General features: G+C 40.2%; 8 protein-coding genes across 11 annotated transcripts; 3 read left to right on the forward strand and 5 right to left on the reverse strand.

The window, feature by feature from the left end:
* Window positions 1–22,959: 22,959 nt before the first annotated feature.
* cers2a (ceramide synthase 2a) lies at window positions 22,960–37,817 on the reverse strand. The gene is made up of 11 exons (XM_034125273.1): window positions 37,419–37,817; window positions 33,178–33,351; window positions 32,941–33,058; window positions 32,607–32,725; window positions 28,089–28,146; window positions 27,700–27,750; window positions 27,421–27,513; window positions 26,498–26,626; window positions 25,825–25,931; window positions 24,740–24,893; window positions 22,960–24,651 (listed from the first exon to the last, which is right to left on the reverse strand). The coding sequence occupies exons 2-11, from the start codon at window positions 33,348–33,350 to the stop codon at window positions 24,499–24,501; spliced, it is 1,155 nt and encodes a 384-aa protein (XP_033981164.1). The 5' UTR covers window position 33,351; window positions 37,419–37,817; the 3' UTR covers window positions 22,960–24,498.
* Window positions 37,818–40,247: 2,430 nt separating this feature from the next.
* celf3a (cugbp, Elav-like family member 3a) lies at window positions 40,248–73,984 on the reverse strand. Of its 3 annotated transcripts, XR_004555405.1 has the most exons (17): window positions 73,962–73,984; window positions 71,131–71,301; window positions 67,565–71,021; window positions 66,573–66,725; window positions 64,625–64,707; window positions 54,789–54,837; window positions 52,762–52,890; window positions 51,376–51,455; window positions 50,603–50,746; window positions 48,915–49,119; window positions 46,954–47,103; window positions 46,648–46,707; window positions 45,512–45,625; window positions 44,126–44,269; window positions 43,541–43,673; window positions 43,004–43,103; window positions 40,248–41,136 (listed from the first exon to the last, which is right to left on the reverse strand). XR_004555405.1 is itself a non-coding variant. In XM_034125272.1 (16 exons), the coding sequence occupies exons 4-15, from the start codon at window positions 66,715–66,717 to the stop codon at window positions 43,546–43,548; spliced, it is 1,428 nt and encodes a 475-aa protein (XP_033981163.1). In that variant the 5' UTR covers window positions 66,718–66,725; window positions 67,565–71,021; window positions 71,131–71,301; window positions 73,962–73,984; the 3' UTR covers window positions 40,248–41,136; window positions 43,541–43,545. The 3 variants fall into 3 exon arrangements, 2 of the variants coding, with proteins under 2 accessions (XP_033981163.1, XP_033981162.1); XM_034125272.1 differs by lacking the exon at window positions 43,004–43,103 and having other exon boundaries at window positions 52,762–52,887; XM_034125271.1 differs by lacking the exons at window positions 43,004–43,103; window positions 73,962–73,984.
* Window positions 73,327–84,647, reverse strand: rprd2a (regulation of nuclear pre-mRNA domain containing 2a). Its single transcript, XM_034125269.1, has 10 exons — window positions 84,150–84,647; window positions 80,635–80,764; window positions 80,164–80,315; window positions 79,919–79,971; window positions 79,681–79,807; window positions 79,393–79,568; window positions 78,874–79,216; window positions 76,741–77,118; window positions 76,077–76,259; window positions 73,327–75,958 (listed from the first exon to the last, which is right to left on the reverse strand). The coding sequence occupies exons 1-10, from the start codon at window positions 84,322–84,324 to the stop codon at window positions 74,193–74,195; spliced, it is 3,483 nt and encodes a 1,160-aa protein (XP_033981160.1). The 5' UTR covers window positions 84,325–84,647; the 3' UTR covers window positions 73,327–74,192.
* Window positions 84,648–85,395: 748 nt separating this feature from the next.
* ciarta (circadian associated repressor of transcription a) lies at window positions 85,396–89,573 on the reverse strand. Its single transcript, XM_034124610.1, has 6 exons — window positions 89,330–89,573; window positions 88,046–88,315; window positions 87,879–87,954; window positions 87,688–87,766; window positions 87,418–87,571; window positions 85,396–86,994 (listed from the first exon to the last, which is right to left on the reverse strand). Exons 2-6 carry the CDS (start codon window positions 88,313–88,315, stop codon window positions 86,647–86,649), a joined length of 927 nt encoding a protein of 308 aa, XP_033980501.1. The 5' UTR covers window positions 89,330–89,573; the 3' UTR covers window positions 85,396–86,646.
* Window positions 89,574–95,129: 5,556 nt separating this feature from the next.
* Window positions 95,130–96,422, reverse strand: mrps21 (mitochondrial ribosomal protein S21). Its single transcript, XM_034124612.1, has 2 exons — window positions 96,260–96,422; window positions 95,130–95,568 (listed from the first exon to the last, which is right to left on the reverse strand). The coding sequence occupies exons 1-2, from the start codon at window positions 96,340–96,342 to the stop codon at window positions 95,388–95,390; spliced, it is 264 nt and encodes an 87-aa protein (XP_033980503.1). The 5' UTR covers window positions 96,343–96,422; the 3' UTR covers window positions 95,130–95,387.
* Window positions 96,423–98,773: 2,351 nt separating this feature from the next.
* crabp2b (cellular retinoic acid binding protein 2, b) lies at window positions 98,774–104,840 on the forward strand. The gene is made up of 4 exons (XM_034124611.1): window positions 98,774–99,769; window positions 103,183–103,361; window positions 103,664–103,780; window positions 104,076–104,840. The coding sequence occupies exons 1-4, from the start codon at window positions 99,685–99,687 to the stop codon at window positions 104,124–104,126; spliced, it is 432 nt and encodes a 143-aa protein (XP_033980502.1). The 5' UTR covers window positions 98,774–99,684; the 3' UTR covers window positions 104,127–104,840.
* Window positions 104,841–108,421: 3,581 nt separating this feature from the next.
* On the forward strand, window positions 108,422–116,557 carry scamp3 (secretory carrier membrane protein 3). 2 transcript variants are annotated; one of them, XM_034124714.1, is made up of 9 exons: window positions 108,422–108,828; window positions 109,144–109,230; window positions 110,866–110,979; window positions 111,292–111,412; window positions 111,531–111,659; window positions 113,759–113,918; window positions 114,362–114,463; window positions 114,558–114,675; window positions 115,712–116,557. In XM_034124714.1, exons 1-9 carry the CDS (start codon window positions 108,775–108,777, stop codon window positions 115,859–115,861), a joined length of 1,035 nt encoding a protein of 344 aa, XP_033980605.1. In that variant the 5' UTR covers window positions 108,422–108,774; the 3' UTR covers window positions 115,862–116,557. The 2 variants fall into 2 exon arrangements, with proteins under 2 accessions (XP_033980605.1, XP_033980606.1); XM_034124715.1 differs by lacking the exon at window positions 108,422–108,828 and adding an exon at window positions 108,962–109,052.
* Window positions 116,558–117,275: 718 nt separating this feature from the next.
* On the forward strand, window positions 117,276–121,531 carry si:ch211-81a5.1 (E3 ubiquitin-protein ligase RNF115). Its single transcript, XM_034124716.1, has 10 exons — window positions 117,276–117,313; window positions 117,430–117,610; window positions 118,490–118,548; window positions 118,723–118,780; window positions 118,872–119,083; window positions 119,571–119,639; window positions 119,755–119,833; window positions 120,077–120,170; window positions 121,110–121,225; window positions 121,406–121,531. Exons 2-10 carry the CDS (start codon window positions 117,533–117,535, stop codon window positions 121,526–121,528), a joined length of 888 nt encoding a protein of 295 aa, XP_033980607.1. The 5' UTR covers window positions 117,276–117,313; window positions 117,430–117,532; the 3' UTR covers window positions 121,529–121,531.
* Window positions 121,532–121,896: the final 365 nt, after the last annotated feature.

The raw sequence follows: 121,896 nt of genomic DNA on the forward strand, positions 1-121,896 counted from the left end.
ATGACGCAGTTCAAGCCACTGAGAAGTATCTGGCAGTCGCAGATGTAGCTCCCTATGGGACTGTGAAATGCATTAGATCAGATAACGGGACTGAGTTCACTAGTAAGGAGTTTCAGACACTATAGAGAAAGAACAAGATCAGACATGAGACGTCTTGTCCTTATTCCCCACATCAGAACGGGACAGCTGAAAGAGAAGGGCGCACTCTTTTTGAAATGGCCAGATGTATGCTTATCTGCCTAAAAACCTTTGGCACTATGCCATTCAGGAAGCAGCTCATACCAGAAACCGGTGTTTTAATAAGCACACGAGCACTACGCCATATTCAGCACTGACAGGGAAAAAGTGTAACTTAACTAGGATGCATAAGTTTGGAGCAGTGTGTTATGCGTACCAGCAGGACAGGGGGAAATTAGATACTAGGTGTGAGAAAGGACGTTTAGTAGGGCATGACAAGGGAAGCCCCGCCTATCTAGTTTACTACCCCGACAAAGAGAAGGTGCAGAAGCACAGACTAGTAAAGTTTATCACCAGCACAACTTGTGTTAGCGAGACTCAGACACAGAGGCTAGAACAGGATTCGGAGGAAGACTGTGAAGAGGGAGTAAAGGCCCCACAGCCTAGTGTACTGAGCACAGATGTACAGACTAAAGGTCCACAGTCAGCACCAGAGGATGATGGCGAACAGCACCCTAGGGTGGCGTCACATGCCTCAGACAGTGGGAGATATCCCAGTAGGGAGCGAAAACCCCCAGAGTACTTGAGAGATTATACTCAGGAAGATAGTGATGAGGATGATAAAACACTCACTAGTGTAGATTATTGTTACAGAGCAGTTTGCGGTGTACCTCTGACCTTTAAAGAGGCCATGACATCGACTGAGTCAGAAAACTGGGGAAAAGCGATGGATGAGGAAATTAAGTCTCTAGAAGACTTTTACCCTGACAAAATTGCCTGAGGGCAGGAAAACAGTGGGAGGTAAATGGGTCTATTCAGTTAAGGGAGATGTTGACGGACATGACAAATACAAAGCTAGGTTCGTAGCGAAAGGATACAGTCAGAGGGCGGGGATAGATTACGGGGAGACGTTCTCACCAACAGCCAACCTGACAAGTGTACGTGTATTAATGCAGAAGGCAGCCCAAGAGGATTTGATTTTACACCAGATGGATGTAAAGACGGCCTACCTGCATGCACCCATCGATCACGACATTTACATGGAACAACCTGAGGGTTATGTAAAGGAGGCAGAAAAGCTAGTGTGTAAGCTAGAGAAGTCAATTTACGGCCTGAAGCAGTCAGGGCGAAATTGGAATACGATGTTGCATGAATGCTTAACAGATGACAATTTTACACAGAACCCGGCAGACCACTGCATGTACTCCAAGGAGTCTAAAGAGGGAAAGGTAGTAATTGCTATCTGGGTCGATGATCTTATCATCGCAGCCAGCAACACCAAGATTTTAGAGAAAGTGAAGAACATGCTATTTTTTTTTTTGCATTTTTGTAATCATTATTTGCAGTGGCGACTGGTCATTAGGGGCAGGTGGGGCACAGCCCCACCTAGTGTCAGCAGAAAGTATTACAAATAATGATTACAAAAATGCAAAAAAAAAAAAAAAATATATATAAAATATATTTTAAGATCATGTTTAATCATCTGATTCGTCTGTACATTGCTGTTTTAGTCTGTGTTCTTCTAATTAGTGTGTCTACAGTCACAGTGTGTGCCTATTGAGCTGTTTAGAGCCATGTGGGACAAAACCTGATTATGCCCCTTCCTCTCGCTGTCTAAGTGAACGGTGACTGTAAAAACTACACTGCGCATGCTCAGAGTATTTTGTAATGTAATGTGTGTGGCAAAAAAATAATGACCAGAGGGGCACGGAGCTACCATCCCCACCATACGTCATCTCAAATCATTCAGAGCTGATTGGCTGTAAGTACGTGTGCCGCGAAAAGTGTGGTGTGTGAAGAGGAGACGAGAGAGCTGCAGTGGCGCGTCCTAAAACCAGGAAGTAAGCACAAAAAAGCAATGAGATTTCTCCAGAGGATTTTAGAGAATAGCTCGAAATAAGATCTGTGGGAAACGTACCTGTTAGATAAATGCACGTTTTGATTAGCCGGATAATATCCACATGTCTACCCTACTTTTATAATTTTTTTATCATAAATCTATGGATTAGATTTATGATAGACTTTTGAAACTACAAGAAGATAAGGAGGACTTTTACAAAAAAGTAATAGAAATGTTTGTCCAGAAGGATAGGCAAATGGACTTCATCTTCAAGTCAAGGTAAGACCGCCATTTTATTGAAAATGGGATCTTACTAAGAGAGAACAATTCAATGTTTAAATGATAAAATTACATTTTTTGGGTATCCTTTTGTTGAACTGTCTGTTTAAAATTAATCGAAGCATCAGACAAAAAAAGCTTTTGAAAATAATATTATATTTTGGTTTAGGTCAAAATATAATATTTGTAAACCTGAAGAGTCAGTGCCAGTGCCTCAGCAGCCATGAACCTCACTGCACATCACTGCAGAAGCTTATATATAGACATCTAAGTTTTTTGTGCCCCACCACTTTTGTACATATAAAAACGCCACTGATTATTTGTAATACTTTCTGCTGACACTAGGTGGGGCTGTGCCCCACCTGCCCCTAATGACCAGTCGCCACTGGGTGTTGTTGGTGTCTCAGTTTACTTTAATTTATATGTATAGTGCAATATTATTTTTGAACACTTGGTGGCGGGGTTTAGCTACACCAGGTGTATAAAAGGGGTCCTAGGTGACAGGAGAGGACGAGGACACAGGAGGAAGAGCATACCGATTCTACCAGCCCGGCCAGCCCCGGCAGATGCTCCTACCACAACTATTGACACAGTATACTTAAACCTTGGTATGTAAAGCAATAAAACATCATTCTAAACTGCAGCAAAAGACCGGAAATTCATCTGTTTGTGTCTGCGTCAGGATCACTCTAAACCATCCTGTGAAGTAATGGCAAAAGGATATAGGACATTGGAACATTAAAATTGCCATTACAACTTCATTAACTCAGTATCACTTGCAGCAAACATTTTCTTTATACGTTTTTGGTCTCAATCGAGAGAGAAACAATGCTGTTCGGGGAGGTTTGGGGTCTGATCGAATTCAAATTTGGTCTGGACCGTCTCAAGGCTTTGAGGATGACAAGTTATCAAAATCTTGAGTTTTCGTGAAGTGACCTTGCTGTGGCATGGCGGTTATTTTGGCGCTATTTCCCCAGGAAAAAGGAAGTTGTTGAAACTCCAGTTAACACCGTCTGAACTACTCGAAATGTTAAGAACATGACATTTTAAGAACACGAAATTTGAAGAACACGAAAAGTGTTCGGTCCTGACGCCATTCAAAAAGACACATTAACCCAAAGTCGTACTGGCAACTGGAAGTTGCTGTAAATTGATGGCACCATACTTTGCCAAACTTCTTCTTTAAGGCATTTTAATGGAGCCACAAGCCCTCCCTCTGCAACATCCCATATGTGTGTGATTGAGCACACCTTGATTTGTGCAGTGCTTAATAAAAAATGAAAGTTCATAAATGTTATATTAGTGTTTATTTGTATGATATTTCGCCAATAAACCTAATTAGAGTAAACTCACACATGGAGACTATCTGATCTCCAACAGAAAGATCTGACCTGAACCAGAACCTGTCTGTGTGGCATCAGTTTTAAATAGTACCGTGTCATATAAAAAGATACATAGATATTTGAACACATTAATAATAATAATAATAATAATAATAATACATGGGACTTGTATAGCGCTTTTCAAGAAACTCAAAGACGCTTTGACAGAGAATTAAAAAACAAACACAAAAACAAAGAAATACAAAAAGAGATAAAGGAAGAGAGGAAATAAGGGAAATATAGATTGAGTTGCAACAGCAGTAGAGGGGTTGTAGATTGGCCCTTTGAGGCCTCCTGAGCAGCAGCCTCATGATCTCCTGGTGCTGTTATGGCGCGTTTCCACTACAGCGCGGAGCACGGTTTAAGAGGGCTGTGACGTCAGCGGCCCGTTTTTGGTTGCGTTTCCACTTGGCCTAGTACCGGCCGGCGGGTCCTAATTCACAGTTTTTCTGGCCTCATAAAATCGTGGGTCTAGGGCCAGAGACAACGAGGCTGAGTCGGGCTGAGTATGCTAAACTAGAGAGAGAATCGCTGGCAAGGGGGCTACAACTACAACAAGATGGACATATTTGACCGTGATTTAATTGTAATACACGTTTCAAAATGATGCCAAAGTAACAACATACTGATACCGGTTAGTAAAAACCATGAATTAATGCTTTGACAAGTCTGCAGACAGACGGCAGGCGAAAAACCTTTTAAAATGCGTGTTTTCTAAATGGAGATTGGCTAAGCTAACGCAGTATATGCTCCGACCGTCCACACTCACAACAACGGCCTATACAGACATAAATAAAGCAGCGACTGTATTCGCCATGACACAGGCAGTCTGTGGTTTTTACTTGTTTAACTTTTGTCTAGTTTCTGAACATATATGAGGAGCTGTGAGCTCTGAGTGCTAACAGCTAACGGCTGTGTTGTTTTTCTGGGGTTCTCATTGAAGATGACGTCACGGCTCCGCCTACACTGCGTTACTATAGTTGCTACCCCTGGTACTAAACTGTAATGGCAATGCGCCATAAAGTGAGCCAGTCCTAACGAGGCCTAGCCATACCGAGCGAGGCCGAGCGAGGCCGTGTAGTGGAAATGCGCCTTTATTGTCATGAAAATGAGAAATATAGGAAAGACATTCAAATAAAGGCGAGAATAATGTGAGGTTTTTTCATAACCTGAAAAATTCAGATTGTGGGACAAAACCAGAACACCTGGAGAAAACCCATTCATGAAGACTATATTGACTTGGGGGGAAAAGGGGGAACAATGAAAACACATTAAATTAAAGGTATAGTAAAAAGATAGGAATTTAGAGGAGTGGGTTGGGGAGAAGGGAGTTTGTAGAACGGCCATTTAATTCCTCCCAGCTAGCGTGAGTTGCTCCTGCTTCCTCTTGATCATTTTTGTTTGCTCAGTGGCAAATCTGAGCAATGGTTCGCCTGTCACTGTCATTTGGGCCTGCAACACAACCTGAGGGGAACGGATTCTTACTGCAGGAGTGTTTTTTGTTGAGATTGTTGGGAGGAGGGTACTATTCTTTTCACTGATCTTCTTGTAAATTGTTGGGAGGAGGGTACGCTGCAGATTCTTTTCACTGTTCTTCTTGTAAATTGTTGGGAGGAGGGTACGCTGCAGGTTCTTTTCACTGTTCTTCTTGTAAATTGTTGGGAGGAGGGTACGCTGCAGATTCTCTTCACTGTTCTTCTTGTAAATTGTTGGGAGGAGGGTACGCTGCAGATTCCCTTTAATGTTCTCTTTGGTGTCCCGGATTTTAGGAGTGTCCAATCTGGGCAACCGTTCTCCTGTTTCTTTCACATGGTTCTTTGATGACTCTACCCCAGTTGGGGGAGAGCGTCGTCCTGCAGGTGCTCCCGGTGTTTTAATGGTTGGGAAGCGGGTTTGCCGCTGATCAGCAGTACTGCTCTCATTGAGCTGAAACTTGTCATTATCCAGGTACTGCTTGATCTTCTCCTCCGGGGAAGGGGTGCGCTGCCATCCAGAATTTACCTTCGTGGGCAACAGTTCACCTGCATCTTTTGAATCATGGCAGGCATCACCAGCTCTGGAAAGTGGTGGAAGAAAGTGCGGCCTCACATCCACCATGGCTTGCTTCAGGCTGTCGCGTTCCCGATACCGTTTCATTAAACGGGTCGGGTCAGGAGCACGTTTGAGCAACGGCTCACCAGTATCTCGACAGACGTAATCTGGCACCTCCCTATTTAAAAGGACACGATGCCGTTCTGCTGCTGGAAGATGCTCGCCCACCTGCTGCATGTATTGCTGGATGGCTTTCTCTCCCTCAGCAATCTGTTTCTCCATTTCTCTGGCAGCATGTATTTCCTCTCTTATCTCCTGTTGAAGGAGGGCTTGCTTTTCAGCAGCAGCGGATATTAAAGCCACTTTATGCTTAATGTTGTTTTGTCTTTTAAAATAAACTTCTAGTTTATTTTGCTCCTCAGACAACCTGTCACACTGTTTCATTTGATTTAACAAGTCCAGGCTGCCCTCTTTCTCCTCTCTCTCCTTCTGTTCATTTTCATGATGTTTTTCCACTCTCTGAGTGGCAATGCTCTTCAGAGCCGCAGCCCTCTTCTCGTTCACGTCCTTCTGCCGTTTTATCACTTTAGCTTCTGCCTCGGCCACATCCTTGGACAACTTCACCTTCTCTCTCTGGATTTTCTCAGCAGCCTGCTGTTTTTTAGCATCTGCCAGTTTTTCTATAACTATATCCTTAGGAATCTGCCTCTTATTGAATTGTTCTGACTTCTTCTGTTTTCTCTGCTGCAGCACTTCCTCTCTGTCAGTCTGAACACGTTTAGTTTCCTTCTCCTTCATGTTCAGTTTTTCAATTTCCTTTTGTCTTAGGCAGTTTTTTCTATAGATTTCCTCTTTGTGAAGTTTTGCTTTTTTGTCCTTTGCCTCCAGTTCTTTTCGTTCCTCATGTCTAAGCTCCTGTTGATGCTGTTCATCGAGGGCCCTGAGTTGGTCTCTTTCTACCTTCTCCTGCTGTCTCTCCTTTTCTCTCGACAGCTTCTTCTCGTTGGTCTTCTTAACAAGCTCGTCTTTCAGAGCCAGCTTATCACGGCGTCTCTTACGACTTTCGTCCTCTTCTTTTCTCTGAGCATCAATACATTTCTGACGCATCTCTTCTTCCTTCTCCCTTCTCTGTTGGTCAGCCTTCCTCTCTGTCTCTCTCTTAGATGCAGCCATGGCTGCATTGTCCTTTCTTATTTTTTCTTTTAAGAGGTCGCTATTGAACTTTCTGACGCTGGCATTCTGGAAGAACCTCTTATCATTGGCTGCATCAACCGCTCGCTGCCGTAGATTTTTCTTGAAATCCACCTCATCTGCAGGCGTCTCAGACCTATAGTCCTTCTCTGCCTGTTTCCGCATCATTATTCCTTCCCACCCCTTCAATATGCAGGCTTTGTAGATTGGATGGGCCATTTCAGTTTGTTCTGTGTTGTCGTGTTGTGAAAAATACTGTGTGTACCGCAACCTGTGTTGTGTCTCAAAGAACTGCTGAACTCAAGACTCGTCCTATAAGAATTTGGCAACTTCAAAGCCATTAATGACATCATCGCAGATGAGAGGCAGATAGTGACCTCATCACATTCCGTGTGACATCACTTGACTTTGTTCTACTATTAAGTCATTCAAATAATTGCATTCCAAGTTGCCTACTTACAGTTGCTAGGCAACCAATGCTATTTCATTGACACCTGAGTCTAAACTAATGTATTCCAATTCAAAGTTCAGGTATATTAATTAGAAGTAAGAAATAGCATAAATATTAGTAAGTAAGTTCCCTAATAATGTTAAGTATTTCAGTATTATGATCTGTAATCATAATACTATGAATTCTCGTTACCCTTTTTTTTTTTGGGGGGGCGGGGGGGGGGGGGGGGGGGTTGGTTTATGTATTTGGGATTCACCTTGAACTTTCCTCATGTAAGAGTTTGCAGGTTTTTCCTGTGTCAATGCGGGTTTCCGACCACAACTTGCACTAGTTGAGAATAAATGGCAGAATAAAACTGCAATTGTTTTAGTAACAGGTCAAATGTAAGATAACCACAAGAGGGCTCCATATTCTTTATAAAACATTTTCTAATTACTGTACAGTATGACACAGACAAAGGTGAATACTCTCTGAATAATCAACACAACAGAGCAGTGTTTAGGAGACAATCATTTAAATACACCATCTAAATTGTTGATGCAGGGAGTAAAGAATGTGGCTAAACTTGGCCAGTAGCATCTAAGAAAATATAATGTTAGCCATATTAACTATATGTGTAGGATCCACAGTATGTTATTATAATTTGAGATGCTATGAAGTAAGGATCTAACAACCTAAAATGAAGTACAGGACATTGATTAGACAAGAAGGACTTCAAAGATGGAGAGAGATCTTCAGCAGCCTTCCTGTACTGCCCTCTGGTGGCATTATTAACAATTCTTCAAAAATATTTATGCAAGAAAGTATTCAAAGAACCGCTCTCAAAATGCACAGGGAAGTATGAGACCTATAATACTGTATAGGTTTGTGTACATTTGACAAATCTGCTATACTTAAACTGCAAAACCTAGCACATGGTCAAGATTACAAATCTAAGAGTTGTTTTTATTTTCTTTGCAACAGCAGTAGTAACACTGCTAGTGCAAGATAGCCCCTTGGAGAATAAGCTACATGGGGACATATTGAGATGTTTATCAAATTCTCATCATGTAAATTGTAAATGGTGACTCAACTAACAGTAAAATATTCATAAACTTGATTTAGTATACTCTCTTTTCATACCTTAACCCCTTTCCCTTCAGAGTTTCTTTGTGTTATAGCTGTTGAAGAAAAAAAGCTGGCATGAAGAACTTAATTTCCTCTGTGTTCCTGTGTGTGTCCTCTATGTGGTTGCATTTGTGTGTAACTTGCATATCTGTGTGTGTTCATTGTATTCATGTAGCTGTTCATGTGCATTGTACACTGTTTGTCCCTTTTCTGTATATGGTGCCTCATATGTCTGTCTGTATATTATTTGACACTAATTATTATTTGGCCTGCATGTCGGTGTTGAGCGTGGGCATTCGTGTTTGTGAGTCTGGCAGGCAGCATTGTTCCCAGCAGTGGTGAAGGACACATCTCCATGGCCTGTGTACCATTCCTCTGCATGCTGCTATAAATAGCTTACAATGTTTTTGCAGTGTGTGTATACGTGTGTTTAGGTCTGTGTTTATTACTTTCACTTTCAGAGATGTTTGCCAAGGGAAGGTGAAAGAGAGACGATTGTTATAGAAGAAATGAGGAAGATACACACACACATTTTACTTTAAAAAAAGACCACCACCACCACCACCACAACACCATCTTGATACTTTTATCTAAAAATGTTGCAGTGCTATCAAAGCTGCACCCATATATCGAGTAGTCGATTTAAAGAAAATTAATCCAAAATAATTTTTGACAAGTGATTAATGTTTAAGTAATTTTGATGGCAAAGAAGCCAGACGTGATGGTTTCAGGTTGTCAAATGACTTCTTTGACATTTACCTATGTTATGATTTAAAATGTTCAGTTTTGTGCACTGTTGATCGGACAAAACAATCCATTTAATGTCTCATGTGTTGGAATAGGCTTTTTTCCTGTTTTATATAGGAAACTATTACTTGACAATGATTGAGAAGAACATTGGCTTATTGCTGCCCTATAGTATTCATGCAGAGACTAGAATTATTATCCATAAATCACCATGCACTGGAGTAGGCCTGAAATGTATAGGATAATACTCAGTATAGTAAGAGAGCTTTAATTAAGTAGCTACAGCAGGCTTTCTTGAGTAAATAGAGCCTACATGAAAACATTCCACGACTGAGTAAATGTTTTTCCGGTTACTTTCTGTGTTGTATTCGTATATTGTAATCACCGTCATCTTTTCCTCATTGACTTTATCCACAGTTGTGAAACAGCGCCCCCATTAATAGCAACTTGTGGAAATGGGAACCAGCGTGTGTGGTTAAACACGGTATTGCAGCCTTGCAGTTGAGGCATTCATCCCAAGCCTACCGAAGATGAGCCAGGTGAAGTCAATGTCCGTTGATTAGTATTCGACAATAAGTTATCTTAGTATAACAAAAACTGGGAAATGTAAAACTTCGGCACCATGAAGGAAAGGATAACAACCTTCTTCGTCTTCAGATAGCATGAGTAACATTTAAAAATATATATATTTTTGCCTTTCTGATGTTTAAATTGACTTTTTGACTTCAAATAAATACAGCTTTGTATTACAGTGGACAATATGGACACACCTCTTCTTATGAGTCTAGCCATGTAAAGCAATGGTAACTAAACTGGAAAAGTAAGCAAACTCTTTTTTTTGTGGATGTTAGTCAACCTTCCTTGCAACTGTCACCCAGAATATCCCTGTATTATAAGCAGTGGCGTTTTTATATGTACAAAAGTGGTGGGGCACAAAAAACTTAGATGTCTATATATAAGCTTCTGCAGTGACGTGCAGTGAGGTTCATGGCTGCTGAGGCACTGGCACTGACTCTTCAGGTTTACAAATATTATATTTTGACCTAAACCAAAATATAATATTATTTTCAAAAGCTTTTTTTGTCTGATGCTTCGATTAATTTTAAACAGACAGTTCAACAAAAGGATACCCAAAAAATGTAATTTTATCATTTAAATATTGAATTGTTCTCTCTTAGTAAGATCCCATTTTCAATAAAATGGCGGTCTTACCTTGACTTGAAGATGAAGTCCATTTGCCTATCCTTCTGGACAAACATTTCTATTACTTTTTTGTAAAAGTCCTCCTTATCTTCTTGTAGTTTCAAAAGTCTATCATAAATCTAATCCATAGATTTATGATAAAAAAATTATAAAAGTAGGGTAGACATGTGGATATTATCCGGCTAATCAAAACGTGCATTTATCTAACAGGTACGTTTCCCACAGATCTTATTTCGAGCTATTTTCTAAAATCCTCTGGAGAAATCTCATTGCTTTTTTGTGCTTACTTCCTGGTTTTAGGACGCGCCACTGCAGCTCTCTCGTCTCCTCTTCACACACCACACTTTTCGCGGCACACGTACTTACAGCCAATCAGCTCTGAATGATTTGAGATGACGTATGGTGGGGATGGTAGCTCCGTGCCCCTCTGGTCATTATTTTTTTGCCACACACATTACATTACAAAATACTCTGAGCATGCGCAGTGTAGTTTTTACAGTCACCGTTCACTTAGACAGCGAGAGGAAGGGGCATAATCAGGTTTTGTCCCACATGGCTCTAAACAGCTCAATAGGCACACACTGTGACTGTAGACACACTAATTAGAAGAACACAGACTAAAACAGCAATGTACAGACGAATCAGATGATTAAACATGATCTTAAAATATATTTTATATATTTTTTTATTTATTTTTTTGCATTTTTGTAATCATTATTTGTAATACTTTCTGCTGACACTAGGTGGGGCTGTGCCCCACCTGCCCCTAATGACCAGTCGCCACTGGTGTTACGTTATTATGAGAATGCTCTCATACTTTAAATTGTATATATTTATATAAATATATTTGTGTGTGTGTCCGCATCTGTAACCTGTTATTGTCTCTGTTGAGGTATAACATACAGAGACATGTATATTGTATGACTCCATGTAATACTGTGTACCATATTGTTTATGTAAGTAGCTGCGACTACTACTGTGTTCATTGGATAGCGCTGTAGCACATGATTGTGATGTCACTACCTGGGGTATAAGACCGTTGGAGTCACGCCCCTTCTCTCTCTGTCCTTGAGTCTCTTGACCTGTGTGCATCTAATACATAACGCCATGATGAATGGATAAACTTGAACTGCTGAGAATAGTCACCTTTCTGCTGCAGAGAGACAAAAGGTATAAGTCTAAATCTGCTAACAGGTTATGGGCCCAGATACGATGAATTATTCTACAGTTCGAAGCGCACGTGCGATAACGAGGCGAGAAGATTGCCTGTTAGCACAGTTAGCATAGGAGTAGCTAGTTAGCCACGTGTTAAGCTAGTTTAGCATCGGGAGAACCGAGGGAAGCTAAAGCTAAGCTAACAAGGACCTAAGCTAAGCTACTGAAGCTACAAACGCAAAAGCCATGGCCACGAGGAAGAGAAAGTGGCCCACGTTCGACGGGAAAGCAGAAGAGTATGAGCTCTGGGAAGAGAGGATGCTGTGTTGCATGCACGGAGTGGGATTGAAGGAGACCATCCTTCGAGCACCCGCTGGAGAGCTGACCGCGGCACTGAGGGCTCAAGACGACAAGCTCAATGCTGACGCCTATTGTGAGTTAGCGCCGCTACTCGACAATACCAGTTTAGGCCTGATATTCAGAGACACGAAGGACAAGGGCCGAGAAAGTCTCAGAGTATTACGGGAGCACTATATTGGAAAAGGCAGGCCCCGGATCGTCACCTTGTACATAACCATGACTGCGCTGAAGAAAGCTGATGAGACGGTTACGGCCCGTCCACACGGCGGCGTGCGTTGAAGCTTCACCGCTTCTGCCCATTCACTTTGAATGGGGTGACGTCACGTTTCGCCGAACTGCATTGTGGGAGCGAAGCGTAGCTTCAGAAGCGTTGCTCGCTGCAAAAGTTGAGCAATGTTCAACTTTTGAAGCTTTGGCGGAAGCGTCAGCCAATCGAATCATATGCCAGTACAAGCTCTAGCCAATCAAACCGCGTACTTGTGTGTCCGGGGCGGGAGATTCATGTGATTGGTTGTTGGTCGAATTTCAGCCCCCCCCGCCGGCAAGCTTCAACGCACGCCGTGTGCACGCGCCGTTACAGAATACATTATCCGAGTTGAGCAGATCATTACGGCACTCAGGAGCGTGGGAGAAGCACCGAGTGAGGGACTAATGATGGCGATGGTTATGCGGGGGTTACCCGAAAAATACAAGCCGTTCACACTAATGGTGACACACGGTGACAGTGAAGTAACGTTGGGACAGTTCAAGGCGAAGTTGAGGAACTTCGAGGCCTCAGAAGATTCAGCCCCAGCCTCAGACGAGACGAGCGAGAGGGTGCTGAGGGCCCAAGCAGCAACAAAGAGAAAGCCCGCCAAACGATTCATCCCCGAGGGCGACGGAGAACGCGCCTGCGCATGTTGGCGATGCGGAGAGAAAGGCCATCGAAAAGATGACTGCAGAAAGAAAGTCTGGTGTAGCTTTTGTAAAAGCAAAGGGCACACAGACAAAGCGTGCACAAAGAGGGACCGCGGTTATGCCGCTCGGTGCACGAGCATGCCAGGTGGTACCGGAGAAGCTGCGGGAGGAGATGACTACACCCTCAAAGTGCGAGCTGAAGAGACCAGCCTACAGAGACAACAACTACAGACCCACAGAAAAGGATTGATCGTGGACACGGGAGCGTCGTCCCACATCATCAACGATAAGAACAAATTCAAGATTTTTGACAGCACCTTCAAGCCGGAGAGACACAGCATGGAATTGGCAGACCTTTGGCGTACCTTCGGGGTGGCGCAAGGCAGAGGAGAAGCAGAGATGTGTCTGATAGACAGCGAGGGACGACGGTGTAAAGTGACTCTGAAGAACGCACTATACATCCCATCGTACCCCCAAGAACTCTTTTCCGTGAAGTCTGCTACAGCTAACGGCGCCAAGGTGTTCTTCGACGAAGGTAAAGATGTTCTGATGTTACCGGATGGTACCAGGTGTGACATTTATGTATGTAAGAAAATGTACTATTTGCAAACAGAGTGTGATGTTGAAGATAAGTGTCATATCAGCTATGATATCCAAACGTGGCATGAGATTATGGGTCACTGTAATTATGAGGATGTTTTAAAGCTGCAGGATGTAACTGTAGGTATGCATATTAAGGGTACAAAGCGTAAGCCTGATAAAGATTGTACAGTATGCATCGAGGGAAAGTTTACCCAAACAAGAAACAGAGATCCGACCGATAAAGTAAACACACCACTTGAGTTGGTGAACACTGATCTAGCTGGTCCAGTTAATAACGAGTCCATAAATGGCTTCAAGTATATGCACTCATTTACAGATGTGTGTACAGGGGCAGTGTTTGTTTATTTCCTCAAAGCGAAGAATGACGCAGTTCAAGCCACTGAGAAGTATCTGGCAGTCGCAGATGTAGCTCCCTATGGGACTGTGAAATGCATTAGATCAGATAACGGGACTGAGTTCACTAGTAAGGAGTTTCAGACACTATAGAGAAAGAACAAGATCAGACATGAGACGTCTTGTCCTTATTCCCCACATCAGAACGGGACAGCTGAAAGAGAAGGGCGCACTCTTTTTGAAATGGCCAGATGTATGCTTATCTGCCTAAAAACCTTTGGCACTATGCCATTCAGGAAGCAGCTCATACCAGAAACCGGTGTTTTAATAAGCACACGAGCACTACGCCATATTCAGCACTGACAGGGAAAAAGTGTAACTTAACTAGGATGCATAAGTTTGGAGCAGTGTGTTATGCGTACCAGCAGGACAGGGGGAAATTAGATACTAGGTGTGAGAAAGGACGTTTAGTAGGGCATGACAAGGGAAGCCCCGCCTATCTAGTTTACTACCCCGACAAAGAGAAGGTGCAGAAGCACAGACTAGTAAAGTTTATCACCAGCACAACTTGTGTTAGCGAGACTCAGACACAGAGGCTAGAACAGGATTCGGAGGAAGACTGTGAAGAGGGAGTAAAGGCCCCACAGCCTAGTGTACTGAGCACAGATGTACAGACTAAAGGTCCACAGTCAGCACCAGAGGATGATGGCGAACAGCACCCTAGGGTGGCGTCACATGCCTCAGACAGTGGGAGATATCCCAGTAGGGAGCGAAAACCCCCAGAGTACTTGAGAGATTATACTCAGGAAGATAGTGATGAGGATGATAAAACACTCACTAGTGTAGATTATTGTTACAGAGCAGTTTGCGGTGTACCTCTGACCTTTAAAGAGGCCATGACATCGACTGAGTCAGAAAACTGGGGAAAAGCGATGGATGAGGAAATTAAGTCTCTAGAAGACTTTTACCCTGACAAAATTGCCTGAGGGCAGGAAAACAGTGGGAGGTAAATGGGTCTATTCAGTTAAGGGAGATGTTGACGGACATGACAAATACAAAGCTAGGTTCGTAGCGAAAGGATACAGTCAGAGGGCGGGGATAGATTACGGGGAGACGTTCTCACCAACAGCCAACCTGACAAGTGTACGTGTATTAATGCAGAAGGCAGCCCAAGAGGATTTGATTTTACACCAGATGGATGTAAAGACGGCCTACCTGCATGCACCCATCGATCACGACATTTACATGGAACAACCTGAGGGTTATGTAAAGGAGGCAGAAAAGCTAGTGTGTAAGCTAGAGAAGTCAATTTACGGCCTGAAGCAGTCAGGGCGAAATTGGAATACGATGTTGCATGAATGCTTAACAGATGACAATTTTACACAGAACCCGGCAGACCACTGCATGTACTCCAAGGAGTCTAAAGAGGGAAAGGTAGTAATTGCTATCTGGGTCGATGATCTTATCATCGCAGCCAGCAACACCAAGATTTTAGAGAAAGTGAAGAACATGCTTTCCACAACATTTTAAATGAAGGATTTGGGGAGATTAAATCATTTTCTGGGCATGGATTTCAGTCAGTCTGATGGCTGTGTGAAAGTGTCACAAAAGAAGTATGTGGAAAAGATATTGGAACGTTTTGACATGCAGGAGTGTAGGGTAAGGGAGACACCTTGTGACCAAAAGTTAGACTACGGATGAAATGGTTGCAGATGTGATGACCAAGCCTGTATCCAAACTGAAGCTGAGGAAATTTGAAGGGACCATGTTTGGTGTGTAATATGTGTAGAAAAAGTCCACATTTGAGTGTGTAAAATGTGTTAAAGAAGCCCACATTTAAATCATTTGTACCATGTTTTTGCTTTGCTAATTAAATATGAACAGGTATACAGTAAGCACATAATTCACAAGTGGGAGTGTTGAGGTATAACATACAGAGACATGTATATTGTATGACTCCATGTAATACTGTGTACCATATTGTTTATGTAAGTAGCTGCGACTACTACTGTGTTCATTGGATAGCGCTGTAGCACATGATTGTGATGTCACTACCTGGGGTATAAGACCGTTGGAGTCACGCCCCTTCTCTCTCTGTCCTTAAGTCTCTTGACCTGTGTGCATCTAATAAATAACGCCGTGATGAATGGATAAACTTGAACTGCTGAGAATAGTCACCTTTCTGCTGCAGAGAGACAAAAGGTATAAGTCTAAATCTGCTAACAGTCTCATTATACCGCACTGTCAATGAATTAAAAGTAAATATTTAAATCATCATGAACACATCTGTCCATCAGACAGAGTGCTGCTGTGCCTCCTGTCATCATTAATGGACGTCTCTTTAAAATGACCGCTCAGAGGAGAGGAGTTCTCATTTCTCTAACCGCCTGCTGCTTCCACTCCTCTCTCCTCGGTTCCCCTCCTCGAGTCCTCCGCTCGCATCTCCTGTGGGCGGGACTAAGTCTCGAGGATAGGAGTCGAGGAGGGGAAATTAGAGAATTGAGAAGCCTCTCCGGAAATGGTTTTCGGCGCGCCATGTTGAAGGACATCTCATTTCTCTAAATGCACGTTGAGGATCGAGCGTCGAGGAGGCTCTCTGGAGGAGCTATAATCGAGGATACACTGATGGGTCCTCCACGGCTCCTCCGCGGATTTCCGGCAACAGTGATGTTTAAAAGAGTCGTGACGCACGGCCGGGCTTATCTCAGCCAATGACAGCTCTGCATGCATCCCCTGGATATTATTTTATTAACTGCTTTCATCGCGACGCGATGTTTACAGTGAGAACAGCTGTGAGGTCCGTGCAGAAAGCAGAGCAGTGTGTTTAATATATCTCACTCAGGCCTACATTACTCTCTTTATTTGCTTTAGTTTAGTAGATATCTACAAACACGACTCCCCCTTGAGCCATCTACAGTAGTGTTTATATATATCAAGGGACTAAGACACGAGGATAGGAGTCGAGGATAGGAGTCGAGGAGGGAAAATTAGTGAAATGAGAAAGGCCCCAAGCCCCCAGGAAATGCGCCGGACTCTGAGGAAAATATTCGTGTCCAAACGGCGGTACTGCAACTTCCGTATCAGTCCCTGGGACCAGAAAGACTTTTTCCCATTGACTAACGAGAAAGAGTGGTCTGTAAATCGTTGGATAATTTCTTTTTAACCAAATAAACTACCCAGTATGAACATTTGTATAGCCCTTATTAAAAACATTAGGTCCTCAAGTTGTAAAATGTGCTAATAACGTTATTCTGAGAGTTATTTTCCATGGCATTATGAACGCGCATCTGAGAGTGGAAGCTCGGGGGCGGGGCTTAAGGGGCAACTCAACTGTGCATGCTCTATGAGCGCACATACGGATACTTCTGCTCTGACAGCCAGGCATGACAGGTAATAATAAAAAAGATGTGTTCCCTCAATGGGCCTACATTCAGTGGTGGTGTGTTTAAACTTAAAGCTCCCATGTCATGTTTTTCCGGTTATTACCTGTCCCCTTGTGTGTTATGAAGGTTTTTATGCATGTAAACGGTCTGCAGAGTCAAAAACCCTCAAAGTACACCCTGTAGCGAGTAAAACTCTAACACAGTCTATGCTGCCCCAAAACGCCTCGTTGGAGATTTCTCATTTTCCATTGTTTACTTCCTGGGTACTGTGACGTGTGAATACCCAGAGGCCACACCCTCTGCCAGCATTTCACGAAACAAAGCTTCACAAACCTTTCAGCGATTCATGCCGGATATGTACAGCGTAGGGCACTGAAGAACGATGCTGTTCCTACTTTGTTTGGACCAGCGGGAGATTTGGGTACACAACCTGTAAGTGTTCATTGTTGTTTGTGTATTTATGATGTTTAAAACAAACAAGGTATCTACCACGACTGTTTAAATGGGTAAACGTTTTTCGGGCTGCTAAGTTGGGATCGCGGAGAAATGCTCTCCGCAGCGTTATAAACCTTTTTCTTACTCAATATCAAGCCACACTTATTGTTTTTACTTCGGCTGTGAGTGTTTGTGTGTGCTCAGGATGAGATTCGCTTGTTCTCGCTGTATCGCCGACCCGGAAGCCTGTCCGCTCCTCGCAGCAGATCGCAGCAACGAGCCTCGCAACTTCCCGACCAATCAGAGCACACTGGGCTCACAGGGAGGGGGGGGGGCAGGAGCTCCAACAAGCCGTTTAGGACAGAGAGTGAATACCGGTGAATACACATACTTTACAGAGATGCTGTATGAGAAACCAATGTGAGTTTGGAAAATTGCACAGTATAAATCTATTTTAGTATACCTCAACAATGGAATTATGATCAGTAGAAATGGCCATGACATGGGCCCTTTAAGTAAACATATTCCTTGTGCATTTCTTATTCATTGCATTCAACTTTAAATTAAAGCTGGGTTTTGCAGTGCAACTTCAAGATTTCAAGTGGCCCCAATCAGACTACTCAAATGAAAACGTAATTCTTAAATTGAGAAAACCTAATGCAAATTGTCATGTAGCTTGCGTGACATGTTAGGAAACTTGAGTAGCTTGTGCCGGCTTAAACCATGCACCTGGAGCCCTGTTTAGTTTTGTCACCCTGTCTGCCACTGCCAAAAATACATTCCACACACTCAGAGGCTAGGTGACATGCACATGGTTTATTGTACAAAATGGATGGCTGTGTGAATTGGTGTACTTCTGAGGAAGATAGTTCCTGTCTCTTCAGACAAACACATTTGGTAGTCGCTGCTGCATTGACAGGGTATTCAATGACATGACAAGGGCCCCCTTGTCACAGACTTCTATATTATTCTAGTCCTTTTTATGTAATGTAAGTACCATGCAGATATTGTATTATATTATGTAAGTACAATTGTGATTGCTCTATGATTGGTTTAATATAACTCAGATCAGTATCAGGAGCAAATCAATGTCATAAGGACATGGTATTTTTCGACACAGCTCTTTGACAGCAGTGAGTCCTGTCACTGTCTGATTTCACCCCTCTCTCTCTGCCTCAGGTGATCTGCTCCTCCTGGTAGGTGGAGGTGGAGATGGAGCCGTAAGGATCCAGTACAGTCTGGGCACAGCGCACCACTGTCACCAGCAAGAAGAAACACAGCAGGAAGAGGAAGAAGACAGCGAAACCCAGGTCCACGTCCACCTCAAATTGTGGCCGCGCGGGATGAGAAGCCTTCTCCATGTGGGTGACTATGACTGATGATCCTTTGGTAAATCCTTCAGTGCAGCATCAGCACTCTAGGAGAAGAACAGGCACATGTGCTCCGGAGATGATGGTGATGACTTGAAAGAAAAATATTGTCAGACCTTACAGCTTTTTATTGCAGACAGCACATAAAAACAGTGGTGGAATGTAACCAGTACTATACTTCTACCCCAATACATATCAGAGGTAAATATTGCACTTCTTATTCCACTTTACTTTTCAGATCACAAACTTTCAGATCACAAACTTTCAGATCACAAACTTTCAGATCACAAACCCTCCTAACCCTAAAATACATTAAAATCCTGTAGGATCAGCTGGAAAACAAATTTCCCAAAAAACTAAAAACATGGCTGTTTTTCTAAGAAAGGTTTACTTTGTGGTTTTCAGAGAACAGCATGCCACACACATATGATAATCATACAGAACATGATGCATCACTGCAGAATAAACTGCAACATGATATAAAAGAAGTGAACTAACCAGCCATGAACATCTACAGCAGTTAAAGATAACATGCAGCAGTAATATGTATCCAAAACATCATAATAGTAAAACACTGACAGGGAACATTTTACTGCACAATGAGTAGTATTACTTTTCATAATTTGGGCTCATTTTGCTGATAACACTTACATATATGTTAGAGTTTGAGTGCCATACTTTTACTTGTATTTTCACAGTGGGCCTTTTGTACATTTACTTCCTGTAAAATCACTATCACAACTTCTTGATAGCAAAGATTTTGTCTTCAGATATCTTGTTTTGTGAAAAGAACAGTCCATAGACATTTAGTCTACGTTAACTTCATAATACAGTGAAATGCTCAATATTGTAAAAGCTGACTAGACTATATATTTTAGCTTTTTTTGTTGATTTACTGTTAGATTAATCAAATAATCTTTTCAGCTCTTAACTTTTAATTTCGTGTGTTTTTGTATTGTTCCGAGATATTTACTTGCAAGTTTTGATAATCATTCTGCCCGTTTGTTATATTCAGGAGGGAAACAGCACAAAGCCTTTAAGCTCTCACCAAAACAGATAAGCTCTTGTTAGATTAGTTATAAAAACTTTATGGGAAGACAAAGTTATTACTTATATTGTTCGAACCTGTTTAAAGACAAAACATTACATAGTTTGAATCATTGTGAACACAGCAACACTTGATTTCAAAGAGAACTATATTATCAAATAACTCAAATAATTTTAAAGATATCATTTCTAACTTACCATTCTGTGTTGCCATCAGGTGTTTGTTGCTGCAGTCCCATCCAAATGTTTGAAAAGCTTCCATAGCATCCGTCTCCTTATGACTAAAGTTACATAAGACAGTCATCAGTTACCCGAGTCTTAACTGTCCCCCTCTCCTCGTGATCAACACAGGAAAAATGACCAGCCCAGGAATTAGCTTCCTGCATACACACATGCATACACTTGCACCTTGCGACCTCCCCCTGGCGTGTAAAGCCTTTATTAATACTTAAGCAGGAATTGAATAACGGTCTACACAGTTCACAAGTGAATCAAACACCCCACAGCTTTTGTTCTCCTGTCATGGCGACCTCCATGGCTGTCACCAATAATACTTCACACCACTATAACTCAAGCACCTGAGGCGACACTGAGCTTATTCATTACACACGGCTGAAAAGGCAACAGAGGAGGAAATTAAATGGGCAAGGAAAGACAAAGATTGAAAAAATAAGGAGTAAGACTGGACACAGAAGGGGGTGAGGGGGGTATGGGGGGGCGTGTGAAGGAAAGTCCAGACGCTGGAGAGGCAGAAACAGGAGATGCAATTAAAGTGCAGAGCCAGATGCGAGGGCATGGTGGAAATCGACCCTGCTGCTTTTAGATGGAGATTGTTACAGTGGGGCTGCCAGTGACCAGGACAGTGTGGAGGTAAAGTGATCCCACTACATATGCAATTAGCCAAGAAGGCCTTTAAGGCTGCAGCCAAAATGTTGTTTCCTCCACCGTAGGGGGAAAGCAGAAGAGAAAGACGGACGGTAAGAGAAGCTGATGAACACTCTCAAACTTTAAAGCTGATTGAAGACTAACTATTTTACTTCAAGGTGATTATAAATAAATTCTAGTCATGATTTGGCAACATTTTGCATCTCAAAAGCGTGCCAGATGGGTGCTGCTCAGTGTCACCACAACTCTGCTATCTGATATTGTAATAGTCTGATCTACACCAGCAGAACCAATGACTGACGGGTGGTGCTCGTGCCAATCTGCGTTTGCTCCATTTCCTCAGTGACCGATGTCTCCGAGCACAGTGTTTATGTTGGTGTCACCAGATTAATCAGCCTCTGAATTATACACTCGATCAGCTTTAGTCCCAAGAAAGAACAACACTGTCTAAATCACAAAATAGTTTAACCCTATACTTTACTTACCACACACAAGGATAATGTCTGATATTGCACAGACCATTACAGCAAATTATGAGCCTTCACTAGTTTATTTTGTTGAGGTGTGAATAGTCATAAGGTTTTATCAACCGTTTTATCAGTCAATCTCTAGTTTAGGTCGAGTCAAAAGCATAAATTAGACATTCGTGATTCATCATAAGTCACATTTCCTGCTACTTTATACTCTCCAAGATAATTACTGGGAGCTATTGTACTTTTTACTCCATTACATTAATTTGATAAATGAAGTTACTTTGAAGATTCTAATTCAGATTAATAACACTTTATCATGTAATATTGGTTAATATAAAGCTTCATCAGTCAATTAGGGAATTTCATAAGCACCCTCAAGTATATAAGGTTAAAACAGCCTTTTATCTGATGCAAGATTAAAGTGATGAACACATTAATGCATCAATAATAATTATTTAAAGTGGACCTATCATGCTATATTTGAATAATATAGTGTAGGGCCATACCTATATAAGGCATATTTATACTTTTTTTTTTTCAAAATACCAAACAGATCATGCATTTTGCTCAATTTGCACTTTTTTTATCCCTGTTTTAGCAAGGGCAGATTCAGTGAGAACAGCACCATCTACTGGCCCGGCATATGTACTACAGCGTCTCCAGCGCTTTCGAACGGCAATGGCCGTGGCTGTCTCCTCCTGATTGGTGGAGTTGGCCCAATAGCCGTAGCGCCACTGTCCTGACGTCAGGACAGTGTTCAAATCTGGATCAGTTTTTATCAGATCCGTTGCAGCCCCTTTTTTTAGAGATTTGGGTATGGAGGAAAATAGAGAGGGTTGTGTTTTCTGACACTTGGTGAGTTCCCTGGAACATCGGGGACACATATTCATGTATAAAAGACGTACAAAAGTGCATTTTGCATGATAGGTCCCCTTTAATATAATAACGTTTATTATGCTGAAAACAGGCTATTTCAAATACATTGTAATGCTAATATTGTTCTGTTTTTACTTATGTATATCTTTGAGTTTTTGCTTTTTTCTGTTGATTGGTAATTTCGTTCAGACAAAACAAGCGGAAGCTGAATTTGTTAGAGCAGAACTTGTTTCACTAGTTCCTGACATTTTAAAAGGCCTAACAATTACTTATTTAACAGAAAAACAACCAACAGATACATTGGTAATGAAATCACCAGTTGCAGCCCTCAAGGAGTTCAAGTAGTTGGCGTAGATTGCATCTCCTTCATTATTGAGGGAAATTAACACTTTCAGAGGATGCAATTAACAGTTGTTTTCATTATTTATTTATTATTTTCTCAGTTAATCAATTGGTTAGAAAAGAGCAGATCTCTATTTCCTATGGGGATCTTCTAAAACCATAGAATCTGGCCTTTAAATTACTTTTTTGTCTGTCAGGTTATTATCATCTACATTTTCTGTTGATCAACTAAAAACATGTAATCTTAAGAACCTTATGAGAAAAACAAGTCAAAGCCTCAGTTTACACGTGTGGTGTTAACCCGATATCAATATAATGAGAAAAAAATCCTTGGATGTAAGATGATCTTTTCAGATTCTGATGATGAAAATAGAAAAGTAAAAGACACAGAATAGTTATCCACAATTATCTTTATCATCATAGTCATTATGATCTTACATCTCAGCAGCACAACGCAGAATCACAAAGCTTCCTGTGGAAGCAGAGGTCTTCAGAGCGAGCTGCAGCTGATCGCTGAGCTGAGGCAGGTCGGTTAGAGGCCCAGAGGAACAGTTCGGAGTGTTGGTGTGACGGGGCACAAAGACAGCAGGAAGAAAGACAAACAGGACGGGATAACAACTCTTTTTACAATTAACACTTGAAATGATGAAGGCACTTGCAAAAGACAAGATAGTACAAAATGTAAACCATACTTTGGTGTTTCATTTTTACCTCTTTACTTAAGATTTCATTCAAGTTATTATTATTTTTTACAAAACAACTGATAAAGAGGAAGATTTTGGGTGGATGAAAATAAATATTAAACAACATTTAAATCATACACTAAAATGAAATCAGGTTTGAATTGAAATACTAACTACTCTCATGCTTGTTTACAAGACATTTAGTCAATGCTGATCTATAAGAGGGAACCATAAAGTGCATCTTTGGATGGATGGGAAAAACAACCCTGAATGGAAATGCTATCGACCACCTTCTCTCCATAAAGAATTCATAAACAGTTACTGATTGGTTTGGGTTACACTCAGACAAATTGCTCCCCAATTTAAACCGTCGACTGGACTGAAAACAAATAGTACAAAGCAAAATAAAATCATACAACTTAGAAAGATATTAAGCATTAACAAAACGAAACATTTAAAAAGATCTATGTGCGTTCTGCTTCCCAAACAAGGTGAAGCATTTAAGACAAACATCCACACAAGGCACATTTCAACACGTGGCAGATGTAGCACCGTCGAGCACTTTTTTCAGACTGTTAAAAAACATTATTTAGCTCCAATTATTTAGTTCTAAATTATTGGAACAAATACATATTTTAGAAAAACCAAAGTGACAAACTGGGAGCTGCAACTCACACACATTCATTACTAACAGATACCTCAGTAAAAAGACTTAAATCAGGTTAAGGTCCATAGAAAGACATCATTCACCTTTAGCGCTCCTCACAGTTTCACTGAATTCAGTGTGGTTATTTAGAGCAAAAAATCAGTCAGGTTTAAGGGTAGCAATACTTGGAAGAGTTTTGACTGACTGTGCAGGAAGGCAACGCTCGTCCTAACCACAGCATCTCCTCAAATCACTTCCAGGATCAAAACATAAAGCTACAAGCAGGCAGATGTGGCAACGAGGTCAACAGCACAACATCTTAGTAAAAAGCAAAAGAGCAGCGTGGAACGAGAAACACTCTGCTGCTTAGGTGCTAAGCAGATCAGTGTGCTTCCCCACCGCTCTCTCCGTTTAATTTATCGTAATCCACAGAGAGGTAAAATTGTCCACTTTGGACTACCAGGTATCCAGAAAGGAGGGTAAAGTGTGTGTGTGTGTGTGTGTGTGCTGCGGCCTGTTACCCATGTCAACATGCCACGCTCCCGTTCTTTGGCTTTCAGGTGAGGGCCCATTACAGCCTCATCTAATCGCTCACAGTCCCATCAGTCCTTCTTACTGTGGTTATTGTTGAGGGGCGTGTGGCCGTTCTGCGCGTGGCCGTTCTGCGCGTGGCCATTCTGAAGCTTTTCGTGACCGCCGTCTTCATCTTCCGACTCAGTCTCATCTTTATCGCTGCGTTCATCCTCAACAATGTGCTATAGGGTGAAACAAGACATAATATTTGGTCAGAGCTGGCTTGGAGGTGAAAGTGTTACGGGGGCAGTTGGATGTGGCGGTTCTTACATTGCCAGGTAGGAATTTAACGACCATGCGCAAGATGAGGATGGCCCAGAAGATGTGCAGAGCTTGCAGCACGAACATTAGCCCGTTGAAGAAGTAGAATCCGAGGAAGGGGCGGTAGAGGGTCAGCGGGTACACACACGTCGTGTGTATGATCCTGGATGAGGGGACAAAGGCAGAACAGAGAGTCCAGTCAGAGCCACCTACAGTCACCATCAAAAGCCCATTGAGAGGGGCCAGCACTGTACACAATGTGTCTGTTGTTGCATCTCCCTTTAATTGTTGCTCTACTGTTCAACAAACCCTTGACATTTCTGCAAATGAATCAGTGTGTTTCCCACATCCTGTAACTCGTATGCCAACGTTTTCAAAAGGCTGTGATTCATAGTTTTAAGGTTTTTATTTCCTTAATGAATTATTGTTTTTCTTTTGAGAGAGGTGGGTGATATGCAACAAGGGATGTTGTGGTATGAACTCTCCCACGTGTGGAGTGGAGGCTTGTTGTAGAATAACATGAATAGCATTATGATCTACAGTAGTTGAAGCAGAAACTGTTATATTAAAACAATGATGCTGCTGTCATTCGGCAGTTTATTTTTTAAATTGTCAGCCAACAAAAGGCTCACAAATGTATGGTTGATTTGAGAGACTTGGTAACCACTCAAAGAAGCTTGGCACTGTTATATGAGCAGACTTTACTTAAAGAGGAGTAAATGTTGCATTTGTTGAAAACTCTTTTCATACCCATTTAATGCTGTGTATGCGGGATTTATTCAAAATAAACTAGTGTCAAATGTTATCATTATTAATATTAGGATGTATTTACTGTAGGAGGAATTAGAAATCTTGGCAACCTTATTTTTTTATCACCTGAGCCAAGCATAAATAATATTTTTCCGAAAAAGGGCATTTCCATTTGCTTTTATTTGTAAATGCAAAATGGACCTATAAATACATACAAGCCTTGTTATGGCTTTAAAAAAGAAACCTACAGTAATAAAATGAGCAAAGTGTCAATGTTGCACATATTTCTCAGATGTTGAGTGACTCATTCAATTACAGTTAATATGAAGCAACATCGTCTTTACCAGAAGGGGAGGATTACGAGGCGGGTGAAGATGAAGACTGCAGCAAACGTGGTGAACATGATGTTGCAGGTGTTCCTCCAACCTGCATAGTTGAACATTTTGGCAGCCTGGCAACAAAAAAAACAGAGAGATCAGAGTTTCACCTTTTTCAGTTCTCTCCTCTGGTGGGCAAATGTTGCTGTACTTATGACTGATACTGCACTGTTGGAGGAGCCTGAGATTTTCCTCGTCCTAACTACACTGTAGCTATGTACGTATTACTAATAAAAGCCTTGAAGCATCTGTAATAAATTACTTTAAATTCCCTAATTTAACTTAATAAAAACACATTCAGATGGACTTCAATTTCAGTCATTTAATTTTGGTAACTAGCAAAGGTCTTCACCGATTTTACACAATTTCTTGTACTGTGTTGACCTATAATGGTTTAATATGTATTTATTTTAAGGGGAAGTTGATCATGAGACAGCTAAATATAAATCTAAAACTATGTGAAGACACATCTTAATAAACGGTTATTTGTGGTATTTGCAGTAAATGTTGATTCTTTAAGAGAAGAATTTCTCTGCACACCACTTATTTCAGATTATGAGTTTAGATCCATGTCCTATTAAAGTTGGTAGTATGTGAGATCTGTAAGAAGAAAAAAGAAACCAATAGCACGCTGTCATACCTCCATGAAAGAGTCGGAGGAATCATGCACTAACATGATCAAAGTCCCTGCCCGGATGTAGTTGACCAGCCAGGAGAAACTGATGAGGGAGATTGTGGCCACATGGTGAATGATCTGCTCCTTGAAATCCTACAGAGGAAAAAGTACCACAAGACAAATTCCAACACAGTTAGGTCACTTATTTATTGAGCTGTAAAGATTGGTCACTGATCAACTGTGTGTGTTTGATTGATGTTGGATTTACAAATGATTTATTTTCCACACACCAGATCGTATGGCTTTATACTTATAGAAATAATCTCATACACAGAAGCAAAAAAAGGAACTTAACAAAAAGTTACAAAATAAATCCCCACAGGCTGATTTCAACACAGGGGATCTCCGGGAACAGTCCGAAAAAACGGTTGCTTTTGGTTTTAAGAGATTAGTTCCTTGCTTTTGTGGCCAGGAGTTATAAAACAGGAGCTGGCACAGAGGCGGCAGGCTCAAAGGGCTGCGGTTTTTCACAAAAACATTTAAATCTGCAGACGAAAACGGTCAATCTTTGTCTCAGTGGTGTGATTTCCAACAGAGCTCCGGTCACACATTAACTCACAGGGCACCTCCTGATGCAACATCTCCCCCCCCCCCCTGCAGAGACACTCGAGTTTGTTGCTCACACACTTCACCAAACTGACAAAGGGTAATGGATGAGTTGAATGTGTGATGGCGTTCTGAATGCTGGCAGCTCCACTCGATACAGCGCATAAAGTCAGGATATCTTAATGGGGAAATCAATATCCAAACCTCAGAATATCCTACAGACACAAAAGGATCCTTCTCTTTTATTTCATCACTGAGTGATCTCTCCTGACGGAAGGTTTCTGAAGGGTTTTAAAGAGCACACATTGGGGATAACTGAGTTTAGGAAACAGCTCACTTACCTTGCGTTTGACATCCGATGCTATGCTGAAAACCAGCGAGAGGTAGAAGCCCAGTTCGATCATGTAGTACCAGTACTCTGAAGGCAACAGTGGCTGGAAGAAAAGAGGAAGAAAGAAAGAAGAAACATCGTCATCGACAATTTGATTAACGAGACAGCTTCTATACTTCTTATACTTTAAGCAGGCCACAGTGGAGTATAGATTTGTTTGAATTAAATGAAGATTTTCTGATGTAAACTTAAAGAAAGAGGGAATGTTAGGTTTATTATGCTGACGTACCATTTTCGGGAAGTCTTCCCACACCTGCTTCATATCATACAACCATGGTTTCTGAGGAGGGATGGATACTCAATATTAATGAGGGTTTAAGTGTCTTTACCAACACCACAAGCACTCTCAGGCACAAACACCAAACAAACAATATGACATCCAAAAAGGCTTCCACTAGAATTACAATGTCATTATTAAAATGTCCTACATTTATGTACTCTTATGAACATATAGCAAACAGATCCTGCTTTATTTTTACAAAGAAGAAACAAAGGTTGCTAGCACATTAACAATACACGTGTCCAGTGAGGATTAGATATCATGTTAGATTTCACAAAATGACAAATGTTCCCGTAATTGTAACAAACACTGTGAACACAATCTGACAGTGTACTCACGTCAATAAGGGCCGCCAGGCCAGCAAAGAAAGCAACAAGGTAAAAGGTAAATCTCCAACTGTAAGACAATGCACAGCAGTCTCAGAAATCACATTCAGTTACTTCCATTTACAGACAGCGGTACACAAACAAGGATCAAACAATGGCAGAGCTTTTGGCACTAAGGGACAAAGATGAGGGGAGAAAAGACCTTACTTTTTCAATTACAAGAAAAATGACAAACAGACTCAAACTCAATTTGTTTTAACTCCAATCACTAGCACCTAGGGATGGGTATCGTTAAGGTTTTAACGGTACTACTACTTTTATCGATTCGGTCTTTTAACGGTACTTTTATCGGTTCTTTTGGAGAAAAAAATAAGGTAAACTAACTAAACAAATTGTGAACAAAATGAACATTGCTTTTTAAATACATAATATTTCACATCAAAAGAAACAACAATGTTTTAACAAATCGTATTAAATAATCTGATGACAGAACTGTTAACAGAATAGCTGAAACTTTAACAAAATAAATAAGTCAGTTACCTCTAATCATTAACCCATGTTTGTATAATTTAGTTACTAGTGGATGGGGCTACAGAGCTACTAGAAAGACAGTCGAAAACGGTGCATTTCTCCGTCTGAATGTGGTGCACTTTTGCTAAATGTTTCGACAAATTGCTCGTGTTACCGCCCTTACATGCTAAACTCTTATTGCACTTTTGGTAACGAGCATTGTCCACCTCGAGACGGGTAAACTTTAACCACACCTCGGAGCACGTTCTCTCCGCCATCTCCTCCGCGTGTGTGCGTGTTGCTGCATGTAGCAGCTGCGTGTGTGTAAACTCCCCCGCCCCCTCGCAAGCAGGCGGGGGAGAGATCTCTCGTCTGGATTGGAAAGATCGAAAATACAAAAAATAATCATAGACGCATTTTGCAGTCTTTTTGCATATTAGAAACGGAGTTGGCGACCCTAAAACTGCAATATAATGTTTGTGTAGCAATAATACATATGACATATTTTTTACATGTCTCCAGTACCGATAAAAAGACCGATAACATCGGAGCTTAACGGTACCACGGTCTTTAATAATTCAGCCCCGGGGCCCGTTTAATACCGGGGCTCGGTACCCATCCCTACTAGCACCTGTGTCACTGGAGTTCAATGAAATAAACTGATACATTATTAGCTTGCACATTGTACGGCTCCAAGGTCCACTTATTTATTATACCTAGGTGATAACACGAGCAGAACACTCAATGAGACCCTGATACTGCACATTGACATTGTTAGAACATGTCACGTAAATGCCTATAATCAGTGGCGGCTGGTGGAAAATATTTTAGGTGGGGCTGTGGAAATGGTGATCAAACAATACTAGGGGGCATTTTTTTGAGAAAAGACCCCCTAAATTATGACTTCTGGTGATGTTAGAGGGGGGGGGGGGGGGGGGGGGGGGGGAGGACAATTTGAGGCTTAAAAATATGACTCCTCCATAACTTCAGTGTGGTTAGCTATGAATCTTCCAAAACTTCCTTGTCCTGGACATAGTTTCTACAGCATAAACTGTGCTAACAAGCTGAGATTCCACAGATTCTAGACATATAAGTATCATCACTGAGCGATCAGAACTCGCGACAGGGGAAGCAAATACAGACATCACACGACGTAGCTTTAGGTAGAAAAACACGGAGATATGCTCACCTTTTGCAGAATAACAATTCTGATCAAAAACGAGAAAAACGCAGCTGAAGGTTAATCCAATGTGTCTGTCACAAATGATTGATGATCCATAATTCAATTTTTATGTCAAAAACTGAGTTTTCATTAGCTGCTAATGGTAGCTTCCAGAGTGTATGACAGCTTCCTGTTTTGTCTCCTTGGATACGAGTCCAAACAACTCACAGACTGCACCGGGCGCTCACGTAGGAGCCCTGTGACCATCAGATTTGACGACGCTGATTGGCTGAAATTATGTTTCGGCGGCATAGTTTAAAGATAGCAACAGTTGGCTTCTGCTGCACTTGCTGCACTCTCGTCTGGGCGCTGTGCATAGCGCCCAGACGAGAGGGAGTAATGATACACGGGCAAGGCCAGGCAGGAAACATGTGACTTATCAGTAACTTTAGACACCGTAACACAATTTTAAACGAGATTTTATTGTAGATTATACATTTTACTGATACCAATTATATAATATTTACCTTGTTTATTAAAAATAAAAATAAAAATAAAAAATATATTTTTTAAATATATATATATATATATATATTTATTTTTTATTTTTAATGTGGGAAGAGGGGGGGCGGCGCCCCTAGCGCCCCTATGGGCCGGCCGCCACTGCCTATAATCATTAATGCTTTCTATAAATCTCTTGTGTTGACTGGTTTTCTGGTTCTGTTTTCATCCAGTTTCCTGTGGCTAAATTGTGTTTAAATCATATTCATCTAAAAATAAAATCTATCCACGTATATTTTTGTCTGGCCTTGTGAGGCACTTTTATTTTAAAAGTGCTGTATAACTGAAATAAACGTGCGAGAAAAAAGAAAATTAAACTTGATATTGGATCCCTGCAAGTTTCCTGTTTATTTCATATTCTGCTTATATTTGACACAGCACCTATCCTCTTTGGTTCTGATATGTGTGCATACTCCCACTTGTATATCATTTGAGTTGGAACCTCAAAACGTAATCGCATTGGATGAAATAATGCCTCTTGACAGCTGATTTAGAAACACCTGGATCCATATGTTTTTCAGCATTTTCTGCTATCCTCCTATCCTGGTTTTGCAAAATCATTGTGTGGGTGTGGCGTGTCAGGGTTTAACCCTCCTGTTATCCTCAGATGTACTTTACACCCTTTATCCTTTATAAACTCAAGACAATGATCCTATTCCAAATTTTAACCAAAATGTATATCACTGGTGCTTTAGGTATCTTAGTTGACTACCCAAATAACCATTTAAATAAAACATGACCCCAACCTTCCCCCCCACAGACCCCTTTATACATCCAGAATTCCTATTATGTGACTATCGAAAAATATAAAAATCACCATAAAATCTCACTGATTGAAATAAAATGTTAAAGTAAGATATTTTTGATGTTGTTGAAGGAGGACCAATAACTAAAGCAGAGGGTAGTTTTGTTTTTACAATGATATATTTGCATGTAATAGCCACCTCAATATCATCCTACACAATCAACACAAATATGTGTTTTATACTACTAAAACAGCCTGGGGTCAAATTGACCCCAAGGAACACCGATGCGTGCAAGTGCGTACAGGACATTTAAAAAAGATTTTCATGTTCATTTTATGTTTACCCATTAGTCCTCGCTAAATTAGGAAAAGTCATGAAATACTAAGCAAAACAAATAATGTGAACCATTTTTTTTGATACGTTAAACATTGAATGGGGTAAAATTGACCCCAAGGATAACAGGAGGGTTAAAGACAAAACACTGATGATTAAAGTGGACCTATCATGCTATATTTGAAAAATATATTGTAGGGCCATACCTATACAAAACATGCCTATGAAGTTTTTTGCTTAAAATACCAAACAGTTCACCCATTGTAGCCATGCCTCATACTGCTCAAACCCCTCTTTTGCAGCCCTGTTAGAGAAACGCGGATTTTGGGTCCTTAGCTTGAAAAAAAAAAAAAAAAAAGAGGAGGCGGAGCTAATGCCTGATCAGAATTCTACCGGAGATAAAGTTAAATTCTGCTGTGATAAAACACCATCCTGTTCTAAACCACATCAAAGATTATTTCTGAAACAGTATGGAGCTCAAATGCTTTTTCTCTTGTGGGTTTACAAGGTGAGTTCCTTTTTTTATTTCCTGCTTTTTAAACACATGTGCTCTCCAGTACAGGTTAGCTCTGAGTGTTAGCGAGGCTTGCTAATGTAAACAAAGACGAGATTACGTCCAAAACACGTCAGGCATTGTTTCTTATAGCAATTTTCTGTGGGTCCGCCGCCGATTTGACGTCAGATCGGCAGCAAATCTGTATCCGCTAGTTGTACCCCTGTTTTTAAAAGATTTGGGTACGGAGGAAAAGAGAAAGGGTTTTATTTTCTGACGCTGCGCGAGTTCCCCGATGCACCGGGGACACATATTTATGTATAAAAGACATCACAAAGTGCATTTTGCATGATAGGTCCCCTTTAAATAACTATCATGTAGTTTTGTTGCTTTCTATGCTGTTACTCATCTCCGGACCCCTGAGATCTAACATGCGAGGCCCTTCAAAGAGTCCAGTGCTTGTCAAAGCAGGTCATGAACTCTGCAATATCCTGTTTGAACTGAAAACACACTAAATAGCAGAAGTAAAGCACTATGAAGACACTAATTCCTTGTAACTTTAGTGCAAAGGATCCTAATTTCCAACCTAAATAAATCATGAAACAAAATGGATAGAAAATGATGTCTTACACTTACCTTTAATTCAAAACAGGCTTTTAAAAACAGACTGATGAGAAGGAAGGGCAGAAAAAAGGTTGAGTTTGATGATTTAGAGGTGTAGCTACCTTGCTTCGCGAAACTTTTTGAGCTTGCAGGGTCGTTCCTGGTTTCTCCGCCTCCTGAACCACCTCTGGACCTGTCGCACTGAACAGCCCGACTGTTTACTTAAAACCTCTATGGAGCTCTGAAAACAAAGCATGACAAGGAAATAAGAACACCGTCTCTAATGCATGGGGTTATGAAATAAAAACTGGTTACACAAGGCTCAGGTGTGAAGATATATGATATTTATATCCTGTTGTCATTCTCCATTTACACCTCAAACATCTTGGAATTTGGTAATCAGGCTCAAGCTGTGCTGTTGCCAGAGGACACACAACATGTTTCCAGGAAGATTACCTGTGTGGGATTCTTTGATGTGCTGCAGAAGTAGGGCTCCAGGACGGGATTTGGAGAAGCACGAACACGCTTCTTGTCAGTTACTCCTAAAATGGAGGCGAGAGGAGTTGCTACAGTCCTGGTGAGAGGAAAACAGAGCTTACTCATCATCTCACATTATCAGAAAGAGATATGTAAATCAGACAGGCAAATGACACCATGAGAAGACATAAATAGGCACCGCCGGAGATGACTCACCTCTCAAATATCTGTCTGATGACCAGGAAGCACAGAGCGATGGGTATAGTCGCCCAGAGGTCCTGAGTTTTAGGGTAAACTTTGCCATCGTGGTCCGTGAGGTCAGCCCAACCGTAACCTTCAGGAAACCAAATCCAGTCGGCCCATATCTGCTCCCTCAGCCGAGACAACATCCTAAAGTTTTACACAAAGAGAGAAAAGGATTCTTGTTTTTTTTTTGTATCATGTGGAAGGAAATTAAGACCGGTAATAAAATGGAGGTTTTGTCTTCTTGATGATCTTCATTTAGATTTTTTTTATTCAATAAATATGGAGACTCTCTCAGCTGTGACCATATCCTGAGAGGAAGGAAAGGAAACCGAGAGTGCTGAGAGGAACGAGTATTGATTCAAAGTGATTAATCTCACTGCATCTGCAACAGGCGCCATATCTGGCCACTTCCTGTTTCAGATGAAGAGAAATGATCAAGGGCTGATTTTGCTTTCTGCACACAATCTATGGAATCAGAAAACCTATGAGAATCCATTTGGAGCTCTTACATAGACTGCAGTTGGCACCGATCCTCGAGAAACTATTTCTGCAGCTGCATGACATTATTTACCCAGACACATGTCTGAAATCACTCCTCCTCTGCTCCCCTTCTGAAGAACGCTTTATAGTTTACTATTCAGCATTAAAGAGAACTTTACAAAACAAAAAGAACACCTAAGAGTTGTTTCATTTATTTGTCCCACATTCTGTACCTGAATTGGGAAAAAGAAGATTACACAATTAAATTAAACACACCATGCGCTTATAATCTCTTGAGCAAGATATCTCCTGATACAACCTACCTATTTAGTGATTATCTATGACCTGTTTAAACAAAACAGGACTAAACAACTGTGCCATTTTATGATACAGATTTTAAATATGTATACATTAATCTTGATGTTAACTACAGAAGGCTTATTCGTCTAGACCCTTTCAACAAGAAGGCAATAACAGTGCTTTACACAAGACATAAAAAAGATAATAAGACTAAATGTATTACACAAACAAGGCAATAAAAGGCGCGGAGGAGACATTAGTATAATGAGGTGAATAAAATGTAAGATAAAGATGTTTGATCCAGTTATATGGAGCATGAACACAGAATGCTTCTTCTCTCAAGTATATTAGCAGTGAGTAGCTTTAAATCTGGTGAGGGAAATCAGCCGACCTTCTCCAGACGTCCTCAGAGGTCTCAATCTGTACTTTGGGTGTTTTTCTAATTAGCAAACGTTATCATTTAGTTCAAAGCCCCTCAGTGCTTGAGTGCAGCCTCACAGACATTAATGCTGCTTTGTTATTAGAGTGCAGAAACAGCAAAAGCTTCTGAAGCTGAATGACCTGAGGTGACATGAGTGTCGTTATCATAGATTGTTTGTCCACAATAGAACTTTTACAATGTGGGATCATCTGATATTAAATCTAATCATCAGATTACATCATATTACTGCTCTACCTATGTTTCTGGAGTCATCTTCCTGAGGCTAATCATTTAAGGAGGGACATTCAGGTTGTCACATTTTTCCTGCCAGATCCCTTAATAAAGGCGGTGTGTGTGGCTGGACTTTGACCCGTTTAAAAGCTCAGAATGAATGCACAGTAACTCAAGCAGGCTGCCTTTGTTAGCAGAGGAGTTTCACTTCAACAGGATCTCGTCACCTTTAAACAACAGCAGTGAAATAACGCATCCCTTATTTTAGAGTTTATCAGTGTGGGCCTGTCCCCTCTCATGTCATCCTTCAACTCTGACAACACTTTTTTTACTCTACCAAACTGTCACTGAGATACACCTGGTGTAAATACTACTTCAAACATACCAGATACTAGTTTAGAGTCTGCCTGCGTGTGTAGGATTCCCTCAAGAGTTAACTGGCAGAGGAAGATCAATAGCTGGGAGAATAACAGGTTGCAACTGCTGCGGGCCAAAGTAAACTTGCATTTCATTTTGTAAACCAAGATGTGTTTACGTATCAGCCAGACAGTATGAAATGTCAACAAGTAAGACCAGCAGATTCTCGACTCCATTTATGCTTTTCCGAATTAAACCAGCATGTGCTTACGGTGTGTGAATATTTTTCACTTTTTATTTTATTACAAGCAGCTGTGCTCTGGCATTACAGTATAATCTACTACAGTATCATCAATTGCCACGAAGCTAGAGAATTCACATACACATCTCCTCTGATCCATGTGATTAGTATAATGTTTTTTCTTTAGTTTGGTATTACACTTCTAGTAAGTTGATTGAGACCAATTTAAAAGTCCCCATTATGCTTCCTTACGCAGCAGATGTTTGTTACACAGAATGCTTTTAGAAGCAGTCATTGTGAATTGTTTGAAAAAAGGGCAGGCACTTTAGAAAAAAAAATACTTTGCATCTGATTGGAAGAACCACCTGTCAATCAAACCATTTTTGTCTGAATCATCTTTTCTACTGTCAAAATGATTGCGGATTTTACGAGTATTCAGTGGCTGTGCAATGTGACTAGTATGGGTCAAGCTCCAAAACACACCGGATCCTACACTTCCCATAAATCAACTCAATAGTATCTTTTATATAGGGCCCCTTCTGCATCCTAAATGCTTTTTTATAAACTTGACACCCCCCAAGTTTCCTGTTATTAGGTACTACGAGTAATTTTGAGCATGAGGTGATGTTATTGTTGTGACAATACCACTTCATTTGAATACAGGTGGTGGTAATTCCCCAAGATATCCAAAAATGAACCAGCGAACCGGATTTTGGATTAGACGCGGATGTAAACAATGCAAGTTTCTTAATGTTCAAAAAATGCCTCAAAAATAAGAATGACTTCAGAAAGCTCTTTGAAGACATTAGAAAACAGTACAAAAAGCTTTCTCCTGATGAGGAGTTAACTGAACTGCGTGTGTAAAAATCGGGGGAACGCCCCTTTAAAAAAGGGATTTGTATGGGTTTTTTTCTTGAATAAAAACCTAAGAGGACAGAGGCTGTTTGACAATGTTTTAGCTGTAAATTCCTTGGAGAATTAGCAGATAAGACTGATTTGAATTGCCTTAGGGACACAATAGACTGACTCATATCAAATAACTCAAACAATGTGAGACAGTCAACGTCCCTCTGTGTGAAGTAGAGCTGGAGGCCTCTGTATTCAGGGCTTTCAACTTCAGGGCGGTTGCCTCACTCTCTAAACAACCGACCTGAGGAGAAAAGACTGGCAAGATCCTTATCCTCTATAAACTCCTTAAAAAATGAAAATTAAGTGTTTTCACAAGGTTTGTTGTATGATTCCAAATGTATCTGTTGGGTAACTTAATAAAATATATTTCTATACAAAACAATTCTCTGAAGTTTTATATTATCTTACATTGTTTTATTTAACTTTTTCATGTTTAACTCCTTTTTCTCTAATGTTTTTTAATTTTTGCATTTTTAATTATTGTTTGTCTTGCAATTTTATTCCCTCATGTCCTTAGTAACTTTGTCAGTAAGTGTTATTATTTAAAGTTGAGCAGCTTGTGTCAGTGGCACAGCTCTCTACGCTGTTTGCGTAAACCCTCGCAGGGAGTGGCAGGGTGAGCTGCACGCATGGCGCAAGCGGGGAGTCTCCCGGACATAGCGGGACGGACAACCTGATGGAGCTCTGCTCAAGTTTACCTACACGTATCTAGCTTACTCAAATGTTATACTTTCTACAGACCGTCACATGTAATCTTCACTTTCTTTCACCCGTGTAATAAGAGAAGGCAAGGGAGACTATTCTAAGTGACAGTTTACGTTAGAAAACTTTTCCTGCGCATTCATGATTCACACCACAAACGAGATTAATGACGTTTAAAAGAAACTCTGTATTTCGTCAGGTGTATACTTTGTGCTTTGTTGTTTAGCATTGGAGGCTTTTACGACCTTCTGTTATCAGACTGTTCCTAAACAAACATCCCCGACAAGCGGAGGCCTGTTAGCTAAACTTTGATAGGAGAAGGTCCCTTTAACGGCTGAATCCGTGAGGGCTTCAGGTAACGGAAGAGCCTAAAGTTTAATGCGAATACTCCGAACAAACTTCAAATAAAACCTCCCCGGGTGGATGAATCTCCTGATTCTGTCTCAAAGATAGCAACCCACTGTGTGCCTATCAGAAGTCTTTGGTTTGGAGCTTTAAAGTAGCCTGTATCGAGTTTTATAACTTCAACTGTCCATAAGGAAATGTTAGCTAACGGTGCCGCTAACTTACCTCTCCGGTTGTATCAGGCAGGTAATGAGTCTTAAAATGTCTCCTCTCTACCGCAGCTGCTGCACGTCCTCTGGTCCTGTTGTAGCGAGAGGATTTCATGTAGATCTCGCCATCAAAAATTACTTGTTTGGTCTTTGATGAGCTTCAATCCGCCTTTTTTTTTTTACCTCTCCCTCTAACCTGAGATTTGCCACATTCTCCTAAAAAAAAAAAAACTGTGTCGCACTTTCTGCCCAAAACTCTTGTCTTGTGGTCGTGATTTTTAAGGTGGTCGAACGATGACCAAAATGTTTATCTTTTCACTTTTGCGTCAGATAAAAGTAGTATGGTGAGCTCAGGCTTGTTTTCCGTTTAGCCGGGTACTTTCATTGGTGAGTTATAGTGGATATTATGGTAGTATGTCAGGAGCGGGTGGAGGGGGAGGGGGGGATGCTGGCTATTTAAAGTGACGTGAGCCTTTGCTCTGTATGAGGAGTGGCTAGTGCCACTGACAACGGTAGAAGAAGTACTCAGATCCTGTACTTAGGTAAAAGTAGAACTACCAGAGTGTTGGGATACCCTGTTACAAGTAAAAGTCCTGCTGTTATTTAAGTGTTGATTCAATTTCACATCATTAATTCAAATCTGTGAAGTAACTAAAGGTATTAAATGAATGTTGTGGAGTAAAAGTACACTATTTACCTTTTGTATTGGGGTAGAAGTACAAAGCAGCAAAAAATACTCCAGTAAAGTAGTCTACTAGTAGGCCTACCTCAAAATGGTACTTTAGTACAGTCAGTGGATGTACTGTAGCTACCCCACTGATAACCGATCAGGTTAAGGAAGTTGAAAGCACATTTTACACAATATACATCAAACTAATCTATATTTCTCCCAAGACAAAACAAAATCTAATCGTTGCAATGCAGGGATGCATATATTTAAAATTGAATGCATTAGGATACTTTTTGGACTGGAAAGACCATAGCCTATTGTGTAAAATTAATCATATTATCAAAATCGAGAGTTAAAAATGTACATACATTAAGGCAAAAATAATAATGACCCCAATTTCACTGAATTTGTATCTAAAAATATATTAGGATTTGTAAACTTTTAAACACAAAGGTTTAAAAAAGTATACATTTTATGGTGAACCCTTCAAAGAATAATGTGTGCTTTTTAAAATATTTGTATATTATTGTGGTTTATTTACAAAAATGGGCATGTTCTCCAGTTGATAGAGTAAAGTATTTAGTATACATATCAAGTCATAATGTTGTATGGTGTTCATATCTTTGCAGATAGTACTTAAAAGTGTGGCTCTTGCTGGTAGAATCAGACTTTCACTTCATGTTGCAACCTAAACGCCCTTTAATCCATACATTTATGTTAGTGTCACCACATGATTAACTCAAGTACAGCATGGGTGCTGAAATAATTCATTGAAATACACCAAATAAATTAGATTAAGTGTGAATTATCTGTGAGCTATTCCTTATTAGACTAGTTTAAAACCTCTTGGGTTCTAACTGTAGTTTTCTCTTTGTTAAGGCAAGTTGAAACAGGCAAGGCACTCTTACCCACGGCTCAAGTTGGGCCAAGTACAATTTTTTTCAGATTTTACAGCCCTCTGGATAGGAGCTGTTGATGTCAAAACAAGCATGTGCTTTTTTTAGGACTCCAGCCCAGACCAAATTAACATTCATTTACATGGACTAATTAATTACTGCTTTCAACAAAGGCAAAAAACGACTTGCCCATCAGAATAGATGCAAAATAAAAAAATTTCATAAATCAGAATTGATTCAAGGCTGCGGCAGGCTTGTGCTGTGTGCACGTGCAGCTTTTACAACTTTATTCAGCCCGCTCTACATATTGCTCTTCTTTTTTTCATCCACACCTTTATGATGTCTTAAAGGTCGATTTCCACGTGATGGACTTTGCATCATTAAATACAAATACACACGTGGCATTTTCCAACCATTGTGTAGTAACCTTTTTTCCCTTCTTATTGCACACATGTACTTTGTTGTGTGGTGATATACAAAGAGTGTCTTACCCACACATTAATGCGTTCCTAAAACTGTCAGATTATGTACTTACTAAGTATTAGTTACTAATATTTCACATTATAACTTATAGTATCCTCAAGTTAAAGTCTTTTTGCAGGAGGGTTTCTCCTTAGATTGCAGCTACAAGGTAAACAGAACAGATGTTATCCCTCATTCTGCTGTCTGTTAGTGGCACTAATCACAGCTCATACACCCAGGCATGCCGGAGGAGGCCAAGGCGTGTTTGGACTCATCTGACCGAACCCAAAAAGCTGTGGCAGTCGTCCTCACTGCATACCCCAGCTGTGGTTACACACACACACCTCAGCCTTTTCCATCCTCTTCTTACCTGACCTAGATATGTATGCATGTCATTAATAAATCATGGCTGACGTGGGATTATCAATGACCTAACATGACTGTGCAATTATAATGGACACTGTCTACAGGCTTGCATTTACAGATTACTTGTATGAATGAATTCAAATGCAGCAACAATAAAAACACTACAATATATTTTTTATTTCCTTCCTGTAAAGCGTTAGTTAAATTCAGTCCAACACTAGAGGCCAGATGTTCTTTGAAACTTTCCTCAATTCTTCTTCAGGCCTATAGAGAGCAGCACACTCCCCTGGATATCTCATTACTGATCTAACACTGATACAACCTTAGTCTATTCTGTCGTATTTTCAAGCAAAATAAACAAAAGAATACATTTTTTAATCATTACACCCAGAAGAGATGCCAACTTTTGGTAAATAACACGTCGAGAAGCAGACAGTTAAGCAGACGCACATTTTTTTTCTTCTAAATTGTACTTTATTTTCTTTTAAAGACATATGTTTTAAAACAGCGATTGTAGAGAATAAATAAAGAAACATTATGTTTTTTTTTTTTACTTCCATAGGTACATTTATGTAATTAAAAACTCTATAATAAGTGTGTTCATTGTCTTGAAGACCACAGGAATCCTCTTTTTTTTTCTTAAATTAAAAAAGAAATTGTCACATCTCCACCCATCCAACCTCATCAAATTGATTACCAAATAAATTAAACGTAAAAAATCAAGATAGAAAAATTCCCAGCCATTCCTTCCGCTTTGATAATTTGAAAAGTAGTGGCAGCAGAGAATCTTAACTTGTGAAGTCTTTAAACTCCATTTTTAAATCAAGGTATATACAGTGAGGAAATCCAAATCTCTTCCTGTGTAATCTCCCCCTTGTTTTTTTTTAAATTTACGTATAAATAATAAAACTAACTCTACATAACAATATTACCAATGGTAATCATACAGAATAGTATTTTCTTTTGCCTCCGACTGTAGACTGGCCTTCTGTTAACGCCATGGACCACAAATCACACTATACAGTAGAACCCTGTTCAGAAGAATAACATCATGATATGCTTTTTCTTAACATGTAGATCTTGTTGCCGACAATAGAGTATGTACATAATATAATTGAATCCAGCTGTGGAATGATAGGAAATCTGGAGCACTTCTGATATTGAGGATGCGGTTTCTGTAGATTTATTCTGTCGCCGATATTACTGCTGTTGTTTTTGTAAGCGCATACACGTGATACTGCTTTCGTGAAGTGTTGCTCCTGTGCTATACGGTTGGTCAAACAACCAAAAAAGGCTGGGACATCCCAAGTGGTTTTCTTGATTGAACTCTTAGGTTTTACCTGCAGGTAAAGAGGAAGAGAAGAGAGAAAAGAAGAAGAAAAAGAAGAGAATTAGAAAACAAAAATCTCACAAATCATCATCGAACACACACCCACACACATGTAGGACTTTGGAAGTGGAGTGGTGTCTGCAATACACACTGCTTGCACTGATGTCTCAGGGGAGTGTCAGTAATCAACTAGTGTCCATGCAACTCTAATAGTCACACTGCTGCAAGTGTATGCACGTTCTTAGAAAGTAGTTTGTCATCTCTTTTGGCAGGCAAATTAATTCAGAACATGCATAGTAGGAATTCTGGTGGGGATGACTATAACGCTCCATTGTTTTTACGAAAACTGTTGGGAAAAGTTGTTACATTTAGTCGAATGATATTCAGAACCATGGTCTATCACTAAACTGCAGTTTCTCACAGAGGATAGTTAAATCCAATCATCCAGCATTTAATTATTTGTGCGAACAGGGCATCTGCAACTAAAGAAATGTCAGAGCAGTAAATGTGAATTCCTGTCCTTTATTATTATTGACTACATTTAAAAACTCTTAACAAGCATTCATTACAAACCCTCAAACTTTGTTCAAACTTGCCTTATTTACTCTACATTTTATTTCTGATTCGAGATACGGGGTACCATTTCCAAAGATATTAACGTGGCAGAGTATATGAACAAACAAATAATAGGAAATCTAGGCTATTCTTATCAGGCACATAATGCAGCCATTACAAATAATAACACATATAGCTTGTATAAAACGTCCATATTTGTAAAGGGGTATTGATTTGTTGTGACAGAGTTGTAAAGAAATTAGAGTTAGTTTAGAAATGTTATATACCAGAAGCAGAATAATAGAAATAATCTGCTAGGATTTATTTTTGTATTATTCAGGCTTTCATTTCAGTTTACATTTTCAAACTTGGTCATTGACCTGCAGATACCCTGTGATTAACAACATTTTATGTGCTAAGTCAAAAATGTTTTATGTATATTTGAATACCATGAGGTCTTATTTGTGTTATGTATGTTAGCTCTTATAACGTTTATTAATATTATAATGTTTTTGGAAACCCAGAATTCCTACAGAGGAATGCAGTTCCTCAGCCAGCAGCACGTGTCACAGGAACCAAACAGCTTTACCCAAAACCTTCTAAAGTAGGGTTAGTGTCTCTGTGGTACAACACACACACACTGCACACACACACCCACACACACAGCCACTTACACATGAACAATTTTCCACATCTAATCAATACAAAATACTCACACAAATATAAATGCACGCACCTTCTTGTTGCTTAACATACACGCACAAATACCATGTGGTAAACCATTTACAGGGGCACGATCAGTACATTTCCAGTCTCACGAAACCAAACAAAGTTCAGGCACAAAGTCACTTGGAATTGAGTTACAACCAAACAAAAACCCCACACTCACCGAAAACTACCACACCAACCAACTAAACAAAGGGAATGTGTAAGAATGATAATCATGACAGACAAAAAGTCAACTAATCAGAAAACAAAAGAAAGGAAATCAATTGTATGTATCCATATTTGATGGACAGCAGGTTGATTTAGCTCTTAGCATTGAAGCTTTTAGAAAAAAAAAACTGCATGTCATGATCATCAGTTGCTTACAGATGCTGAGGTAAAGTGACAGTTATTGATCAGTGTTTGCAAGGAATAAAACCAGGACAAAATAATAAGAGGAAACTCACAACGCACCAAACACAGTTCATGGTCGCCACAGTAACCCGCCATGCAGTTTGAGCATGGTGAATCAAGGCAACGGCCCAAAATAAAAATTGCTAATGGCAACCATCACAGGCAATATCGCCACAGCAACCAACACAGGCCAATTAACTTACAACGCAGTGAGAAGGAAGAGGGGGGGAGGTTTTAGCGGTTGCTATGCAACCGTAGCCATAGCGACGCACGTCTCCACGATATATGTATGGACAGGACAGTCTTGAGAGTGGTGTGATGGTTTTGTTCAGGAAAAATGGCATATGGCACAGCACAAAAACAATAAATGAAAAGTAAAAACAAAAAATTAATGACGAACAGTAGTTGGCATTTAACCCTGCGACAGAACACTGGTTAGGCAAAAACATTTGAACCCAAGTAAAAAAATCAGCTCCTCAATCAAAGTGTCCTTCTACATGCTGAGCAACAAAAGAAGCAGACGCTTTTACACAATGTATTTCAAACTGATGAGAGCTGCCGCCTCATTAAAGTTAATCTACTGTAGGGTTATTGACTTCTTCATTTCCACATGAAAGACAGCCGTTTAAGAGCTGAGCCCCCCAATTACATCCACTCTGTCTCTTTAACTTCCACACACATTTCAGCTGTCTGTCAATCCCTCCCCGTCGCCTCAAGTGTGTCAATAGACAATAACTCACCTCCTTCAGTAAGGCCTGTTGGCATCCTTGGGCCTCTTCAGCTGCACCTTCAGTCTCTTCATGCCGATCTGGAAGCCGTTCATGGCCTGGATGGCAGTCTGGGCGCTGGAGGGGTTGTCAAAACTTACAAAACCTGAAGAGGAAGAATGAAAGAATGAAACGTCTATCAATAGCATCATTTATCAAACAAAGTAAAAATATCAAACAGTTGTAAATGACTCAAATGATTACATGAAAAGGATGACTACATCTAAATGTTGTTTTGACTTGGTTTATGTGATTGATTGATTGATATATAATGGAATAGGGGTAAGACTAGATAAGCATGTTGCATCTTACTACTCCATTTTGGACATGAAATGTAATTTATTTTTCCTATAAATTCTTGAAAACCTGTTGTATATGTTCACCGTTATATATGGTTTTGTTGTTCTGCTTTTTAAATATACATTTGTTTGTTTTAATGCTCAAACTAAGTACATTTAATTCAATTAAATGGGGAAAAAGCTAATATGACATTTACTGTATGGTGAAACTGGTCTTTAAAAGTCTCTAAAATCCACAACAGCCATCACATTGACTCACCAAAGCATTTACTCTGGTTGGTGGCGCGGTCCACAAAGACCTTTGCAGAGATGACGTTTCCGAAGGGCAGGAACATCTGCAGGATCTCAGAGTCGGTGAACTCCTGCGGCAGGTGGTAGATGAAGATGTTGCATCCCTCTGGACCTGGACACAAATAGAGACGAGACGACACAGAGATGACAAGGTTAGGCGATCAGTGTGGATCAGTTATAGTTACAGTTATTGTTAGTGGTACAGTCCTAGACTCCTGTGTCTGATTTATGCTTATATTTGTTATGTTAATTGTTTATGTCTCTTTTATTCAGTATAACACATATATGTATTGTTTCTCATCTTTGTCAAATTTCATTTATTGACTTTATCATTTATTTTTGTTTGAATAATAAGGGTTAGGTTTAAAAAAAAAAAAAAAAAATCTCTTTTATATCATATGAATGGAAATGATATGTTTTCTTGCTGATAGTCAGATTGATATCACTATCTTGTCTATGTAGTTCATAAACATGAACGTGTGTGTGGTTTGTGGTAAATGGGCTGAAACATTGAAAACCACAGGACTGTTCCTCTAAGACAGTGGTTCCCAACCTGGGGGGCGCGCCAAAGATCGCAGGGGGTGTGCCAGGCCTCAGATGATTTGAGGCCAAATATCATATTTAGACTTTTTTTTTTACATATAATTGTAACGCAATACATGATTGTCGCTAAAAGCCTTGTCTCTACATTACAATAAAATATAAAAAATAATTGATTAATTAATTTTAATAAAAATTAAAGTTAGTAGCTAATAAAGGCATAAAAAGACAGAAATGTATAATTCTTTCTTGAATAGAAATGTTTCTTCTGCCCGTAAAGTGTCCAAACCAGGCTTGTCTGGATAAGCGCATTTTTAAAACATAGTCATTGTCCATGCCGGTTTCAGATTATTTGTCACAGTTGCTCCGATCAGATCGGTCTCCTCCATTTTGTAGATTATTTACGACTTTTGAATCCACATAAACACATCGGCAAAATCCGGCTTACTTTGAGCATGTGTTTTAAACAGTTTAATCCCTTTGTGAATTGTTTCCACTTGCGCCGTCCTTTAATTTCTTCATACAGCGGGAATCCAAATGAATTAACCCTGAGTCCAATAACCATCAAAGTCACTCCAATAGTTACGCTTTCATCCTCCTTTAACAAAATACTTCACATTCATCCAGTTTGTGACAGGAGTTGTAGCATTTTTGAGACTTTTAAACTTTAATTACCACTGTTGCGACCCCCCCCCCCCTTGTGTGTGTGTGTGTGGGGGGGGGCGCAACTTCCAACAGGAGTCATTTGGGGGGGCTCTTGGGAAAAAAGGTTGGGAACCCCTGCTCTATGATACGATTATCTCGGCGACTTTACCTTCTCGCTGCTGCAGCTGCTGCAGCTGCTGCGGTTGCTGCGGCTGCTGGGCCAACAGGGTGGGCTGGTGGGGGAACGGCTGTCCCACCAGGCTGTAGGCAGCGGGGTAGGTGGCTGATGGGAGGAGGAACAGGTGAGCAGAGAGCAGAGAGAGACACTGCACACTAATCACTTTTTCCTCAAAACAACATCTGACAGAGCTGCATTCCCACCTACTGGTCTGCTAAAACCAGGAGCTTTGCATTTATTTTGTGGTGTGTGACTCATTCCATAGAGCTGCGAGTTTAAACTGTGTAATATATGTGCATGTTTTTACTGTGGATGTAAATTTGTACTTTACACATGGAGTGTTGTTGAGTCGAGAGTGTAAAGGTAATGTAGCTGCATCCCATTATGTTACATAACATAACAATGTTTAGCATTCTGGTTACATGGAACTGGGAGGTTGTTTTTCATTAAGTAACCACAGGAGAAACATGCGTGGTAACAATTATGTACACAACATCACTCAAAATGTCCCTGTCTTTAGTTAATGGCTCTCTTGGTGTATATATAAAGGGTTTTATAAGCAGACAATTTGTCCCATTTACTATAAATTCAGATATTTGAATTCTCAATGAGTATTCTCCTGAGTATTTCTTATTCAAATACCACTAACAAAACCAATCATCACTCCACATTTAGCAGTCTCTTATCAGATTGCCTAGATATAACACCACAAATGTATTTGGTAATTCACAACCCAATGTTGCTTTCACACGTCCACCCAGTGTTTTCTAATTTTTAGTGTTGTCTGCATTTTTCTCTGCACACTTCAAGTCTCCAGCATGTCTGTTGTGTAGATGAAAATGTACTTGAAGTCGTGGATTAAAAACAAAGCTGAAGGTAATTTCTAAGAACTAAAACCAAAAAGGATGGAGTGGTCAAATTTGATGTATTACATATATTTGTGAGATTTAAAAAAATATATTTTCTTGTGTTTCCTACATACATGATACTTGACGCGGTTTATGCAGCTGTTATTTTGTGTGGCAGCAGTTCGACAAGTATAAAGCAACACATTTTGATAGATAAATGGCAACTTACGTCACTACCTATCTGGGATACATGTTTCCCAGAGTGACAGTGAGGCTCACCTGTGTAGTGCTGCATGCCGGTGTAAGCTTGCTGCATATGGTCCAGCACCGGACTCTGAGCTGTGGCAGAAAAAAACCACATCGTCACCAGCTGCTTTATGCACACAACAAAATAATCCTGAATGCTATGTGGGGCACATCAGCATGCTCCAGATAACATTTAGAGCTCCAGATAACATTTAGTGCTTAAATTAAATTTCCTCTTGATTAGATCCTTGTGGATGCACAACAGTAAGCCTGTGAATATGTGGAGGAAGACTACATGTTAGTCTGTACTCTCTGCTGTGAAGGATGTGGTGGCTCTACCTTGGTAAGCATGGACCCCGTTGGTGTACAGGGCTTCAGTTGCTGAATGGCCGTTGGGTGGAGCTGGCAAAGAGGCGTAGCTGTTCACGGTGAGGGGGGGAGGCAGAGCAGGAACCGGTGTGCCGGCCATGGAGGGTGGAGTGCTGGCACCTGCAGACATGTCAGCCATTTATTTTTATCCTAACAAAAAATCAACGGCATTAAAGCAGTATTTAAAGCATGACCTAGAGGAGATAAGGACGAGTGAATTATTAAACTTCCCAATCAACATGAAACTACTTGATTTCCATTTTGGATGATTTATTCTTTTAGTCTGGAAGGGGCCTTTGAATAAAGGCACTGAACAAATTAAAGGAGATCAAATAGAATAGCCTGTGTGGGATTTGGTAAAAATGTCAGTCTACAGATATAGTTGTCTTGGGGATCGACTAATAAATGCCTTAGTCTTAGTCGTAGTCTAAGCCAAACAGCAATTTAAGGCTTCCTTTGTTAAATTGTTGGATGAGTTGAAATAAAATAATCATAAACAATTAGCCATCCTGGCATTGAGCAATTTTTTGAAAGTAATCTAAGGGAGGTTGAAGCGGTGCCTTTTCTCAAGCCCTATGAAAAATACCCATATGAAATTATACGAATGTTTACATATAAATAACAAAAATGTGCTCCAACAAGAGCTCACAGCCAGGCGAGCAGCTTTGTCACGCAGGCTGCCCTTTGGCACAGCGGTGATTTGAGCTACATGCTAGCATCAGCATACTAAATACTCACAATGACAATGCTAATCTGCTGATGTTACAGGGACCCTGTGGAGTGAGTGAACTATAGTAGTGATATGGAGCATTTCGTTTTTTAATGATGCACGCAAGTAAAGGGATAAACACTCCTGTCAACAGTTTCACGATATTCCCCTGATCTACAGGTGGCAGTAATGCACAAAGACACACAGAAAATGAGTTGCTACAACTCAACACAGTGACCATTATCACAACTGCTGATGAGCAATAAACACAAATTACAGCTAAGGCTGACCCTATTTGCTGGTATTTGGGCACGAGATGAATTAGCTTAGGGATCACCAAAGTTATTACAGGTCATCCTAAGGGGGACATTCATGTCTGGACATTGCTGTTTACAGTTTAATTAGTTTAAAGTTGCTGTTTATGTCAATTTTATATTATTCTAAATCGAGGAGTGAGGGGTTGTTTTTCAAACTCAACAGACCAAGGACTTTCAGGACTCAGGTACTAAAGCTATGTTCATACTGCAGGCAAAATTGGCCATTGGGTCACTTTCATACTTTAGTTGAAAATAAACTATATCTTATACAGGTCTGATTATTGCAATGTGACCTCACTGAATAGTGATATCTGATTAATGGATGTATTATAAGACCAGGATACGTCACCGCCACTCAGTTTATTTACTTACTTTGTGACATTGGAGACAAAATCCCTTCGCAGCACGAAAGATATTTCTCCCATAGACCCCCATATAAAGAGGCATCTGTAAAACTGGGAACAGGACACCTTGAACTACAACAAGGTACACTTTGATTGTTTCTATTTTGAATTTACGATTCATTAAAGTGATTGAAAAATCAGTGATTCATCACTTTATAAAGCCTGCTGACCTAGAAGGAGAAACACTGCTGAGCATATTCATATTGTGATATTATTTAATGCGGGTCAGTTCAGGACCTGACATTGGACACATTTAGGAATAATAAAAAATGTTCAGATGAATTGAGCACTAATGCTTTCAGGATGGAAGTAGCCTGACTCACTCACAATTTAATGTCTTTCTGAAAGATAACATCTTGACAGATTGAGAAAGAAACTACGAAATAGATGTTTGTTATTTTGTCCTTTGAGGTCCACCTCTCCTTGTGTATCTGTCCTCATATTTCAAGAGGAAATCTAATCAGGGGCCGGCCGGGGCCAGACGTCTCTGCCTCTCATTACCTGAGGAGGGGGTGATGGATGAGATCGGCGTGGCGATGATGCTGTTGGGGTTGAGGGCGGCGAGCTGCTGCATCTGAACCGCCGCCACCGTGGCAACAGGAGAGAGGTAGGCCGACTGAGCCACCAGGGCCTGCTGCTGCATCAACTGGAGGAGGGAGAGGGGGGAGGGGGATTGATAGGAGGGGAGAGAGGGAGTCTGGATATTCTGTATTTAGAAAAGAGCAAAGATTATGTTTAGAGGGATCTGTTTTTAAGACTGTGAGTGTTCCCTGAATGTAACCTCAGGCTTGTAAAATAGAGAAACAACACCAGGAGACTTTAACCTTAACTTTATATGTTTATATAAAGACATTTCTATTATTTTATCTTGTTTTGTATATACAGTCTATGGTTTTGACCCATATACACCTTTTATTTTACGTCATTCTAAAACGGAGCAACTCTCCGCAAACGGAATTTCCCCCACGATAAAGTTATTCAAATCTGGTAAACATGCACCAAATTGTGAAAAGGCTCAACATCCAACATTAAGTCATTGATTTTAGATAAGTGAACATTCCTGCATTTACAGTATATGGCAAATTATATCGCAGAAAACACATTTTTGCAATGTCCAATATATGTCATGCAGCACTAAGACCGACACATATTTTTCAGATTTCCATTATGAACTAATCATAAACATTAAGCATGTTTATATAACAGCAATGAGTCATGTCTGAGAAACAGGAGGAAATATATTTGAAAGACACGTCTCTGCACGCTGCAACTTCACACACACAGACAAACTGTCCTCGCTCTGTTTGTGCAGACCTGTTCCATGACCTTTATAATCAGTGATTGTGGCCAGATCTATTTATAATTGGTTTTAACATAATGTAGTGTGCTCTGTGTCCGGGCTGTAAGGGGGACATGATTATATTAAATCCTGCCTGTTTTAACTTTACCTGCACTTTTTTCGGAAATCTATTTTATTTTATGTTTTAGTTTAACGTTTTACTAAAAAGTAGAATGACACTCACGACTGTAAATTAACACATCCATTAAAGATATTGTCAGGCCTCTTTAAGTATCACAGAGTAAACAACTGTAAATGATCCAAATCTGGAACCATTTGCAGTAAACGGTCAATTAACAACGAGAGACGTAATGTGGCTTTACATTTTAAATTGCAATTCTTCCAGTTAAACATCAACTTTAATGATATCTAAACTCTTTTATTAAATCTCATGGAACAAGCTGAGTAAGGTGAGCAGATTTCAAGACAAATATTTATTTCCTTTTCGGTCACATCAGCTTTTACTGCAGTGCTTCTGCTTAGGTAAAATAGAATAGATTATATCTTCATATATCGCTCTAAAGCTGTTTGCAACAAATCAGTAAAGTAAGAGTAAATAAGTTCAAATAAAGATAATTATATACTGAGACCAGCAATAAAAGCAAGATAAAGTGACCTTGATTGTCCAATGTTGATCGAGATGCAGCATATTTGGTTCGGTTTATTCAGAGTTATCAAACCTTTTTCGCACAACACACTTTATTTTGTCTCCAAAAAATAAACTCCATAACTCCATGGGCACAATAAATATAAACATAACCTTATATACTCCGTATTTCATTTTAGAGTTTGTGTTTTCTTAAGAATTGTGTCTTTAATGTATTTGTGTGTGTCTGTGTGTGTAACTCACGGCCTGTGTGTAGGCGTTGTAGGCCCCGAGGTGCAGGGTCATGGGGCTGATGACCCCCAGCTGAGAGGCCACCTGTTGCATCCGCCTCAGCCCTCGCTCCTTCTCTGAATCAGCAAACTTCACCACCAGGCTGGACGAGGCACCCTGCGGGGGAAATGGGAATTAAAAACGTTTCAACATAACTCTCGACATCACGGTTGTTTCAGGATCCGAGATCATTTAATCACAACGTCCCTGGTTTAAGTTGACCATTTGTCATTGTTTTCCTTTCTTTATCAATTCTGAAGTGTCTTCAAAATAAACAAATACACCTAAAATTGTATGAATATACACTATATATGTATATATATATATATATATATATATACCATTGCAGGTAATGGTAAGAAAAAATGATATCATAAAAAATGCCATACTTGAGAGGCTTGAAACCGCATTTTCTGACATCTTTCCATGAAAAATTACTTTAATGATTTATTGAGTTTCAATATAGTTTTCGATTCATTTTCTTGTGATTTTTTGATGTTCTGATGAGTCGACTCCTTATCGCAGCAGTCTAATTTAGGCAACCTGCACCACAACTATAGACTGTATTTATACAACACACTGACCTACAGCCGTATGACTGGATTTGGAGCATCTAAAAGTGTGTACTGTATTAGAGTAAGGGTGTGACCATGTGTTTCTTTGTGTGTGTGTGTGTGTGTGTGTGTGTGTGTGTGTGTGTGTGTGTGTGTGTGTGTGTGTGTGTGTGTGTGTGTGTGTGGACTCACTGGTAAAGTACGACTCCCATGCAGAGTGTTGATGGCGGCCTGGGCCTCTGCGTTGCTCTGGTACTTTACAAATGCACACCCTACATGAAATGACACACCATTAAACATGGCCTCACACAGACTGACACACAGACACACAGACTGACACACACACACACACACACACACACACACACACACACACACACACACACACACACACACACACACACACACACACACACACACACACACACACACACACACACACACACACACACACACACACACACACACACACACACACACAGTGTACAGAAACTACTTCCCTTTAAAAATACATTAGGAGCCGTCTTACATCCAGCGCTTCATCAGTTACCGTGGCATCATTAAACATGGTCCACAAAACATTCATTGCTTCATCAATCACAGTCCGTAAACCACCAAACGGATCATTAGCCATGACCCATAAAACCTATTGCACCATTAGTCATGCCTCAAGCAACAAACGCAGAAAAATATAGCATCTGTGTTTGAACTGTCGCTGGACTTTGATTTACATGGCAAGTATCATTAGCATTGTTGTTAGTGACATTATTAATTTGCATTCACAGGACTGGGAATGTGCTGAAGGCTTAATTCTCAGGGCTGGATACACATACAAACACAGAGTCAATATAGTGAAGAGTTCAAGTTTTGGTAAATAGTGGATGATAAAGCTTTTAAAAAACGATTTGAATCACTCTGGCTAATTTGAATAAGATTTGAATAAAAATATAAAATGTCTATAATGTGTAGTAATGTCTTACTTTCACATAAGCCTATATTTTAACAGAGGCAAAGCCATCGTTAATGTTTTCATAGCTATAAATATATTATTCTAAATGTTAGTGTTTTATCACTTCATTTTATGTTTGTTTTGATCGTTTACAGGGATTTTAGAGTTTAAGACAAGTTAGAATAAAGACGTATTCAATGCCATGTCTGATTCAATTCAAGACAAGAGTAACAATAACAAAAATTGAAGTAAAGAATATGTCAATTAGGGACACATTTGGTAGAATTTTTATTGTGTTATAAAACAGGACTTATTTTACTGTACTGTTTGTGTACTCCAAATGTTGACAAGAATGCGACACGAGAGCAGAAAATCCAAATTATGAGCGATAATTCGTTGACATATATATTTAAAAAAAGTCAATAATATTAAGGCTTTAAATGTCAGTGTCAGAAAAAGGAATTCATAAAATACAACTATTTTATTTTAAAGTATTTTCAAGATCTTGAAAGATAGATTAAATACATTTTTAATACATTTTAATACCAATTGAGTTTTTTAAAGATTCTTTAGGAACTTTGTATTTTGTGTTTCTTCTGCATGTCCACAACCCTCAGCCAGGAGGTTACCTTTGCTGGTGCCGTCCGGCCCGCGGAGCACCGTGCACTCCTCTATGCTGCCGAACGGCTCAAACATCTTCTTCACATCGGTGTCCGTCTGCTGCTTTCCCAGCATGCCCACAAACAGCTTCCTGTCTTCTAAGGGGAAGGAGATCGCAGAGATGGGAGGGAGAAAAGAGGAAAATGTGCGGATAATGTGAGTGTGGTCACAGAGGGCAGAAGTGGAAGCAGATGTGTTATGGGAGAGGTGAGGCAGGCAGTGGGAAAGGGAGAGGAGCCATGTCACCTTACATGAATAATAAAAGACAACAGTGTGATAACAGCTACAAAGCAGGAGGGATCCGCCTGCTATGCTTCTCAGCGCCACCAGGGTGCAGTCACATGAACATCACAGAGAGCAAACAGCATCTGGCCATGACTCAAATGTTTGTCACCCTCTGTGTTGTCAGAGAAGCTGCTCCGTCTGTGAAGGATCAGACCAGCCTTTCTGCACGTTTTTGCACATTTACTACAAATCACAGGCACGTTGCAGAGCACACAATCCTGAAAAGCATGCCAGGTTTTATAGGTCACAACCTTTCTTTTTCTCTAAAAGCACGTTGCCTTTTCTTTCCAATGAATATCAACTGTCTGTCACAAGACCTAAAGCTTCAGGCACAGAATCAGTCATGAGCATGTCGTGGGCTGTTGTTTTATTACATTATTACATGAGATTCTGGTTGAAAATGTAATTTGATTAGTAAAATGAGCCTGTATGGTGCGTCATTGTGCTGGTTTTGAGAGCTAGCTGCCTTGAAGCATTACATTTACAAGCTGTATTTAAAAAAATAAATAATTTTTCAGTCATTTCTCTTGTAAAACATTGCCGACATGTAAGTCTAAAGCAAGAAAAATAAAACCGACCATTATGCTAACTGTGATGGATTACCTATATAGCTACATTCAAGTATCTGCAAGCTCACTATCATACAATAGTGAAATGAAAGGGAACCAAAGTCTTCTTAAAAGTATGTTTCTCAGAATAATAAACCACAAACAAAGGTGAATGTTGAATAGTGGTGTGTTCAATAGGCCTTTCTCGCGGCAGGCATTTTGAATGGTCATACTAGGAAAAACTCAGGTGTTACTAATAACATTAACAATGGCTCTGTTCTATTCAATTATCCCAGTAAGCCTTGACAGTGTGACAGCATTGACAATACCAGGACCGTAAAACTGAGGCATGCACTATATTATTTACACCTGTGCTTTTTCTCCTGTGTGATGGAGTGCCTGCTGTGACCCATGTTTTCAAATTGATTGGTTTAGCTTGCTGAAACCAAATCTGCCATTAAATAATGGTATGCTATTATGTTGCTGAGAAAATACACAAACATGTGAGGCTTTAAGCCTTTTGAAACAGTTCAAATGTATAACAGTGTGCTCACAAATGTTGAAATAGATTAGGAAATGAAATGTGATTAGGGGACTGATTGATTGGAGAAGAAGGACATTCATTGTTTTTTATCAAGTCAGATGCAGCAGTGTCTCACACTTGTTGCAATTTAAACATGCAGCTTTGAAGCTGTTGAGATTGTGCACAGTGTGTAATGTATAAGTGTAGTTTGACCCCAACTAAATATTTATTTGAACAGGAAATTGAATCTGTAAGTGGATATTGAATCACAGCTTACAGGGATGATTAAAGTCTGCATATTCTCTACGCACGTTGTTGTTGTAGTGCATATGCAATTGGTTGTTGGTAATAAAATCCTTGATCAACAACTGATATTGTCTTTTTAATATGTTGTCACACATAGAGCTCCTCTAAAAATCAATAAAGCTTACTTTTTGGCACAAAAAGTGTGGATTGAAGACTAAAAGTACTTATAATGATAGACATTGTTTGTTGTGTACAGGGTAGGGGTGTTTCTGCAGGAGCACAGGTGTTTCTGCAGGAGGACAGGTGTTTCTGCAGGAGGACAGGTGTTTCTGCAGGAGGACAGGTGTTTCTGCAGGAGGACAGGTGTTTCTGCAGGAGCACAGGTGTTTCTTACCCCCTCTGCTCTCGCTGTCTGCAGGCTTCACTTGGATTGGGCGGTTCATCTGTAAAGACAGAGGTCATGTGGCTCCGTCAGTTTTAATACAGGACAAAGGTAGTGATTATTGACACGAGAAAACAGGAAGGATAAATCAATGGAATGTATGTACCCAGAGAAACCTACTAAATAACGATGTGGCCACTACTGTCATGTAAAGTGCCAGATGACATCCATGTAACCCATGTAGAATAGCTATTTAATATGAGGTGATGCGGGTATACATGCGTGTGTACATGTTAGTGAATTTGAACAGAGCTCCAGCCTCCTGCGATCCCTCATTAATTTGTTTCCAGCTCGACTCCAGCAGCTGACGGCTGACACCAGTGTGTGATGTTACGCTCACAGCGTCACACAGTCTCTCTCTCTCAGAGTCTTTCTCAGAATCTGCTCTAATCCTGCCGTCTATCGTTCCCTCTCCCCCTATCACACAGAACCAGGAAAAGCACACACCCACGCAGGATTGGGGAAGTGATAAGATTAAGAACAGTCGCCGGCTAATCTGGATTACAGGAGAACGCAGCATCGGAATAGCGAAAGACTCTGAGCCTCACAGAGAGACAGAGATCGGGGTTAGAAATGAAAGAATAAAATGTGAGGGAAAAAACAAAGAATGAAAGAATGACAAAGAAAAAAAGGGGGCACACACGACGCAGGGGGGGGATTAGGTGACCTTTTCATAATTAATCAAAAGACAAGCTGCTGAAATGCCATTTCTTTCTCTATGTTACTCCACAATTATTATCCTTCCCTCTTTTTGGAATTGTGCGCACATCAGTGCTTCATTGCTTCAACGTATGAATGTATAGGTATTGAGTGAAATAAAGAAAAGAGCGAACAAGAGGGGGCCAAAGAGAGAAAGATGGGTGGGATTGAGAGGGATTGAGAGGAAGGGAAGGAGCATATGGTGGGGGATGTGTGTGGATGGGAGGAGGAGGAGGGAGGGTGATGTCGGTGAGGACTTGGGCTGAGAGCAACTGAGTGACACTCTGTTAACTCTAGCTTAATGAAGGTCTTAATTATGGAGCTGGTGACATTTCAGCCAGTCACTGATCCTGTGTCACTGATTGATCCGCTGTGATCGGTCACCAGGAGACACTATTGATCCTCGCCACGGTCGCGCCCCGCCGCCAGGACCCGAATGCACAAACACCGTGACCGCCCCCGTCCCCCCGTCCCAAACACCGGCTGAAATACCACCTGCTGCTGAGGCCCCTCCTCCAATTGATCGCACCAATTAAGAGGATGATAGAGAACGAGAAGGAGCAAAGTCTCAAAACCATCCTCCAATCATTCGAATAACTGTGGGCGCCCGCTTCTCGTTTAGTTAATAGTCAATTTGATCAAATTGTAGTTTAATTTGCACTCAAGATATCTTTCGGATATGGCCAACATGCTTATGAACTTTTCAATATCATTATAACAATATGACTTATGTTATTATAAATAACAAATGTTCTGTTCTCTCTTTTGCTGCCTATTGAAATACAATTTGTAATCGTATCTTTAAGATTTACTGTAAAATATATATATAACATATTCTTACTATTATTGAAATCATTTGATCCTCTTAATTTAAAGCTGCGTTACATGTCTTATGGGAAATGTTTTGAACCGAGTGTATTTTTTTTAAATATAAAGCTTTTTCACAGGTCAATATGTACACCTTTACATTATGGAGAAATAAATAATATGACTATTTTTTTAAATGTGTAAAAAAAACGATTGAATTTCAACTGGTGCATCTTTCGTAATTACAAGCTTCCTAGCTATCCTGCTAACACTAGCTATCAAAAACATAAAGTACATTATAATTTAGATATAAATGTAAATTGAAGTGCTGGTAAATTACAGAATAATAATTCTTTAGAGGAACATCTTGAAGGCTGCTTACAGCTGAACGCTTCAAACTGAACTGTTGCTTTCACAATGATGTGTAGGAGGTCACTCTTTCAGTCTCTTTAAATAGGTGGGGAGGGCCAAGAGAGTCAAAGCCGGTTTCATTGACTTGACCTGAATTGTTTCTGTGGTGGTGACATGTGAATTTAACACCATACTTACCACCACCACGTCATGCCATGTGATTGCAACACACCCTAGGAGTGTGAGTCATATGTAAGGACAACATGGGATCACGTTATTCTCTGCTTTGGGCGCCATTACTCCACCATATCCCTACAGCACATATCTGTTTGCTGCTCACTTCAAAATCACACATACAGCTGCATTAAGGAATGACGCTAAGACCTGATGGCAGTTTAAATGTGATGTCTTTGATGGATAGCATGTTTAAATTATGTTGGTAGGAAATGCTGTGGCCCATATTGCAGCGCAGGAAGACAAACAGAGATAAGGAGAGGCGCAGCAGATGGCTCAGGAGATGGGAATTATAATCTACAAGAGGGAAAACAGTGAGAAGTGGAGGCCATCGAGGCTGAGCCACTCCAGATCGGCACGGCAACCAGGCCCCACTTCTCTGACGGAGACCGTACTCGCATGGCCATCGTCATGACAACCCCGGTGATCAGAAGAACCCTACATCAGGTAAACAAGGTTGTCCTGAATGACGTGCGGAGAGAGACCGGCGAAAAACAAATGAGGAGGACAAAGGGTGCTTCTAGGTCGAGAGATAGAGGGATTAGATGTGAGAGGGAGGGAGGGAGACAAGGAGGAGAGGAAACATGAAAGACACCGAACAGAAAAAGAACGAAAAGGATGACGGAGGGTGCGCTCGAGCCTGTTGCATGTTGGCGCTGCCTCGACAGCAGAGGCAGAAGCAGGGAGAAAATCTGCCTTTAAGCCTAAACCACTAACGTACACTTTACAGTAATTTCCTCTCACTCCCCTCCTCCCCCTGTTGCTCCCCCCCTCCTTCCCTTTCTCTCTTAGGCTTGTTTACAAAAACGGTCCCACACTGTGCACAACAACACACAGGCAAAAACATGCCTGATCAACAACCAATTTTACCTGTCTGTTTTTGCTTTTTGATTTGCTTCTCCCCCTTGTGCTCCATCTAAACACACAGATATTACATACAATCATCCTCCGACTAAACACACATTCATTGCTCCCACACACACACACGCTCTGTCTGCTCCTGTCGCTCACAGCAACATCTACACACATTAATCTTTTTTTCGCTCTGTGATGCCGCAGGGGATTTTGCTAGGATTATGAGATATTAAATCCATAGATTATCCAATCAAATCACAGCTCGACCCCTTTGCCATTATGAATGACCCCCAATAACGTCCAGAGGCACCGGGGAGTGGCTCGCTCCCATGTAAATGCATCTGTGTTTTGTGTAGAGAGGATTGTTTACATTTGGAGTGAGTAAAGCATATTGATGATGATGTTTTTCTCTATTACGACCAGCGGAGCAGATGATAAGCAGCCACCGTCGTTAAGTCTAAAGCACGCTTCTGTAAAAAGGGTGACACATTTTCTGTCGCCTGTTTTTCCTCTTCAATTTCGATCCATTCTGCTGAAAAGCCGCCAAGCTGAATGGTAAATATATCAGCAGAGACCATCTCCCCTGCTCTTTCAAGAAACATTTACAGCGGGGAGTTGGAGGTGGAGGCGAGGAGATGGGGAGGGAGGGGGGGTGGGTGCACAAAGACAATTTTCCGTCTTTGCCTCCCCTCCGCTCCATCACACAGCGCTGGTCATTGCATCGTGCCGGTCGCCTAGCAACCTGGCATCCCTCGTCCCGGCCGTCTCCAGGCAACGAGACCTGCGACCGTAATCAACCTGCCACCTCCCTCCTCCCCCCGCCCCTCCCCTCCCTGCTCCTCTCTCGTCTCTGCTGCTTTTTTTCTTTCTCCCTCGCTACTCCATCCACCTCCTCAGCGCAAATGCACTTATACGCTGGGACGCACTTGTGAATTCACCCGAGGGAACGGAGCGGGCACAGGTGGAAATTGGTATATTAAAAGGCGGAAAAAAAGACGGGAACAAAAAAAACGGACAACAAAGAGTTGTAGCAAAGCGAGAGAGGCAGGGAGAAAAATAAAAATGAAAATCTGAGTCTGTTAATGTGTCCACTCGCAGATGCACACACAGATGTGCACACAAGGCAAGCAGAGAGAAAGTCTACCTTCTATTAAATACAGCCAGGCACTAAATCAATCAAACACAAAGAGACTGACAGCACAACGCTTGTACAGTTCAATAATATTTAATCAATGATCCAGTCTTCAGTGTCAAAGCTGCTCCCCGGCGCTGTCTCCTCTCCGTCTACAGGCTTCACTAGTGTGTCCAGCATCAGGGCAAAGCTGACAGCTCTGGAAGCCGACATTCAGCCTTTTTTTCGTCAACAGCCAACAAAAAAACATTCAAAGGAGAGACTGAATATCAAAGAGTACATTTCTAAAAACACCAAAGTTGCCTCTCAATTGTTTTGTCTCTTCTGACTGTTAAATATTCATGTCAAGTGTTGTTTGACTCGAATCAGTGGAGCAGAATGGGAAAAGAACTGAATCACGGCGGACAGATTTCTGTGTGTGTGTGTGTGGGGGCGTGTGCATGTGTTTGTGTACAGATAGGGTCCATGTCCTACTTTTTGAATTTGGGCATGGTTTACACTGTAACTCCGCCGTAGTCCAGCGTATATGTAGTTCAAAGAGCCTAATGAGTTTTGTGACATCAGACACTTCTGTGTGTGTTTGCCTACCACGCATGCACACACACACCCCAACCCCCCAAAACACACTATTTCTCAGTAACAGATGTCTGTATTTAAGCTGATAAACATACTGCCTCAATGCACCTCCAACCCCCTCCACGCTTACTGCCACCCACTGTTCATTATCTCAAACTTTCATTCATCTCTTCCTCCCCTCCCCCCACCCTCTCTTATTGTCCCCCCCACCCATCCCTCCCTCCTTCATTTATCCAATTTCTCTCTAATTCACACCCATTTACCACCTCTATAAATCCAATCTGCATTCATCATTAAAGTTGCCCCAGAGTGACGTACAGAGGACGGGCCCTTTTTTTGTTGTCAGTCAGCGCCGCCTGCCCTGCATCGTGCCCCCCCGTGCATTGATATGCATGCATATGTAAATGATTGGACACATGAATGCACACGTAACTCCAGATAGATTCATCACGTGAACACATTCGCTCCGAGGCACACTAATTGCTATCATCATCATCACGGCCGTAACTCACTGACATCAGGACAGAGCTACATATGGAGGCAGTGCTTTATCTGCTTGTTGTCAGATACATGAAGTAACATGCTCGTGTTCACATCATCACAGCATGTTTAAGGTCCTTAGTGAACCTTAGTGCGTCTACTTTGTGGTTGTTTGCCTAGTCACACATTAAATGTCATTTATCTGAAAAGAAAGAATGAATAAACGATTACGGTTGTATAAGAGACATAACCATGCAACTGTTCATGCCAGAGAACGTTTGCTCACATTAAGGGCACAGCGTTCTGGCACTACAACTTCCCATCTCATATCCTGCGTACAAAGCATGGGCTATATTTAGCATATGCATTTATTTCAGACTATTGATAAAACCCCTCTGTCTGCTCCGTCTGAGTCCTTATGGCTGAGTAAATGTCAGGCTTAGTCAGATGTTCCACTCAAAGAGGGCTCTTTCCTTTCGTACGGGCAGCTTAAACACAGAAGGCCTTGCAGCTCAGGTTTTACACTCTCTCACACACACACACACACACACACACACACACACACACACACACACACACACACACACACACACACACACACACACACACACACACACACACACACACACACACACACACACACACACACACACACACACACACACACACACACACACACACACACACACACACACACACACACACACACACACACACACACACACACACACACACACACACACACACACACACACACACACACACACACACACACACACACACACACACACACACACACACACACACACACACACACACACACACACACACACGGCAGATAATGAATGAAGAAACCTGAGAGCAGCCTATAATAAACCCAACAACTTCCATCCATCCATATCTTTTCAGATGTGTACTCTCCATGGAAACAAATGCACACAAAAGCAAACAGACATTTACACACAGCCGCGCACAAAAGCACACGCACCCTTCATTAAACCGTGTTAGTGCGAACACCTGCCCTCCCTTCCCCCGCTGAACATGCAAATACACACCAAACAGCTACTTTCTCACTTGGGCACAGTCGCACTATTAAATACTTATTGCGTTTAAAATTTAACGGGGAGGCATTGTCGCAAATATTAATTCAAGTGGTGTTGATGAAGGGCAAAATATTGTGTATCTACCAACACAGTCTCACGGCATTTTGTGTTATAGTCACGAAATTAATCTATTGATTCGTGTTCACCAACACGATTTCCCCATTTTTTTTCGTGTCACACAACGATTTTAAAAGCAATGTAAATAATAACAAATTAGAAGGAAAAAGAGATTTAAAAAAATACAGATTTCAGTATTCTGAGGCTCTGAGCCCGATTTCTTTTCTTCGCGGACGGCAAAAAAACTCTGACATTATAGTATTTAAAATAAAAGGGTTAGGCTTAGGGTAAGATATTGAGTAAGAAAATGTTTTTATGAACCACACAGCTTCCGGTCTTCCAAGACCCGACCGGACAAAAAGACGTGGTGCAGGCACGAAACATACTACCAATAGAAATACATTGCTTTAAAAAAAAATGCTAAAATCGTGTTGGTGAACATGAATCAATAGATTAAATTAATTTCGTGACTATAACACGAAATGCCGTGAGACTGGGTTGTATCTGCTGAAGCAGATATGAGCTTTAGGGCTGCAACTGAAAAAGAAATTCCAAACGGATCAAAGGAGAATTTTGGAAAGTATGCTAATTTGCTTTCTTGCCCAGAGTTAGATTGGAAGATGGTTACCTCTTCCATGTTTGTACGCTAAATATAATGCTGCAGCCTGTTAGCTTAGCTAAACACAAAGACTGGAAACAGGGGGAACAGCTAGCCTGGCTCCTAGACAAACAAGATGTTCTAAAAAGATAAATATGTTTAAATATGAGCGTGTTCATTATGAAGCTGTTGAGGTTCTGGTAGGAGTATTTTGCAAAGCTTCCTGTTAACAGTCTTTATGCTAAGCTAGGTTAGCATGCCGCTCGCTGTATATTTAGACAGACAGAGCAGTATCATTATTTTAAGTGTTTTACTTTTTGTCAAACCGACTGATTATTATCTCAATTTATGATTTTGCCATCTTAAAATTGTTATCAGTCCAAAAAACGAAATATTTTAAGCGTAGGCCTACTATCATAGCAGAAAAAACCGAAGACATTAACTTCTAAAAAACTGAAACCAATAAAAAATGTTTAACTTGAACACTTATTACTGATTCATCTTTGTGTAATGCCCTTTAATGGCAATAAGCTGAATGATTTAAGTTATTGATTTGATTTATATTTTGAAATGTACAAAAGTTTCTGTGTAAAATGGCTTCTTTTTAATCTGATATAATGGGATGTAATTGTCTCTATGAGGTCTCGACAGCTGACGCAGAGATAAGGCAATACAAACAGAGGGGACAAGAGTACAAGATGTCCAAGTAGGATTCAACGTGAGTACCTTCGTCCTCCATGTCCGCCCTTCCCCTCTGAGCGAAGCTGTTTTATTGCTCCCCATTTTTTTCTCTCCCTTTTCCAACCCCACTATTCTCTCACTTTCTTTCGTCGCTTTCAGCTGAATGTGCTTTTGACACTGTTCCTCCCCCTCCCACTTAGGGACGGACTCTCTCACCTGAAATTAAACACAAGGCCAGGTGCCACTCCGAAACAACCATCTGCTCGCCCTGCCTGACTTCCTTCTTTCTTTTTCTTTCTTCCTTCCCATTGTTCACAGAGAGAAAGAAAATCAGTAAAACAGTAAGGATTAAAAAAAAAAAAGCCTTAAGAATGACTCTTAGTTTCCCGAGAGGAGAAATGTGCCGAGTGTTAATGACATCTTTCAGCTTTCTCTTTTATTCAGGTGTGCTTTTTATTCCAGCGTTCTCCCCTCAGTAATAATTGCTTTCATGTTATTTCTTTTGTATCGCTCTGACCACGAGATGCCAAAGTTAATTATTCTTCGCCAGTGCAGGTGCAATTAGATGACAATTACACCACAGCTGGTAGCGAGTCGTTCTTGTGCATGTGGGAGTGTGTGGAGCTAATAATATGGTTTTCGTCTTTTTCTTCTCTCCCTCTTTTGGCATCGGAGGGGGGAGGGCAGGGAAGGATTGAGAGAGCACAGGAGGGTTTAGCTTGTTCCACACGGCTTAGAGGTAAGAGGTTGTGAGGAGGAGAGCCGCAGGGTGGAAACACAGGGGGGACAGGGCTTTAGCCGCAAGACATTGGCCCTCGCTGATCCCCTGTGAGAGGTCAGGAAGGTCACGCTACTGTCACGCTAACAATAGGATCTCTTTTGTTGCCACCCCAATACCAGCCTTCTCCTTCAAACTGATTCGGTGTCCCCCAAAAAAAACCTGCCTGCCATAAAAACAATGTTCTGCTAAGATAATCAATAAGTCAATTTTCGTTCCTGAGTAATTGTTAACTTATCACGGAAAAATGTGGACTATCATTTTAACTGGCATCTCAAAATATGAGGGTTGGTGCTTTATTTTTACTTTAGGGATGATCAATTCATTGTGTTGGTTAGTTATAATGATTTGTTTCCAGCAAACAGCCTAAAACTCATATATAATAAGTTAAGCATCACATGTGAAATAAAAAAGGCAGCTCACACTGACATTTTTGCTTTAAAGATACTCAAATGATTAATCAAAACAGTTGCAGATACATTTCCTGTGACTAACCAATATTTCCTTTCTTTATCTGGTTCCTATTTCCAGCTATGTGAATATTTGCTGTTTTCCTTTGTCTACTATGATACTAAATGAATCACCTTTGGGACTGTTCTTAGGTCAAAAACAAACAACTTGACCACATTACCAAACAGAATGAATAATTAATCGGTACTGAAAATAATCTTAAAATGCAGCCCTACACTGTTCACCTGCTTCTTTCCTCAAAAGACTATGGTCATGATCTGTAATTGGGGCATGGAAAAAGTGTGAATAATTTCAACAAAAATAACCAAAAGGAAACAGGGGGGAAGCCTTGTTAGTAAAAGAGGAAGCAGCAGCGAGTCTGGGAGCACACTCTGTCTCAGTAATTCCTTGCCTTGTCGCCTTGTCTCTCATATAGTCGGTTATTATAGAGACGTGGCTGTCATGTCTTATTTAGCTCTGGAAATGTCATATGGCAGCACACCTGCTGCCTGGCTATGCTAATAAAGCTAGGTTTAACTTTGATTAGAATTCAGAGGGAGAGATGGATGGAAAGAAGTCAGTGGGGGAGGGGGAGGAGGGGGAGAGAGAAAGACGGAGACACAGAAAGGAAGAGAAACATCAGAGAGAATAAGAGCTGGCAAAGTCACTTCAGCAGCAAGCCTGTCTCTTTCGACCCGTGACATGTTGCGAGATGACTCATGCCTCAACTGGATGGATATGTCTGGATGCATCACATATGAAACATAAGAGAGAGAGCAGCCTGTGACCTTTATTGGAGCATATCAGCTAAAGGGGGAAGTCAGGCTTGCATGTCAAACTCGATTAATTTTCTCGTGTCACTGTGGGTCCGTCTGTGTCTGTGTGGTGCGCTCAGATAGCCTAGCATGCCAGTTGTTCTGATTCCCTTTGTGTATAGAAATATAAATATATTTAAACACAATGTGAGGATTTCAAAAAGACACTCACCCCGGGTAGTGTCTTCTGCTCGTGCAGTGCATTCTGGGCTTTGAGGGCGGACTCACGTGCACAATATGTCAGGAAGGCACATCCTGGAAACAAAGACAAAGTGTAAGAAGATCAGAGAGAATAATCCATGTATGTTTTATGTCAGATTCATATGCTATATATATATATCTAGATTAGGCAGTGCAATGTTATTGTTAATTAAATCTGAATTGGCCATTCGCCCTGAATGCCTGCAGGCACAAACATGCTGCTGCAGTTTATTGTCCTATTATTAATCTGCCAGTTGATATATGTGCTTTGGATTTATCTTAACAACAGTTCTAGGTCAACATGTGATTTCGGAAAAAAATCCTCCTTCCTTAAATGAGGCCATCATTATTAAAGATGTATTTAAAGTTGCATGAAACTACATTTAAATAACAACGAACATTTACATTTTGTAAAGTAGCTCTCCCAGTAGCACTGGAGATCTATGGGATTATTAAATAATAATACCTGGAGACTATTCAGACAAGAGCAGTCCTAATGGTTATTTAATATCATGCTGGTGAGGCCAAATGTATGCAGTACCACATAATAGAGAAAGGCCTTCATTAACCTTTAGGGCTCAGACAAATCATGAATATGTAAATGAATGCAGAATAGGTGTTATAGGTGTAAGAAGGCTCATAGCACCTGGCCTATACGTCTCCCAAATGGCTGATGGTTTATGTGGATTTATAAAGGCCTTTGTTTTCTGCACTCAGATTTGCATTAGAAACGACAGTAAGGATCATTGTTCAGCGTAGATCACTTTGACCAGCTTCAGCCCATCTGTCACGTAGGATTTTGAGTGTGTTGAGGCTCTACTTGTTCACCATGTGACGTGCAGTAGCAGTAGTGGTGACACTCTCTCAAACAGATAGCCAGATATCACCATGTGAGGCTCATTATGCAAATACTTTTATTAAGATTGATCTTACACCACTTGCTTCATAAGAATTTAAAGAAAGAAAATGGAGAGCACTGTGCAACATTTTTTATTTAACCGTCTAAAATAATAGCTTTTTTTTCTCCTGCAGTTTTTAATTGTAGCATCCAGAGGTAGGCGTGAACGGAAACCTCCCAGCATGCATCAGAGGGGCCATTATCTCCTGTGTGTTTTACACCGTGCTCAACAATGTTTACACATTTCAATTGTTGTTACAGAGTTAGTTAGCTTCCCAGTGTGTGCATATGTTGAAGAGTGACTCAGGCGGAAGAGTGTTTTGACCAATAATGTAAAAGTTGTTCAGTCACACTGAACTGCAAACTGCTCTCGACACTCAAGGTTTGGGTTTGTAGAAATATCATAACATTTTATTCTTAATGTGTTTTTGGTCTTTATAAAAGAGCTACCTCTTGTTTTCTTTCTCCTACAGTCTGTAAAGTATTTTTAGAAAACTCTGGGAATCACTTTATAAGACTGATGCATTATTAACTAAAATGATATAACATTTCAAAATTAAAAAGGTTTTCTGAGGTAGATGAAATTAGGCCGAACACAGTTGAAAGAATTTAGTGTGAATCATTGCCTCATTAAAAAAAAAAGAAGTCCCGGCTGATCAATACTTTAGTCAGTCCATGTCTAAAAGATTAAATATTTAAGACACGTAATATCTAAAATATTTATTTAATAGTCAGTCTGTGAAACGCGATGTATCAAACTTTTAACCAACTAAGCTTTCTTTTATAGATCAATGGTGCTTAACATCCGGTTTTGGCCTCAGAGGGGTCATTGCAAATGCTCCAGAGGGACAATTACTAAGTGAATAGCTTTAACCTCTGATATTTACTGAGAATAAAAACCTGAGGATATATGACAGATATTTCAAAAACATGCCTCATCACTATATGATTAGACTAAATTAGCAGTATATTCCCCCCAAAGATTGTGTCGATTGTGAGTAATTGGCCCTTTATCCCTCACCTTTGTGCATCCCTGTGTATTTGTCCTTTATCACCGTCAACTCATAGATCTTTCCAAACTGCTCGAAGATGGGCTTCAGGTCCTTCTCCTCCAGGTTTCGGGGGATTTGCCCGATGAAGAGCTTGATTGCGTCAGGCTCCTTCATTGAGAAGTCTGGGGAGGAATAAAAAAAACACACACACACACACAGCAGGAGAGGCGGTCAGGAGGAGCAGACAGGAGCCTGCGGGCTTAAATTCACACTGCACAGGAGGTGCAAACAGGAGGCCGGGGATGGAGGTGCAGATGGGAGCTTTCAGTGGAAATAGGGATGGATGGGGGGGGGGGGGGGGCTGTACTAACAGTTTCTACACCCTGTAGTCCAAATGTGCCAATACATTTTGGGAGTTTTAAACATTATCATCACAATGAAAACATAACATTATATTATAGTCTAAGATAATCACGTAAATGGGTTAACATCTCACTAAGTATCATAAAGACTTTATAATCTCTCTGTTGACTATGATTTTTAAATTGTAAGTATAATTTATGTAGTCATTTATTGCAACTACACATCGTTTTTGATACTATTTGACCAGCTGAAGCAACTACTTTGTTTGTTGTTGGCATTAAATACAAAATAAAAGCATCTAAATAACAGAAAATGAAATTATAATCTCATAACTTTCATATTCTTGGAAGTAGATGGACATTAGGGATCAATAATCATGATTGATGGTAAAGAACTATGTTTGCCTGACATAGCCATGACTATAAAGGGTTATACATGTGGTATCGAAGTAAATAATAGTAGGCTACACAGTGCACTGATATTCTGTCTAGGCCGCCTATAAGCCCCAAGAGAAACATGACAGTGTCTGTCATCACAGCTGGAGACCTGCGCTCTCTTTGTCGAGACACGGGTTACAACAACAATGACCCGAACATGATTTTACACATTTCACTCAAAACGAAACACAACAAAGAGTTTCAAGAAATACAAATCATACCTGTGGTGCTGTTCGTGGCAAAGACTCGGCGTGATCCGTGGATGTCTTTCTTCGTCCCCCCCGCTGTTATTTAGTTATTGAATCTCAATAATTCAGTTCATTTGTCTGTACGAGCGTCTTTGAATCCTGTAACAAGTTAGGCCTGTACCCCCCTTATAACAACACAAGTAACATCCAGCGACGGTCCTTTATTCGGCATGAGCGTCTTTTTCCAGATCTGCTTGTTGTTTTTTCCCTGACAGATGCTCCGTGTTTTTTCCCCCTTCCAAATAAATCTGACGTAAAAATAAACAAATGTCCGTCTCTGCTGAATCAAGAGTGTTGTGAATGATGAATTGAGGCTCCCTTCAGTAGACCGTGGGGAATTGGCAGTCCGGTCGGCTGTCCTCTCCTCTCCCGCTCGCTGTGTGAGTGTGTATGTGTGTGTGTGTACTTATTTGACGTCGTAAGCCGGTGTCTCCCTCCTCCCTGTCCATCTCAGCTCCATCCCTCCTCCCCCCTGGCTGAACGAGCCGTGATGTCTGCCGCCAGGGACCGTCGCAAAATTACCAGCCCCGTGTCAGCCGGAGGTAATGAGAACACATGAAATACAGTCATGCCTGCCATGTCATTCTTAATTAGCATGTATCCGTTATAAGGTTAGGTTCTGTAATTACTGACTTGTGTATTTTTTCTCTATCAGACTTCAATATTGTGCACGGTTTCTCTTTTTTTTGGTGCCCTAATCCAAAACACATTTTCTTGAATGGACAATAATGTCTTCAAATACAAGATTATTATAAATGATAGTAGCTAGCTACCTCATAATAATACAAATGCACTATATTTAAAGATGTTTTATCTATTTAGTGGTATTTATTTATGTCATAACCCTGACTAAATACCCTAATGTTGACTATAGGTATCAACTAATGTCTGTTAACTTATATCTTATGCTAGGCTATTAGAATGAACCTGTTAGCTCAAATGGTAGCGCAAGGACATGTACTCACCCTTTGCTGCATGTTATTCTCTCTTTCTCCTTTCCCTTCCCTGTCTATCTTTGGCTATAATATAAAAACAAGGCAAAAAATGATCTTGAAAAAAAAGAGTAGGTCCCCCCTGTAAGTGGTACGGGTAATTTCCTGTGCGTTAAACCGTAATCTTTGCATTCCCTTGTTGGTACAAACTATTATTCCACACTGTAAGTACAATAAATGAACTGTAAACTTGTTTGATGTATGTACATGGCTGGCTGTATTTTAAATTGTGTATTCCCAACATTTATTTTTCTATTTGGCTTGTTGGATTATTTGTGGAATATATTAAATATCACAAAGCTGTACAGTAAATTTCCAATCACATTTCCCAAACTGATATATTTATATTGTTTGTTTTTGTTTGATGGTCCAAACCTGAAGATATTCTATTTAATATCATGACATAGAAAAACAACCCAATATTCATTTAAGCTATTTTTGGCATTAAATTACTCAAATGATAACTATTATAGCAACATAGTCATGTCAGATGAGTATGCATTGTTTTTTCTATCTGTTGATACCTTGATATCCAAAACAAATGGTGTTTAATAATATGTGTCCCACTCCTACCTTGTAGCATGCCCATCTTACATTTGAATTACATTTGTGGATGGCTAATTATTGTCAAAGTTTTGCGATACATCTGTTTTGCATAGCACTTTGTGGCCTTTTGCATTCATTGATAAACCAACTTTTCCAACTCAGTTGAGGTGAACTTATTTAATATATATATTCAAAAAATGTTCCTTTGGAAGTCCAACTTTTTTTCCAGGGTGACATCTTATATTAAGTCTGTAAAGTTCAGTAACAGGGAATGGATGCACGGCAAGAGTTTAACAAGAACTAAACCTGATAATACAAAGACGCAAACTAAAACAAAGCCTTAAAAGCATTTTGGATGAAGTCATACAGCTAGGATATGCTTTAAGTTGGATAATGTTAGAATTTAGGTAATCACATTTGAAGAGGCTTAAAGATAGGGCTGTTAAGAAGTCATGAGGATTTTTCTCTGAGGGATTTATCATATTTTTCGTTTTTATTGTAGACACTAAAAAAGCAGACGGTCCCTGACATCAAGAGATGCAAATCCGCCTTTTGTTCTCGCCGTGGAGCTGGCCCTGGTGCTGAAATGGGTCTAACTCCATTCGTGACACGTTATCCTGAGAGTCTACAATATTTCCTCTCCTATTGAAAAAAACAAACATTAAATCAATTAGTGAGCTCTTAAAAGCTGGGACCGTGGTTTTACATCGCAAAAACGCACACACACGCCCTGAGTGAAATCTCGACAGCATGTAAACAATGAGCCCACATGACACGCAGGAGGCTGCACACACCCCACTTGCGCACACGATGACACTTCAAAGGAGTCACGATTTGGTTCTGCGTGGCTTCAGCAATATTAAACGTGTTTATTTTGAAAAACACAGCAAACCCCTGACCCAGGATTGAATCGTTAAATCCTTTATTTACAATAGGGGAGTATCTCCTCGGCTTGTCTCTAATGTTAACACCGCCATCTGCCATCAGTCACTAAATCCTGTCTTCTGCCCTTCAACCCCAATATAAGCCTACCGTGCGGGCAGCCAACCGAAAATGAATTAATGTTTATATAGGAAAGCTGCGCCACGAGAACATTTGAATGAGTTTTAGTGTCACTTTCACAATGGATGTCATTTTTTTCAGAGTGTAACCAACAACGACATCTGGTGACAAGCTGCAAACACACGCGAGGACAGTGGTCGTGAATATGTTGCACTAGGTAGAAGACATGGCAAAGGATTGTTTATTATGGGATTTTTATTAAGTGGCCTTTCGTGCTGTGGAATTGGTGAAAGTATTATACAGATAATGTGTTCGTAGCATGTTGTGTTTACTGGTTGAGGTGCAGCTTATCTTTATTAAATGTTGGGCAGTTCAATCTCTAACACAGCATCCATTACTTTTTTGGAGTCCTAAATACTTGTACTTGTTAAATAGAAAAAGTGTTAGTGCAGCAAGGTAGTTCTTCAACCTGTATTTTGAAACAAAAGAGTAAGGCACATTACAGGACTAAACCTTTTCAAAGGAAATACTTCAAACAAATGAATTATCTCATTCCAAAAATGTCCCACAAAATGTTTTTTTGGCTTTTTCAACATTTTGAGAGAAATGGTTCTGAAAGGACATAAAACAGCTGCTAATTGTGAGAATAAACAGACAACACAAATTTGTTTTATTTCAAAGAAGGAACAATAGATCTTTATTTCATAACAATGTGCATTAAATGACCATTTCTACATGTTGCAGGTGGATACATCCCTTGTGGAACTCATTGAGATGTAATTGTGTGTATGAGTGACACAATATATAGTTTAAGAAGTATCCAATAACTCTGAATGTACTTACCCACATGGGCCTCTCTGTTCATCCTCCCAGCTCTCCTGAGATTCCCCCTGAACACAAAGAAAAACAGAGACAATTTCAACATTTTATTTCCCCTCACCTTTGTATTGATTTGATTTCCTGCTAGTGTCTGATGTATTAAACTGGAGGCTCACTCACATCTCTCACATGCTGCACAGCATTCATGATAGAACAGAAGAGCCAGGAGCTGTGCAGGATTCAAAGAGGAGAGCCACCACAACATCAAACCCCCTCCTCCTCTTCATCATCAGTTAACATGTGGATAAGGTTCCCATCACATCAGACACATCAAAGTGTGGCTCTGGATCCCTGAGGGGGACGACAGGAGGAGGGAGGGAAGGAAAAGGAAATAGGTTAGAAATCAAGGGAAATTAGATTTGTCTAAGGAAGTAAACATTATTTCCATCTCAGGATACATTATTAAACACACATCTGAATTATCATGGCATATTTCAGCACGTGGAGAACAATAAACGATATCATCAATCTCAGTGAAAAAGTATAAAAACATCTAGATTTCTTTTTACAATGGCTGCCATTCGTCTCACGAAGCAGGCTGATAAAGTGAAAGTGATCCTGGAAAGGTCTACTGACATCTGGCGACGGTTCACCCACATTTACAGCACTATTTATTATCAGTAACGTTTTATTATGACTGATTACGTCGTCCCGACTCCTGCCTCGTAATAATAGTTTCTGTAAAATAAATCCGCACTACTTTATTACGCACAAAATCAAAACATTTGTTCAAATCAGCTTTTAGTTCGTTTTTTATAATTGTCTCACCGTGTGCTGCACAGTTGCACGAGTGTTTTGAAAAAATCGATGCTAATTTCCCTGAACAAAGGCTATAATGATGGGAGAGCAGGTCCTAATAAAGGTCAATCTCACCCAAAATAATGAATCACGTTGTTAGAGCAATTAACGGTGAAATGTGAAACTTCCGCGTCTCGTTTGAGTCTACGAGTTAACCATTTATTTTTCAACACATCGAAATTCAGATAATTCGGTAGTATAAAATGTAACATATGTGATTTATTTTTTCTTAAATCGTGACTAAGCACAGTTAAAAGAGCTTGATAGTCTAAACATTCTATTTTGATAAATGTCATACGAATTGATTTATTTTAAGAGCATCAATTAAGTGAGTGATTAATTATCCAACAACGAAGTAAGGTGTTCAAGTCCAAAATATCCAATTAACATTTGATTATTTTTGCAAATTAATTAACCAAGTAGGACTTTAATGCCTGTTAGGTAATTGCCTAATCCATCTTACTGATTATCACTTTGGCTTGCAAACTTCTCCCACTGAAGGGTTACCTTAAAGAGGCAGAAACAGAAAGCCCTCTACTGTGCACTGAGGGAAACAAACACGTGTTCCAGAAGGGAAACACTGAAGCCTCGACTGGAGATGTGTCCATTACACCACCAGGGCAGATAGAGGGAAGGATTTCAAACCAAATAGAAAGCTTTAAGGCTCAACAGAGGCAGTTACACCTCATGTTATCAGATTTGGTTGAGTTCCCACTAGAAAAGCAGATTCATATTTTCAAAGATAAAGTACAATTGAAAATATCAAAACGCAACAGGTTTAAGAATAACAGACATAAGAAATAACAGAATCAATGTATAAGCCCTGTAATCAGTGGAGAATAAGTTAAGCTTAATAGAGTCCACTGAAAACAACAGTCTAAGGCAAATTTCCCTAATCATCCACTAATCTAAATGTTCGATTGTATTACTAAAAGCAAACTTTGTGGAGAAAATACTACGAATACAACATGAAACTTCTCTTTCACCTGTAACTGACTACACTAAGTAACTTTGTCTTTTATGGTCGGTTCAGTTATCTGTGGCCCGACTAACCAAACAGAAAAGTTCACACAGGTTAAAGTAACCTCGGTGTGGACAATGTTTAAAGTTTTTCTTTTAATAATATTGAATTATTTAACTAGAGCAGACTTTTTTTCCAACCTATGGTAATGTTAACTTTTCTTTACAAAATGGCAGCATTTGAAGGAAATGCCTTATGCTCGACGTGTTACCATTTGGATGCAGTTAATGTACGCAAGTTAGGCAGATTTGTAGTCCTTGAATGATTACTTTTACCTCTCTGGAATAATATTGCATGGTAACAGCAACCTTTTTAAGACCTAATAGAAAACTAACAGTGGATCAAACCCTTCCCAATAATCTTATTCCCCATGAGTCTCAAAATAGTGAGTAATTCTACAAAAAGCACTGACGCACTCCGGTGCTGCGTACAGACGATGACTAATAGGTAGGGGCAGTGGTGCAACAGTCTAAGGATCAAAGGATAAAAACAACACACATTTTTCAAACTCAGATTTTTATTAGTCAGTACAAGTAAAACGAAACTGAAGACGATTTTCTTCATCCCCTCCTAAAATGCACTTCTGCGTCGGAGTTGGAGGCAGAAAGAAACTCACAGCTCTCTCCTCCTTTGAGTAGACATGAGCCGCTCTCCGAAACCTAAAAACTATCGCCGCAGGTATCTCACGCACAGGTGGAGAAAGCATCGCTTCACAAATATATATCATTCGGTGTAGAAACAATGCAAAAATGTTTTGCTTAAAATATGCGAACGAGAATCGTAGAAGGAACATAAATTCTATAACATATTTCAGACCCAAAGGGATTTAATTTAAATTGAGTTTTGACCAAAAGCTACTTGAAACGGCTGATTTGAAGAGAAGCAGTCAAAACTGCTCACTGAAAAAACTATATAACAGCAGAAACATTGCACCAACTACATTCTTTTGTTTCTCTTTTAGCAAAAATAACTATCGTCGAGTTCAACGTCCGGTACGAGTTAACCTACACTTGAGCGCATGCACACACGCATACCATGCACACACTCAAATGACGCTCTAATCCATATTTAATGCAATGCTTCATACTGGAGGAAAAAACACAAAAAGTGAATTATATATATATATATCCACCTCTTATTTTCTTTCATCTTCTGTCTTCACTCTTCCGCTCAGCAGCCCCATCAGAGCCTCCTGGTGTCTCTTGTTCTCCTGCTTTATTCTTCACCCCTCTTCTGGTATCAGCTGAATTCATTCCTGGTGACCACCTCTGCTCTTTCATCCACCTAGATTTTCACAGGTGTGGAACTCTGACCCTGCCTTCATGACATCCATTAATTTAAGAGCTCAGAGCTTCATGCCCACTCAGTACCGTGGGGGTTGAAAGGGTCTTTTCGGGGGGAACATTGGACCAGGATGTCCGCCTCCTCTTGGACCAGGACGTTTGCCTCTTAACCTTGGACCGGGGCCCTGGAACCGAGGAAATGCTGCATTTGGGGGTCCTCTGGGGTGTGGGTGGTGTGCTGGGTGAGGAGGCCGATGTGGAGGCCGTGGTCCAGGATGACGAATTTCAAGATGATGTGGTGGAGGTGGTCTCCTGGGAGCGAATTGCGGAGGACGGGGGCTGTGGCCCTGGTAGTAAGGGTCCTCTGAGGCCGTGTGAGGGGGAGCGGGGGGCCCTCGAACTCTGGGGTAGTGCTGCGGAGGGTTACCTGGCCTGTGATAAGGATCTTCTGGGTGGGGGAAATGGTCTTCTTGAAAGAAATGGGCATCATAATGATCATGATGGCGGGGGTCATCTTGGTAACCCGGGTCGTCTGGGTGAGGGGGGAAATCCTCCGGGTGAGAAGGAAGGGGTCTGTCTGGGTGAGGATGGAAGTCTTCAGGGTGAGGATGGAAGTCTTCAGGGTGAGGATGACGCGGTCTGTCGAGTTCATAGGGCGAATCATCAGGATGGAACATGGATTTGTGTTGATGGTCGTGGACGATCATCCCGCTGATGACACTGTCGCCTCGGGGCCCGATTGCCTCCCCCGTCCCAGCGCCGGGCCCCGGGTGCTGCTGCTCTGGTGGCATCATCATACTGCTGTTCCCAGAAGGAGGGGCGTCTAAAACTCGAGGAGGGGGAGGGAGCTTTGGGATAGGAGGGAGGGTGCCTCTGAAGTAACCAGGGGCCGTGGCGGCGCCCTGCTGGGGGGCCAACTGTTGAGGTTCCCGAAATGTCTCTGTTTGGTACGGATAAAGTCCCGAGGAGTTGTGTTCTCCAGGCCCCGTCACATTGTAGCCTCTGGGTTGCTGGGAGTTCCCCCCTTGGTAACTGTCCCCATACCAACCGCTTTCACTCCCCCCCTGAAAGCCTTTCATTGTCTGTGTGCTACCGGCACCACCTGGGGGTCTTCCTCCAGGCCCCGGCCCTCCTGTTTGTGCAGACATCTGCTGGTAGTGAGCACCGGGGGCGGCCATGCCATGCTCCGAAACGTTGTGTTGGCCGTAAGGGTACGGCTGGTATGCCTGCCCGTTCTGAGGGCCCCCCCCCGGCTGCAGGCGGGCCTGCTGTGGGGGATTGTTGTGCTGACTGCTGTTCTGGTATGCTACAGGAGCCATGGTAACCGTATCTCCAATCGATGACTGATTTGTCTTGGAGGTGAACGGGACCACCACAGGCTCGTCCATTATTTCATCTTGAGTTGGGGTGCTGCCGCCCTCATCCCGCACTGGGGTCCCGCCCTGGTTGTCTGTCCCAGTTACGGGGCTGAGGTTGTCCGCTGCTGCCACAGGCTTTGTGGGAAGACTAATGCCAAACGCATTGAAAGCCGGGTTCCCCTGCAGAAAGCTGTGGATTTTAGACTCCAAGCTATCCGAGGACAAGGCCGGTGATTTCTCTGTAGTCAGATCCATGTCCCGATGGAGAGCCTGGACCAGAGCAGATGCTGCATTTGAAGTCTTGGGCGGGGCTTGGGAACTCAGACTCTGCCTTTCAGTGGCGCTGTGTGAAGAAGGCACAGGTGCAACAGACGGGAGAGACGGGCTCTGAGAGGGTGCTGCTGACGCGGATGTGGATGACGGAGGGATTTTTCCTGTACTGGACGAGACTGAGGAAACATTTGGGCTGCTCAGAAGAGAAGAGATACCTGAGTGAAGAGAGAAGAATACAGAAATGCACTTTAAGCAAACATACCTCTTTGAATGTGTGATATCAAATAAAATATGTTTTTATTTTCAGACTAAACAAGGACTCCTTTTTCTCACCCCCGAGGCTGCCTCTACCCTGGACTTTGGAGAGAGCGCCCAGGATGTCTGCAGGACTCATGTCCACCTTAGAGAGGAGGTTCACCAGAGAGCTGGCTTCATGAGGGGCCACAGGGGCCGCTGGTGGACTCTTCAATGAGGAGGCAGCAGGGGAGGCTGCAGGAGGACTCTCCACTAATGGTCCTATAACACAGAGAGGGATACAAGGTGTTTTAACTGCAAAAGCCCTTAAATATAACAATAGGATTTTGGTAACATATTTTTAATAAAGAAAGAAAATATTTGATACATGACACCACACATACTATGTCTTAGAGATGCATTTATTACAATTTTGTTCCATTTCCTGCACTTTTCACTACGTATGGCAGCTGATGCTGACTTGTGGCCAGCTGTGTTCATGTTGTTCCACAATGACTTATTATGGACTTGCAGGAGTAACAAAGTGCAAGCTTTATTTCTTCTTCACTCACACTGAAGAACTCCCACACTGACAACATTGTGTGTATGTAGCATTACCAGTATTATGTCACCAGACTGGTGACAATCGCTTTGGAAAGGTGGCCAATCAATCATTGCATCTTTACTTTGTGTTACATTTGATCACCATTTTACTTTTCTTTTACAGTTTTCAAATAGTGTTTCAGTAGCCACCAGCACTCACCTGTGTTCTTCATGACTGCATTCAAACTGTTGAGTATGGAGCCAATTTTACCCAGGTCCACACTTTCCACTGCTGCACGAGGCATTACAAGAGCCGCGGCTACAGGAGGCGCGGCTACAGGAGGCGCGGCTACAGGAGGCGCTGTTACAGGAGGAGCTGCTGCAGGAGGAGTAACTGCAGGAGGAGTAACTGTAGGAGGAGTAACTGCTGGAGGAGTAACTGCTGGAGGAGTAACTGCTGGATTACGTGCAGGAGGAGTAAGTGCAGGAGTAAGTGCAGGGGGCGGGACCTGTGTGACAGGCTGCTCTGGTGCCACTGCTGCCTCCGCTTTTAAAGAGGACACCTTTGGTTGGATGGGGCTTTCAATCTGGTCCTCAACTGAAGAGAGAGATACAGCAGAGAGGGAGAGAGAGAGTTTTGATGCGATCAGATATGCACTTCATGTAATAAAAAAGGACAATTATCTCATGCTATTTTTTAAATAGGCAACACAATATATCGTATCAAGTTTTTTTAAAGCGCAGTTAATTTATGGGAACGTAGTCCAGTTATTTGTGAAAAATTAAAATGTATTACACAGGTTATGCATCTAACAAGTTTTAATAAAAACATTTGATTAAGTATAGAAACCAAGTTAAAAAAGGACAGTTCTTATCTCGCATAATTTAGAAGGAAAATTACAAAATCTATAGATATTACGCAAAATGTTGAAATAATGTAGGTCTCTATAAAAGAAACCTCAATCAGCTGACTATGCACTCAATACATTTCTCCATTATTTTGTTCAAAATGTCAGTAAATAGTTCATATCCAGTTCCAGCTCAGTATGAGTGGAGCATTGAAAGCACAATCAAACGGTTAATATCACACAAGAACCAGTATAACAATAACATCTCTGCAAATGGCTTATATAAACTTTAAGTGCATGTATATACTGGTGAAAATAACATCCAACCTATCAGAGTTTAGTTTGGTATAAACTAGGGATCCTCCGATCGCCAATTTTGGGGCCGATCGCCGGAATCAGTATCGGCCGATACCGATCGCCGATCCGATCGAGTGGGCGGGGCCTAAATGGAAGATTTAAACATCACTTTAAATCTTCCATTTAAAGTGATGTTTAAAACTCAGTTAATGGGGCTCATTCACTGGAGCTTCCACAAACAACAATCAACTTAATTATTACATTCAAATTATGTATATTATTCAAGTTTACATTCACTTTGGATAATACCACGGGAGAAATGAGCAAGCGCTCTCTTTTCCTCTCTCTCCCTCTCTCTCTCCCCCTCTCTCTCCCCCTCTCTCTCTCTCCTGACAGCCCGTCAGTATCTCCTGCAGCTCACTGATCCAGTAATGAGTGACCCGACAGTGAAGAATAAATATATTTATAACTAGTTTAGCTTGTTCCAGAGGTAGATAAAATAGCTAAGTGTGTTAGGTCTAACTCTTGTGTGTTTCGCTCCGCTCACCGGTCCGTCACAGCGGGTGGAGCTGCAGGATTTCTGCTTCACACACACGTTGCATACCGCTATTTTACTGTCTTTTTCGGACACCTTAAAATAATGCCAGACCGGTGAAGCCATTTTGGCGAGCTTGTTTTGCCGCGTACAGAGAAAAGTGTCATGTATTTTACGTCATGCGATCGGCCCTCGCGATCGGCATGTTTAGAGAGCACCGATCGATCGGTAGAGAGTGAGTATCGGCAGATCTCGATCGGTAGAGAGTGAGTATCGGCAGATCTCGATCGGTGACCGATCGATCGGAGCATCCCTAGTATAAACATAGCACATACAGCCTGGACATTTACCTAGACATAAATAAAAGTGGTAAAAAAAATTCAGATTTTCTGTAGTTGTAAAAATGTGTCTAATTTTAATTAGATGGCTCTACGGGAGGGAAAAGTGTCGTAGCCAAATTGGCTGGAAGAAGAAATTCTTGGATGGTCTCCGCTGACATATGAAAGCTGTGACAGGAGTTTTGTGGGATCTGCATGATTCAGTGACTTCACTTGTCTATTTCTTGAACACATTTCCTGCATATCGCTGCCAGAGGCATTCATAGATGTTACATTTAAAAAGCCCTCAGTGAGCAGTCAGTCATTAAGTCCCTCATCAGCAGCCCACTCCTTACCTATAATGCCGCCGCTGTCCATTTCTTCGTCAGAGAGCTCCATGTCCTCCACCTCACGGTTGTCACTCTGCCCGACGGTCTCCATTTGTTTTGGGGATCCTCCCGGGGAGGACAGCGGGCTCGGGGCCGGCGCGTCGGCTTCATCCTCCATCGCACAGCCGTCAAGATCTGGATCGGGGTGGGCCATCTCCAGGTCGTGAAAAGGGGACTCTGAGCCCGTTGGAGAGGGAGCGTCTGCGGAAGGCGAGGGGATGGGAGACTCGTCCATGTCTGGCAGGTTGGCCTTCAGGGAGTCCAGTTTACGCTTCAGGTGGGACACCCGGTTGGCGAACGTCTGGTAGGCCTTGAGAGGAGAAGTAATAGAGTTGCAATTAATGAAAAGTCAAACTAAAATGGACTAACAAATAATGCTAAGATAATTTGAATTAAATCAATTTTTCTAAACTGCAAGCATGTAAACTTAGTTGTAGGTGGGAAGCAAGGGTTGTGATATCTGACACCAAACTCACTGTCACTCACATTAGCAACAATCTTGACCTCCTTGTACTGCATCTCGTAGAAGATATCTGCGTTGCTGAGGGACTGCATGAGAGGAGGCCCTACTTTGATTTGTTGGTCAAAGAACTTGACAAAGTCTTGCAGCTGCGTACTTCCTTCCTCAAAGTCCTTCGAGAATTTCTTTCCTCCTGCCTTATCTGTAAAAATCAAGAATGTAAGGGTGATTTTTAAGGGAATGCAAACCAAGGGCCATCTGTGTGTTGCAGGAGGACAGACGGTCCAAGAGTAAAAGATGAGTAGAGCTGGCACCTTTGAGTCTCTTGAGGGCATCAGAACTGCAGATGTCGACTCTCATCGCTGCCAGCTGTTTCTCTCTCAGGTCTAACTCCTCCAGAGACTTCTTGTACTTGGACAGATCGTCAAACAGAGCCTGGGGCTAAAGCAGAGAGAGCAGGCAGCCACAATGTCAGACCATCAGATACAAGCATTACTGTTAAATAACAATGTTCCAGTTTAGGTTGGTTTAAAACTTTAATGTCTTGCTCACCACAAACTCAGCAACAATCTTGGACTGTAGATCTGCTTTAGACTCGACTGGAGCTTTAAAAAAAAAAAATAAGAAAAATTAGATATTACATTAAATTCAGTATTTGGATAACAGAATACAATATAAATGTTAAAAATGCATGTTTTTGGATACTTGCATTCATTACAAAATGAAAAGCTGTACCCCCCCGGTCTATTTTTTTTTTTTTTAATAAAACAAATTAAAAAGCTGAATTAGGCATTTACTTTTTTGCTCCACAGGGGTCTCGGGAGGGGACTCCTCTTTGACTAAGTTGCTCCTGAGCTCAGTGATGAGGGTCCCTGCATACACCCCCCTCTCCTCCCAGATGGACAGGATCCTCTCCACAGCTTTTAACACCTTTGGGTCACCTTCAGTGCTAGAGAAAGAAGGACAGAATAACTATAAGGGAGCACAGAGATTTATGTTGTGTTGTTGTAATGACATTTGTGTTTTATATGTGAGGCTTTTCTTTGAATGAATAAAACAACAAACGAGGACAAAGCTGAAAAACAAAGTGAGAAACAAAAGCAGAAGACACGATGAAGTAGAAAGAAGGAGTTGAAGCTAAGAACAACATAAAAAAGAAAATTATTATTGCATCTAATAATCTGTACATTACATCAGGACTGTCTGGCATACAGAATAAAATAAAAATATATAATAATTGATGAACCCCATCTCTAAAAACGACTTACTTGACCAGCAAGAAGGCTTCAGGGAGCATCTCAGCGAACGCCGTACGGTAAACGATGGCATTTTTCCTTTTACAGTTCTGAATGACATCGTTAGCGACGTAAAAAAGGTTGAGCCTCTGTGAGGTGTCGGCTGTTGAGAGGAGAGAGACACATAATGTTAGTTAGTTAGTTAGTTAGTAGGAGCAGAGTCCAAAAAAGAACTTCCTTTAGAAAGTTTCTTCATTTGTGAAGATTTTGGGGGCTTTCAGGATTGTGTTAGTTCTGTCTGTTTGCACATAGGATTCAATGTGATTTCACATTTTAAACCAGTGCAAGCATGATACCCAAGTTCTGTTAGGACACCAAATTGTTTTATTTAAACTTTACTGACTCACTAAATATTTTCCCAGAACACCTTTTCTTTCATTGCCTGAAAATTAAGAATCACACACAATTGTCAATCGCATAAACCATTTAATTAAAATTAAGAATCGTACAGAGTATTCTGTGTCAACTTAGATTACTTTGAAAAGGTATTAAAATTAATAATGACAAGCCATTTAAATGCTGAATAACTCCACTTTAATACCATGCAATTTGTGCAACAGATACATTTGAAAACTAACAAGATCTATGCGAAAACTCTCGTTTGAAATAAATACATTTTGATCAGGGCCCTTCTAAACAGTAACTGTGACCGGGTGATTTGAAATCACAGCCCATGCGTTTACGCTAAAATTTGCCACCAACAAAGTTTCCATTGACTTGCTTAAATGCATCATGAGAGGATACAGAGAAAAATACAATGTCTTCCTCAAAGCACAAACTCAGCAGGTACAGCTTTTTAACTACAAAATATAATGTATAAAAGCTGTCGTAAACCATCAAATACATAAAGTTACTCATCTACCCACAGTGTCACTTATTTTATTAAAAACACCATCAATAAGTATTGCAAGTAAACAGGTACATGCTACACAAACATGTTGTAGTTTAAATGTGTGATGTATTCAGTCAACCAAAAGCAAAGACTTATGTTAGACTGTTCTCCGTTAAACAACATTTGAACTTTCTGACACACATTTTGAAACACGCCAAAAAACAGCAAGCTGAGAGAAGGACAGACAAAAATAACAGAAGGCCAAATCTCTATAGACAAGTTTGTAGGAGTAAATCTACAGCCAAACAGCCAACTCGGGCATAGAAGTAGTCAAAACAGAAATTGCTTATCTGAAGCCATTGTGGGTGTGAAAATTATAGAATGTTTGGAACTTTGGAACAGTGAAACAAAACAAAATGCAGTCAACGTGCAAAACAAAATGCCCTTTATAAATCACAGTAAATGAAAGTGCCCCATTTATTTCTTTAAAACAACACCTGTTTTTATGATAGAAACCAGAGAAATCCCTCTTGTTTAAAAATAGGAAGCGGTACAGGTATACAGTTGTCTGAGAGTGTATTTTGACTACTTCTGCAAGAGGCAAAATACATTAGTAAATACAAAAATACTACTGGATAGTACATGAGCTGACAGTCTCCTGATACATTTTTTTTTTAAAACAAATCTTCTATCCAACAGCACAGAGGAAGTCAAGAGGAAGCACAGATTATTTAACTATTTTAAAGAATTTGTGTGGTTATATTTTGTATATTGGTGCACCTTACATATACGGTATGTTCATTATATGTTTGTTTTACAATTGTTTACTGTAAAAACATCACAAAAAAGGCTATAACAATTTCCCAGAGACAAAGGCAACATACTTGACGTGATTTAAATAATTAAAAACTGTAACTTGGTCTTTTTAAGACTTGTTAACATCTCAGTTTTGACTTTTCTTCTGAAAATCTTAAGATTTAAGAGAACTCTTTAACAATGAATACACACCCAGCCTTTTGAATCCAATTTGTGAAAGACTCACTCATGCAGAAAACTCAAGGTGTAAAGTCACATACTGTCTAATATATTAGCAAAGGCTCATCAAATACATCTTTGACATATGCTCAATCAGATAAACAACTACATCACCTAGGCCAGCAAGCATCAAATTAGGAAGCACACAAGGCTGGAGCGTCACAGAGACAAACCAACTAACAGAAGCAGAAACACAGACGGACTACAGACGATTGCCTCAGGACTTCACTGCCATATCTACACAGTAGCTACTGTGCACATGGAAATAAAGCCTGGATTCTTGAACATCTTGAATCTTCATCACTCGAGGTACAAAGATGGAGACCCTGTATATCGGTATTCTGCTATGATGTCAGGGTTTTCAATGCAGTATTTTCATATAGCATACATCTTTTCTGGCTCCTGAAAAAGTATTTAAAGTACATTTTTTGTACAATTTTCATTACTTATTCAGTAAAAAATAGGATTTGGTAAGACATTTGTAAATGTAAACTGGCAATTTTTTGATTTCTCCATCAGTGACTATGAAATGTGCCTAAAGCAGAAATATTTTAAGCTATTTTTTTGCTTTACTTCCCAGATTTACCATTATTCTTATGCAGCATTAATAAATAAAAACATTTGAGTGTTTCTAATTTTGCAAATAACCTTTAGTGCAGTGCCATGTGTCTATCATATATCCCCCCGCTGAAGTAACAGAAAGTGCATTTTTATACTTCAGTCTTTGCATTTGAGTGGATTAGTGAAACTGAGTGTATTTAACAGGTTCGCCATGCATTTGCTAAATCTATCACTCCCTGTGCAACTGTAACGTAAATCAAACATCAAAAGAGGGTTTTCAAGTTATTTTAGTTGTGCCCAGCCCAACTAATATATCATAAGTTAAAAGAGAGCAAAAAGAAGAGGATTGCACGTTCATGTTCAGCAAATGTTTTGTTAAGATTCATAAAATTGAGTAAGCCATGAAATCATGAGTCCGTTCCCTACAAAGCAATTTTTCAATACTTTTTCAAAAGAGGTGATCATTAAACCAAATAAAAATACTATCTAAGAAAAGTGAGTTTAAGTCATCATGACTATGATTAGGAAAAATATATAAAGGAGCACAGTAAAAAAACTGAAATAATAATTTGTGAAACGTGTGCAAATGTTTTGAGCACACGGGTCATTCTGCACATGTATTTGTCTTATTGTATCCAACGCTGACTGGCAAATGTATCACTGATGTAAAATCAACACTTAAATAATAATTCACAAGCTACTCTGCAGCATACAAGCTAATTACAATTAGCTGCACCTTTGATAACACTTTAATGAATCAATCATCATAATAAAAACATGTCATATATTATTCTGAAATCGGTCAATCTGCAGGATGAGTACTTTTACCAGTGATTCTTTAAGTATATTCTGATGCTTATACTTATACTTTTTTAACATTTTGATTGCAGGATTTTGACAGAGTACTCCTACACTCTGGTACATCTACTTCAACTCAAGTATAAGATCCGAGTACTTCTTCCACCGCTGATGAACGTTTCCATATCAATGTTGCAAACAATAATATGAACAACAACACAATAACATCACTGTGACGTCACAACATAGTAAAGGTACTCACATTTCTTCAAACACTTCATCCAGTGCCGCACAATCAGGCTGTGGTACTTCTTGTTGTCGATGCACCACGTTGACAGTCCCTGTATTGAGTCCATGGTGTTTGACACGCTCTGAAACCTTTTCCCCATCGTGGACTCGAAAGAGCCGCCAGAAGAGGCTCGTGCGCCCGCTGCCATGTCCGGAGGAGCTCGCGCTGCTGACTACCATTCCAAAAGGCAAACTAACGTTAGCCGGGGCTAGCACTTAGCTTAGCATGCTATCTTAACGTAGCACAAACATCCCTTTCAGTACACTCTTAGCTGCTTTTAAAATGTTACAAAACACTAAATGCTCGGTATGCTGTTTTCATAGATGTCTTAGTATATTACTTATCCCTGTGTGTCTCTGTATGAGCGCTAGTAGTTTATCAAACCTAATATTTAAAGCTAAAACTTAGCGCCTTGAGACATCCTAGAGCTCTGTTTACTCCTCGTTGGTGGAGGGATGAAGGACACTTCCGCAAACACGACATCATTATGGCGCCACCCAGTGCTACGGAAGGTAATAACTGATAGCGCCACCTGCTGCATCCATGGCTGTGTGATAGACAAGTTAGTAAGAATTCATTTGTGCTTAATTTATGTCATAAAATACGTATGTTTTCTGTGTGGGGTCTTAATTTCCTGTAGATGTTAAAAGAGAGAATAGTTCGTGATTAATACGCGTTTTATCTCAAGCAGATGTTTGCATGTGTTCTTTTTTAATGGGTTTTATTCTTGGGATGGATGTTTCAGTAAAGAATGTCTAAAAATATCTATGAGCAACACAAATCTAAAGTAAAGGTACTTATCATGGAGGATTGCCCTATCAAAGTATCATATTTCATTATCATTTTGGTTTACTGAAAATGGTGCATAAATGGGGAACTCATTTCCAATGCATTTTACTGTGTATAAGTGTTAATTTATCCTATGTATAAATCTTTATTTGCAAGATACTATTTCAAAGTTTTCAGTGTGCTCTACCAAAAATAATAATAGACTTTAAGTGTTTAATTAGAAAAAATCAATGAACTGATAAATTAGAAAAATGAATTATTAAGTGTTCGATTCAATTTGCCTCCAAGTCATGCACTATAAGAAAAAGGAAATAAAAAAACTAACACCTGCCAACACAACAGCTGGCAAATAATGAATCAATATTAAAGCAAGACACCTTTTTTTCATCTGACATGTGTTTTTAATTCCAGAAAATCAACAGACACTGAATTTTGATGGACATCATTAATTTAATATATAAAAATATGTGCATTTATCAATCAATCATCAATAAAGTAATTTCATTAAAAAAAACAAAGAAATACCCACAACAAAGAAAACTTGAAGACGTACAATTGAGTTTTTCTATTTTGAAAAATAAAAGATCCTAACACTAGACTACAACTCTCCACAACATTTTAAATAACATCACTCAGAAAAGAATCTTTGCATCTACACAGCACCACATTTGATACATAAGATAGTGACTCTTTGTATGATTGATAATGATATTTCAGGCAAATGTATTGTTAGGTTTATGTCTGTCATATAAGTAAGGCTGACTGGTGTCAAACCACCAGAGATGAAACACCATTCAACATGAATGATATCTGATTTATAATATGGTGAAAATGGCCAAATGCTTTCAAACAAAGAAAGAGTTCAGGAATGGAAGCTGTTTTGTTGTATAAATATATTTGCAACTCTTTGATGAAAGGTTTCATTTCCTCTGTATCATCCAAGATGCAATTACATTTATTCCAAATGTACAGAGGATCAAATACAATGTTTTTGCTTCATAATATACAAAAGATGGCTTAAAATTCATGTAATAAAACATATTTTTAACAAAACAAATGATGAGTAGTATTAAGTATTTATTATCGATCAATTAGGTTTTGGTATTTCCTCAGCAACATTTGAATCTGTTACCATCATTTCAATCTATTTATATTTACAAAGAAATACAAATGTATGTGTGTTAACAGCTAATAAATAAAGTGGTGAAGTAAGGTGCGATATGATATGATGATGCAAAATGGTTTGGTTTGGCACGTTGTTTTGCAGCGGCTACATGTCTTTGCACCAACACGTTACATTCAATAAACTGGCAAATTATATTTTTAACCATCCTAAATTCGTTTTTAAAATATATTAAATTGTTGATATATTATTCCTGTTTTTAACCAGTGTTTAAAGCATTTCCAACATATTCTCAAAGGTAAATGAATACAAAAATGATACTCTTTACAGACAGACGATACACATTTGCTTGGATTAGAGATTAGAGTGCATTCAATCCAAAATTGCACTGGACATTCAGTGGTTAATAAGTGTCTCTTTGCATTTCTATTCCTCCTCTTCTGTTTACATGCCCTACAGCCAAAAAGGACTGGCACTGTGCCAAACTTAATCCTTATGTAATTAAGTCCGCCCTATGGCAAGCATTCAGTTGCACCTCCATGTGGCAGCAAGGATAGCTCAGGCCAGCGAAGTGGAGTCAGCTGTGGTCAAGATGTCACTTGAGGACACGGAGCTGTCTTGTGTAGCAAGGCTTTCACAAGAGGAGGGCAGAGAAACCTCAGACACCCCTTGATTCTCATGTACCCCTTTTCTGCTTAAAGTGCAACTGTTGTATGTACCCTTGTGTTCCTCAGCTGGTTTTTCGGTTTTGTCCTCTGGATTTCTCTGTTTTTTGGGTGATCCAGGAAGACACGTGGAAGCGGTGTTAAGTAGGGTCGCAGCCAAGCAGCTCTCATGTTGATTGTGCGTGCGCTTGGTTGGGATTTTGCTGCAGTCTTCGGGGTCTGACCAGCTCAGCTTTCTCTTCTGGAACAGAAAAGAAACACCAAAAATAAGAACCATAATAAACCAAGGTCTCAAAGGAAAACTACAGATCATTTCACCTTCACCAGATTTAAGAAACCATTCTTATCAACTGAATTTTGACAGCTATTAAACCAATAAGACTTAGTTAAAGCTTGCAGTCTTTGCATCCTCTGCTGAATATTATCTTTAAGTGTCTTATACTCATGCCTTATATCATTCTCCAAATCTTTAAAATAATATTGTTTTCATTCTCTTTTCATCTAGTTTTATCAGTGATGTTATAATATATATTTCAAATGGATGCTTGTTGGTTCCAAACAAAACGTTGTGTCAAAAGTTTAGTTTAGACATTTTAACATCTCAGGGTCATGTGGACCATGCACTTTCATAGGTAGCAAAGGTGACATCTAATATGAAGCTCACCTTAACGGGCATGTGGAGCTGATTCTGTCTCCAGTGTGGTCGGAACATGGGCGTGGGTGTATGGCTCGGTATTACTTTGGACTGAAATTCCACCCGAGGGAACCATATTTTGAGCATCATCTCTATCTGCAGCAGGTTTTGTAGGTATTTCTCACTGCAGGACAAAAATAGTTCAGGGACAAGCATTAATGACAGGACTCTTTATGTATGAGCATGACAGTGTCCCGATTATTACTACAATGATAATATTAGGCTTGCAGCTAGTCTTACCCCATTTCTGGCCTCTGCAGAATCCCAAGTATTCTCTGCAACCTGTCTATTGCAACACTCTGCTGGAAACTTGATAGACCTGCAACAATAAAAAAAAAAGTAAATCCAAATGTCAAAACATGTATGGCACTGTAATAACAATACAACTTTGAGGTGATGGTCATAAAGTTGAATATTGCACAAACACATACCTTTGTCAAATCTTCCAGTTTTCAGTCCGTGCAGAAGCTCAACCAAAGGACAGATAAACCTCCGCAAATCTCTAACCTGGAAGAATAAGAAAAAAGATTAGCTTTACTAATTAAGTTAATAAAAAACCCACTTATAACAAATATTAGAATCTTTGGCGGGTTCTCACTTTCTGAGCGAAGGCCAGGTCCCCTGGTGTTGCAGGAGATGAGCCTAACGTGGCATCAGCAGGAGAAGAGACGGGATGCTTAGTTTTTTCAGGGCAGCGTGTGATTCTTTCATCCCCTGAGAGGGACTTGTTTCCTCTACTGTCCCCTTCTCCCTCTGAGAAGACATCTGCTTCATCGTCAGTCTGCTCACTCTCACTGAAGAGCATACTCGAGTTGGAGGACAGCGAGTCATAAGATGGCCATTTGGAAGAACTACCCAAGGAATTCATCTGTGGAGACACAAAGATAATAACGTCAAAATACAACTCATTCAGTTCAAATTCTGGGACTGGGCTAAATCAAATAGGGTCACAGTATTACATTATTAGTTAACTTCGTACTGAAGGAAATATGTTGATGTCTTCCAATAAAAAAATAAAAAAATGTATTACATTTTTCTTTTTTAAAGAAATGTCCATCCCTATGTGCTACTGTCTAAATGAAAGGTCGAAAAATTCTTCTTTTTAGAATACATTAAACATTGTACTGATAAACAAGGACAATCCAAGCTATACCACTGAAGAAATATCTGTTACAATCTTTAAATTACTTTTCAATATATTAACCCATATTACACCATACTGGGAATATAATAACCTTGAGTTATTTAAATTGCCATCTCGATAACGATGGCGCAACGCAAGCCTTTTGGCAGTATCACGCATCACCAATTAGAAATGAAAAGCATGTCCACTTTTGCAGTTTCACCATGAGATTCTGATATTCACTGTAATTAAAAAAAAAAAAAGAGGCGTGTGTCCGTGTCTGTGCACGTACACCACGGTTCAGGACACTTGTCATCTGGGAACAGATGCTTACCTCCACTGATTACCTCATGAAACGTCAACATCAATAACACACCTATAGCCTCATATATGGTTTGAGATTAAGTCTTGTTTTTAGCATGTTTTTCATGACTGTTGTCAAGGACATTTAATTTGATGATTTAAGACAACATAGGTATAACGTGGTTGCTGGTTACACACTATTTCTTAGTTGACGTCAAACAACAAGCACAAACAAATATAACCTTTACATCCTTAACTATTTAGAAACTTGATATTGTTATTAAGTACACCCAAGTGGCTACCTATCATATCACAATTTATGAAAGTGCGTCGATTCTGAAAAAATTGTTATGACAAATAAAGTGACTACGTATCATATTTGAACTAACAATTTAAGAATGGATGTTGACAAACAAAGTACGTTCTGTAAAACAGTTGTATGGAGAAAATTATTACCTTAAGGTTGGAGCAGAAGTTGATTCAGAAAATCGGTAAAAATAATACAGCTCCGCGAGAGAAGGCACGTTTAACTATTTTGTCCAAGTTAAACAATGACACTCCTTACAGATGTAACCTTAACAAAGTTAACGCTTCGTAGAGATAGATGCGTAGATACAGTTTAGACGCAGTGAGTCGCACCCTGCTCCTTCTTCTACTCTCTGTTCTTGTGTCGTCTACTTTGTCAGATACCCAACCTGTTAGAAAATATACCCACGGAGCAAAACACGGACGCTACACGTGCAGTGCATGCAGGGAGCCGCGATTGGCTGAAGGGGACTCGCGCTTGTCCCTCATTGGCTACGAAGGTTGACCTATCAGCAGCATCCGCAGCGCTGATTGGCTGGTATATGCGTAGATGCCGACGCACCTCGCTCTGCCGCACGTGTTGGTGGTGTGGCTGCTGGTGAAATCGAGAGAAACAAGCCAGCACGCGGCAGATACAGCATGTGCACGACATTTTAGTATGCAAATCAAAAGCATTTGGCCTGCTTAACGGTTAAGTTACAATACTTATGTTAGAATTAACTGCATGATGTCTTTCTGCTTGGGGTTTTTCATATTATTGACCTCACTCGTTTTACAATTTTGTTATTTTTTATTAGTAGCCTACCTAGCTGTAGTCTTTGCTGTTACTCTTTTCGCTGCTATTTGTCTGGCTGTATTTTGAGAGCAACACAATAAAACACTGCACATTAAAACTGATTATGAATATGTTTGTGTCTACTTTCATGTAAAGTTGTTTTTTATTTCTCAAAAAAATACCCACTGATTGTAAGACAAGCTAGATATGTGAACACAAATCCTGTATCAGGTGTAATTAAACATGAAATTATAAAACAATTTTAGTGGTCAAAAGACACATTAATTTGTACAATTCAACAATACTTCTATGGCAAGCAAGCCCTTTAAAATCCGTCCACATTCTCCCAAATGATCATAAAAGTAAAGTCATTAAGAAATTCCAGCAGAAAATCAACGCATATTGTTTTAAGCGCATTTATGGCTGTACATTTAAGGAGTATTGCACACCCCTTCAGCAAATTAAGCCAAATGCGACTTCAGAGACGTTTATGAGATGATGCATCATAGGCCTATCAGAGGAAAGATAGCTTGGGACACAGTCTTACATACTTACATATTACCATTGCAATTTGCCAAAGAGTAAATACCTTTTTGTTCAGGGAACAAGTAACAGGTACAAGATGTTCCTTAGATTGTGTGTTCTTTTTTTATCAGGAGATCTATTAAAACCTTAAGGACATTTTGTTCCGAGATGTTTTGATTGCAAAACAGATATTTGTATAGATATGATCAGAACAAACAGCTATCAGGTGAAAGAGGAAGTACAAACAATAGTGGCAAATACTGACAGGTCTTTATGCTGCAAAAAAGTACATGCAGTTTGGTTGATGATATTGAAAATAATTAAGAATAAGAAAATAATTCTTAACTCATTATCAAGCCTCTTTACTTGGTACACTCTTTTGCATTGGTGGAGATAATAAGTTAAATTGGCTTTTCACACAAGGCACATTTATGAGTGGTCATGGATTGTGGCCATCTCTAAAAGCCGAGTCTCATATTAATTAGACATTTGAAATTAGACAACATTAAAGTGTAATACTGTTGCTGTTGGATATGTTCAGGGAGGACAGAGAATTGCTGCCCGTGTTTCTAATCAGGTGTGATTAGGTTTTTGAGTGTACTGTACAGGTGGTGGTCAAAAAAGGTATTTAAAGCAGTGATGTGCTTTTCTTCTGCCCACATGTTGGTTGTTCTGTTCCAGTGATAGGGAAGTGTCAGTGTTTTTGAATGTGAAACTTGGGAAAGGGCCAAAAGAAAATGTTGCAAGTTTCACAATCACAATAATGCCCAACCTATGTTTGTTATAAAGACAGCAGGAGTAACACAGACCCAACACCTTATGTGCTCCCCTTGGCTGATATAAAACGTACTTACGGATTACAGACAGCATGAAATATTCATATAACTCTTTCTATCTAAAAGCTAACTTCAACGCTCAGACTCCTCACAAGGACACCCATTGACTAACATTCAACAGGACATCAACATGACCTGGTAACCTCTGAAGCAAATGAACATGCTGCAAATGTTTAACTTCCCCTGTGTTATGAAAACTAGAGCAAACATTACAGCCACCTGTGGCTAAAGCTCGGGGTCTGACAGATTTGTGGCCAATATTGCTCACTTAATGAAGTTTATGGGAGGTGGTCGACTTCATCTGCGGGTATTAACACCATACTGTGCAGTCGTGACCTTAAATTAATTAACAGCAGGCAACACTGCTGACAGCCCCACACAAAAACTAACCCGCATTGGTTGAGTTCATCCAGCCGATGAAGTCACATCCAACTACTTGCAAGGTATACTGTATGCAGAGCTTCATCAACAAGTAAGTCAGCTAAAAAATATATAGCCAACTATTTTGATAATTGTTAATTATAATTTTTCATGCAGAAATGTCAGAAAAGGCTTCTTTCACTCTTTTACATATGATGATTTCCTGCCTTTCTCTATTTTATATCATGTAAAACTGAACACCTTGTTTTTTTAACTTATAAGAGGACATTTTTTAAATACAAGTTTAGCTGAGAAATTCTTGTTCACCAAAAGGTTTTATGGTAAATGTCCAATGTTTATGAGCTTTTTCAATAGCAATGTTGTGTGGGAAGATTCAAGATACAAAATGTCTTCAAACAAGTTGTCATTAATCTGCTCATCACAACCAAAAGTGAATACAAGCGATGCCATTTTTAATGTCACATTTTTTTGTGGAGAAAATGAAAAACAAAAATCCAATGTTCACTTGACAATAAATGCACATATACACATCGTATTCCTTTTACTGTTGAACAATGAAATACACAGTCATCAGTATTACCAAAGTCCATTTAGAAGCAAGGGACATGATCTTGATGGGGTTTTCCACATTGCTGGCCCTATCTCAACAGGTCCATAGAAAATGTCATGTTTCATCATACTCCATTTCACTAGCAGCCAAGCCAGGGATCCTCTCGGGTTTTCCTGGATATGAAGGTCATTTTCCTGCCCATTTCTGTTGAGTAGATCCGCCTGCAGGTCTCAAAGCTCCTCCGCTGACGCTCTCGGCAGGGCTTCTCGTAGTACCGCTTGAGCTTCACTGTTTCAATAATGCCGTCCTGAGTCAGGAGCCTGGGGTATGTAGAGAAAACATGTGAAGAGCTCACACTTGGGGTTCCATTCAAGAACATTTCCAACAGGTGTGGTGGTGTGGCTGCTGGTGAAATCGAGAGAAACAAGCCAGCACGCGGCAGATACAGCATGTGCACGACATTCTAGTATGCAAATCAAAAGCATTTGGCCTGCTTAACGGTTAAGTTACAATACTTATGTTAGAATTAACTGCATGATGTCTTTCTGCTTGGGGTTTTTCATATTATTGACCTCACTCGTTTTACAATTTTGTTATTTTTTATTAGTAGCCTACCTAGCTGTAGTCTTTGCTGTTACTCTTTTCGCTGCTATTTGTCTGGCTGTATTTTGAGAGCAACACAATAAAACACTGCACATTAAAACTGATTATGAATATGTTTGTGTCTACTTTCATGTAAAGTTGTTTTTTATTTCTCAAAAAAATACCCACTGATTGTAAGACAAGCTAGATATGTGAACACAAATCCTGTATCAGGTGTAATTAAACATGAAATTATAAAACAATTTTAGTGGTCAAAAGACACATTAATTTGTACAATTCAACAATACTTCTATGGCAAGCAAGCCCTCCGTCCACATTCTCCCAAATGATCATAAAAGTAAAGTCATTAAGAAATTCCAGCAGAAAATCAACGCATATTGTTTTAAGCGCATTTATGGCTGTACATTTAAGGAGTATTGCACACCCCTTCAGCAAATTAAGCCAAATGCGACTTCAGAGACGTTTATGAGATGATGCATCATAGGCCTATCAGAGGAAAGATAGCTTGGGACACAGTCTTACATACTTACATATTACCATTGCAATTTGCCAAAGAGTAAATACCTTTTTGTTGGATACAAAAATAAAATGCTGTTACCTGCAGGAGCCTGAGGCAAATACTTTAATAGCTACCAAGGTTGCTTACAAAACAACAGCCATATGGTCATGATGATCATAATGTCAAATGATAATTAGTTTTATTTGTTCAGGGAACAAGTAACAGGTACAAGATGTTCCTTAGATTGTGTGTTCTTTTTTTATCAGGAGATCTATTAAAACCTTAAGGACATTTTGTTCCGAGATGTTTTGATTGCAAAACAGATATTTGTATAGATATGATCAGAACAAACAGCTATCAGGTGAAAGAGGAAGTACAAACAATAGTGGCAAATACTGACAGGTCTTTATGCTGCAAAAAAGTACATGCAGTTTGGTTGATGATATTGAAAATAATTAAGAATAAGAACATAATTCTTAACTCATTATCAAGCCTCTTTACTTGGTACTCTTTTGCATTGGTGGAGATAATAAGTTAAAATTGGCTTTTCACACAAGGCACATTTATGAGTGGTCATGGATTGTGGCCATCTCTAAAAGCCGAGTCTCATATTAATTAGACATTTGAAATTAGACAACATTAAAGTGTAATACTGTTGCTGTTGGATATGTTCAGGGAGGACAGAGAATTGCTGCCCGTGTTTCTAATCAGGTGTGATTAGGTTTTTGAGTGTACTGTACAGGTGGTGGTCAAAAAAGGTATTTAAAGCAGTGATGTGCTTTTCTTCTGCCCACATGTTGGTTGTTCTGTTCCAGTGATAGGGAAGTGTCAGTGTTTTTGAATGTGAAACTTGGGAAAGGGCCAAAAGAAAATGTTGCAAGTTTCACAATCACAATAATGCCCAACCTATGTTTGTTATAAAGACAGCAGGAGTAACACAGACCCAACACCTTATGTGCTCCCCTTGGCTGATATAAAACATACTTACGGATTACAGACAGCATGAAATATTCATATAACTCTTTCTATCTAAAAGCTAACTTCAACGCTCAGACTCCTCACAAGGACACCCATTGACTAACATTCAACAGGACATCAACATGACCTGGTAACCTCTGAAGCAAATGAACATGCTGCAAATGTTTAACTTCCCCTGTGTTATGAAAACTAGAGCAAACATTACAGCCACCTGTGGCTAAAGCTCGGGGTCTGACAGATTTGTGGCCAATATTGCTCACTTAATGAAGTTTATGGGAGGTGGTCGACTTCATCTGCGGGTATTAACACCATACTGTGCAGTCGTGACCTTAAATTAATTAACAGCAGGCAACACTGCTGACAGCCCCACACAAAAACTAACCCGCATTGGTTGAGTTCATCCAGCCGATGAAGTCACATCCAACTACTTGCAAGGTATACTGTATGCAGAGCTTCATCAACAAGTAAGTCAGCTAACAAATATATAGCCCACTATTTTGATAATTGTTAATTATAATTTTTCATGCAGAAATGTCAGAAAAGGCTTCTTTCACTCTTTTACATATGATGATTTCCTGCCTTTCTCTATTTTATATCATGTAAAACTGAACATCTTGTTTTTTTAACTTATAAGAGGACATTTTTTAAATACAAGTTTAGCTGAGAAATTCTTGTTCACCAAAAGGTTTTATGGTAAATGTCCAATGTTTATGAGCTTTTTCAATAGCAAGGTTGTGTGGGAAGATTCAAGATACAAAATGTCTTCAAACAAGTTGTCATTAATCTGCTCATCACAACCAAAAGTGAATACAAGCGATGCCATTTTTAATGCCACATTTTTTGTGGAGAAAATGAAAAACAAAAATCCAATGTTCACTTGACAATAAATGCACATATACACATCGTATTCCTTTTACTGTTGAACAATGAAATACACAGTCATCAGTATTACCAAAGTCCATTTAGAAGCAAGGGACATGATCTTGATGGGGTTTTCCACATTGCTGGCCCTATCTCAACAGGTCCATAGAAAATGTCATGTTTCATCATACTCCATTTCACTAGCAGCCAAGCCAGGGATCCTCTCGGGTTTTCCTGGATATGAAGGTCATTTTCCTGCCCATTTCTGTTGAGTAGATCCGCCTGCAGGTCTCAAAGCTCCTCCGCTGACGCTCTCGGCAGGGCTTCTCGTAGTACCGCTTGAGCTTCACTGTTTCAATAATGCCGTCCTGAGTCAGGAGCCTGGGGTATGTAGAGAAAACATGTGAAGAGCTCACACTTGGGGTTCCATTCAAGAACATTTCCAACAGGTAAATGTTAATAGCTAATACTAAAGACTCAGTCAGCCCATTCAACTGAAATGTAAAAGTAGTGCATAGAAAACGTTCAATGGATTTATAATTTTCTCGTAATGTTTACACATTTATTTTTAAAGAACATAATCAAAGCTAGGACAGCATCGAGACTGCTTTCATCGACCACTACTTTCCATGAAAATTATTTTTTATTTTAATTGATTATTTAAACTTTACCTATCAGATGTGTTTATTGAACAACTCATGGAGGAATTTGATATTTTAAACTCTAGTTTCAATGTGAGATTGCTGTTATGCTCAGTCGAATTTCTTGGCCATGATATAGTACGACACAATGTCATACATTGCTAGTATGGTGATTAACATGCTCTAGACTTGAAACACCTTTAATGAAGTGTTGACGTTATCCTCATTACCTCTTTGTCTAACTCACAAAATCCCTAAAAACATCTAAAAACGTGTATAAACAATATTATGCTCTCCTTAAAACGACTGCGCAGGCGCAGCTCTGTGACATTGAGCGGAAGGCTAACGTTAACTTAGCTAACATTAGCTTGTCGTCGAATAGATAACAGTTGTCTTTAAAAAATGTTTCATATTAAAAGCATGAACCTGACCTGGTTAAAGTCTTGTACGCCTGTTCAACGTTGAGGTCTTGGACCATCACTGTCCGCGAAATGAAACGAAGGTGCCTCGACATTATGAATCCGGTGCTTGTATAAATCCAAACCGACTGGAAACATGCACGAACAAAGGTTCCGGATCCAAGAAAACCCAAGATAAACAGTCTTTGCCCTAAATCAACGCTAGGGGACGCTTTACCCATGTTCGTGAATTACCTTTGTCATTTGTTGAAGTTTACCATAGGAGTTTACCTGTCATTGTTATTTTTTTGTCGAATACTCCAGATGCCCAACAATAAATATACAAAGGAAACAAAACAAAACAAAATAGAACAATGAATATACGTCATCACACATAATTAATTATTAATTAATTATAATTACACAAACAGTAGTTTGGAGTTTACATATGAGTTTCCCCTACATGTTACATGTTATTTCTTGAACATATAATTTATGTTTGTATGTATGTATGTCTATATGTATAATTGTATATGAACATACATCAGCTCAATTATTCAGTGTATTTATACTAAACTTCATAATTTCCTAAATACCATAATATTACATTGTGTATAGGTTCTATCTATACTATACTTTTAAATATAATTTCATATTGTTGTTTTAGAGATGGGGGGCAATAATGGTAGTCACCATGTATGAATGCTGAGGCCTTTGCAATGTTCCCTCCCCAAAGCACAGGGAGCCACGGCAGTTATCGTAGTTTTTATAAAGGGAGATTGCTTTCAGGGGAATCACAGATTATGAAACTACATCCGTTGTCATAGCAACAGGGACAGCAGTGTCCAGTGTTATCCTTTCACCAGGGCCATTCTCCTCTTCTTCTTCCCAGCCATGAGCTGCTGTTGTCCTCTGTGTATTGAAAGTCTGAGGCCAGCCAGTGGTTAATAATGCCCTGGATGGTATGCCTACTTTGCATTCAAAAGTGCTTTTAGATTTCCCCTCTGTATAAAATACCCGGTGAGGTTAATCCCTGTGCTGTAATAGGGGACAGTATCTGGATGGTGCCACGGGGAGGAATGCTTGAGACAATCCTGCGCTGATAACATCATGCCTCCTTTTGTTGGATGAATGCCCTGCATCATGTTTCCAGAGGTATCTCTTCTGATCCACACCTGATGAAATATTCTTGGCAGTGTTTGAGCGCATGCGTTGGAGTAAGAAAGAACAGAGAGAGACTCAATAACATAAGGAAAATTAAGTGCACATAAAGGCTCTGACAATTACTTTTTGTACACATGGGGTGCTATTACATCAATAGTACTTGAGGGGAACATTTAAAAAAATGTACTTATTTTTTCTAATTTACCAAAATCAGACATGGCCATAAACAGTTACAAATATATTGAGACATTGATTTAATAATTTGTGCACATGAGCACACTTCTTCTTCACCTCAATTTAATACATTTGTTTCTATGTTTTGGCAGTGTGCAAGGCCAAGTTATTCATTCCAAGCACAACCTGCCTAACATGTTTGTCCTTGGTTGATAGAGACTTTCTCTAGTTTGGAGAGACGTTATCAAGTGATGTTGACGACACCTGCTTTGAAAGGGAATATTATAGATAAATGGCAACTAACAAAAGCATTGATATCCTGTGTTCGGCCTTCGAACAACTGACCCTACAGCTATTTTTTCAGATGTTTTTAAATGGGTTGGTTTAATTAAAACATTGCGCTGGGGAATTTTTTGTTTGATATTATGTTGCTAGGCTAGCAACTGGCACAGTTAAGTTGAAATTGTTACATCCACCATTTTGGTCACACATACAGGAATACAAATACCGTCTATTTGTTGTGACTTAGCATCTTTATCCACCTTTAGCATGCCCTTGTTGTACTACTATCTGTCAGACTCCACTTCTTACAGCTCTTTTTGACTGTTTAAGGTATTTTATTAAGTGCTAACCAAGCTAGCATTGTCAAAGCTGCCTGAAGCTAATGTGTTGCTAGCATAACATTACAGTTTCTGTTGGACTAACAGTATTGTATTTGTACTTTTGTGGGTGTATATTGACTAGATAAATGACTGTGCTGTATTTGGCAGAAGACATTTATTTTGGTTTTACAACATTTAATTTAACACACTTTTTCTTGTTTTGAAATCATAATTTATTTGTATATTTAAAAACATGTATTTTATCATTCTTTAAAGGTAGGGTAGGTAAGTTTGAGAAACCGGCTCGAGATACACTTTTTGTTATATTCCATGGAATGCTCTTAACATCCCGATAGCAATGAATATCTTGAGTGCTTTGACAAAAAATCCATAAAAAATGTCATCTGTGGAAGCCGTAGTACTGTAAAAAGCACGACCAATCATTTTAGCCGACCCGGCTAAAATAACTGGATGGCCTACCTGCCTGTCAGCCTTCCATCGGGGCACAAACTTATCTCGTGCCCTCATTGGTCATGTGCGCGTTCGTGTGTGTTGGAGGAGGGGCTCTATAAGGAAGTGGTAGATTTTCTCCGGTTGTGTATTTTCAAATTCTAGCGATCTCGAGCCGGTTTCTCAAACTTACCTACCCTACCTTTAACAATGCGTGGATGTCCTGAAAATACCAATTTTAATGTGAATTGTAATTTGAGAGTAATAGAGGAGGGATCCGTTTCACCTCAATGAGAATGTAAACAGTGGCTTAGGTCTCTGTTTGTTTACAAACTTAACATTTAGACCTGAGATGTAACTCAATTCAGATAAAGCAGTAGTGTTGGGAAATGAGCGTGTACTCTACAATTAGCCAACAATGAATAAACTAGACTGATGTGTCTCTCTTAAAAGTTTTAATTCAGAAAAGATGCTGATGGTACCTTCCTGGATAGATGCCTCCAGCTGTAACTCTTATCTTTTTGCTCTTTCATTACCAGCTTTGCAACCCCCCATTCTGAAAAAATAAATTAACCCTGATATCTGATTTCACATTCCAGATCTGATATCTTAACACATGTCTTAAGATGAGAGTGAAAAGTGTCATCGTTTTGTATTGAATTGCCAAGTTATTTAGGTTGTATTACCTCTTATTTCTCAAATCACTGGGACAATTCACTTGGCATCAACCTGAGAAAAAAATCAATTAACACTTAATGTCGGAGCCTGGCTGCTCATCAACATCAAAGGACTTACTGGAAGTGCATTTTCCAGCATGGTATCAAAATCTTTCACCATGCTGACAGGAGTGGAGGGTAGTCAGGACCAGGGGGAAAGTCCCTCCCTGTCCCCGGCCTCTGCATTGGCTGGACCAGCATCAGATCCAGGAGAGCTGTCAGCCAATCAGTGCAGCGCAGATGCAGACAGCGGAGACTGCTCTACTACCCGGTTAACCGAGGGGACAGACAGACACACAGACAGAGAACCGGAGAGTCTGCAGACACTATCGACGTCCAATCTGCAAACATAATGGAAACGGAGAAGAAAACAGATTTCTCAGGAAAATGGAAAATGAAGACTTCACAACATTTTGAAGAACTTTTGAAAGCTCTGGGTAAGAAATGCATTTAAAGCACGTTATGCAGCCTATACACGCAGATTTTTTATTTAATTTGCTTAAAAAATGCCAAGTAAAAATCTTTCTCTGTAGAGGTCTATACTGCTTTTTACTTAAGTAAAAGTGTTAATGCCAGTGTTTAAAAATACAATTAGATGTCTTCCAGTCAACGTTGTGAAGGAAAAGTACAGAATTATTTAAAAAATACCATAAAGGCCCGTTTTAGAAATAAATATTATGATATTATGATTATTGATTCATTAATGTTTTCATCACTTTAATGTTGCAGCTGGTAAAGCATTGGTATATATTTTGCCTATAAACTGCAGATTAGCTTGTGAATTTCACAGAGGGATCAACAAAGTGTATCTTAACAGCAAAACATGATACAATATGTGTTCCTTGTATTTTGGGTAATTCATCTGTAACTCAAATTGTAAAAAAAAAATGTAGTCAAATAAAACATACAATATTGCCTCTGATTTGTAGTCAAGAAATAAGTGTGAGGTAGCCAGAACTTGAAGTGATCAACTGAAAATAAGTAACTCCACTTTTCGTCAGGTACAGTATTTGAGTACATGCATCCCCTTGTTTTCCACCTTTAGTTGAAAATGCTTTGCAGGCTAAATGTAAATTTGATGCCAGTTTAGAGTCAGGCATCATATTGTTATCCAGTTTATCATCAACTATTCTGCTCCTTTGTTAAAATGCAAAAGGGAAAGGGAAGCATCTCCTGCACAAAGACCTGTCAATCTTGCTGTCAGTGGCATTATCTCCTGGAAATCCACTTTGCTAACAGGAGGTCAACTGGAGAACCAAAGTGGTCTAAAGTGTCTCTCTGTGGTTAAACTGGTTTGCTCCAGCCCTCCTTACATGTGATTATGGGAATATTGGTCTTGTTAAGCTATATGAGACAGTATGGATGGCAGTTATGAGAGAGCGCAGGAGATGGAGAGGTCAGGCCAGGGCCAACCAGTGGCATCCATTAAAAATCTGAAGACAAATAGCCTGTGGAGGAATGCTAGATTAGACTCATCTGAAGCAGGGTCCTCCTCATGCGGTTGTAATTAGAGCCAGTGTAAACGGAACTAAGCCTCAACATGGGCCCCAGCAGCCAGCCGGATCTGAGACTGACTTTCCTTCACTGCCTTGGGCCTCCCTGACCCAATCTAGGGCTGTGTGGCTGTGTGGCTGTGTGGCTGTGTGTGTGGCTGTGTGTGTGGCTGTGTGTGGCTGTGGCTGTGGCTGTGTGTGTGTGTGTGTGTGTGTGTGTGTGTGTGTGTGTGTGTGTGTGTGTGTGTGTGTGTGTGTGTGTGTGTGTGTGTGTGTGTGTGGTGTGTGTGTGTGTGTGTGTGTGAGTGTGAGTGTGAGTGTGAGTGTGAGTGTGAGTGTGAGTGTGAGTGTGAGTGTGAGTGTGAGTGTGAGTGAGAATATGTATTGCCGCCTCGAGTACCACCCCATGAGAAAATATGGTCTTTACTAAATCAGATTTGTGGGGTAGCCTTGAGCTTTATGTGGCATTCCAGTTCACATCGATAATTTCAAAAACCTAACCATCAACGGACGGACGTTTACATTTTTTTTACATTCCTAAAACATCACATCTCTTCCAATCCAGCACCAACACATGGATAAATTAGAGAACGGCCCTACCACGCTCAAGATCCCAAGGGGCTAGCGCACCAGGGCCAGAGCGGCTCTTTGAATCATGTCCCATGTCATGGCCATTTCTACTGATCATAATTCCATTGTTGAGGTATACTAGAATAGATTTATATTGTGCAATTTTCCAAACTCACATTGGTTTCTCATACAGCCTCTGTATAGTATGTGTATTCACTCTCTGTCCTAAACTGCTTGTTGGAGCTCCTGCCCACCCCCCCCCCCCCCCCCCCCCCCCCCCCCCCCCCCCCCCCTCCCTATGAGCCTACTGTGCTCTGATTGGTCAGCTCGCCCACTATGTTCTGATGAGTCCACTACCGTTACAGCGGAACATCAGTGATTATATATTATGTGTTACAATGGCGTTAGCAACCAGAAAATGACACCAGTAATGACAAACAGATGAGAATGCTGCGTGGGGTCTGGGTGCCGTGTTGGCGGGACGTTGCGCGGCTCGCTGCTGCGAGGAGCAGACAGTGAGAGCTGGGTTCATTTCCTGCTTGCTGCGTAGGGTCTGCGAGACAGCGAGACTTCGCGAATGGACGCGGGAAGGGGGGGGTGCTGAGGGTGCTGCAGCACCCCCCCCGCACCCCCAAACGCGGCGCACCTACAGTGTAAGCGCGCCACAGTTTCGCCGCTGCGAGGCTCCACTAGCACCCCCCAGCGCGTCACAGAGTTTCGCCACTGAGAGAGTGTGTGTGTGTGTGAGGACCTCCACGGATTGGTTCATTTGGACCAATGGGTCCATTTGGGTATGGTCACGTCACTGTACCCAGGAAGAAAAAGAGAAATCTCCAACGAGGCGTTCTGGGGCAGCATAGGCAGGTCTTTTCTGTGTTAAGAGTTTTACTCGCTACAGGGTGTACTTTGAGGGTTTGTGACTTTGCACACCGTTTACATGCATAAAAACCTTCATAACACACAAGGGGACGGGTAATAACCGGAAAAGCATGACATGGGACCTTTAAGTTCATTTAGTAGAGCAAATAAAAGTCAGCGTGCAGAGACTTGAAACTAGGAAACACAATGAACAGTTCACTGCCATATTTTCTTTTCATCAGTCTTATGTTATCATTGCGGTGTAATGTATGTGACAGACTGCTATGAAAAGGTTATGACTGCCAACAAGCATTGTTTTCATAACCTTTGTTGTGGGAAAAGCAAACTGAGAATAATAAGCAAACGCAGTTGTTCATTTGGTTATTGCTTGTGTTGTAAAGGCTGTTGTGAGACTTTCAAATATCAGATGTCATAGTTTCAAGGTCCGCCAAGCAAGGGAAATTCCTTGCTCGCAGCTGCATTACCTTAGAGAAATAACCTAAAAAGTTGGTGAAAGATTAGTTTTGATGATTTCAAGATTGCTTTCGAAGATTCAAAGGCTTTATTGTCATATACACAGTAGCTACACTGTAGATATGGCAATGCAAATATTAAGTCCCAGGCTCCTCGAACAATGCAACATAAATATATATAAGACATAAAACAATTAAACAAATATAAAAAACAATAAAATAGTGCAAGAAGAAACAGAGTGGGATAAAATAGTGCAAGATGATCTTTTGCATGCTTTACTTCAGTTGAGAAATCAGAGTAAAAACCTCAAATCTGCCCTGGATGCAGTTTTGTTATTTGGGCTATCACCTACAAAACCACTCATATCCACTTTATATTCTTTGCACTCAACACAAACCAATATAGGTGATGTTTTCGCAACTAACAGGATTTCTTTCCATTTTGTGTGTGACCAGGTGTGAATATGCTCCTGAGGAAGATTGCGGTGACAGCGGCCTCCAGCCCGGCAGTGGAAATCACCCAGCAGGATGACAGTCTGTCCATCAAGACTTCCACCAGCGTCCGCACCACCCACGTCTCCTTCACCGTGGGCCAGTCCTTCAATGAGGCCACAGTGGATGGACGTCCCTGCACGGTACACATTCCTGAATAATATCAATGCATGCATACCAGCATTTGGCAAGCTATGCGCAGAAGAAACATATGGAAATCATTTTGGTGCAACTCTAGAGTCAGCCCTGGTGATAGTACATGGATCTGTTCTTCATCAAACTTTTTCCGAGTGATTGGTGAAGGACAAATTCCTGACAGGCCAAAAAAATGTCTGATATGTAGAAATAGGCACGCTAAGCTCCAGTTATAATGAAAGAAAAGCAACTCTTATGACTTTATAGGCACTTGAATTATTTATATTCTGCGTTCTTTGAATCCCTGCAGAGTTTGCCTAAGTGGGAAACAGACAGCAAAATAAGCTGTGAGCAGACTTTACAGAAAGGCGATGGGCCCAAGACATCGTGGACTCGAGAGGTAACCAACGATGGAGAACTGATACTGGTACGTATTTCTGGTAATTATTGTGTATAAAGCACCGATACATGACCTTATAGATTAAAATGATTATCAATTAGCTTTACAAAACAAAACACTGGTTGAGAACTTTTATAGATCATCTATAAGCCATAAATAAGAACAACTTTTATTGTTTACGGTCATGTTAGATATGTGAGCTACTTGAATTATACTACAAGGGTTTTTTCCTGCTTTTTTCATGAGATTCAACTTATAACTCATAATGTGTTCCCTATGAGAAAAGTGAAAACCATTTCCTTTTGTTGCTGTTTTCTTTCAGACAATGACTGCAGGGGATGTTGTCTGCACCAGAGTTTATGAGAGGGAATGAGGAAATATTTTCAAGACCGACATGCAATACTCCTGTTTTGTGCCTCATGCATGGTTTACATTTACTCGCCTTGTTTTCTCCTTCATTCTCTCAGCCAGTCTTATGTTGATCTCAAACAGTGCACTGTGTAGAAAAGGCTTCAGTTTACATGAATGTATGTTGGCACAGTAGTTGCTTTTATAACCCCTACAGCTGAACTGTTTCTGTATCTTATATAAACGTCACACATTCCTTTTCTGAAACTGTGTTTAAATCCTTTTCAACATGTTAATAAACTGTTTTATAGATTCCTTTTCAAACACTCGTTCTTTATGTCGCCTCCTCCCATTCCCTTGTCGTCCATCTGCATATCACTTTACATCATTGTCTGCCATTCATACTCTCCAGATAATCCCCACCCTTTCCCCCTCCATCTTTCCATTCCCAGTCCAGTACCTTGTCCTCTGTGTGCTCTTATGTCATCATAGCTCACTACAGTATGTATTCAATTAGACTAAAAACTCCCTTACACAATTTACATTTTGTAAACTTTGCTTTGAGGGACATTTGGCTAAGACCAGAAGGAAACAGGGAGTGGGAAGGAAAATGAGAGTTGGAAAGAGAAAGATGTCATGAGAAAGTTATTTCAAAGCATTCAGAGAGGTTATGCTTTCTATTTTCCCCTCTCCAGCTGTACCTACTTACAGAATGAGCTCAATAAAAAAATCCCCCACTCTTTTTGCTTTGGCTTTGCACTCAGGTACAAAGTGTTACGTGGTTTTCTCTTACACTGTCCAAGAAGATTTCCAGCTGCTCCCTCTCAAAAAAACCTTTTTAACATTATGAATGCAACATATTACGCAAACAGGCTTAAAATGTTTAGAGATATGTAGTATTTAACAGTAGAGTCCTTCAAATCTTTCGTTTACTCAACCAAAACTCAACTGCGTGGTTCAGCATGTGACAGACTTAACCTCAATGTTATGAATGGACCTTCAGGGTTTCTCAGGCACTTCCTGATGAGAGTGCTGTAACCGTTCAATCAAACTGATGGCTTTTTCAGGTGTTTTAAACACTGTGAACTCAAGCGCCTCTCAGAAGTGATTTCCAGTTTATATACAGTTTCAAGCAAGCAGCAGGAGGACTTGGCCTCCTCTTGGATGAATGTTCTCAATAACCTCTCTGGGTACATTTACTCATGAGTACCAACACCAAAGTTCTGTATTTTTATTTTTTTTCAAACTCAAGTATTATCAGCAAAACATGCCTAAAATCACTTGATATTATTTCATTATGAGATTGTCAACACTGCTGCATTGTGCATCCTTGTAGCAAGTTGAGGTTTAGCTGGTTTTAACTACTTTACACACATTAAGGTCAATATATCCAGTGGTTCCAAACCTAGGGGTTGGGCCCCTTAAGGATCACAAGGTAAATCTGAAGGGCCGTAAAATGGTTAATTGTACAGGGTAGGAAAAAAAAGCTCAAAACTACACCAAATTGTTTGATAGTTTGACCTTTTCTCGAATATTTACTATTTTATGCAATATTAAACATATTTTATATTTATTAAGATAAAACCAGTCAGAAGTTGTCTCTGACCAGCTTTTTTTCAAGAGGGTCCGAACTACGGTTATGCTGACCACTGATGATATATGTTTTTATTTGTAAAATCTTAATCTGTAAAATAACTTGTATCGAAAAATGTCAAACAAATGCAGGGGTGTAAACAAGTAACGGAAAACAAAAACGCACAAGTACTGTACAGTACCTCTAAACTGTATTTGAGTTTAGTACTTTCCACTAATTATCTGCAGAGTGTGTCTGCGGATAGAAAGTATGCATGGCTTACACAACTTAATTCATCAAGTACGTGCTTTCATGTCTCCCAGGCAGAAAGTATGTTTTCAATGGCCTCAGTTAAAACCCATGTTATGGTGTAAGAACTTATCAAAACCGCAGCGCTTTAACTGCACTCTAGAGGAGATGGAAAGTTCCTTGCTAAATAAGAAAATTGGCATTGCACACACACACATCCAAACACACAAGATGCATAATTCTGTCTGAATGATCCCTTTGACTTTTGGTTGTTATAGCTAGGAGCGGTCTACAACACCCAGTGCCTCCTTGTTAGCCAGGTCACTTTCCACATACAACCGTTAGCCAGTTCATTCCTCTGGCAGTGACATCATGGAGCCTTTCGTTGCTCCATTGGCTGAAGAATGCTGCGGTTTTAGGACAGGGAGGCTCCTGGAGTCCAACATTTTAATCAGATCCATCTGGACCAATCATGAAATGGCAATTCAAGGAAATGATGAGTCACAGGAGTCAACTGTCAGACCCGGGGCATGAGGACGAATGAAATGTGTGAGCAGGTTCAAGCAGACCTCACAAAAGTTCAGCTTAAGATCATTTCATCACTACTTGACTTCTTAAAAGTAAACATCTGTAATCTTTGGAACCCTTCTTTCAAGTTGTATGTGTGAGGGCTATGCTTTTTTACTTTTAGATGTAACACACAGTATTGAGCAAGATGATTTTCCCAAACTTTAAGCCACCTAAATTAAAGAATACTGAATGCAAAACTGTTATCTTGTGACCCCTTAAGGCGATCCCGACAACAACTGATCTACATTAGATGATATGTTTGTCTAGATCTGTTCATAAATAACAAAGTGGGCCCGAAATGGGGAATGTACAGTATGTGAGAACTGTTTATGTGCGTGACAATCTGACCTATGTGTATGTATAGAAATCATATGACTGCCCCTATGGAAGGCCCTCACCCATGTGACCCCATTACACTTCTAGGAGAAGAAAAGGGAAAGAGACCAGGCTGGATTATGCATTAGGCCATGAAGTGAGTATAAACCATAGGTATAAACTAAAGGTGTAATCCTTTCTACTGCTGCTCAAAAGGTGACTGAAAGGGTCATATATGAGCAGTACAAAGAAAATAACTATAGAAAAGTCCTTTAGGCATGCACCCTTTGTACAAGGAAAGAAAAATCAAATCAATTGCATGAAAATAAGATTTATTGAAGCAACAATGCTTCAAGATTAACTTAAATTACATGTTTAAGTGAATGTGTCAAAATAAAAGGATAAACATTTATTTTTGCTGCACTTGAAAAACACCTACTTACCTGTGGTTTAAAGTCCCTCATTCTTCATGAGAAACACATGGGCTGAGACCAGAGAAGTAGGGGAAATTATTCCTTCAATACACAAGACTGACATCTACTGGAAGAGGAGACAATTATCTTTTTAAAACTGCAAAGCATGAAGTAATTGTTTTAAAGTTGAGTTGTTCCTTCAAATCCTGGCTTATATATAGGCCTACTATATTGTTTGTTTTTGTTTAATTTGGAATTCATTTAAAAAAGGAAATGTACAATTACAAACGTATATTTTATGTAATTAAAGACAAAAAGGAACGTCCTTACCATTGTTTTATATAAATTATACCACAAATTATACATAGCCTAACATGATTGAATCCGTGTAGCCTTTGCCTATCTACCGTCCATTTGTTTTTCTTTATTAAACACGTAAACGGAAGAGCGTTTTTGCTTTTTACCTGGAGCGAGGGGCGGGGCGAAACTCACGGAAGTGATTTCAAAACAAAAGCACTCGTTTGCTAAAATCACACTTTGAATCACTACAGTATCCTGCTGAAGGAACGGTGATTATTATAAACAAGGGGAATTTAGCGATCACAACGAAAACGGCCACGACACATATTGAGCCCAGAAAATGGATGTTATTAAGGGCTGTAAATATAATAAACCTATGTCTAAAATGGACAACATTGTTAGGAGATTTAAACTATACAGCGATTCTGCACTGCGGTCAACTCAGCCGCCTCTCGAGTTTGTTTTTTCAAATCAGCTGCTCTTCATTTGTTTCCTGCTATATTTGACGAGTGATACAAATAGAAGAAAACTGACACTGTTGGACTCGGTACTAGTTTGACTTCTACCAGAAATAAAATGAAGTACTTTTACTGTGTACTTTGTGAGTAATCCTCTTTCAAGTCCCCTCCTTAGTACATAATGCATGTTTTTCTGCTATCTTTGATGAATGATACAGGAAAAAATACTGTTTATTGTGGAATAAATAAATATGTGAGCTATAAAAAGATGATTGTTATATGATTGTTATTAATAAATGTTATTATGCATCGAGAGATCTTTTGGGGATTTTATTCATTAAAATGTATATTTATAAAATTCTGAATATTTTTTGGCAGCACATGCACGGGCCGACCCAAAAGCTCTCACGTGCTTGTCTGCCGCAGCAGCAGTCACATGACCGCCAGACTTGTGCTGGTTACTTCCGGTTCCTCGGCTGTTTTTCTTGCGGGAGAAAGCATCTGCTCTGCTGTGATCCGGATCCTGACAGCCGGGACTAGAGAGGAGACACACACCGGGGAACACAGCGTTCAACTTGTCCGTTACCGTGTTCACCTGTTCCCAAAACTGTGGAGAGATGACCACCGGAGGGGCGGGTAGCTAGTTGATTGGATACACCGACTAACACCGCCCTTCCTCTCGATTAACAAAAGAACCAAGCGCATCTTTTTTATCTGCTGGAAGAGACTCACCGTTAGCAGCGAGCGGTGGCTAATTGACATTAGCTCCCCTTTCCATAACACCAAGCCATCGATATGTCAAAATACACAAGCTTTCCAGAGCCAATGGAGGACCCCAACCCTTTCCAGGTGGGTGAAATGAAATATGAATATAATGTAATATCCTGCCTCGGTGCAGTGTTTTAATTGTGTGATGTGCAGAAGTCCCTGATGTTTCTCTGTCTAATAGCAGGCGTGTTGTTGCTCATGTGACGTGTGTCCCTTTTTGCCTCGGCCTTTCCGCCCTCCTTTCAAGCTTTGCCCACTTGTAGCTCATATTATTAACGATGAACACATCAGTAGAAGTCGCTCAGGTTTGTCGAAGGAGGATTAATGTGCCATTAGGCCAAGTCACATTTATTTATGTGCTAATTAACCCATAAACCATTTGTTTTGATCTTCTAGGACCCTGCAGTGACTCAACACAGCAGCAACACGGGTTATGCCACACTGGATCTTTACAACCCGTTTGATAACACTACTGGGCCTGGGGTGAGTAATATGTCGTATTATCTGTGAGATAATGGGGGATAATTGCTGATAGTGTACTGTATAGATAATATACAACACAACAGCTTCCTTTCGTGTCATGCCAGGCCTTGTCCCGCCTTGTTTTCTTCTGTGAGGGCATAAACTGTATATATAAAGTGTGAAGAGTACATTAGGACAACAAAATGCTATTGCCTTAGCTTTTTAAGCTTTAACCCGTTTTTCCATTATTTTGGTGTTTATTTGATTGTTTTCTATTGATTTTATTGTTTTCCGTCTGATAAAATTAAATGTATTGTTCAGGTTTGATGTAAAGCAAATGTGCTATATAAACAGAAAACATATATATAATGTTGACAATCATCATCAAACACATCTTCATTCAGTTAATTTCAGATTTGTGACAAAAAAATTGAGAAACAGAAACTGGCTCCACATTTACTTCAAGGTAATGTGCAAGTTAAATTAAATGATGCCACATTTAGCAGCAAGATGAAGAAAGGCAATTAGTTAATCCGAATGAATTGCAATTTATTAAATCTTCAATCCCATTCTTATACTTTTTCTATTCAGATGTCTAATATGTTTACTGTGTCTATCGGCATGCTTTCAGTTTTCAAATTGCAATTTAGTTTCACTTCCTTCATTCCTTCTATTTGTCTCCCTGAACAAATCGCCTATGGTTGCAGTTTTTTTTTTTGCAACCACTCTAGACTAAATTGGGAAATTATACCACCTTAACGCCCTCATTCAATGCCAGCAGACCTTGAGCTTAACTGGTGCGCTCTACTGACATGCATTTTCTTTATAAGAATAACCCAAACTAGCTAAGACACAGTAAGGCTGGAGAGATTCATACAAGTGATGATTGAGAGGGGTAGTTTTAGTTTAAGTCTTTACACTGTTTCCTTTAGAAAGATCCTGCTCCATGAACCTTTAATGAGGACACTTGATGTTGTAATATGTTCATCAAAGACCTATTGCTATAAACAGAGTAGCTGAAATATACACTTGCTTTGCGATATACATGATTCTAGAATTGAATATCTTTGCTGCTTCTAGGAAACAGCTTGGGTTCATGTGTACTTCCTGACAGCTGTTGATATTGGCAAATACTGCAGCAACAAGAACTACATTTGGACTTGAAGCTGAACTAGTCTGAACTAGTCTTTGTAAATCTGTTATTGAAAGCTTCATATATTGTTGTAGACATGAATGTCTGATACAAATAAATAGATACATTTCAAACTCTGTATTTCAACTCCTCTGTGGCCATATTGTTGTTACACAGCTGCAGTTTAGTTTTTGTTTGAAAAAAAAGGTTTAAGTGTAAGGCTGGGCATTGTGATACAAATAAATATCCCAATATCCCAATATTTATTTACCAAATTCCTCTGCAAAATTGTAGGGTTGACTATTGTTGTTTTCATTAAGTGTAAAGGAGAAATGTGATGATAGAAGAAGTAGAACATTTGATTCAAGCTCAGAAATGTACATACACAAAATCCAAGACAATATCCCATCTCATATTGCTATATCAATATAATATTAATATATTGCCCAGCCCTTTTTAAGTGTTGAAGTTGGTGCATACAGGATGAGGTCACACTGATGTATGATGTCTGTTTCTTTCTCCAGCCTCCACCTCCGTATGAAGCCACCTCTCCCTCTGCTCCACCTGTGCCGGCTCAGACTCCCCCCAGCAGGACGACGCCCACTGAGCCTCGCAACTATGGCTCCTACACCTCCCAGGTACACATGCTGCCGAGAAGAGACACAGACAGTTGTTTCCTTTTTATGTTTCCTGAAGTATTTTTGTGTGGTTATAAATGCCTCTGCACTTCTTGGCCTTGTTTTACTTAAAATAATAGATTCTTAATCTCAATGGGAGTCCTTGGTGAGAAAAAAAGGCTCAGTGTTTATATATGAATGGCCATGTGAATCTCTTATAATAACAGATCGTTAACACAATCCTTTTTATTGTTTATAACTCACACAACCTCTCTCTTTGAAACTTGATATGCAGTTCTAATTCATCTTCTACTTTATGTCTTACTCTGTTAGACGGCAGTGAACGCGACCACAGCAGAGCTGCTGAGGAAGCAGGAGGAGCTGGAGAAGAAAGCCCGGGAGCTGGAGAGGAGAGAGCGGGAGCTCGAGTCACACGCCCTGGGACCCGGAGCCGGTAAGAGAGAGAGGATGAGACGGGAAATCAATGCTTAAGATACCTAAATGTGTAATTGATTTAGGGAGTTAAAAAGAAATTGCCTTGATTGATGATTTCCCACTGTTGTCTTCATCAGCCCGTCAGAATAACTGGCCCCCGCTGCCATCGTTCTGCCCTGTGGGCCCCTGCTTCTACCAGGACATCAATGTGGAGATCACGCAGCACTTCCAGCGCACCGTCACCATCATGTACTACTTCTGGATGTGTGAGTTCCTCTAACTTTTACTCTGCACTGTTGTGTGAATTATCAGCATCAGTGTGATAAAGTTACTTACGGTGCTTATCTGGGGCAGTAATAGGGTGTGTGATTGAAGTGAAAAATTGAAATATTCACCTGCTGACACTTTAGGAAAGACACTTGTCAAATCATTCTTTTTTGATGCACTGGTCAATCTTGAGAGTTTGAGCAATTTTGCCTTTTCTTCCGACTAGCGGAATGAAAACACCCAAAATACACATTTAGTATTTGCTCCTTAATTCAACTTAAGTTAACATTAGATAATGTCTCGTATACATATCTAAACATACATTTGAAGTTATCAACTAGCAGATTTAGTGGTGATGTATATACATGTTTACCCTATTCACTTGTTATGTCTTGCAAGTGTATAACATATAATAACTATATCTTTTTTTAATCATAGTTTTTTTCAAACTCTGACCCACACATCTCCACTTCAGCAGCACTTACATACACAAAAACTTCCAGTTTCACTTCCTCCATATTCTAAAGTTGTTTTTATGGCTTTTGACCGTATTTTCAGATTCATAGAGTTCATTAAAAAAGAGCTATGCCAAGTTTAAGTTTAATGTTTAATGTTTCAAAAAATATACCTTTAATTTTAAACCTGGCTTTCAGATTTCAGCTCCAGACCAGGGTTTCCACTAGGATTTTTTCTTGCCGGTCAAGTGTCCGGAAATAATTAATTTTACCGGACAAATTCGAAACTTACCGGTCATGTTTCAATAAGAATAATAAGAATTGTGTAGCAGAGTTTCCGTTAGCAGGTAATTACCGGACTATGACCGGATATGCTGATGTTTGAAACTCAGTTAATGGGGTTCATTTTTATATTGCTTCAGTTTATAATCGTAACAGATCGAAAAGATATACATTTTTCAATAAATGATACGCTTCCCCAAACAACAAACAACATAATTATTACATTCAAACAAACTACTTATAGTAGATGAAGTACATTATTCAAAAGTTTACATTAACTTTGAATAATAACACGGGAGAAACGGAGCCTCTCTTTTCCCCTCTCCCTCTCTCTCTCTCCTGACAGCCCGTCTGTATCTCATGCAGCTCGCTCGGGGCTTCAGGTGATCATGCAGAGCTGCGTGTCTCCGTCAGACTTGGCAGCTGATCTGATCTCTGATCCCTCTCTCTCGTCCGGTTATACTTCACTCGTGTTTATGTCCATATCGATCAGATCCAGCTCTCCTGATTGGCCTTTATAGAGAGCACTGATCAAACTATTAAGAGTGAATATCGGCCGATAATGATCGGCAGCAATCGATCGGAGCATCCCTAATTATTACCGGACATTTTGACCGGCAGGTTTTGAATTTACCGTTTTTTTATAAATTTTACCAGCTAAAAACCGGTAATTACCGGCTAACGGAAACCCTGCTCCAGACATGTATGCATATTATCACATGTTAAGCAAGATAATCAACAGGTGAAGTTTATTAATTTTGCCATACTCATCTGAAGTGTGAAGATGCATCAGTTGAAGGGGGTGATTTTATAAATGAAAGAATCACTTCAGAAAAAGCTAGAACTGACTCAAGCCTGTGTGACTCCTCCTGCGCTGTCTGAGGTCGGAGCGGGAATGTTTGTTCAAGAAATCTGACACTTCACTGCCAGATTGAGGACTTTTATTATCTGGATGTGTGTGCTTTTGTAAACAAGAACATATTTTAAAATGAACATTAATACTGAGAGGGGGAGTGAGAGGGTTGAGGCAGAAAGTGACCGAATACTATAGGAAGTGGCCGAGCATAAAACCTAATATTGAACATAAATCTTGAGTCTTGAGCCTGGACCAAAGGAAAACTGAAACAGCCAATTCTAAACCCAGCAGCAGGCAAAGAAAAGTAATATATTATGTCATAATTTGCATCAGCCAATGTCCTGACAGGTTGGCTCTTTCTTCAAAGGGAGCTGAGGTGTGTTGGATTTGTGTTCTTTGTAGTCCACAGCGCTGTCACGAAACAACAAAGAGATCCCCCCCATTCATTCAGCTATTCTCATTTATCCTTCGGTCTCCTTTTTCTGCTTTTTTCTTCATGGTCCAGTCGGCACTTGCACACTGCTCTTCAACCTGGTCTCCTCCCTGGCCATGTTCTGTGTGGACTCCTCGGGGGGAGTTGGCTTGGGACTAGCCATCCTTTGGGCCCTCCTCTTCGCCCCATGCTCCTTCATCTGTTGGTACAGACCCATGTACAAAGCATTCAGGTGTGTACCACCATCCCCATGAAAAAGCCCAACAATATAAAAAACATGCTAGCCCAACGCAGATTATGGCATAGCCCGTTAATTGTTTTTTAAATTAATAATTCGGTCTGTAAAATTATAATAAAATAAAAAATGTGAATCCAAGTTTCACAAAATCCTAGGTAATGTTTTCGAATGTCTTGTGTTGTCAGTTCACAACCCAGGAATATCAACTGTAATATCTCATAAAACAACAATGTCTTGTGATTATCCTGACCAAAGTATTTGAAATTCATTTAAAATGGCACTTAATTCTAATGGAATCACTTTAATTTTCGTTCAGTTAAGAAACAAATATTCTTTGTTGCATCACAGATAGGACCCTTATTTTTGTGTCAAAATCCTTTTAAATATTAAAACAAGCTCTATGTTTCACTTCTCTTTCTGTGATTTTTGTCCTCTAGGAGTGACAGCTCCTTCAATTTCTTCGTCTTCTTCTTTATTTTCTTCGCCCAAGTGGTCACCAACGTCATCATGACTATTGGTATCCCTGGATGGGGTTTCAGGTATACTTAAGCATATCTGTGTTGTACAGACACATGGCTCCTTTCAGTTTCTGTCCTCTGTTCATTTCTCTGTCTCACTGTCTCTTCTCCTCAGCGGATGGATCGTGAGCCTGGCTGCTCTAAAGACCAGTGTCCCCGTTGGTGCGATCATGATGATGAATGCCGTCTGCTTCACTGCCCAAACCGCCATGGGGGTCGTCATGCTGCAGAAGGTGAAAACAGAATATAACACATTTTACATGCAGTGAAAATAAACGGGTAGTGACTCAAATGTAGATTTTAATTTTGACACTAAGTACAGATTTGAAAACTCACACACAACTTGTTTAATATAATACAAGTCTTATTTATCCTGTCGTATGCTCACTACTTATCAATTACATGCAAAAGCTTACAATTAAAAACCTTGCAAAACGTTTTATTGAGCACTCATTCTGTGTGGTAAACTCTAGGGAAAAAAATATGGAAATTAGATTTGATAAATGCAAAATTTGAAATCCATATTTTTTAAACATAAATGCAGCACAATTATAATATATTTATTAACGGTAGGGTAGGTAATTTTGGAGAAACCAGCTCGAGTGCGCTAGAATTTGAAAATACACAACCGGAAAAAATCTGCCACTTCCTTACAGAGCCCCTCCTCCAACACACACGAACGCGCACATGACCAATGAGGGCACGAGATAAGTTTGTGCACAGATGGAAGGCTGACAGGCAGGTAGGCCAACCAGTTACTTTAGCCGGGCCGGCTAAAATGATTGGTCGTGCTTTTTACAGTACTACGGCTTCCACAGATGAAATTTTGTTATGGATTTTTTTGTCAAAGCACTTAAGATATTCATTGCTATCGGGATGTTAAGAGCATTCCATGGAATATAACAAAAAGTGTATCTCGAGCCGGTTTCTCAAACTTACCTACCCCACCTTTAATGTAAATTACTACAAATTAATAAGCGGAAGGACAAGTAGGTCTAGGTAAAAAAAATACTTAAATAATAAATGCTTTCATCAGGCTACAAACTAATGTTAGACAATTTGCACTATCTATCTCTCGTGGAAATACTTGCACCCATTGTGCCCAGGTGGTCCACCTGTCATGCAGCAGTCAGCAGATAACAAACAGTCTGAAGAATAGCCTCCATATCAGGTTCTGCGGATCATTTTCCGCCTCACAACGTGCATGATATGAGGATGAATTGCTTCATGTATCGGGTGTCAGCGTGCTATTGCTCTTCCCCTCTTTAGATCCACAGTCAGTACAGGCAGACCGATGCCAGCTTCCAGAAGGCCCAAGCCGAGTTCGCCACCGGAGTCATGTCCAATCAGGCGGTGCGCCAGGCCGCCACCACAGCTGCAACCAGCGCTGCCCAGGGGGCCTTCAACGCACCTCGATAGAGAGGCACGAGAGGGGCTGGGAGGGTGAGAAGGAGAGCCCTCTCACCTCGATAGAGGATCTCTTTGGTATTTATTTCCCCACAGGTGATTAGAATTGGTCTGTATAATTACCCCTGAGCATCTGGACTTCAGGGCTCATGCATGAGACAGGTGGGGTTCTCTAAGTTCAAAGGGTGTACAGGACAAGTTAGCTACATTGCCAAACTAGGAGTCAACAAATCACATTGTGTTGATTGTTGGAACGGAAAGATGATACGAAATGTGAAAAAAAATAAAGGCTGAAGCTGTATGAAACGTAAATGCAGGGAACATGCTTTTTTATGGAAGGACCAGCTGTGTGCCATGTAGGACAGTGTAAGCCTGGATAGTTGCCATTTTAAATGACCTGGATGTACATTGTGTTTACAAGGAGCCATGTTTGAGTTGGAGCTGAACACTGATATGATGCCATTCTAACAACTAATTTCTCTGTTGCTTAAGTGTAAATTAACATGTTTTGTTATTATTCCAAATAAGAATGCCTATTTACCTGTTTGCCAAATCCTGTCATACTGTAAAGATTATGAACTTGTGTTGTTTTGGTTTAAAAAATATCTGTCACTGTTCTGTTGGTGCTGCTTGTGGTTTTATGATTATTGTTACATGTCACTGTCTTGGTTTTAATAAACATATATTGTCATGCTTACTCACAACATACACTACCCTTATTATTGCCTTATCTAATTTACATGTTATAAACAGGATTATATGCCAGTATTGGGGCCAGGCATAAGGGGAATAAACCAGAATTGCAAGACATTTGATTTATTTTGCATTTGGAGATCAAAGTTGTAGGCCAATGTTAAGTAATGTGCGCACATTTAAATTATTCTCCAAATGTTGATGTTTTTTTCTCAAAATATATAGCAACATATTTTTTGTATGCCTGTCACAGAGTTCGACTTTTCAACAACATTTTCCCTTTATTCTCGACATGTTGACATTATTCTGAAATAACAAATTATGCTTTTCCTACTCTCATTCCCCCCCTTATGCTTGACCCTAATACACTTCAAGGTTCAAGGCTTTTATTATTATTAGTCATACGTACATAGCTAGTTTAGTTATGACGATGAAAATCTTTGATCACAGGCTTTTTGATATTGTATTTATGTTTTCAATCGGTCAAACAGACCTTTTTAAGCAAGTTTAGCATATTAGCTCACACTTTAACTGACATGTTGTCACTGAATTTGCGTTGCTGGGAGACTGCTTGTTAGTAGTAGCAGTAAAAGTCAGTTACATTTAAAAAAGTTTAACCCATTTTTTGTTTTTAAGAAGAGAACACATTCAACTACACCATTTGTTATTCTCTGGCGACACCCAACACACTTGAAGGAAACTGCACCCGTGATACAACAACGTGTTGCTCTTAAAGCTCTTGGCTTGTTTGGGCATCGTTGCAGGACAAAGGTAAGCCCGATTTACTAAGCCACAGATGAATAGTTTTATCTTTTGCAAATATTTCTTTGATAAACATGACAATGTGTGCTGGCTGCTCGGTAAAGATGTTAATGTGCCATCTGCAGCCGCGCTTCTGACAGGGACCCTCAGTGACCCGTCAGACAGCCGTGAGTGTGGGACTTTTATGGGCTTCCACACCGACGTCAGGCACCTCGCTTTACCGTGAAGATGGCGGAGGCTGCGGAGACACCACAACACCGTTTTTTCTGTCACTGCTGTAAAAGTGAAACAAAGCCCAAACTCCCGGTGAGTCACTTTGAAGAGTGTCTTTATTCCAAGGTTTCTGCTGGGGATCATTCACGCGGCCATCGACGGACGGATTAACATTTTAAAAGCTCTTTCTCTTTTAGAGACTCGTTCAGTTTACTGATATATTTGTTACCATCACAATTTGTATGATTGGAATCACAAAAGTACACACATGACAGCCTGTTGGTGGTTGTTTATGTGCGTAAAGCATGCGCCAGGATCTTACATTAGTAAGAGAGGGAGTGAAATCTGGTGATTCACGTTGCCATATTTAGCAGCAACCACTGTTGGCAACTCTCTGTGTCCAGTTGTCTTCTGTCAACTGCGAGAGAGAGGTAGGAGGGGCTGTCTGGGAGTTTCCACATGCACCAGGAGCGCTTTCCCCTTACTGTTACATGCCACAGAGCCGCAAATAGGTGGTGCCTTTAACCCCTGCACCCGGTTTGTTTTGTCCCCTTTTGTCTCACTAAAACCCGTCTGAGAGACACAACTTTACTTGGACTGATTTAGTTGGAGATTTATTTAATTTATTAAGTTGGAGGAAATCTCTATTGAGTGCATGTGTTGCACAGATGGCACACTTACGCACGTGTGTTTGTGTTTATATGCCTAAATGGCCAAAAGTTTATGGTGACCCCTATGCACATGAATTTGTATGCTATAAATTAATGATACTTTTTGGCATAGGGTAAAAGAGATTATATGTGGCACGTCCCAAGCCAGGATCATGAATACAGGGACTTTGCCATAACAATGTGCCTAGGCTATGCCCGATACAACAATGTATGGTCAATCATAATGACTTGGAATGATATGATATGTTAACACATAAATATGAGTGTCAACATTTATTTGTATACATATTTTCTCTTCGAGGATTTTGTCTGTCCCAGATGTGACTCTGACTTCATTGAGGAGGTGTCAGAAGACTCCAGGTACAGCTCGGTCTTGATGTATACATTCACTGTTCTTAAAGTTTACTCTGCTTGATAAAAAGGTTTTGAATCATGTTACCAAGTATTAAAATGCATGATGGTCACTGTAGTTAGTGCCAGTGCCAGTCATTTTGCATCACTGATTTTAAAATGTATTATTATTTTGCTGTTTAGTCTCCTGCAGAATAGTTCACCAGTGTCCAGTGAAGACTCAAACTCGTTGTTTTCAGAGGTATGTCCTCACATATTTCACTTACTTAACATGTACACTCCTCTTTCTCTAAGGCTTTGTGTGACACATTTATTGGCTCTGTTCCTCCAAGTTATGGCAGCTGCTGTTCATGGAGCGGTCTGCTCTGCTGTCCAATCCGCCCTCCTCAGAGTCGGACCCAGATGACAGCGAGCAGGTATCGTCAGGTCAGATCTGTCCCTCCCCAGTGACGCCAATCGCTGCTGAGGCCGCAGAACCAGAGTCTCCCTCCCCGTCTGAAGAGGAGAGGTCGCCCAGGCCAGACCAAAGGCCAGCAGTGGAAGGGTGTGTGGACACGGTATACAGAAAAAACACCATGTGCTGAACTCTGACTTTTTAAAAATCTTCAAGCATGCTTTTACATTTGACAGTTATTTCTCTCTTTTTATGTCTTGATTACATAAAAGGTGAGATGTAGAATGTCACTGTGGTTTGGCACATTATTCATTCATACATTTTTTATTAAAATCAAAGTCAACTTTATTGTCAATCCTCTGTGTTAACAAATAAATCAGAGCACCTGAAGGTTTTATACAATTTCCAGACAGTTTTTCATTGTGCAGATCCTCATATGGAATTGCTTCGCTTCAGTGATCAAACACTTAAATAGGCTCCAATACTTTATCTATTGTGTATAACATTTGACAGAGGAGAACAGCTGCATGCATCCTGGGTAAATCATAAAGGCGTGGCGTGAATTGATGCTGAATACAATATGTGTTGTGAAAGCAACCCAAAGCAAACATCTGCTTTCTGTTTGTGCCCTTTCAAGGATTGTGCAACAGTTCTTGACCGGCCTTTTTTCCAACAACGGAAACCCCGGTGCTGCACCAGCTGCCCTGTAAATGCTTTTTAAATGTTCGATTCACATCATTTACTTTGGATTTTCTCTAACATTGTGTGATAACCTCTCTCCCTCCCCCTTCTCTCTTGATCTCCTTATGCTTGTCTCTTAGATCTAGTATGCTACAGTTGCACTCAAACCCTGGAGATTATGCGTGGGGTCAAGGAGGTCTTGACGCTGTCATAACAGAGGTCAGTCATATTAGGGGAAGAGCTTTTTAAGCTTTTTGTTCAGTTCAAGCATGGTTCCCTTCTTTTTCTCCTTCCCTCTCCATTAACCTTTTAACATGAAACAGAAACCCCTCAAATTCTGCATCAAGATACAAACTGTTCTTTTTTTATCCGACTCTTTTGTGTGGACTCTGTTTCCCCTCTCTGCCCCTCATGTCTCCTCGTATATATCCATTCTCTTTGTTTCTTCTCCCACTCACCTAGTTGTTGGGACAGTTGGAGAGCACAGGTCCGCCCCCTGCAGAAAAGGAGATGATCTCATCACTGCCGACAGTTTGCATCTCTCAAGAACAGACAGGTAGCAAAGCACGGCATACCGCACACCTCTTTCCTTCTCATATCTTTTTTCCCTCATTCCTCTCATCTCTGTTTTTCTATCTCATTTTCTCCTCCTTTCTTCCCCTATCTCTTCTTGCCTTACCTTTGTTTCCTCATATAATTAATTTCCCTTGATATCTTTCCTTCGCTTGTTTTCCCTCTAATCTGTCCTCTCTTGTCCATCTTGTCAATTGCCTCTTTGCCCCCTCCTGTCTCTCATTTCCTTCACTTCTTTTCACGACCCTTCTATTTGTCCTTCCCTCCTTCTATAGTTACCTCTACTTCTTTCCTCCCACCATTTCTTTCCTCTTCCCAACTCTTCTTATGTCCTCTATCTTTTCATTTCTTTCCTTTCCTTCCTCCTACTTTCCTTTTATTTTAGGCTTTCCTTGCATTCTTTCCTTCCATCCTCCTTCCATTTCCTTACCTCCTATCTTTTGTTTCCTTCATCTTTTTTCTTTACCTCTTCCTTCTCTTCCCATTCCTAGTTAATAATGTTAATAATGTTTTACTGTCCTGGATGCTCAATTAGACTAAATTATATTAATAATATAGCTTCACTTATTCAAATAATCAAGTTGGAAGTACATTTAAATGAAAAAAGAAACAGAAATATAAAGAAAAGTAATATAAATATGGCAGTATAGAGCGTAATCAAGTTTTGTATAGTCCGGCACTTTTTCATGTTGTGCTAATTTGTGTGTTTTTGTAGAATTGTTTGAGCTTCTAAATATGTATTCAAACATCATCAAACTTTGTTACAGAGAAATTACAATTAAACATTATAGCAAAGCCTGTCTTGCACATTTGAGTAGTTATGAATCATCCCAAAAACATTGACTGGGTTTTTTGTTTCTACTCTCTATGTGTGTTTCTGTTTTTCTTGCACACTCTCATACTTTCTGTTTTTCTCTCCCAGACTGCAGACTGGAGTGTCCAGTTTGTAGGGAGGAGTATACATCAGGGGAGTCTGTCAGGAAGCTTCCCTGCCTCCATTTCTTCCACAGTGAATGTATAGTGCCTTGGCTGGAGCTGGTAAGGGCGATGAGTGGATGTGGTCAGTGGGGGTTTGAAGCCTGGTTAGATTTGCCATGGAGGTTTTAAGAGTGTCACACATCATGACTTCAGTGCTGTGATGACAACACAGAAGCATTTTTGTTACCAAAGGATTTCTCTGGTCTGACTTTTGCTTGTTCTTTCCTCTCCCTCTCACAGCATGATACCTGCCCAGTGTGCAGAAAAAGCCTTGACGGTGTCGACAACAGCCTCCCCCCCACATCAGAACCCCCAGAAGCAAACTCCATCATTCATTTAACTTACAGTAACATGAGGAAATAAAAAGTAGAACCAAGAACCATGCATAATAAACCACAATCAACTATAGTGAAACAGATACCTGCTCCTTCATAAAGTTTAATTATTCTTTCTTGTGTTTTCTGGAACGGAAACATATTAGCAGAACTGTTTAAATTGAATGTAGAAAATTCAAAAATGTCACTCATCCCACAGAAATACACACCTGCCTTAAAGTGGCCTGTTCATACTTGTATGGTCCTCGTCCTCTGAACTAAAAACCAACAACGTTACTAACTGGCAGCTTTTTGCCCTGTAAATAACTATTGTCTGTAACTATATTAAATCCTATGGTTTCAACAGCCCTGACCTAATACACAGTATGGTACTGTGTTCTCTTAAATCAGCTTTAT

The sequence above is a fragment of the Trematomus bernacchii genome, unplaced genomic scaffold (genome assembly GCF_902827165.1).
Source record: "Trematomus bernacchii unplaced genomic scaffold, fTreBer1.1, whole genome shotgun sequence".
Classification (NCBI taxonomy): Eukaryota; Metazoa; Chordata; class Actinopteri; order Perciformes; family Nototheniidae; genus Trematomus; species Trematomus bernacchii.

What these genes read in the sequence shown, in the direction of transcription:
- cers2a (XM_034125273.1), bottom strand. Translation starts at nt 33,350, where the DNA reads ATGTTGTCTCGGCTGAGGGAGCAGATATGGGCCGACTGGATTTGGTTT. An exon ending in GCCTGGCGGCCCTTATTGAC is followed by an intron (nt 27,751 to 28,088) that starts GTGAGTACACTG and finishes ATCCCTCCTCAG; the next exon opens with AAACCATGGTTGTATGATAT. An exon ending in CTCGTAATCCTCCCCTTCTG is followed by an intron (nt 24,894 to 25,824) that starts GTAAAGACGATG and finishes CCCCTCATCCAG; the next exon opens with GATCATACACACGACGTGTG.
- celf3a (XM_034125271.1), bottom strand. Translation starts at nt 66,717, where the DNA reads ATGAAGGAGCCTGACGCAATCAAGCTCTTCATCGGGCAAATCCCCCGA. An exon ending in GCCGGACGGCACCAGCAAAG is followed by an intron (nt 51,456 to 52,761) that starts GTAACCTCCTGG and finishes CATTTCATGTAG; the next exon opens with GGTGTGCATTTGTAAAGTAC. An exon ending in CGGGGTCCATGCTTACCAAG is followed by an intron (nt 46,708 to 46,953) that starts GTAGAGCCACCA and finishes TTTCTGCCACAG; the next exon opens with CTCAGAGTCCGGTGCTGGAC.
- rprd2a (XM_034125269.1), bottom strand. Translation starts at nt 84,324, where the DNA reads ATGGCAGCGGGCGCACGAGCCTCTTCTGGCGGCTCTTTCGAGTCCACG. An exon ending in AGGTCAAGATTGTTGCTAAT is followed by an intron (nt 79,217 to 79,392) that starts GTGAGTGACAGT and finishes TCTCCTCTCAAG; the next exon opens with GCCTACCAGACGTTCGCCAA. An exon ending in GGACAGCGGCGGCATTATAG is followed by an intron (nt 77,119 to 78,873) that starts GTAAGGAGTGGG and finishes CTCTCTCTTCAG; the next exon opens with TTGAGGACCAGATTGAAAGC.
- ciarta (XM_034124610.1), bottom strand. Translation starts at nt 88,315, where the DNA reads ATGAATTCCTTGGGTAGTTCTTCCAAATGGCCATCTTATGACTCGCTG. An exon ending in AACTGGAAGATTTGACAAAG is followed by an intron (nt 87,767 to 87,878) that starts GTATGTGTTTGT and finishes TTATTGTTGCAG; the next exon opens with GTCTATCAAGTTTCCAGCAG. An exon ending in AGCTCCACATGCCCGTTAAG is followed by an intron (nt 86,995 to 87,417) that starts GTGAGCTTCATA and finishes TTTCTGTTCCAG; the next exon opens with AAGAGAAAGCTGAGCTGGTC.
- mrps21 (XM_034124612.1), bottom strand. Translation starts at nt 96,342, where the DNA reads ATGTCGAGGCACCTTCGTTTCATTTCGCGGACAGTGATGGTCCAAGAC. An exon ending in GCGTACAAGACTTTAACCAG is followed by an intron (nt 95,569 to 96,259) that starts GTCAGGTTCATG and finishes TACATACCCCAG; the next exon opens with GCTCCTGACTCAGGACGGCA.
- crabp2b (XM_034124611.1), top strand. Translation starts at nt 99,685, where the DNA reads ATGGAAACGGAGAAGAAAACAGATTTCTCAGGAAAATGGAAAATGAAG. An exon ending in AGAACTTTTGAAAGCTCTGG is followed by an intron (nt 99,770 to 103,182) that starts GTAAGAAATGCA and finishes GTGTGTGACCAG; the next exon opens with GTGTGAATATGCTCCTGAGG. An exon ending in ACGATGGAGAACTGATACTG is followed by an intron (nt 103,781 to 104,075) that starts GTACGTATTTCT and finishes GTTTTCTTTCAG; the next exon opens with ACAATGACTGCAGGGGATGT.
- scamp3 (XM_034124714.1), top strand. Translation starts at nt 108,775, where the DNA reads ATGTCAAAATACACAAGCTTTCCAGAGCCAATGGAGGACCCCAACCCT. An exon ending in AGGACCCCAACCCTTTCCAG is followed by an intron (nt 108,829 to 109,143) that starts GTGGGTGAAATG and finishes TTGATCTTCTAG; the next exon opens with GACCCTGCAGTGACTCAACA. An exon ending in GGGTCGTCATGCTGCAGAAG is followed by an intron (nt 114,676 to 115,711) that starts GTGAAAACAGAA and finishes TCCCCTCTTTAG; the next exon opens with ATCCACAGTCAGTACAGGCA.
- si:ch211-81a5.1 (XM_034124716.1), top strand. Translation starts at nt 117,533, where the DNA reads ATGGCGGAGGCTGCGGAGACACCACAACACCGTTTTTTCTGTCACTGC. An exon ending in CAAAGGCCAGCAGTGGAAGG is followed by an intron (nt 119,084 to 119,570) that starts GTGTGTGGACAC and finishes TGCCCTTTCAAG; the next exon opens with GATTGTGCAACAGTTCTTGA. An exon ending in CATCTCTCAAGAACAGACAG is followed by an intron (nt 120,171 to 121,109) that starts GTAGCAAAGCAC and finishes TTTCTCTCCCAG; the next exon opens with ACTGCAGACTGGAGTGTCCA.